The sequence below is a fragment of the Haliotis asinina genome, chromosome 9 (genome assembly GCF_037392515.1).
Source record: "Haliotis asinina isolate JCU_RB_2024 chromosome 9, JCU_Hal_asi_v2, whole genome shotgun sequence".
In the NCBI taxonomy this organism is placed as follows: domain Eukaryota; kingdom Metazoa; phylum Mollusca; class Gastropoda; order Lepetellida; family Haliotidae; genus Haliotis; species Haliotis asinina.
In genome coordinates this window covers 20,995,448-21,139,626 of record NC_090288.1, presented here as the reverse complement: position 1 = coordinate 21,139,626, position 144,179 = coordinate 20,995,448, and positions in this window count along the sequence as shown.

Sequence of the window (144,179 nt, the reverse complement as noted above, 5' to 3'; positions counted from 1 at the left end):
CGCCGACTTTTGTCGACCTAGCCAATACCTCCTTATAATTTCTCTTTCCTTTCGAAGACCCTTAACATCTATAGTGCATATGAAAGCCCGTGGAAATGGGGTTCAAGACGATGTATAACATGCCCATGTGCACTGGCATGCCAAGCTGCATACGTCTGCGTGTCATGCAGCATCTCCTGTGCGTCGCCAACACCATCAGCGCATGATCCTTTCGTTAATAATGTCTACATGCCTGATGCGACTTTTAATATATTATATTCATTAGAAAGAGCATTTCAATTCGCTTAGAACAGTGTATGGCATGTGCATGTGCGACGTTGAGCAAAGATGCTAGGCATGTCCGTATGTAATGCCGCATGGTAGTTCCGTCGCGACGGCGCCGGTAGCGGAAGTAGGCTTTCGTTCTAATTTCGTTATCACTCTTTGGATTTCTAATATCTATGATTCAATTGAAAGGTCTTTCCGTGGGGTTTCTGGCGATGCATAACATGCACATCTGCAATGCTGTGCATAGCTGCAAACGTCTGCATATAGTGTCGCTTCTCTACCCCGCTTGACTTCCGTCGCCGACTTATGTCGACCTAGCCAATACCTCCTTATAATTTCTCTTTCCTTTCGAAGACCCTTAACATCTATAGTGCATATGAAAGCCCGTGGAAATGGGGTTCAAGACGATGTATAACATGCCCATGTGCACTGGCATGCCAAGCTGCATACGTCTGCGTGTCATGCAGCATCTCCTGTGCGTCGCCAACACCATCAGCGCATGATCCTTTCGTTAATAATGTCTACATGCCTGATGCGACTTTTAATATCTTATATTCATTAGAAAGAGCATTTCAATTCGCTTAGAACGGTGTATGGCATGTGCATGTGCGACGTTGAGCAAAGATGCTAGGCATGTCCGTATGTAATGCCGCATGGTAGTTCCGTCGCGACGGCGCCGGTAGCGGAAGTAGGCTTTCGTTCTAATTTCGTTATCACTCTTTGGATTTCTAATATCTATGATTCATTTGAAAGGTCTTTCCGTGGGGTTTCTGGCGATGCATAACATGCACATCTGCAATGCTGTGCATAGCTGCAAACGTCTGCATATAGTGTCGCTTCTCTACCCCGCTTGACTTCCGTCGCCGACTTATGTCGACCTAGCCAATACCTCCTTATAATTTCTCTTTCCTTTCGAAGACCCTTAACATCTATAGTGCATATGAAAGCCCGTGGAAATGGGGTTCAAGACGATGTATAACATGCCCATGTGCACTGGCATGCCAAGCTGCATACGTCTGCGTGTCATGCAGCATCTCCTGTGCGTCGCCAACACCATCAGCGCATGATCCTTTCGTTAATAATGTCTACATGCCTGATGCGACTTTTAATATCTTATATTCATTAGAAAGAGCATTTCAATTCGCTTCGAACGGTGTATGGCATGTGCATGTGCGACGTTGAGCAAAGATGCTAGGCATGTCCGTATGTAATGCCGCATGGTAGTTCCGTCGCGACGGCGCCGGTAGCGGAAGTAGGCTTTCGTTCTAATTTCGTTATGAGGCTTTGGATTTCTAATATCTATGATTCATTTGAAAGGTCTTTCCGTGGGGTTTCTGGCGATGCATAACATGCACATCTGCAATGCTGTGCATAGCTGCAAACGTCTGCATATAGTGTCGCTTCTCTACCCCGCTTGACTTCCGTCGCCGACTTATGTCGACCTAGCCAATACCTCCTTATAATTTCTCTTTCCTTTCGAAGACCCTTAACATCTATAGTGCATATGAAAGCCCGTGGAAATGGGGTTCAAGACGATGTATAACATGCCCATGTGCACTGGCATGCCAAACTGCAAACGTCTGCATATAGTGTCGCTTCTCTACCCCGCTTGACTTCCATCGCCGACTTATGTCGACCTAGCCAATACCTCCTTATAATTTCTCTTTCCTTTCGAAGACCCTTAACATCTATAGTGCATATGAGAGCCCGTGGAAATGGGGTTCAAGACGATGTATAACATGCCCATGTGCACTGGCATGCCAAGCTGCATACGTCTGCGTGTCATGCAGCATCTCCTGTGCGTCGCCAACACCATCAGCGCATGATCCTTTCGTTAATAATGTCTACATGCCTGATGCGACTTTTAATATCTTATATTCATTAGAAAGAGCATTTCAATTCGCTTAGAACGGTGTATGGCATGTGCATGTGCGACGTTGAGCAAAGATGCTAGGCATGTCCGTATGTAATGCCGCATGGTAGTTCCGTCGCGACGGCGCCGGTAGCGGAAGTAGGCTTTCGTTCTAATTTCGTTATGACGCTTTGGATTTCTAATATCTATGATTCAATTGAAAGGTCTTTCCGTGGGGTTTCTGGCGATGCATAACATGCACATCTGCAATGCTGTGCATAGCTGCAAACGTCTGCATATAGTGTCGCTTCTCTACCCCGCTTGACTTCCGTCGCCGACTTATGTCGACCTAGCCAATACCTCCTTATAATTTCTCTTTCCTTTCGAAGACCCTTAACATCTATAGTGCATATGAAAGCCCGTGGAAATGGGGTTCAAGACGATGTATAACATGCCCATGTGCACTGGCATGCCAAACTGCAAACGTCTGCATATAGTGTCGCTTCTCTACCCCGCTTGACTTCCATCGCCGACTTATGTCGACCTAGCCAATACCTCCTTATAATTTCTCTTTCCTTTCGAAGACCCTTAACATCTATAGTGCATATGAAAGCCCGTGGAAATGGGGTTCAAGACGATGTATAACATGCCCATGTGCACTGGCATGCCAAGCTGCATACGTCTGCGTGTCATGCAGCATCTCCTGTGCGTCGCCAACACCATCAGCGCATGATCCTTTCGTTAATAATGTCTACATGCCTGATGCGACTTTTAATATCTTATATTCATTAGAAAGAGCATTTCAATTCGCTTCGAACGGTGTATGGCATGTGCATGTGCGACGTTGAGCAAAGATGCTAGGCATGTCCGTATGTAATGCCGCATGGTAGTTCCGTCGCGACGGCGCCGGTAGCGGAAGTAGGCTTTCGTTCTAATTTCGTTATGACGCTTTGGATTTCTAATATCTATGATTCAATTGAAAGGTCTTTCCGTGGGGTTTCTGGCGATGCATAACATGCACATCTGCAATGCTGTGCATAGCTGCAAACGTCTGCATATAGTGTCGCTTCTCTACCCCGCTTGACTTCCGTCGCCGACTTATGTCGACCTAGCCAATACCTCCTTATAATTTCTCTTTCCTTTCGAAGACCCTTAACATCTATAGTGCATATGAAAGCCCGTGGAAATGGGGTTCAAGACGATGTATAACATGCCCATGTGCACTGGCATGCCAAACTGCAAACGTCTGCATATAGTGTCGCTTCTCTACCCCGCTTGACTTCCATCGCCGACTTATGTCGACCTAGCCAATACCTCCTTATAATTTCTCTTTCCTTTCGAAGACCCTCAACATCTATAGTGCATATGAAAGCCCGTGGAAATGGGGTTCAAGACGATGTATAACATGCCCATGTGCACTGGCATGCCAAGCTGCATACGTCTGCGTGTCATGCAGCATCTCCTGTGCGTCGCCAACACCATCAGCGCATGATCCTTTCGTTAATAATGTCTACATGCCTGATGCGACTTTTAATATCTTATATTCATTAGAAAGAGCATTTCAATTCGCTTCGAACGGTGTATGGCATGTGCATGTGCGACGTTGAGCAAAGATGCTAGGCATGTCCGTATGTAATGCCGCATGGTAGTTCCGTCGCGACGGCGCCGGTAGCGGAAGTAGGCTTTCGTTCTAATTTCGTTATCACTCTTTGGATTTCTAATATCTATGATTCATTTGAAAGGTCTTTCCGTGGGGTTTCTGGCGATGCATAACATGCACATCTGCAATGCTGTGCATAGCTGCAAACGTCTGCATATAGTGTCGCTTCTATACCCCGCTCGACTTCCGTCGCCGACTTATGTCGACCTAGCCAATACCTCCTTATAATTTCTCTTTCCTTTCGAAGACCCTTAACATCTATAGTGCATATGAAAGCCCGTGGAAATGGGGTTCAAGACGATGTATAACATGCCCATGTGCACTGGCATGCCAAGCTGCATACGTCTGCGTGTCATGCAGCATCTCCTGTGCGTCGCCAACACCATCAGCGCATGATCCTTTCGTTAATAATGTCTACATGCCTGATGCGACTTTTAATATCTTATATTCATTAGAAAGAGCATTTCAATTCGCTTCGAACGGTGTATGGCATGTGCATGTGCGACGTTGAGCAAAGATGCTAGGCATGTCCGTATGTAATGCCGCATGGTAGTTCCGTCGCGACGGCGCCGGTAGCGGAAGTAGGCTTTCGTTCTAATTTCGTTATCACTCTTTGGATTTCTAATATCTATGATTCAATTGAAAGGTCTTTCCGTGGGGTTTCTGGCGATGCATAACATGCACATCTGCAATGCTGTGCATAGCTGCAAACGTCTGCATATAGTGTCGCTTCTCTACCCCGCTTGACTTCCGTCGCCGACTTATGTCGACCTAGCCAATACCTCCTTATAATTTCTCTTTCCTTTCGAAGACCCTTAACATCTATAGTGCATATGAAAGCCCGTGGAAATGGGGTTCAAGACGATGTATAACATGCCCATGTGCACTGGCATGCCAAACTGCAAACGTCTGCATATAGTGTCGCTTCTCTACCCCGCTTGACTTCCATCGCCGACTTATGTCGACCTAGCCAATACCTCCTTATAATTTCTCTTTCCTTTCGAAGACCCTTAACATCTATAGTGCATATGAGAGCCCGTGGAAATGGGGTTCAAGACGATGTATAACATGCCCATGTGCACTGGCATGCCAAGCTGCATACGTCTGCGTGTCATGCAGCATCTCCTGTGCGTCGCCAACACCATCAGCGCATGATCCTTTTGTTAATAATGTCTACATGCCTGATGCGACTTTTAATATCTTATATTCATTAGAAAGAGCATTTCAATTCGCTTCGAACGGTGTATGGCATGTGCATGTGCGACGTTGAGCAAAGATGCTAGGCATGTCCGTATGTAATGCCGCATGGTAGTTCCGTCGCGACGGCGCCGGTAGCGGAAGTAGGCTTTCGTTCTAATTTCGTTATCACTCTTTGGATTTCTAATATCTATGATTCATTTGAAAGGTCTTTCCGTGGGGTTTCTGGCGATGCATAACATGCACATCTGCAATGCTGTGCATAGCTGCAAACGTCTGCATATAGTGTCGCTTCTATACCCCGCTCGACTTCCGTCGCCGACTTATGTCGACCTAGCCAATACCTCCTTATAATTTCTCTTTCCTTTCGAAGACCCTTAACATCTATAGTGCATATGAAAGCCCGTGGAAATGGGGTTCAAGGCGATGTATAACATGCCCATGTGCACTGGCATGCCAAGCTGCATACGTCTGCGTGTCATGCAGCATCTCCTGTGCGTCGCCAACACCATCAGCGCATGATCCTTTCGTTAATAATGTCTACATGCCTGATGCGACTTTTAATATCTTATATTCATTAGAAAGAGCATTTCAATTCGCTTAGAACGGTGTATGGCATGTGCATGTGCGACGTTGAGCAAAGATGCTAGGCATGTCCGTATGTAATGCCGCATGGTAGTTCCGTCGCGACGGCGCCGGTAGCGGAAGTAGGCTTTCGTTCTAATTTCGTTTTGAGGCTTTGGATTTCTAATATCTATGATTCATTTGAAAGGTCTTTCCGTGGGGTTTCTGGCGATGCATAACATGCACATCTGCAATGCTGTGCATAGCTGCAAACGTCTGCATATAGTGTCGCTTCTCTACCCCGCTTGACTTCCGTCGCCGACTTATGTCGACCTAGCCAATACCTCCTTATAATTTCTCTTTCCTTTCGAAGACCCTTAACATCTATAGTGCATATGAATGCCCGTGGAAATGGGGTTCAAGACGATGTATAACATGCCCATGTGCACTGGCATGCCAAGCTGCATACGTCTGCGTGTCATGCAGCATCTCCTGTGCGTCGCCAACACCATCAGCGCATGATCCTTTCGTTAATAATGTCTACATGCCTGATGCGACTTTTAATATCTTATATTCATTAGAAAGAGCATTTCAATTCGCTTCGAACGGTGTATGGCATGTGCATGTGCGACGTTGAGCAAAGATGCTAGGCATGTCCGTATGTAATGCCGCATGGTAGTTCCGTCGCGACGGCGCCGGTAGCGGAAGTAGGCTTTCGTTCTAATTTCGTTATCACTCTTTGGATTTCTAATATCTATGATTCATTTGAAAGGTCTTTCCGTGGGGTTTCTGGCGATGCATAACATGCACATCTGCAATGCTGTGCATAGCTGCAAACGTCTGCATATAGTGTCGCTTCTATACCCCGCTCGACTTCCGTCGCCGACTTATGTCGACCTAGCCAATACCTCCTTATAATTTCTCTTTCCTTTCGAAGACCCTTAACATCTATAGTGCATATGAAAGCCCGTGGAAATGGGGTTCAAGGCGATGTATAACATGCCCATGTGCACTGGCATGCCAAGCTGCATACGTCTGCGTGTCATGCAGCATCTCCTGTGCGTCGCCAACACCATCAGCGCATGATCCTTTCGTTAATAATGTCTACATGCCTGATGCGACTTTTAATATCTTATATTCATTAGAAAGAGCATTTCAATTCGCTTAGAACGGTGTATGGCATGTGCATGTGCGACGTTGAGCAAAGATGCTAGGCATGTCCGTATGTAATGCCGCATGGTAGTTCCGTCGCGACGGCGCCGGTAGCGGAAGTAGGCTTTCGTTCTAATTTCGTTTTGAGGCTTTGGATTTCTAATATCTATGATTCAATTGAAAGGTCTTTCCGTGGGGTTTCTGGCGATGCATAACATGCACATCTGCAATGCTGTGCATAGCTGCAAACGTCTGCATATAGTGTCGCTTCTCTACCCCGCTTGACTTCCGTCGCCGACTTATGTCGACCTAGCCAATACCTCCTTATAATTTCTCTTTCCTTTCGAAGACCCTTAACATCTATAGTGCATATGAAAGCCCGTGGAAATGGGGTTCAAGACGATGTATAACATGCCCATGTGCACTGGCATGCCAAACTGCAAACGTCTGCATATAGTGTCGCTTCTCTACCCCGCTTGACTTCCATCGCCGACTTATGTCGACCTAGCCAATACCTCCTTATAATTTCTCTTTCCTTTCGAAGACCCTTAACATCTATAGTGCATATGAGAGCCCGTGGAAATGGGGTTCAAGACGATGTATAACATGCCCATGTGCACTGGCATGCCAAGCTGCATACGTCTGCGTGTCATGCAGCATCTCCTGTGCGTCGCCAACACCATCAGCGCATGATCCTTTTGTTAATAATGTCTACATGCCTGATGCGACTTTTAATATCTTATATTCATTAGAAAGAGCATTTCAATTCGCTTCGAACGGTGTATGGCATGTGCATGTGCGACGTTGAGCAAAGATGCTAGGCATGTCCGTATGTAATGCCGCATGGTAGTTCCGTCGCGACGGCGCCGGTAGCGGAAGTAGGCTTTCGTTCTAATTTCGTTATCACTCTTTGGATTTCTAATATCTATGATTCATTTGAAAGGTCTTTCCGTGGGGTTTCTGGCGATGCATAACATGCACATCTGCAATGCTGTGCATAGCTGCAAACGTCTGCATATAGTGTCGCTTCTATACCCCGCTCGACTTCCGTCGCCGACTTATGTCGACCTAGCCAATACCTCCTTATAATTTCTCTTTCCTTTCGAAGACCCTTAACATCTATAGTGCATATGAAAGCCCGTGGAAATGGGGTTCAAGGCGATGTATAACATGCCCATGTGCACTGGCATGCCAAGCTGCATACGTCTGCGTGTCATGCAGCATCTCCTGTGCGTCGCCAACACCATCAGCGCATGATCCTTTCGTTAATAATGTCTACATGCCTGATGCGACTTTTAATATCTTATATTCATTAGAAAGAGCATTTCAATTCGCTTCGAACGGTGTATGGCATGTGCATGTGCGACGTTGAGCAAAGATGCTAGGCATGTCCGTATGTAATGCCGCATGGTAGTTCCGTCGCGACGGCGCCGGTAGCGGAAGTAGGCTTTCGTTCTAATTTCGTTATCACTCTTTGGATTTCTAATATCTATGATTCAATTGAAAGGTCTTTCCGTGGGGTTTCTGGCGATGCATAACATGCACATCTGCAATGCTGTGCATAGCTGCAAACGTCTGCATATAGTGTCGCTTCTCTACCCCGCTTGACTTCCGTCGCCGACTTATGTCGACCTAGCCAATACCTCCTTATAATTTCTCTTTCCTTTCGAAGACCCTTAACATCTATAGTGCATATGAAAGCCCGTGGAAATGGGGTTCAAGACGATGTATAACATGCCCATGTGCACTGGCATGCCAAACTGCAAACGTCTGCATATAGTGTCGCTTCTCTACCCCGCTTGACTTCCATCGCCGACTTATGTCGACCTAGCCAATACCTCCTTATAATTTCTCTTTCCTTTCGAAGACCCTTAACATCTATAGTGCATATGAGAGCCCGTGGAAATGGGGTTCAAGACGATGTATAACATGCCCATGTGCACTGGCATGCCAAACTGCATACGTCTGCGTGTCATGCAGCATCTCCTGTGCGTCGCCAACACCATCAGCGCATGATCCTTTTGTTAATAATGTCTACATGCCTGATGCGACTTTTAATATCTTATATTCATTAGAAAGAGCATTTCAATTCGCTTCGAACGGTGTATGGCATGTGCATGTGCGACGTTGAGCAAAGATGCTAGGCATGTCCGTATGTAATGCCGCATGGTAGTTCCGTCGCGACGGCGCCGGTAGCGGAAGTAGGCTTTCGTTCTAATTTCGTTATCACTCTTTGGATTTCTAATATCTATGATTCATTTGAAAGGTCTTTCCGTGGGGTTTCTGGCGATGCATAACATGCACATCTGCAATGCTGTGCATAGCTGCAAACGTCTGCATATAGTGTCGCTTCTATACCCCGCTCGACTTCCGTCGCCGACTTATGTCGACCTAGCCAATACCTCCTTATAATTTCTCTTTCCTTTCGAAGACCCTTAACATCTATAGTGCATATGAAAGCCCGTGGAAATGGGGTTCAAGGCGATGTATAACATGCCCATGTGCACTGGCATGCCAAACTGCAAACGTCTGCATATAGTGTCGCTTCTCTACCCCGCTTGACTTCCATCGCCGACTTATGTCGACCTAGCCAATACCTCCTTATAATTTCTCTTTCCTTTCGAAGACCCTTAACATCTATAGTGCATATGAAAGCCCGTGGAAATGGGGTTCAAGACGATGTATAACATGCCCATGTGCACTGGCATGCCAAACTGCATACGTCTGCGTGTCATGCAGCATCTCCTGTGCGTCGCCAACACCATCAGCGCATGATCCTTTTGTTAATAATGTCTACATGCCTGATGCGACTTTTAATATCTTATATTCATTAGAAAGAGCATTTCAATTCGCTTCGAACGGTGTATGGCATGTGCATGTGCGACGTTGAGCAAAGATGCTAGGCATGTCCGTATGTAATGCCGCATGGTAGTTCCGTCGCGACGGCGCCGGTAGCGGAAGTAGGCTTTCGTTCTAATTTCGTTATGACGCTTTGGATTTCTAATATCTATGATTCAATTGAAAGGTCTTTCCGTGGGGTTTCTGGCGATGCATAACATGCACATCTGCAATGCTGTGCATAGCTGCAAACGTCTGCATATAGTGTCGCTTCTCTACCCCGCTTGACTTCCGTCGCCGACTTATGTCGACCTAGCCAATACCTCCTTATAATTTCTCTTTCCTTTCGAAGACCCTTAACATCTATAGTGCATATGAAAGCCCGTGGAAATGGGGTTCAAGACGATGTATAACATGCCCATGTGCACTGGCATGCCAAGCTGCATACGTCTGCGTGTCATGCAGCATCTCCTGTGCGTCGCCAACACCATCAGCGCATGATCCTTTCGTTAATAATGTCTACATGCCTGATGCGACTTTTAATATCTTATATTCATTAGAAAGAGCATTTCAATTCGCTTCGAACGGTGTATGGCATGTGCATGTGCGACGTTGAGCAAAGATGCTAGGCATGTCCGTATGTAATGCCGCATGGTAGTTCCGTCGCGCCGGCGCCGGTAGCGGAAGTAGGCTTTCGTTCTAATTTCGTTATCACTCTTTGGATTTCTAATATCTATGATTCATTTGAAAGGTCTTTCCGTGGGGTTTCTGGCGATGCATAACATGCACATCTGCAATGCTGTGCATAGCTGCAAACGTCTGCATATAGTGTCGCTTCTCTACCCCGCTTGACTTCCGTCGCCGACTTATGTCGACCTAGCCAATACCTCCTTATAATTTCTCTTTCCTTTCGAAGACCCTTAACATCTATAGTGCATATGAAAGCCCGTGGAAATGGGGTTCAAGACGATGTATAACATGCCCATGTGCACTGGCATGCCAAACTGCAAACGTCTGCATATAGTGTCGCTTCTCTACCCCGCTTGACTTCCATCGCCGACTTATGTCGACCTAGCCAATACCTCCTTATAATTTCTCTTTCCTTTCGAAGACCCTTAACATCTATAGTGCATATGAGAGCCCGTGGAAATGGGGTTCAAGACGATGTATAACATGCCCATGTGCACTGGCATGCCAAACTGCATACGTCTGCGTGTCATGCAGCATCTCCTGTGCGTCGCCAACACCATCAGCGCATGATCCTTTTGTTAATAATGTCTACATGCCTGATGCGACTTTTAATATCTTATATTCATTAGAAAGAGCATTTCAATTCGCTTCGAACGGTGTATGGCATGTGCATGTGCGACGTTGAGCAAAGATGCTAGGCATGTCCGTATGTAATGCCGCATGGTAGTTCCGTCGCGACGGCGCCGGTAGCGGAAGTAGGCTTTCGTTCTAATTTCGTTATCACTCTTTGGATTTCTAATATCTATGATTCATTTGAAATGTCTTTCCGTGGGGTTTCTGGCGATGCATAACATGCACATCTGCAATGCTGTGCATAGCTGCAAACGTCTGCATATAGTGTCGCTTCTATACCCCGCTCGACTTCCGTCGCCGACTTATGTCGACCTAGCCAATACCTCCTTATAATTTCTCTTTCCTTTCGAAGACCCTTAACATCTATAGTGCATATGAAAGCCCGTGGAAATGGGGTTCAAGACGATGTATAACATGCCCATGTGCACTGGCATGCCAAGCTGCATACGTCTGCGTGTCATGCAGCATCTCCTGTGCGTCGCCAACACCATCAGCGCATGATCCTTTCGTTAATAATGTCTACATGCCTGATGCGACTTTTAATATCTTATATTCATTAGAAAGAGCATTTCAATTCGCTTCGAACGGTGTATGGCATGTGCATGTGCGACGTTGAGCAAAGATGCTAGGCATGTCCGTATGTAATGCCGCATGGTAGTTCCGTCGCGACGGCGCCGGTAGCGGAAGTAGGCTTTCGTTCTAATTTCGTTTTGAGGCTTTGGATTTCTAATATCTATGATTCATTTGAAAGGTCTTTCCGTGGGGTTTCTGGCGATGCATAACATGCACATCTGCAATGCTGTGCATAGCTGCAAACGTCTGCATATAGTGTCGCTTCTCTACCCCGCTTGACTTCCGTCGCCGACTTATGTCGACCTAGCCAATACCTCCTTATAATTTCTCTTTCCTTTCGAAGACCCTTAACATCTATAGTGCATATGAATGCCCGTGGAAATGGGGTTCAAGACGATGTATAACATGCCCATGTGCACTGGCATGCCAAGCTGCATACGTCTGCGTGTCATGCAGCATCTCCTGTGCGTCGCCAACACCATCAGCGCATGATCCTTTCGTTAATAATGTCTACATGCCTGATGCGACTTTTAATATCTTATATTCATTAGAAAGAGCATTTCAATTCGCTTCGAACGGTGTATGGCATGTGCATGTGCGACGTTGAGCAAAGATGCTAGGCATGTCCGTATGTAATGCCGCATGGTAGTTCCGTCGCGACGGCGTCGGTAGCGGAAGTAGGCTTTCGTTCTAATTTCGTTATCACTCTTTGGATTTCTAATATCTATGATTCAATTGAAAGGTCTTTCCGTGGGGTTTCTGGCGATGCATAACATGCACATCTGCAATGCTGTGCATAGCTGCAAACGTCTGCATATAGTGTCGCTTCTCTACCCCGCTTGACTTCCGTCGCCGACTTATGTCGACCTAGCCAATACCTCCTTATAATTTCTCTTTCCTTTCGAAGACCCTTAACATCTATAGTGCATATGAAAGCCCGTGGAAATGGGGTTCAAGACGATGTATAACATGCCCATGTGCACTGGCATGCCAAACTGCAAACGTCTGCATATAGTGTCGCTTCTCTACCCCGCTTGACTTCCATCGCCGACTTATGTCGACCTAGCCAATACCTCCTTATAATTTCTCTTTCCTTTCGAAGACCCTTAACATCTATAGTGCATATGAGAGCCCGTGGAAATGGGGTTCAAGACGATGTATAACATGCCCATGTGCACTGGCATGCCAAGCTGCATACGTCTGCGTGTCATGCAGCATCTCCTGTGCGTCGCCAACACCATCAGCGCATGATCCTTTTGTTAATAATGTCTACATGCCTGATGCGACTTTTAATATCTTATATTCATTAGAAAGAGCATTTCAATTCGCTTCGAACGGTGTATGGCATGTGCATGTGCGACGTTGAGCAAAGATGCTAGGCATGTCCGTATGTAATGCCGCATGGTAGTTCCGTCGCGACGGCGCCGGTAGCGGAAGTAGGCTTTCGTTCTAATTTCGTTATCACTCTTTGGATTTCTAATATCTATGATTCATTTGAAAGGTCTTTCCGTGGGGTTTCTGGCGATGCATAACATGCACATCTGCAATGCTGTGCATAGCTGCAAACGTCTGCATATAGTGTCGCTTCTATACCCCGCTCGACTTCCGTCGCCGACTTATGTCGACCTAGCCAATACCTCCTTATAATTTCTCTTTCCTTTCGAAGACCCTTAACATCTATAGTGCATATGAAAGCCCGTGGAAATGGGGTTCAAGACGATGTATAACATGCCCATGTGCACTGGCATGCCAAACTGCATACGTCTGCGTGTCATGCAGCATCTCCTGTGCGTCGCCAACACCATCAGCGCATGATCCTTTCGTTAATAATGTCTACATGCCTGATGCGACTTTTAATATCTTATATTCATTAGAAAGAGCATTTCAATTCGCTTAGAACGGTGTATGGCATGTGCATGTGCGACGTTGAGCAAAGATGCTAGGCATGTCCGTATGTAATGCCGGATGGTAGTTCCGTCGCGACGGCGCCGGTAGCGGAAGTAGGCTTTCGTTCTAATTTCGTTATGACGCTTTGGATTTCTAATATCTATGATTCAATTGAAAGGTCTTTCCGTGGGGTTTCTGGCGATGCATAACATGCACATCTGCAATGCTGTGCATAGCTGCAAACGTCTGCATATAGTGTCGCTTCTCTACCCCGCTTGACTTCCGTCGCCGACTTATGTCGACCTAGCCAATACCTCCTTATAATTTCTCTTTCCTTTCGAAGACCCTTAACATCTATAGTGCATATGAAAGCCCGTGGAAATGGGGTTCAAGACGATGTATAACATGCCCATGTGCACTGGCATGCCAAGCTGCATACGTCTGCGTGTCATGCAGCATCTCCTGTGCGTCGCCAACACCATCAGCGCATGATCCTTTCGTTAATAATGTCTACATGCCTGATGCGACTTTTAATATCTTATATTCATTAGAAAGAGCATTTCAATTCGCTTCGAACGGTGTATGGCATGTGCATGTGCGACGTTGAGCAAAGATGCTAGGCATGTCCGTATGTAATGCCGCATGGTAGTTCCGTCGCGACGGCGCCGGTAGCGGAAGTAGGCTTTCGTTCTAATTTCGTTTTGAGGCTTTGGATTTCTAATATCTATGATTCATTTGAAAGGTCTTTCCGTGGGGTTTCTGGCGATGCATAACATGCACATCTGCAATGCTGTGCATAGCTGCAAACGTCTGCATATAGTGTCGCTTCTCAACCCCGCTTGACTTCCGTCGCCGACTTATGTCGACCTAGCCAATACCTCCTTATAATTTCTCTTTCCTTTCGAAGACCCTTAACATCTATAGTGCATATGAATGCCCGTGGAAATGGGGTTCAAGACGATGTATAACATGCCCATGTGCACTGGCATGCCAAGCTGCATACGTCTGCGTGTCATGCAGCATCTCCTGTGCGTCGCCAACACCATCAGCGCATGATCCTTTCGTTAATAATGTCTACATGCCTGATGCGACTTTTAATATCTTATATTCATTAGAAAGAGCATTTCAATTCGCTTCGAACGGTGTATGGCATGTGCATGTGCGACGTTGAGCAAAGATGCTAGGCATGTCCGTATGTAATGCCGCATGGTAGTTCCGTCGCGACGGCGTCGGTAGCGGAAGTAGGCTTTCGTTCTAATTTCGTTATCACTCTTTGGATTTCTAATATCTATGATTCAATTGAAAGGTCTTTCCGTGGGGTTTCTGGCGATGCATAACATGCACATCTGCAATGCTGTGCATAGCTGCAAACGTCTGCATATAGTGTCGCTTCTCTACCCCGCTTGACTTCCGTCGCCGACTTATGTCGACCTAGCCAATACCTCCTTATAATTTCTCTTTCCTTTCGAAGACCCTTAACATCTATAGTGCATATGAAAGCCCGTGGAAATGGGGTTCAAGACGATGTATAACATGCCCATGTGCACTGGCATGCCAAACTGCAAACGTCTGCATATAGTGTCGCTTCTCTACCCCGCTTGACTTCCATCGCCGACTTATGTCGACCTAGCCAATACCTCCTTATAATTTCTCTTTCCTTTCGAAGACCCTTAACATCTATAGTGCATATGAGAGCCCGTGGAAATGGGGTTCAAGACGATGTATAACATGCCCATGTGCACTGGCATGCCAAGCTGCATACGTCTGCGTGTCATGCAGCATCTCCTGTGCGTCGCCAACACCATCAGCGCATGATCCTTTTGTTAATAATGTCTACATGCCTGATGCGACTTTTAATATCTTATATTCATTAGAAAGAGCATTTCAATTCGCTTCGAACGGTGTATGGCATGTGCATGTGCGACGTTGAGCAAAGATGCTAGGCATGTCCGTATGTAATGCCGCATGGTAGTTCCGTCGCGACGGCGCCGGTAGCGGAAGTAGGCTTTCGTTCTAATTTCGTTATCACTCTTTGGATTTCTAATATCTATGATTCATTTGAAAGGTCTTTCCGTGGGGTTTCTGGCGATGCATAACATGCACATCTGCAATGCTGTGCATAGCTGCAAACGTCTGCATATAGTGTCGCTTCTATACCCCGCTCGACTTCCGTCGCCGACTTATGTCGACCTAGCCAATACCTCCTTATAATTTCTCTTTCCTTTCGAAGACCCTTAACATCTATAGTGCATATGAAAGCCCGTGGAAATGGGGTTCAAGACGATGTATAACATGCCCATGTGCACTGGCATGCCAAACTGCATACGTCTGCGTGTCATGCAGCATCTCCTGTGCGTCGCCAACACCATCAGCGCATGATCCTTTCGTTAATAATGTCTACATGCCTGATGCGACTTTTAATATCTTATATTCATTAGAAAGAGCATTTCAATTCGCTTAGAACGGTGTATGGCATGTGCATGTGCGACGTTGAGCAAAGATGCTAGGCATGTCCGTATGTAATGCCGCATGGTAGTTCCGTCGCGACGGCGCCGGTAGCGGAAGTAGGCTTTCGTTCTAGTTTCGTTATGACGCTTTGGATTTCTAATATCTATGATTCAATTGAAAGGTCTTTCCGTGGGGTTTCTGGCGATGCATAACATGCACATCTGCAATGCTGTGCATAGCTGCAAACGTCTGCATATAGTGTCGCTTCTCTACCCCGCTTGACTTCCGTCGCCGACTTATGTCGACCTAGCCAATACCTCCTTATAATTTCTCTTTCCTTTCGAAGACCCTTAACATCTATAGTGCATATGAAAGCCCGTGGAAATGGGGTTCAAGACGATGTATAACATGCCCATGTGCACTGGCATGCCAAGCTGCATACGTCTGCGTGTCATGCAGCATCTCCTGTGCGTCGCCAACACCATCAGCGCATGATCCTTTCGTTAATAATGTCTACATGCCTGATGCGACTTTTAATATATTATATTCATTAGAAAGAGCATTTCAATTCGCTTAGAACGGTGTATGGCATGTGCATGTGCGACGTTGAGCAAAGATGCTAGGCATGTCCGTATGTAATGCCGCATGGTAGTTCCGTCGCGCCGGCGCCGGTAGCGGAAGTAGGCTTTCGTTCTAATTTCGTTATCACTCTTTGGATTTCTAATATCTATGATTCAATTGAAAGGTCTTTCCGTGGGGTTTCTGGCGATGCATAACATGCACATCTGCAATGCTGTGCATAGCTGCAAACGTCTGCATATAGTGTCGCTTCTCTACCCCGCTTGACTTCCGTCGCCGACTTATGTCGACCTAGCCAATACCTCCTTATAATTTCTCTTTCCTTTCGAAGACCCTTAACATCTATAGTGCATATGAAAGCCCGTGGAAATGGGGTTCAAGACGATGTATAACATGCCCATGTGCACTGGCATGCCAAGCTGCATACGTCTGCGTGTCATGCAGCATCTCCTGTGCGTCGCCAACACCATCAGCGCATGATCCTTTCGTTAATAATGTCTACATGCCTGATGCGACTTTTAATATCTTATATTCATTAGAAAGAGCATTTCAATTCGCTTCGAACGGTGTATGGCATGTGCATGTGCGACGTTGAGCAAAGATGCTAGGCATGTCCGTATGTAATGCCGCATGGTAGTTCCGTCGCGCCGGCGCCGGTAGCGGAAGTAGGCTTTCGTTCTAATTTCGTTATCACTCTTTGGATTTCTAATATCTATAATTCATTTGAAAGGCCTTTCCGTGGGGTTTCTGGCGATGCATAACATGCACATCTGCAATGCTGTGCATAGCTGCAAACGTCTGCATATAGTGTCGCTTCTCTACCCCGCTCGACTTCCGTCGCCGACTTATGTCGACCTAGCCAATACCTCCTTATAATTTCTCTTTCCTTTCGAAGACCCTTAACATCTATAGTGCATATGAAAGCCCGTGGAAATGGGGTTCAAGACGATGTATAACATGCCCATGTGCACTGGCATGCCAAGCTGCATACGTCTGCGTGTCATGCAGCATCTCCTGTGCGTCGCCAACACCATCAGCGCATGATCCTTTCGTTAATAATGTCTACATGCCTGATGCGACTTTTAATATATTATATTCATTAGAAAGAGCATTTCAATTCGCTTAGAACGGTGTATGGCATGTGCATGTGCGACGTTGAGCAAAGATGCTAGGCATGTCCGTATGTAATGCCGCATGGTAGTTCCGTCGCGACGGCGCCGGTAGCGGAAGTAGGCTTTCGTTCTAATTTCGTTATCACTCTTTGGATTTCTAATATCTATGATTCAATTGAAAGGTCTTTCCGTGGGGTTTCTGGCGATGCATAACATGCACATCTGCAATGCTGTGCATAGCTGCAAACGTCTGCATATAGTGTCGCTTCTCTACCCCGCTTGACTTCCGTCGCCGACTTATGTCGACCTAGCCAATACCTCCTTATAATTTCTCTTTCCTTTCGAAGACCCTCAACATCTATAGTGCATATGAAAGCCCGTGGAAATGGGGTTCAAGACGATGTATAACATGCCCATGTGCACTGGCATGCCAAGCTGCATACGTCTGCGTGTCATGCAGCATCTCCTGTGCGTCGCCAACACCATCAGCGCATGATCCTTTCGTTAATAATGTCTACATGCCTGATGCGACTTTTAATATCTTATATTCATTAGAAAGAGCATTTCAATTCGCTTAGAACGGTGTATGGCATGTGCATGTGCGACGTTGAGCAAAGATGCTAGGCATGTCCGTATGTAATGCCGCATGGTAGTTCCGTCGCGACGGCGCCGGTAGCGGAAGTAGGCTTTCGTTCTAATTTCGTTATGAGGCTTTGGATTTCTAATATCTATGATTCATTTGAAAGGTCTTTCCGTGGGGTTTCTGGCGATGCATAACATGCACATCTGCAATGCTGTGCATAGCTGCAAACGTCTGCATATAGTGTCGCTTCTCTACCCCGCTTGACTTCCGTCGCCGACTTATGTCGACCTAGCCAATACCTCCTTATAATTTCTCTTTCCTTTCGAAGACCCTTAACATCTATAGTGCATATGAAAGCCCGTGGAAATGGGGTTCAAGACGATGTATAACATGCCCATGTGCACTGGCATGCCAAACTGCAAACGTCTGCATATAGTGTCGCTTCTCTACCCCGCTTGACTTCCATCGCCGACTTATGTCGACCTAGCCAATACCTCCTTATAATTTCTCTTTCCTTTCGAAGACCCTTAACATCTATAGTGCATATGAAAGCCCGTGGAAATGGGGTTCAAGACGATGTATAACATGCCCATGTGCACTGGCATGCCAAGCTGCATACGTCTGCGTGTCATGCAGCATCTCCTGTGCGTCGCCAACACCATCAGCGCATGATCCTTTCGTTAATAATGTCTACATGCCTGATGCGACTTTTAATATCTTATATTCATTAGAAAGAGCATTTCAATTCGCTTCGAACGGTGTATGGCATGTGCATGTGCGACGTTGAGCAAAGATGCTAGGCATGTCCGTATGTAATGCCGCATGGTAGTTCCGTCGCGACGGCGCCGGTAGCGGAAGTAGGCTTTCGTTCTAATTTCGTTATGACGCTTTGGATTTCTAATATCTATGATTCAATTGAAAGGTCTTTCCGTGGGGTTTCTGGCGATGCATAACATGCACATCTGCAATGCTGTGCATAGCTGCAAACGTCTGCATATAGTGTCGCTTCTCTACCCCGCTTGACTTCCGTCGCCGACTTATGTCGACCTAGCCAATACCTCCTTATAATTTCTCTTTCCTTTCGAAGACCCTTAACATCTATAGTGCATATGAAAGCCCGTGGAAATGGGGTTCAAGACGATGTATAACATGCCCATGTGCACTGGCATGCCAAACTGCAAACGTCTGCATATAGTGTCGCTTCTCTACCCCGCTTGACTTCCATCGCCGACTTATGTCGACCTAGCCAATACCTCCTTATAATTTCTCTTTCCTTTCGAAGACCCTTAACATCTATAGTGCATATGAAAGCCCGTGGAAATGGGGTTCAAGACGATGTATAACATGCCCATGTGCACTGGCATGCCAAGCTGCATACGTCTGCGTGTCATGCAGCATCTCCTGTGCGTCGCCAACACCATCAGCGCATGATCCTTTCGTTAATAATGTCTACATGCCTGATGCGACTTTTAATATCTTATATTCATTAGAAAGAGCATTTCAATTCGCTTCGAACGGTGTATGGCATGTGCATGTGCGACGTTGAGCAAAGATGCTAGGCATGTCCGTATGTAATGCCGCATGGTAGTTCCGTCGCGACGGCGCCGGTAGCGGAAGTAGGCTTTCGTTCTAATTTCGTTATGACGCTTTGGATTTCTAATATCTATGATTCAATTGAAAGGTCTTTCCGTGGGGTTTCTGGCGATGCATAACATGCACATCTGCAATGCTGTGCATAGCTGCAAACGTCTGCATATAGTGTCGCTTCTCTACCCCGCTTGACTTCCGTCGCCGACTTATGTCGACCTAGCCAATACCTCCTTATAATTTCTCTTTCCTTTCGAAGACCCTTAACATCTATAGTGCATATGAAAGCCCGTGGAAATGGGGTTCAAGACGATGTATAACATGCCCATGTGCACTGGCATGCCAAACTGCAAACGTCTGCATATAGTGTCGCTTCTCTACCCCGCTTGACTTCCATCGCCGACTTATGTCGACCTAGCCAATACCTCCTTATAATTTCTCTTTCCTTTCGAAGACCCTTAACATCTATAGTGCATATGAAAGCCCGTGGAAATGGGGTTCAAGACGATGTATAACATGCCCATGTGCACTGGCATGCCAAGCTGCATACGTCTGCGTGTCATGCAGCATCTCCTGTGCGTCGCCAACACCATCAGCGCATGATCCTTTCGTTAATAATGTCTACATGCCTGATGCGACTTTTAATATCTTATATTCATTAGAAAGAGCATTTCAATTCGCTTCGAACGGTGTATGGCATGTGCATGTGCGACGTTGAGCAAAGATGCTAGGCATGTCCGTATGTAATGCCGCATGGTAGTTCCGTCGCGACGGCGCCGGTAGCGGAAGTAGGCTTTCGTTCTAATTTCGTTATGACGCTTTGGATTTCTAATATCTATGATTCAATTGAAAGGTCTTTCCGTGGGGTTTCTGGCGATGCATAACATGCACATCTGCAATGCTGTGCATAGCTGCAAACGTCTGCATATAGTGTCGCTTCTCTACCCCGCTTGACTTCCGTCGCCGACTTATGTCGACCTAGCCAATACCTCCTTATAATTTCTCTTTCCTTTCGAAGACCTTTAACATCTATAGTGCATATGAAAGCCCGTCGAAATGGGGTTCAAGACGATGTATAACATGCCCATGTGCACTGGCATGCCAAACTGCAAACGTCTGCATATAGTGTCGCTTCTCTACCCCGCTTGACTTCCATCGCCGACTTATGTCGACCTAGCCAATACCTCCTTATAATTTCTCTTTCCTTTCGAAGACCCTTAACATCTATAGTGCATATGAGAGCCCGTGGAAATGGGGTTCAAGACGATGTATAACATGCCCATGTGCACTGGCATGCCAAACTGCATACGTCTGCGTGTCATGCAGCATCTCCTGTGCGTCGCCAACACCATCAGCGCATGATCCTTTTGTTAATAATGTCTACATGCCTGATGCGACTTTTAATATCTTATATTCATTAGAAAGAGCATTTCAATTCGCTTCGAGCGGTGTATGGCATGTGCATGTGCGACGTTGAGCAAAGATGCTAGGCATGTCCGTATGTAATGCCGCATGGTAGTTCCGTCGCGACGGCGCCGGTAGCGGAAGTAGGCTTTCGTTCTAATTTCGTTATCACTCTTTGGATTTCTAATATCTATGATTCATTTGAAAGGTCTTTCCGTGGGGTTTCTGGCGATGCATAACATGCACATCTGCAATGCTGTGCATAGCTGCAAACGTCTGCATATAGTGTCGCTTCTATACCCCGCTCGACTTCCGTCGCCGACTTATGTCGACCTAGCCAATACCTCCTTATAATTTCTCTTTCCTTTCGAAGACCCTTAACATCTATAGTGCATATGAAAGCCCGTGGAAATGGGGTTCAAGACGATGTATAACATGCCCATGTGCACTGGCATGCCAAGCTGCATACGTCTGCGTGTCATGCAGCATCTCCTGTGCGTCGCCAACACCATCAGCGCATGATCCTTTCGTTAATAATGTCTACATGCCTGATGCGACTTTTAATATCTTATATTCATTAGAAAGAGCATTTCAATTCGCTTAGAACGGTGTATGGCATGTGCATGTGCGACGTTGAGCAAAGATGCTAGGCATGTCCGTATGTAATGCCGCATGGTAGTTCCGTCGCGACGGCGCCGGTAGCGGAAGTAGGCTTTCGTTCTAATTTCGTTATGACGCTTTGGATTTCTAATATCTATGATTCAATTGAAAGGTCTTTCCGTGGGGTTTCTGGCGATGCATAACATGCACATCTGCAATGCTGTGCATAGCTGCAAACGTCTGCATATAGTGTCGCTTCTCTACCCCGCTTGACTTCCGTCGCCGACTTATGTCGACCTAGCCAATACCTCCTTATAATTTCTCTTTCCTTTCGAAGACCCTTAACATCTATAGTGCATATGAAAGCCCGTGGAAATGGGGTTCAAGACGATGTATAACATGCCCATGTGCACTGGCATGCCAAGCTGCATACGTCTGCGTGTCATGCAGCATCTCCTGTGCGTCGCCAACACCATCAGCGCATGATCCTTTCGTTAATAATGTCTACATGCCTGATGCGACTTTTAATATATTATATTCATTAGAAAGAGCATTTCAATTCGCTTCGAACGGTGTATGGCATGTGCATGTGCGACGTTGAGCAAAGATGCTAGGCATGTCCGTATGTAATGCCGCATGGTAGTTCCGTCGCGCCGGCGCCGGTAGCGGAAGTAGGCTTTCGTTCTAATTTCGTTATCACTCTTTGGATTTCTAATATCTATGATTCATTTGAAAGGTCTTTCCGTGGGGTTTCTGGCGATGCATAACATGCACATCTGCAATGCTGTGCATAGCTGCAAACGTCTGCATATAGTGTCGCTTCTCTACCCCGCTCGACTTCCGTCGCCGACTTATGTCGACCTAGCCAATACCTCCTTATAATTTCTCTTTCCTTTCGAAGACCCTTAACATCTATAGTGCATATGAAAGCCCGTGGAAATGGGGTTCAAGACGATGTATAACATGCCCATGTGCACTGGCATGCCAAGCTTAATACGTCTGCGTGTCATGCAGCATCTCCTGTGCGTCGCCAACACCATCAGCGCATGATCCTTTCGTTAATAATGTCTACATGCCTGATGCGACTTTTAATATCTTATATTCATTAGAAAGAGCATTTCAATTCGCTTCGAACGGTGTATGGCATGTGCATGTGCGACGTTGAGCAAAGATGCTAGGCATGTCCGTATGTAATGCCGCATGGTAGTTCCGTCGCGACGGCGCCGGTAGCGGAAGTAGGCTTTCGTTCTAATTTCGTTATCACTCTTTGGATTTCTAATATCTATGATTCAATTGAAAGGTCTTTCCGTGGGGTTTCTGGCGATGCATAACATGCACATCTGCAATGCTGTGCATAGCTGCAAACGTCTGCATATAGTGTCGCTTCTCTACCCCGCTTGACTTCCGTCGCCGACTTATGTCGACCTAGCCAATACCTCCTTATAATTTCTCTTTCCTTTCGAAGACCCTTAACATCTATAGTGCATATGAAAGCCCGTGGAAATGGGGTTCAAGACGATGTATAACATGCCCATGTGCACTGGCATGCCAAGCTGCATACGTCTGCGTGTCATGCAGCATCTCCTGTGCGTCGCCAACACCATCAGCGCATGATCCTTTCGTTAATAATGTCTACATGCCTGATGCGACTTTTAATATCTTATATTCATTAGAAAGAGCATTTCAATTCGCTTCGAACGGTGTATGGCATGTGCATGTGCGACGTTGAGCAAAGATGCTAGGCATGTCCGTATGTAATGCCGCATGGTAGTTCCGTCGCGACGGCGCCGGTAGCGGAAGTAGGCTTTCGTTCTAATTTCGTTATGACGCTTTGGATTTCTAATATCTATGATTCAATTGAAAGGTCTTTCCGTGGGGTTTCTGGCGATGCATAACATGCACATCTGCAATGCTGTGCATAGCTGCAAACGTCTGCATATAGTGTCGCTTCTCTACCCCGCTTGACTTCCGTCGCCGACTTATGTCGACCTAGCCAATACCTCCTTATAATTTCTCTTTCCTTTCGAAGACCTTTAACATCTATAGTGCATATGAAAGCCCGTGGAAATGGGGTTCAAGACGATGTATAACATGCCCATGTGCACTGGCATGCCAAACTGCAAACGTCTGCATATAGTGTCGCTTCTCTACCCCGCTTGACTTCCATCGCCGACTTATGTCGACCTAGCCAATACCTCCTTATAATTTCTCTTTCCTTTCGAAGACCCTTAACATCTATAGTGCATATGAGAGCCCGTGGAAATGGGGTTCAAGACGATGTATAACATGCCCATGTGCACTGGCATGCCAAACTGCATACGTCTGCGTGTCATGCAGCATCTCCTGTGCGTCGCCAACACCATCAGCGCATGATCCTTTTGTTAATAATGTCTACATGCCTGATGCGACTTTTAATATCTTATATTCATTAGAAAGAGCATTTCAATTCGCTTCGAGCGGTGTATGGCATGTGCATGTGCGACGTTGAGCAAAGATGCTAGGCATGTCCGTATGTAATGCCGCATGGTAGTTCCGTCGCGACGGCGCCGGTAGCGGAAGTAGGCTTTCGTTCTAATTTCGTTATCACTCTTTGGATTTCTAATATCTATGATTCATTTGAAAGGTCTTTCCGTGGGGTTTCTGGCGATGCATAACATGCACATCTGCAATGCTGTGCATAGCTGCAAACGTCTGCATATAGTGTCGCTTCTATACCCCGCTCGACTTCCGTCGCCGACTTATGTCGACCTAGCCAATACCTCCTTATAATTTCTCTTTCCTTTCGAAGACCCTTAACATCTATAGTGCATATGAAAGCCCGTGGAAATGGGGTTCAAGACGATGTATAACATGCCCATGTGCACTGGCATGCCAAGCTGCATACGTCTGCGTGTCATGCAGCATCTCCTGTGCGTCGCCAACACCATCAGCGCATGATCCTTTCGTTAATAATGTCTACATGCCTGATGCGACTTTTAATATCTTATATTCATTAGAAAGAGCATTTCAATTCGCTTAGAACGGTGTATGGCATGTGCATGTGCGACGTTGAGCAAAGATGCTAGGCATGTCCGTATGTAATGCCGCATGGTAGTTCCGTCGCGACGGCGCCGGTAGCGGAAGTAGGCTTTCGTTCTAATTTCGTTATGACGCTTTGGATTTCTAATATCTATGATTCAATTGAAAGGTCTTTCCGTGGGGTTTCTGGCGATGCATAACATGCACATCTGCAATGCTGTGCATAGCTGCAAACGTCTGCATATAGTGTCGCTTCTCTACCCCGCTTGACTTCCGTCGCCGACTTATGTCGACCTAGCCAATACCTCCTTATAATTTCTCTTTCCTTTCGAAGACCCTTAACATCTATAGTGCATATGAAAGCCCGTGGAAATGGGGTTCAAGACGATGTATAACATGCCCATGTGCACTGGCATGCCAAGCTGCATACGTCTGCGTGTCATGCAGCATCTCCTGTGCGTCGCCAACACCATCAGCGCATGATCCTTTCGTTAATAATGTCTACATGCCTGATGCGACTTTTAATATATTATATTCATTAGAAGGAGCATTTCAATTCGCTTCGAACGGTGTATGGCATGTGCATGTGCGACGTTGAGCAAAGATGCTAGGCATGTCCGTATGTAATGCCGCATGGTAGTTCCGTCGCGCCGGCGCCGGTAGCGGAAGTAGGCTTTCGTTCTAATTTCGTTATCACTCTTTGGATTTCTAATATCTATGATTCATTTGAAAGGTCTTTCCGTGGGGTTTCTGGCGATGCATAACATGCACATCTGCAATGCTGTGCATAGCTGCAAACGTCTGCATATAGTGTCGCTTCTCTACCCCGCTCGACTTCCGTCGCCGACTTATGTCGACCTAGCCAATACCTCCTTATAATTTCTCTTTCCTTTCGAAGACCCTTAACATCTATAGTGCATATGAAAGCCCGTGGAAATGGGGTTCAAGACGATGTATAACATGCCCATGTGCACTGGCATGCCAAGCTTAATACGTCTGCGTGTCATGCAGCATCTCCTGTGCGTCGCCAACACCATCAGCGCATGATCCTTTCGTTAATAATGTCTACATGCCTGATGCGACTTTTAATATCTTATATTCATTAGAAAGAGCATTTCAATTCGCTTCGAACGGTGTATGGCATGTGCATGTGCGACGTTGAGCAAAGATGCTAGGCATGTCCGTATGTAATGCCGCATGGTAGTTCCGTCGCGACGGCGCCGGTAGCGGAAGTAGGCTTTCGTTCTAATTTCGTTATCACTCTTTGGATTTCTAATATCTATGATTCAATTGAAAGGTCTTTCCGTGGGGTTTCTGGCGATGCATAACATGCACATCTGCAATGCTGTGCATAGCTGCAAACGTCTGCATATAGTGTCGCTTCTCTACCCCGCTTGACTTCCGTCGCCGACTTATGTCGACCTAGCCAATACCTCCTTATAATTTCTCTTTCCTTTCGAAGACCCTTAACATCTATAGTGCATATGAAAGCCCGTGGAAATGGGGTTCAAGACGATGTATAACATGCCCATGTGCACTGGCATGCCAAGCTGCATACGTCTGCGTGTCATGCAGCATCTCCTGTGCGTCGCCAACACCATCAGCGCATGATCCTTTCGTTAATAATGTCTACATGCCTGATGCGACTTTTAATATCTTATATTCATTAGAAAGAGCATTTCAATTCGCTTCGAACGGTGTATGGCATGTGCATGTGCGACGTTGAGCAAAGATGCTAGGCATGTCCGTATGTAATGCCGCATGGTAGTTCCGTCGCGACGGCGCCGGTAGCGGAAGTAGGCTTTCGTTCTAATTTCGTTATCACTCTTTGGATTTCTAGTATCTATGATTCAATTGAAAGGTCTTTCCGTGGGGTTTCTGGCGATGCATAACATGCACATCTGCAATGCTGTGCATAGCTGCAAACGTCTGCATATAGTGTCGCTTCTCTACCCCGCTTGACTTCCGTCGCCGACTTATGTCGACCTAGCCAATACCTCCTTATAATTTCTCTTTCCTTTCGAAGACCCTTAACATCTATAGTGCATATGATAGCCCGTGGAAATGGGGTTCAAGACGATGTATAACATGCCCATGTGCACTGGCATGCCAAACTGCAAACGTCTGCATATAGTGTCGCTTCTCTACCCCGCTTGACTTCCATCGCCGACTTATGTCGACCTAGCCAATACCTCCTTATAATTTCTCTTTCCTTTCGAAGACCCTTAACATCTATAGTGCATATGAAAGCCCGTGGAAATGGGGTTCAAGACGATGTATAACATGCCCATGTGCACTGGCATGCCAAGCTTAATACGTCTGCGTGTCATGCAGCATCTCCTGTGCGTCGCCAACACCATCAGCGCATGATCCTTTCGTTAATAATGTCTACATGCCTGATGCGACTTTTAATATCTTATATTCATTAGAAAGAGCATTTCAATTCGCTTCGAACGGTGTATGGCATGTGCATGTGCGACGTTGAGCAAAGATGCTAGGCATGTCCGTATGTAATGCCGCATGGTAGTTCCGTCGCGACGGCGCCGGTAGCGGAAGTAGGCTTTCGTTCTAATTTCGTTATCACTCTTTGGATTTCTAATATCTATGATTCAATTGAAAGGTCTTTCCGTGGGGTTTCTGGCGATGCATAACATGCACATCTGCAATGCTGTGCATAGCTGCAAACGTCTGCATATAGTGTCGCTTCTCTACCCCGCTTGACTTCCGTCGCCGACTTATGTCGACCTAGCCAATACCTCCTTATAATTTCTCTTTCCTTTCGAAGACCCTTAACATCTATAGTGCATATGAAAGCCCGTGGAAATGGGGTTCAAGACGATGTATAACATGCCCATGTGCACTGGCATGCCAAGCTGCATACGTCTGCGTGTCATGCAGCATCTCCTGTGCGTCGCCAACACCATCAGCGCATGATCCTTTCGTTAATAATGTCTACATGCCTGATGCGACTTTTAATATCTTATATTCATTAGAAAGAGCATTTCAATTCGCTTCGAACGGTGTATGGCATGTGCATGTGCGACGTTGAGCAAAGATGCTAGGCATGTCCGTATGTAATGCCGCATGGTAGTTCCGTCGCGACGGCGCCGGTAGCGGAAGTAGGCTTTCGTTCTAATTTCGTTATGACGCTTTGGATTTCTAATATCTATGATTCAATTGAAAGGTCTTTCCGTGGGGTTTCTGGCGATGCATAACATGCACATCTGCAATGCTGTGCATAGCTGCAAACGTCTGCATATAGTGTCGCTTCTCTACCCCGCTTGACTTCCGTCGCCGACTTATGTCGACCTAGCCAATACCTCCTTATAATTTCTCTTTCCTTTCGAAGACCTTTAACATCTATAGTGCATATGAAAGCCCGTGGAAATGGGGTTCAAGACGATGTATAACATGCCCATGTGCACTGGCATGCCAAACTGCAAACGTCTGCATATAGTGTCGCTTCTCTACCCCGCTTGACTTCCATCGCCGACTTATGTCGACCTAGCCAATACCTCCTTATAATTTCTCTTTCCTTTCGAAGACCCTTAACATCTATAGTGCATATGAGAGCCCGTGGAAATGGGGTTCAAGACGATGTATAACATGCCCATGTGCACTGGCATGCCAAACTGCATACGTCTGCGTGTCATGCAGCATCTCCTGTGCGTCGCCAACACCATCAGCGCATGATCCTTTTGTTAATAATGTCTACATGCCTGATGCGACTTTTAATATCTTATATTCATTAGAAAGAGCATTTCAATTCGCTTCGAGCGGTGTATGGCATGTGCATGTGCGACGTTGAGCAAAGATGCTAGGCATGTCCGTATGTAATGCCGCATGGTAGTTCCGTCGCGACGGCGCCGGTAGCGGAAGTAGGCTTTCGTTCTAATTTCGTTATCACTCTTTGGATTTCTAATATCTATGATTCATTTGAAAGGTCTTTCCGTGGGGTTTCTGGCGATGCATAACATGCACATCTGCAATGCTGTGCATAGCTGCAAACGTCTGCATATAGTGTCGCTTCTATACCCCGCTCGACTTCCGTCGCCGACTTATGTCGACCTAGCCAATACCTCCTTATAATTTCTCTTTCCTTTCGAAGACCCTTAACATCTATAGTGCATATGAAAGCCCGTGGAAATGGGGTTCAAGACGATGTATAACATGCCCATGTGCACTGGCATGCCAAGCTGCATACGTCTGCGTGTCATGCAGCATCTCCTGTGCGTCGCCAACACCATCAGCGCATGATCCTTTCGTTAATAATGTCTACATGCCTGATGCGACTTTTAATATCTTATATTCATTAGAAAGAGCATTTCAATTCGCTTAGAACGGTGTATGGCATGTGCATGTGCGACGTTGAGCAAAGATGCTAGGCATGTCCGTATGTAATGCCGCATGGTAGTTCCGTCGCGACGGCGCCGGTAGCGGAAGTAGGCTTTCGTTCTAATTTCGTTATGACGCTTTGGATTTCTAATATCTATGATTCAATTGAAAGGTCTTTCCGTGGGGTTTCTGGCGATGCATAACATGCACATCTGCAATGCTGTGCATAGCTGCAAACGTCTGCATATAGTGTCGCTTCTCTACCCCGCTTGACTTCCGTCGCCGACTTATGTCGACCTAGCCAATACCTCCTTATAATTTCTCTTTCCTTTCGAAGACCCTTAACATCTATAGTGCATATGAAAGCCCGTGGAAATGGGGTTCAAGACGATGTATAACATGCCCATGTGCACTGGCATGCCAAGCTGCATACGTCTGCGTGTCATGCAGCATCTCCTGTGCGTCGCCAACACCATCAGCGCATGATCCTTTCGTTAATAATGTCTACATGCCTGATGCGACTTTTAATATATTATATTCATTAGAAGGAGCATTTCAATTCGCTTCGAACGGTGTATGGCATGTGCATGTGCGACGTTGAGCAAAGATGCTAGGCATGTCCGTATGTAATGCCGCATGGTAGTTCCGTCGCGCCGGCGCCGGTAGCGGAAGTAGGCTTTCGTTCTAATTTCGTTATCACTCTTTGGATTTCTAATATCTATGATTCATTTGAAAGGTCTTTCCGTGGGGTTTCTGGCGATGCATAACATGCACATCTGCAATGCTGTGCATAGCTGCAAACGTCTGCATATAGTGTCGCTTCTCTACCCCGCTCGACTTCCGTCGCCGACTTATGTCGACCTAGCCAATACCTCCTTATAATTTCTCTTTCCTTTCGAAGACCCTTAACATCTATAGTGCATATGAAAGCCCGTGGAAATGGGGTTCAAGACGATGTATAACATGCCCATGTGCACTGGCATGCCAAGCTTAATACGTCTGCGTGTCATGCAGCATCTCCTGTGCGTCGCCAACACCATCAGCGCATGATCCTTTCGTTAATAATGTCTACATGCCTGATGCGACTTTTAATATCTTATATTCATTAGAAAGAGCATTTCAATTCGCTTCGAACGGTGTATGGCATGTGCATGTGCGACGTTGAGCAAAGATGCTAGGCATGTCCGTATGTAATGCCGCATGGTAGTTCCGTCGCGACGGCGCCGGTAGCGGAAGTAGGCTTTCGTTCTAATTTCGTTATCACTCTTTGGATTTCTAATATCTATGATTCAATTGAAAGGTCTTTCCGTGGGGTTTCTGGCGATGCATAACATGCACATCTGCAATGCTGTGCATAGCTGCAAACGTCTGCATATAGTGTCGCTTCTCTACCCCGCTTGACTTCCGTCGCCGACTTATGTCGACCTAGCCAATACCTCCTTATAATTTCTCTTTCCTTTCGAAGACCCTTAACATCTATAGTGCATATGAAAGCCCGTGGAAATGGGGTTCAAGACGATGTATAACATGCCCATGTGCACTGGCATGCCAAGCTGCATACGTCTGCGTGTCATGCAGCATCTCCTGTGCGTCGCCAACACCATCAGCGCATGATCCTTTCGTTAATAATGTCTACATGCCTGATGCGACTTTTAATATCTTATATTCATTAGAAAGAGCATTTCAATTCGCTTCGAACGGTGTATGGCATGTGCATGTGCGACGTTGAGCAAAGATGCTAGGCATGTCCGTATGTAATGCCGCATGGTAGTTCCGTCGCGACGGCGCCGGTAGCGGAAGTAGGCTTTCGTTCTAATTTCGTTATCACTCTTTGGATTTCTAGTATCTATGATTCAATTGAAAGGTCTTTCCGTGGGGTTTCTGGCGATGCATAACATGCACATCTGCAATGCTGTGCATAGCTGCAAACGTCTGCATATAGTGTCGCTTCTCTACCCCGCTTGACTTCCGTCGCCGACTTATGTCGACCTAGCCAATACCTCCTTATAATTTCTCTTTCCTTTCGAAGACCCTTAACATCTATAGTGCATATGATAGCCCGTGGAAATGGGGTTCAAGACGATGTATAACATGCCCATGTGCACTGGCATGCCAAACTGCAAACGTCTGCATATAGTGTCGCTTCTCTACCCCGCTTGACTTCCATCGCCGACTTATGTCGACCTAGCCAATACCTCCTTATAATTTCTCTTTCCTTTCGAAGACCCTTAACATCTATAGTGCATATGAAAGCCCGTGGAAATGGGGTTCAAGACGATGTATAACATGCCCATGTGCACTGGCATGCCAAGCTTAATACGTCTGCGTGTCATGCAGCATCTCCTGTGCGTCGCCAACACCATCAGCGCATGATCCTTTCGTTAATAATGTCTACATGCCTGATGCGACTTTTAATATCTTATATTCATTAGAAAGAGCATTTCAATTCGCTTAGAACGGTGTATGGCATGTGCATGTGCGACGTTGAGCAAAGATGCTAGGCATGTCCGTATGTAATGCCGCATGGTAGTTCCGTCGCGACGGCGCCGGTAGCGGAAGTAGGCTTTCGTTCTAATTTCGTTATGACGCTTCGGATTTCTAATATCTATGATTCAATTGAAAGGTCTTTCCGTGGGGTTTCTGGCGATGCATAACATGCACATCTGCAATGCTGTGCATAGCTGCAAACGTCTGCATATAGTGTCGCTTCTCTACCCCGCTTGACTTCCGTCGCCGACTTATGTCGACCTAGCCAATACCTCCTTATAATTTCTCTTTCCTTTCGAAGACCCTTAACATCTATAGTGCATATGAAAGCCCGTGGAAATGGAGTTCAAGACGATGTATAACATGCCCATGTGCACTGGCATGCCAAGCTGCATACGTCTGCGTGTCATGCAGCATCTCCTGTGCGTCGCCAACACCATCAGCGCATGATCCTTTCGTTAATAATGTCTACATGCCTGATGCGACTTTTAATATCTTATATTCATTAGAAAGAGCATTTCAATTCGCTTCGAACGGTGTATGGCATGTGCATGTGCGACGTTGAGCAAAGATGCTAGGCATGTCCGTATGTAATGCCGCATGGTAGTTCCGTCGCGCCGGCGCCGGTAGCGGAAGTAGGCTTTCGTTCTAATTTCGTTATCACTCTTTGGATTTCTAATATCTATGATTCATTTGAAAGGTCTTTCCGTGGGGTTTCTGGCGATGCATAACATGCACATCTGCAATGCTGTGCATAGCTGCAAACGTCTGCATATAGTGTCGCTTCTCTACCCCGCTCGACTTCCGTCGCCGACTTATATCGACCTAGCCAATACCTCCTTATAATTTCTCTTTCCTTTCGAAGACCCTTAACATCTATAGTGCATATGAAAGCCCGTGGAAATGGGGTTCAAGACGATGTATAACATGCCCATGTGCACTGGCATGCCAAGCTGCATACGTCTGCGTGTCATGCAGCATCTCCTGTGCGTCGCCAACACCATCAGCGCATGATCCTTTCGTTAATAATGTCTACATGCCTGATGCGACTTTTAATATCTTATATTCATTAGAAAGAGCATTTCAATTCGCTTCGAACGGTGTATGGCATGTGCATGTGCGACGTTGAGCAAAGATGCTAGGCATGTCCGTATGTAATGCCGCATGGTAGTTCCGTCGCGCCGGCGCCGGTAGCGGAAGTAGGCTTTCGTTCTAATTTCGTTATGAGGCTTTGGATTTCTAATATCTATGATTCATTTGAAAGGTCTTTCCGTGGGGTTTCTGGCGATGCATAACATGCACATCTGCAATGCTGTGCATAGCTGCAAACGTCTGCATATAGTGTCGCTTCTCTACCCCGCTCGACTTCCGTCGCCGACTTATGTCGACCTAGCCAATACCTCCTTATAATTTCTCTTTCCTTTCGAAGACCCTTAACATCTATAGTGCATATGAAAGCCCGTGGAAATGGGGTTCAAGACGATGTATAACATGCCCATGTGCACTGGCATGCCAAGCTGCATACGTCTGCGTGTCATGCAGCATCTCCTGTGCGTCGCCAACACCATCAGCGCATGATCCTTTCGTTAATAATGTCTACATGCCTGATGCGACTTTTAATATATTATATTCATTAGAAAGAGCATTTCAATTCGCTTCGAACGGTGTATGGCATGTGCATGTGCGACGTTGAGCAAAGATGCTAGGCATGTCCGTATGTAATGCCGCATGGTAGTTCCGTCGCGCCGGCGCCGGTAGCGGAAGTAGGCTTTCGTTCTAATTTCGTTATCACTCTTTGGATTTCTAATATCTATGATTCATTTGAAAGGTCTTTCCGTGGGGTTTCTGGCGATGCATAACATGCACATCTGCAATGCTGTGCATAGCTGCAAACGTCTGCATATAGTGTCGCTTCTCTACCCCGCTCGACTTCCGTCGCCGACTTATGTCGACCTAGCCAATACCTCCTTATAATTTCTCTTTCCTTTCGAAGACCCTTAACATCTATAGTGCATATGAAAGCCCGTGGAAATGGGGTTCAAGACGATGTATAACATGCCCATGTGCACTGGCATGCCAAGCTTAATACGTCTGCGTGTCATGCAGCATCTCCTGTGCGTCGCCAACACCATCAGCGCATGATCCTTTCGTTAATAATGTCTACATGCCTGATGCGACTTTTAATATCTTATATTCATTAGAAAGAGCATTTCAATTCGCTTCGAACGGTGTATGGCATGTGCATGTGCGACGTTGAGCAAAGATGCTAGGCATGTCCGTATGTAATGCCGCATGGTAGTTCCGTCGCGACGGCGCCGGTAGCGGAAGTAGGCTTTCGTTCTAATTTCGTTATCACTCTTTGGATTTCTAATATCTATGATTCAATTGAAAGGTCTTTCCGTGGGGTTTCTGGCGATGCATAACATGCACATCTGCAATGCTGTGCATAGCTGCAAACGTCTGCATATAGTGTCGCTTCTCTACCCCGCTTGACTTCCGTCGCCGACTTATGTCGACCTAGCCAATACCTCCTTATAATTTCTCTTTCCTTTCGAAGACCCTTAACATCTATAGTGCATATGAATGTGCGTGGAAATGGGGTTCAAGACGATGTATAACATGCCCATGTGCACTGGCATGCCAAGCTGCATACGTCTGCGTGTCATGCAGCATCTCCTGTGCGTCGCCAACACCATCAGCGCATGATCCTTTCGTTAATAATGTCTACATGCCTGATGCGACTTTTAATATCTTATATTCATTAGAAAGAGCATTTCAATTCGCTTCGAACGGTGTATGGCATGTGCATGTGCGACGTTGAGCAAAGATGCTAGGCATGTCCGTATGTAATGCCGCATGGTAGTTCCGTCGCGACGGCGCCGGTAGCGGAAGTAGGCTTTCGTTCTAATTTCGTTATCACTCTTTGGATTTCTAATATCTATGATTCAATTGAAAGGTCTTTCCGTGGGGTTTCTGGCGATGCATAACATGCACATCTGCAATGCTGTGCATAGCTGCAAACGTCTGCATATAGTGTCGCTTCTCTACCCCGCTTGACTTCCGTCGCCGACTTATGTCGACCTAGCCAATACCTCCTTATAATTTCTCTTTCCTTTCGAAGACCCTTAACATCTATAGTGCATATGAAAGCCCGTGGAAATGGGGTTCAAGACGATGTATAACATGCCCATGTGCACTGGCATGCCAAACTGCAAACGTCTGCATATAGTGTCGCTTCTCTACCCCGCTTGACTTCCATCGCCGACTTATGTCGACCTAGCCAATACCTCCTTATAATTTCTCTTTCCTTTCGAAGACCCTTAACATCTATAGTGCATATGAAAGCCCGTGGAAATGGGGTTCAAGACGATGTATAACATGCCCATGTGCACTGGCATGCCAAGCTTAATACGTCTGCGTGTCATGCAGCATCTCCTGTGCGTCGCCAACACCATCAGCGCATGATCCTTTCGTTAATAATGTCTACATGCCTGATGCGACTTTTAATATCTTATATTCATTAGAAAGAGCATTTCAATTCGCTTAGAACGGTGTATGGCATGTGCATGTGCGACGTTGAGCAAAGATGCTAGGCATGTCCGTATGTAATGCCGCATGGTAGTTCCGTCGCGACGGCGCCGGTAGCGGAAGTAGGCTTTCGTTCTAATTTCGTTATGACGCTTCGGATTTCTAATATCTATGATTCAATTGAAAGGTCTTTCCGTGGGGTTTCTGGCGATGCATAACATGCACATCTGCAATGCTGTGCATAGCTGCAAACGTCTGCATATAGTGTCGCTTCTCTACCCCGCTTGACTTCCGTCGCCGACTTATGTCGACCTAGCCAATACCTCCTTATAATTTCTCTTTCCTTTCGAAGACCCTTAACATCTATAGTGCATATGAAAGCCCGTGGAAATGGAGTTCAAGACGATGTATAACATGCCCATGTGCACTGGCATGCCAAGCTGCATACGTCTGCGTGTCATGCAGCATCTCCTGTGCGTCGCCAACACCATCAGCGCATGATCCTTTCGTTAATAATGTCTACATGCCTGATGCGACTTTTAATATCTTATATTCATTAGAAAGAGCATTTCAATTCGCTTCGAACGGTGTATGGCATGTGCATGTGCGACGTTGAGCAAAGATGCTAGGCATGTCCGTATGTAATGCCGCATGGTAGTTCCGTCGCGCCGGCGCCGGTAGCGGAAGTAGGCTTTCGTTCTAATTTCGTTATCACTCTTTGGATTTCTAATATCTATGATTCATTTGAAAGGTCTTTCCGTGGGGTTTCTGGCGATGCATAACATGCACATCTGCAATGCTGTGCATAGCTGCAAACGTCTGCATATAGTGTCGCTTCTCTACCCCGCTCGACTTCCGTCGCCGACTTATGTCGACCTAGCCAATACCTCCTTATAATTTCTCTTTCCTTTCGAAGACCCTTAACATCTATAGTGCATATGAAAGCCCGTGGAAATGGGGTTCAAGACGATGTATAACATGCCCATGTGCACTGGCATGCCAAGCTGCATACGTCTGCGTGTCATGCAGCATCTCCTGTGCGTCGCCAACACCATCAGCGCATGATCCTTTCGTTAATAATGTCTACATGCCTGATGCGACTTTTAATATCTTATATTCATTAGAAAGAGCATTTCAATTCGCTTCGAACGGTGTATGGCATGTGCATGTGCGACGTTGAGCAAAGATGCTAGGCATGTCCGTATGTAATGCCGCATGGTAGTTCCGTCGCGCCGGCGCCGGTAGCGGAAGTAGGCTTTCGTTCTAATTTCGTTATGAGGCTTTGGATTTCTAATATCTATGATTCATTTGAAAGGTCTTTCCGTGGGGTTTCTGGCGATGCATAACATGCACATCTGCAATGCTGTGCATAGCTGCAAACGTCTGCATATAGTGTCGCTTCTCTACCCCGCTCGACTTCCGTCGCCGACTTATGTCGACCTAGCCAATACCTCCTTATAATTTCTCTTTCCTTTCGAAGACCCTTAACATCTATAGTGCATATGAAAGCCCGTGGAAATGGGGTTCAAGACGATGTATAACATGCCCATGTGCACTGGCATGCCAAGCTGCATACGTCTGCGTGTCATGCAGCATCTCCTGTGCGTCGCCAACACCATCAGCGCATGATCCTTTCGTTAATAATGTCTACATGCCTGATGCGACTTTTAATATCTTATATTCATTAGAAAGAGCATTTCAATTCGCTTCGAACGGTGTATGGCATGTGCATGTGCGACGTTGAGCAAAGATGCTAGGCATGTCCGTATGTAATGCCGCATGGTAGTTCCGTCGCGACGGCGCCGGTAGCGGAAGTAGGCTTTCGTTCTAATTTCGTTATCACTCTTTGGATTTCTAATATCTATGATTCATTTGAAAGGTCTTTCCGTGGGGTTTCTGGCGATGCATAACATGCACATCTGCAATGCTGTGCATAGCTGCAAACGTCTGCATATAGTGTCGCTTCTCTACCCCGCTTGACTTCCGTCGCCGACTTATGTCGACCTAGCCAATACCTCCTTATAATTTCTCTTTCCTTTCGAAGACCCTTAACATCTATAGTGCATATGAAAGCCCGTGGAAATGGGGTTCAAGACGATGTATAACATGCCCATGTGCACTGGCATGCCAAGCTGCATACGTCTGCGTGTCATGCAGCATCTCCTGTGCGTCGCCAACACCATCAGCGCATGATCCTTTCGTTAATAATGTCTACATGCCTGATGCGACTTTTAATATCTTATATTCATTAGAAAGAGCATTTCAATTCGCTTCGAACGGTGTATGGCATGTGCATGTGCGACGTTGAGCAAAGATGCTAGGCATGTCCGTATGTAATGCCGCATGGTAGTTCCGTCGCGACGGCGCCGGTAGCGGAAGTAGGCTTTCGTTCTAATTTCGTTATGAGGCTTTGGATTTCTAATATCTATGATTCATTTGAAAGGTCTTTCCGTGGGGTTTCTGGCGATGCATAACATGCACATCTGCAATGCTGTGCATAGCTGCAAACGTCTGCATATAGTGTCGCTTCTCTACCCCGCTTGACTTCCGTCGCCGACTTATGTCGACCTAGCCAATACCTCCTTATAATTTCTCTTTCCTTTCGAAGACCCTTAACATCTATAGTGCATATGAAAGCCCGTGGAAATGGGGTTCAAGACGATGCATAACATGCCCATGTGCACTGGCATGCCAAACTGCAAACGTCTGCATATAGTGTCGCTTCTCTACCCCGCTTGACTTCCATCGCCGACTTATGTCGACCTAGCCAATACCTCCTTATAATTTCTCTTTCCTTTCGAAGACCCTTAACATCTATAGTGCATATGAGAGCCCGTGGAAATGGGGTTCAAGACGATGTATAACATGCCCATGTGCACTGGCATGCCACGCTGCATACGTCTGCGTGTCATGCAGCATCTCCTGTGCGTCGCCAACACCATCAGCGCATGATCCTTTCGTTAATAATGTCTACATGCCTGATGCGACTTTTAATATCTTATATTCATTAGAAAGAGCATTTCAATTCGCTTAGAACGGTGTATGGCATGTGCATGTGCGACGTTGAGCAAAGATGCTAGGCATGTCCGTATGTAATGCCGCATGGTAGTTCCGTCGCGACGGCGCCGGTAGCGGAAGTAGGCTTTCGTTCTAATTTCGTTTTGACGCTTTGGATTTCTAATATCTATGATTCATTTGAAAGGTCTTTCCGTGGGGTTTCTGGCGATGCATAACATGCACATCTGCAATGCTGTGCATAGCTGCAAACGTCTGCATATAGTGTCGCTTCTCTACCCCGCTTGACTTCCGTCGCCGACTTATGTCGACCTAGCCAATACCTCCTTATAATTTCTCTTTCCTTTCGAAGACCCTTAACATCTATAGTGCATATGAAAGCCCGTGGAAATGGGGTTCAAGACGATGTATAACATGCCCATGTGCACTGGCATGCCAAACTGCAAACGTCTGCATATAGTGTCGCTTCTCTACCCCGCTTGACTTCCATCGCCGACTTATGTCGACCTAGCCAATACCTCCTTATAATTTCTCTTTCCTTTCGAAGACCCTTAACATCTATAGTGCATATGAAAGCCCGTGGAAATGGGGTTCAAGACGATGTATAACATGCCCATGTGCACTGGCATGCCAAGCTGCATACGTCTGCGTGTCATGCAGCATCTCCTGTGCGTCGCCAACACCATCAGCGCATGATCCTTTCGTTAATAATGTCTACATGCCTGATGCGACTTTTAATATCTTATATTCATTAGAAAGAGCATTTCAATTCGCTTCGAACGGTGTATGGCATGTGCATGTGCGACGTTGAGCAAAGATGCTAGGCATGTCCGTATGTAATGCCGCATGGTAGTTCCGTCGCGACGGCGCCGGTAGCGGAAGTAGGCTTTCGTTCTAATTTCGTTTTGAGGCTTTGGATTTCTAATATCTATGATTCATTTGAAAGGTCTTTCCGTGGGGTTTCTGGCGATGCATAACATGCACATCTGCAATGCTGTGCATAGCTGCAAACGTCTGCATATAGTGTCGCTTCTCTACCCCGCTTGACTTCCGTCGCCGACTTATGTCGACCTAGCCAATACCTCCTTATAATTTCTCTTTCCTTTCGAAGACCCTTAACATCTATAGTGCATATGAATGCCCGTGGAAATGGGGTTCAAGACGATGTATAACATGCCCATGTGCACTGGCATGCCAAGCTGCATACGTCTGCGTGTCATGCAGCATCTCCTGTGCGTCGCCAACACCATCAGCGCATGATCCTTTCGTTAATAATGTCTACATGCCTGATGCGACTTTTAATATCTTATATTCATTAGAAAGAGCATTTCAATTCGCTTCGAACGGTGTATGGCATGTGCATGTGCGACGTTGAGCAAAGATGCTAGGCATGTCCGTATGTAATGCCGCATGGTAGTTCCGTCGCGACGGCGCCGGTAGCGGAAGTAGGCTTTCGTTCTAATTTCGTTATCACTCTTTGGATTTCTAATATCTATGATTCATTTGAAAGGTCTTTCCGTGGGGTTTCTGGCGATGCATAACATGCACATCTGCAATGCTGTGCATAGCTGCAAACGTCTGCATATAGTGTCGCTTCTATACCCCGCTCGACTTCCGTCGCCGACTTATGTCGACCTAGCCAATACCTCCTTATAATTTCTCTTTCCTTTCGAAGACCCTTAACATCTATAGTGCATATGAAAGCCCGTGGAAATGGGGTTCAAGACGATGTATAACATGCCCATGTGCACTGGCATGCCAAGCTGCATACGTCTGCGTGTCATGCAGCATCTCCTGTGCGTCGCCAACACCATCAGCGCATGATCCTTTCGTTAATAATGTCTACATGCCTGATGCGACTTTTAATATCTTATATTCATTAGAAAGAGCATTTCAATTCGCTTAGAACGGTGTATGGCATGTGCATGTGCGACGTTGAGCAAAGATGCTAGGCATGTCCGTATGTAATGCCGCATGGTAGTTCCGTCGCGACGGCGCCGGTAGCGGAAGTAGGCTTTCGTTCTAATTTCGTTATGAGGCTTTGGATTTCTAATATCTATGATTCATTTGAAAGGTCTTTCCGTGGGGTTTCTGGCGATGCATAACATGCACATCTGCAATGCTGTGCATAGCTGCAAACGTCTGCATATAGTGTCGCTTCTCTACCCCGCTTGACTTCCGTCGCCGACTTATGTCGACCTAGCCAATACCTCCTTATAATTTCTCTTTCCTTTCGAAGACCCTTAACATCTATAGTGCATATGAAAGCCCGTGGAAATGGGGTTCAAGACGATGTATAACATGCCCATGTGCACTGGCATGCCAAACTGCAAACGTCTGCATATAGTGTCGCTTCTCTACCCCGCTTGACTTCCATCGCCGACTTATGTCGACCTAGCCAATACCTCCTTATAATTTCTCTTTCCTTTCGAAGACCCTTAACATCTATAGTGCATATGAGAGCCCGTGGAAATGGGGTTCAAGACGATGTATAACATGCCCATGTGCACTGGCATGCCAAGCTGCATACGTCTGCGTGTCATGCAGCATCTCCTGTGCGTCGCCAACACCATCAGCGCATGATCCTTTCGTTAATAATGTCTACATGCCTGATGCGACTTTTAATATCTTATATTCATTAGAAAGAGCATTTCAATTCGCTTAGAACGGTGTATGGCATGTGCATGTGCGACGTTGAGCAAAGATGCTAGGCATGTCCGTATGTAATGCCGCATGGTAGTTCCGTCGCGACGGCGCCGGTAGCGGAAGTAGGCTTTCGTTCTAATTTCGTTATGACGCTTTGGATTTCTAATATCTATGATTCAATTGAAAGGTCTTTCCGTGGGGTTTCTGGCGATGCATAACATGCACATCTGCAATGCTGTGCATAGCTGCAAACGTCTGCATATAGTGTCGCTTCTCTACCCCGCTTGACTTCCGTCGCCGACTTATGTCGACCTAGCCAATACCTCCTTATAATTTCTCTTTCCTTTCGAAGACCCTTAACATCTATAGTGCATATGAGAGCCCGTGGAAATGGGGTTCAAGACGATGTATAACATGCCCATGTGCACTGGCATGCCAAGCTGCATACGTCTGCGTGTCATGCAGCATCTCCTGTGCGTCGCCAACACCATCAGCGCATGATCCTTTTGTTAATAATGTCTACATGCCTGATGCGACTTTTAATATCTTATATTCATTAGAAAGAGCATTTCAATTCGCTTAGAACGGTGTATGGCATGTGCATGTGCGACGTTGAGCAAAGATGCTAGGCATGTCCGTATGTAATGCCGCATGGTAGTTCCGTCGCGACGGCGCCGGTAGCGGAAGTAGGCTTTCGTTCTAATTTCGTTATGACGCTTTGGATTTCTAATATCTATGATTCAATTGAAAGGTCTTTCCGTGGGGTTTCTGGCGATGCATAACATGCACATCTGCAATGCTGTGCATAGCTGCAAACGTCTGCATATAGTGTCGCTTCTCTACCCCGCTTGACTTCCGTCGCCGACTTATGTCGACCTAGCCAATACCTCCTTATAATTTCTCTTTCCTTTCGAAGACCCTTAACATCTATAGTGCATATGAAAGCCCGTGGAAATGGGGTTCAAGACGATGTATAACATGCCCATGTGCACTGGCATGCCAAACTGCAAACGTCTGCATATAGTGTCGCTTCTCTACCCCGCTTGACTTCCATCGCCGACTTATGTCGACCTAGCCAATACCTCCTTATAATTTCTCTTTCCTTTCGAAGACCCTTAACATCTATAGTGCATATGAAAGCCCGTGGAAATGGGGTTCAAGACGATGTATAACATGCCCATGTGCACTGGCATGCCAAGCTGCATACGTCTGCGTGTCATGCAGCATCTCCTGTGCGTCGCCAACACCATCAGCGCATGATCCTTTCGTTAATAATGTCTACATGCCTGATGCGACTTTTAATATCTTATATTCATTAGAAAGAGCATTTCAATTCGCTTCGAACGGTGTATGGCATGTGCATGTGCGACGTTGAGCAAAGATGCTAGGCATGTCCGTATGTAATGCCGCATGGTAGTTCCGTCGCGACGGCGCCGGTAGCGGAAGTAGGCTTTCGTTCTAATTTCGTTTTGAGGCTTTGGATTTCTAATATCTATGATTCATTTGAAAGGTCTTTCCGTGGGGTTTCTGGCGATGCATAACATGCACATCTGCAATGCTGTGCATAGCTGCAAACGTCTGCATATAGTGTCGCTTCTCTACCCCGCTTGACTTCCGTCGCCGACTTATGTCGACCTAGCCAATACCTCCTTATAATTTCTCTTTCCTTTCGAAGACCCTTAACATCTATAGTGCATATGAATGTGCGTGGAAATGGGGTTCAAGACGATGTATAACATGCCCATGTGCACTGGCATGCCAAGCTGCATACGTCTGCGTGTCATGCAGCATCTCCTGTGCGTCGCCAACACCATCAGCGCATGATCCTTTCGTTAATAATGTCTACATGCCTGATGCGACTTTTAATATCTTATATTCATTAGAAAGAGCATTTCAATTCGCTTCGAACGGTGTATGGCATGTGCATGTGCGACGTTGAGCAAAGATGCTAGGCATGTCCGTATGTAATGCCGCATGGTAGTTCCGTCGCGACGGCGCCGGTAGCGGAAGTAGGCTTTCGTTCTAATTTCGTTATCACTCTTTGGATTTCTAATATCTATGATTCAATTGAAAGGTCTTTCCGTGGGGTTTCTGGCGATGCATAACATGCACATCTGCAATGCTGTGCATAGCTGCAAACGTCTGCATATAGTGTCGCTTCTCTACCCCGCTTGACTTCCGTCGCCGACTTATGTCGACCTAGCCAATACCTCCTTATAATTTCTCTTTCCTTTCGAAGACCCTTAACATCTATAGTGCATATGAAAGCCCGTGGAAATGGGGTTCAAGACGATGTATAACATGCCCATGTGCACTGGCATGCCAAGCTGCATACGTCTGCGTGTCATGCAGCATCTCCTGTGCGTCGCCAACACCATCAGCGCATGATCCTTTTGTTAATAATGTCTACATGCCTGATGCGACTTTTAATATCTTATATTCATTAGAAAGAGCATTTCAATTCGCTTCGAACGGTGTATGGCATGTGCATGTGCGACGTTGAGCAAAGATGCTAGGCATGTCCGTATGTAATGCCGCATGGTAGTTCCGTCGCGACGGCGCCGGTAGCGGAAGTAGGCTTTCGTTCTAATTTCGTTATCACTCTTTGGATTTCTAATATCTATGATTCATTTGAAAGGTCTTTCCGTGGGGTTTCTGGCGATGCATAACATGCACATCTGCAATGCTGTGCATAGCTGCAAACGTCTGCATATAGTGTCGCTTCTATACCCCGCTCGACTTCCGTCGCCGACTTATGTCGACCTAGCCAATACCTCCTTATAATTTCTCTTTCCTTTCGAAGACCCTTAACATCTATAGTGCGTATGAAAGCCCGTGGAAATGGGGTTCAAGACGATGTATAACATGCCCATGTGCACTGGCATGCCAAGCTGCATACGTCTGCGTGTCATGCAGCATCTCCTGTGCGTCGCCAACACCATCAGCGCATGATCCTTTCGTTAATAATGTCTACATGCCTGATGCGACTTTTAATATCTTATATTCATTAGAAAGAGCATTTCAATTCGCTTAGAACGGTGTATGGCATGTGCATGTGCGACGTTGAGCAAAGATGCTAGGCATGTCCGTATGTAATGCCGCATGGTAGTTCCGTCGCGACGGCGCCGGTAGCGGAAGTAGGCTTTCGTTCTAATTTCGTTATGACGCTTTGGATTTCTAATATCTATGATTCAATTGAAAGGTCTTTCCGTGGGGTTTCTGGCGATGCATAACATGCACATCTGCAATGCTGTGCATAGCTGCAAACGTCTGCATATAGTGTCGCTTCTCTACCCCGCTCGACTTCCGTCGCCGACTTATGTCGACCTAGCCAATACCTCCTTATAATTTCTCTTTCCTTTCGAAGACCCTTAACATCTATAGTGCATATGAAAGCCCGTGGAAATGGGGTTCAAGACGATGTATAACATGCCCATGTGCACTGGCATGCCAAGCTGCATACGTCTGCGTGTCATGCAGCATCTCCTGTGCGTCGCCAACACCATCAGCGCATGATCCTTTCGTTAATAATGTCTACATGCCTGATGCGACTTTTAATATATTATATTCATTAGAAAGAGCATTTCAATTCGCTTAGAACAGTGTATGGCATGTGCATGTGCGACGTTGAGCAAAGATGCTAGGCATGTCCGTATGTAATGCCGCATGGTAGTTCCGTCGCGACGGCGCCGGTAGCGGAAGTAGGCTTTCGTTCTAATTTCGTTATCACTCTTTGGATTTCTAATATCTATGATTCAATTGAAAGGTCTTTCCGTGGGGTTTCTGGCGATGCATAACATGCACATCTGCAATGCTGTGCATAGCTGCAAACGTCTGCATATAGTGTCGCTTCTCTACCCCGCTTGACTTCCGTCGCCGACTTATGTCGACCTAGCCAATACCTCCTTATAATTTCTCTTTCCTTTCGAAGACCCTTAACATCTATAGTGCATATGAAAGCCCGTGGAAATGGGGTTCAAGACGATGTATAACATGCCCATGTGCACTGGCATGCCAAGCTGCATACATCTGCGTGTCATGCAGCATCTCCTGTGCGTCGCCAACACCATCAGCGCATGATCCTTTCGTTAATAATGTCTACATGCCTGATGCGACTTTTAATATCTTATATTCATTAGAAAGAGCATTTCAATTCGCTTCGAACGGTGTATGGCATGTGCATGTGCGACGTTGAGCAAAGATGCTAGGCATGTCCGTATGTAATGCCGCATGGTAGTTCCGTCGCGACGGCGCCGGTAGCGGAAGTAGGCTTTCGTTCTAATTTCGTTATCACTCTTTGGATTTCTAATATCTATGATTCATTTGAAAGGTCTTTCCGTGGGGTTTCTGGCGATGCATAACATGCACATCTGCAATGCTGTGCATAGCTGCAAACGTCTGCATATAGTGTCGCTTCTCTACCCCGCTTGACTTCCGTCGCCGACTTATGTCGACCTAGCCAATACCTCCTTATAATTTCTCTTTCCTTTCGAAGACCCTTAACATCTATAGTGCATATGAAAGCCCGTGGAAATGGGGTTCAAGACGATGTATAACATGCCCATGTGCACTGGCATGCCAAGCTGCATACGTCTGCGTGTCATGCAGCATCTCCTGTGCGTCGCCAACACCATCAGCGCATGATCCTTTCGTTAATAATGTCTACATGCCTGATGCGACTTTTAATATCTTATATTCATTAGAAAGAGCATTTCAATTCGCTTCGAACGGTGTATGGCATGTGCATGTGCGACGTTGAGCAAAGATGCTAGGCATGTCCGTATGTAATGCCGCATGGTAGTTCCGTCGCGACGGCGCCGGTAGCGGAAGTAGGCTTTCGTTCTAATTTCGTTATGAGGCTTTGGATTTCTAATATCTATGATTCATTTGAAAGGTCTTTCCGTGGGGTTTCTGGCGATGCATAACATGCACATCTGCAATGCTGTGCATAGCTGCAAACGTCTGCATATAGTGTCGCTTCTCTACCCCGCTTGACTTCCGTCGCCGACTTATGTCGACCTAGCCAATACCTCCTTATAATTTCTCTTTCCTTTCGAAGACCCTTAACATCTATAGTGCATATGAAAGCCCGTGGAAATGGGGTTCAAGACGATGTATAACATGCCCATGTGCACTGGCATGCCAAACTGAAAACGTCTGCATATAGTGTCGCTTCTCTACCCCGCTTGACTTCCATCGCCGACTTATGTCGACCTAGCCAATACCTCCTTATAATTTCTCTTTCCTTTCGAAGACCCTTAACATCTATAGTGCATATGAGAGCCCGTGGAAATGGGGTTCAAGACGATGTATAACATGCCCATGTGCACTGGCATGCCAAGCTGCATACGTCTGCGTGTCATGCAGCATCTCCTGTGCGTCGCCAACACCATCAGCGCATGATCCTTTCGTTAATAATGTCTACATGCCTGATGCGACTTTTAATATCTTATATTCATTAGAAAGAGCATTTCAATTCGCTTAGAACGGTGTATGGCATGTGCATGTGCGACGTTGAGCAAAGATGCTAGGCATGTCCGTATGTAATGCCGCATGGTAGTTCCGTCGCGACGGCGCCGGTAGCGGAAGTAGGCTTTCGTTCTAATTTCGTTATGACGCTTTGGATTTCTAATATCTATGATTCAATTGAAAGGTCTTTCCGTGGGGTTTCTGGCGATGCATAACATGCACATCTGCAATGCTGTGCATAGCTGCAAACGTCTGCATATAGTGTCGCTTCTCTACCCCGCTTGACTTCCGTCGCCGACTTATGTCGACCTAGCCAATACCTCCTTATAATTTCTCTTTCCTTTCGAAGACCCTTAACATCTATAGTGCATATGAAAGCCCGTGGAAATGGGGTTCAAGACGATGTATAACATGCCCATGTGCACTGGCATGCCAAACTGCAAACGTCTGCATATAGTGTCGCTTCTCTACCCCGCTTGACTTCCATCGCCGACTTATGTCGACCTAGCCAATACCTCCTTATAATTTCTCTTTCCTTTCGAAGACCCTTAACATCTATAGTGCATATGAAAGCCCGTGGAAATGGGGTTCAAGACGATGTATAACATGCCCATGTGCACTGGCATGCCAAGCTGCATACGTCTGCGTGTCATGCAGCATCTCCTGTGCGTCGCCAACACCATCAGCGCATGATCCTTTCGTTAATAATGTCTACATGCCTGATGCGACTTTTAATATCTTATATTCATTAGAAAGAGCATTTCAATTCGCTTCGAACGGTGTATGGCATGTGCATGTGCGACGTTGAGCAAAGATGCTAGGCATGTCCGTATGTAATGCTGCATGGTAGTTCCGTCGCGACGGCGCCGGTAGCGGAAGTAGGCTTTCGTTCTAATTTCGTTATCACTCTTTGGATTTCTAATATCTATGATTCATTTGAAAGGTCTTTCCGTGGGGTTTCTGGCGATGCATAACATGCACATCTGCAATGCTGTGCATAGCTGCAAACGTCTGCATATAGTGTCGCTTCTATACCCCGCTCGACTTCCGTCGCCGACTTATGTCGACCTAGCCAATACCTCCTTATAATTTCTCTTTCCTTTCGAAGACCCTTAACATCTATAGTGCATATGAAAGCCCGTGGAAATGGGGTTCAAGACGATGTATAACATGCCCATGTGCACTGGCATGCCAAGCTGCATACGTCTGCGTGTCATGCAGCATCTCCTGTGCGTCGCCAACACCATCAGCGCATGATCCTTTCGTTAATAATGTCTACATGCCTGATGCGACTTTTAATATCTTATATTCATTAGAAAGAGCATTTCAATTCGCTTCGAACGGTGTATGGCATGTGCATGTGCGACGTTGAGCAAAGATGCTAGGCATGTCCGTATGTAATGCCGCATGGTAGTTCCGTCGCGACGGCGCCGGTAGCGGAAGTAGGCTTTCGTTCTAATTTCGTTATGAGGCTTTGGATTTCTAATATCTATGATTCATTTGAAAGGTCTTTCCGTGGGGTTTCTGGCGATGCATAACATGCACATCTGCAATGCTGTGCATAGCTGCAAACGTCTGCATATAGTGTCGCTTCTCTACCCCGCTTGACTTCCGTCGCCGACTTATGTCGACCTAGCCAATACCTCCTTATAATTTCTCTTTCCTTTCGAAGACCCTTAACATCTATAGTGCATATGAAAGCCCGTGGAAATGGGGTTCAAGACGATGTATAACATGCCCATGTGCACTGGCATGCCAAACTGCAAACGTCTGCATATAGTGTCGCTTCTCTACCCCGCTTGACTTCCATCGCCGACTTATGTCGACCTAGCCAATACCTCCTTATAATTTCTCTTTCCTTTCGAAGACCCTTAACATCTATAGTGCATATGAGAGCCCGTGGAAATGGGGTTCAAGACGATGTATAACATGCCCATGTGCACTGGCATGCCAAGCTGCATACGTCTGTGTGTCATGCAGCATCTCCTGTGCGTCGCCAACACCATCAGCGCATGATCCTTTCGTTAATAATGTCTACATGCCTGATGCGACTTTTAATATCTTATATTCATTAGAAAGAGCATTTCAATTCGCTTAGAACGGTGTATGGCATGTGCATGTGCGACGTTGAGCAAAGATGCTAGGCATGTCCGTATGTAATGCCGCATGGTAGTTCCGTCGCGACGGCGCCGGTAGCGGAAGTAGGCTTTCGTTCTAATTTCGTTATGACGCTTTGGATTTCTAATATCTATGATTCAATTGAAAGGTCTTTCCGTGGGGTTTCTGGCGATGCATAACATGCACATCTGCAATGCTGTGCATAGCTGCAAACGTCTGCATATAGTGTCGCTTCTCTACCCCGCTTGACTTCCGTCGCCGACTTATGTCGACCTAGCCAATACCTCCTTATAATTTCTCTTTCCTTTCGAAGACCCTTAACATCTATAGTGCATATGAGAGCCCGTGGAAATGGGGTTCAAGACGATGTATAACATGCCCATGTGCACTGGCATGCCAAGCTGCATACGTCTGCGTGTCATGCAGCATCTCCTGTGCGTCGCCAACACCATCAGCGCATGATCCTTTTGTTAATAATGTCTACATGCCTGATGCGACTTTTAATATCTTATATTCATTAGAAAGAGCATTTCAATTCGCTTAGAACGGTGTATGGCATGTGCATGTGCGACGTTGAGCAAAGATGCTAGGCATGTCCGTATGTAATGCCGCATGGTAGTTCCGTCGCGACGGCGCCGGTAGCGGAAGTAGGCTTTCGTTCTAATTTCGTTATGACGCTTTGGATTTCTAATATCTATGATTCAATTGAAAGGTCTTTCCGTGGGGTTTCTGGCGATGCATAACATGCACATCTGCAATGCTGTGCATAGCTGCAAACGTCTGCATATAGTGTCGCTTCTCTACCCCGCTTGACTTCCGTCGCCGACTTATGTCGACCTAGCCAATACCTCCTTATAATTTCTCTTTCCTTTCGAAGACCCTTAACATCTATAGTGCATATGAAAGCCCGTGGAAATGGGGTTCAAGACGATGTATAACATGCCCATGTGCACTGGCATGCCAAACTGCAAACGTCTGCATATAGTGTCGCTTCTCTACCCCGCTTGACTTCCATCGCCGACTTATGTCGACCTAGCCAATACCTCCTTATAATTTCTCTTTCCTTTCGAAGACCCTTAACATCTATAGTGCATATGAATGTGCGTGGAAATGGGGTTCAAGACGATGTATAACATGCCCATGTGCACTGGCATGCCAAGCTGCATACGTCTGCGTGTCATGCAGCATCTCCTGTGCGTCGCCAACACCATCAGCGCATGATCCTTTCGTTAATAATGTCTACATGCCTGATGCGACTTTTAATATCTTATATTCATTAGAAAGAGCATTTCAATTCGCTTCGAACGGTGTATGGCATGTGCATGTGCGACGTTGAGCAAAGATGCTAGGCATGTCCGTATGTAATGCCGCATGGTAGTTCCGTCGCGACGGCGCCGGTAGCGGAAGTAGGCTTTCGTTCTAATTTCGTTATCACTCTTTGGATTTCTAATATCTATGATTCAATTGAAAGGTCTTTCCGTGGGGTTTCTGGCGATGCATAACATGCACATCTGCAATGCTGTGCATAGCTGCAAACGTCTGCATATAGTGTCGCTTCTCTACCCCGCTTGACTTCCGTCGCCGACTTATGTCGACCTAGCCAATACCTCCTTATAATTTCTCTTTCCTTTCGAAGACCCTTAACATCTATAGTGCATATGAAAGCCCGTGGAAATGGGGTTCAAGACGATGTATAACATGCCCATGTGCACTGGCATGCCAAGCTGCATACGTCTGCGTGTCATGCAGCATCTCCTGTGCGTCGCCAACACCATCAGCGCATGATCCTTTTGTTAATAATGTCTACATGCCTGATGCGACTTTTAATATCTTATATTCATTAGAAAGAGCATTTCAATTCGCTTCGAACGGTGTATGGCATGTGCATGTGCGACGTTGAGCAAAGATGCTAGGCATGTCCGTATGTAATGCCGCATGGTAGTTCCGTCGCGACGGCGCCGGTAGCGGAAGTAGGCTTTCGTTCTAATTTCGTTATCACTCTTTGGATTTCTAATATCTATGATTCATTTGAAAGGTCTTTCCGTGGGGTTTCTGGCGATGCATAACATGCACATCTGCAATGCTGTGCATAGCTGCAAACGTCTGCATATAGTGTCGCTTCTATACCCCGCTCGACTTCCGTCGCCGACTTATGTCGACCTAGCCAATACCTCCTTATAATTTCTCTTTCCTTTCGAAGACCCTTAACATCTATAGTGCATATGAAAGCCCGTGGAAATGGGGTTCAAGACGATGTATAACATGCCCATGTGCACTGGCATGCCAAGCTGCATACGTCTGCGTGTCATGCAGCATCTCCTGTGCGTCGCCAACACCATCAGCGCATGATCCTTTCGTTAATAATGTCTACATGCCTGATGCGACTTTTAATATCTTATATTCATTAGAAAGAGCATTTCAATTCGCTTAGAACGGTGTATGGCATGTGCATGTGCGACGTTGAGCAAAGATGCTAGGCATGTCCGTATGTAATGCCGCATGGTAGTTCCGTCGCGACGGCGCCGGTAGCGGAAGTAGGCTTTCGTTCTAATTTCGTTATGACGCTTTGGATTTCTAATATCTATGATTCAATTGAAAGGTCTTTCCGTGGGGTTTCTGGCGATGCATAACATGCACATCTGCAATGCTGTGCATAGCTGCAAACGTCTGCATATAGTGTCGCTTCTCTACCCCGCTCGACTTCCGTCGCCGACTTATGTCGACCTAGCCAATACCTCCTTATAATTTCTCTTTCCTTTCGAAGACCCTTAACATCTATAGTGCATATGAAAGCCCGTGGAAATGGGGTTCAAGACGATGTATAACATGCCCATGTGCACTGGCATGCCAAGCTGCATACGTCTGCGTGTCATGCAGCATCTCCTGTGCGTCGCCAACACCATCAGCGCATGATCCTTTCGTTAATAATGTCTACATGCCTGATGCGACTTTTAATATATTATATTCATTAGAAAGAGCATTTCAATTCGCTTAGAACAGTGTATGGCATGTGCATGTGCGACGTTGAGCAAAGATGCTAGGCATGTCCGTATGTAATGCCGCATGGTAGTTCCGTCGCGACGGCGCCGGTAGCGGAAGTAGGCTTTCGTTCTAATTTCGTTATCACTCTTTGGATTTCTAATATCTATGATTCAATTGAAAGGTCTTTCCGTGGGGTTTCTGGCGATGCATAACATGCACATCTGCAATGCTGTGCATAGCTGCAAACGTCTGCATATAGTGTCGCTTCTCTACCCCGCTTGACTTCCGTCGCCGACTTATGTCGACCTAGCCAATACCTCCTTATAATTTCTCTTTCCTTTCGAAGACCCTTAACATCTATAGTGCATATGAAAGCCCGTGGAAATGGGGTTCAAGACGATGTATAACATGCCCATGTGCACTGGCATGCCAAGCTGCATACATCTGTGTGTCATGCAGCATCTCCTGTGCGTCGCCAACACCATCAGCGCATGATCCTTTCGTTAATAATGTCTACATGCCTGATGCGACTTTTAATATCTTATATTCATTAGAAAGAGCATTTCAATTCGCTTCGAACGGTGTATGGCATGTGCATGTGCGACGTTGAGCAAAGATGCTAGGCATGTCCGTATGTAATGCCGCATGGTAGTTCCGTCGCGACGGCGCCGGTAGCGGAAGTAGGCTTTCGTTCTAATTTCGTTATCACTCTTTGGATTTCTAATATCTATGATTCATTTGAAAGGTCTTTCCGTGGGGTTTCTGGCGATGCATAACATGCACATCTGCAATGCTGTGCATAGCTGCAAACGTCTGCATATAGTGTCGCTTCTCTACCCCGCTTGACTTCCGTCGCCGACTTATGTCGACCTAGCCAATACCTCCTTATAATTTCTCTTTCCTTTCGAAGACCCTTAACATCTATAGTGCATATGAAAACCCGTGGAAATGGGGTTCAAGACGATGTATAACATGCCCATGTGCACTGGCATGCCAAGCTGCATACGTCTGCGTGTCATGCAGCATCTCCTGTGCGTCGCCAACACCATCAGCGCATGATCCTTTCGTTAATAATGTCTACATGCCTGATGCGACTTTTAATATCTTATATTCATTAGAAAGAGCATTTCAATTCGCTTCGAACGGTGTATGGCATGTGCATGTGCGACGTTGAGCAAAGATGCTAGGCATGTCCGTATGTAATGCCGCATGGTAGTTCCGTCGCGACGGCGCCGGTAGCGGAAGTAGGCTTTCGTTCTAATTTCGTTATCACTCTTTGGATTTCTAATATCTATGATTCATTTGAAAGGTCTTTCCGTGGGGTTTCTGGCGATGCATAACATGCACATCTGCAATGCTGTGCATAGCTGCAAACGTCTGCATATAGTGTCGCTTCTCTACCCCGCTTGACTTCCGTCGCCGACTTATGTCGACCTAGCCAATACCTCCTTATAATTTCTCTTTCCTTTCGAAGACCCTTAACATCTATAGTGCATATGAAAGCCCGTGGAAATGGGGTTCAAGACGATGTATAACATGCCCATGTGCACTGGCATGCCAAACTGCAAACGTCTGCATATAGTGTCGCTTCTCTACCCCGCTTGACTTCCATCGCCGACTTATGTCGACCTAGCCAATACCTCCTTATAATTTCTCTTTCCTTTCGAAGACCCTTAACATCTATAGTGCATATGAGAGCCCGTGGAAATGGGGTTCAAGACGATGTATAACATGCCCATGTGCACTGGCATGCCAAGCTGCATACGTCTGCGTGTCATGCAGCATCTCCTGTGCGTCGCCAACACCATCAGCGCATGATCCTTTCGTTAATAATGTCTACATGCCTGATGCGACTTTTAATATCTTATATTCATTAGAAAGAGCATTTCAATTCGCTTAGAACGGTGTATGGCATGTGCATGTGCGACGTTGAGCAAAGATGCTAGGCATGTCCGTATGTAATGCCGCATGGTAGTTCCGTCGCGACGGCGCCGGTAGCGGAAGTAGGCTTTCGTTCTAATTTCGTTATGACGCTTTGGATTTCTAATATCTATGATTCAATTGAAAGGTCTTTCCGTGGGGTTTCTGGCGATGCATAACATGCACATCTGCAATGCTGTGCATAGCTGCAAACGTCTGCATATAGTGTCGCTTCTCTACCCCGCTTGACTTCCGTCGCCGACTTATGTCGACCTAGCCAATACCTCCTTATAATTTCTCTTTCCTTTCGAAGACCCTTAACATCTATAGTGCATATGAAAGCCCGTGGAAATGGGGTTCAAGACGATGTATAACATGCCCATGTGCACTGGCATGCCAAACTGCAAACGTCTGCATATAGTGTCGCTTCTCTACCCCGCTTGACTTCCATCGCCGACTTATGTCGACCTAGCCAATACCTCCTTATAATTTCTCTTTCCTTTCGAAGACCCTTAACATCTATAGTGCATATGAGAGCCCGTGGAAATGGGGTTCAAGACGATGTATAACATGCCCATGTGCACTGGCATGCCAAGCTGCATACGTCTGCGTGTCATGCAGCATCTCCTGTGCGTCGCCAACACCATCAGCGCATGATCCTTTCGTTAATAATGTCTACATGCCTGATGCGACTTTTAATATCTTATATTCATTAGAAAGAGCATTTCAATTCGCTTAGAACGGTGTATGGCATGTGCATGTGCGACGTTGAGCAAAGATGCTAGGCATGTCCGTATGTAATGCCGCATGGTAGTTCCGTCGCGACGGCGCCGGTAGCGGAAGTAGGCTTTCGTTCTAATTTCGTTATGACGCTTTGGATTTCTAATATCTATGATTCAATTGAAAGGTCTTTCCGTGGGGTTTCTGGCGATGCATAACATGCACATCTGCAATGCTGTGCATAGCTGCAAACGTCTGCATATAGTGTCGCTTCTCTACCCCGCTTGACTTCCGTCGCCGACTTATGTCGACCTAGCCAATACCTCCTTATAATTTCTCTTTCCTTTCGAAGACCCTTAACATCTATAGTGCATATGAGAGCCCGTGGAAATGGGGTTCAAGACGATGTATAACATGCCCATGTGCACTGGCATGCCAAGCTGCATACGTCTGCGTGTCATGCAGCATCTCCTGTGCGTCGCCAACACCATCAGCGCATGATCCTTTTGTTAATAATGTCTACATGCCTGATGCGACTTTTAATATCTTATATTCATTAGAAAGAGCATTTCAATTCGCTTAGAACGGTGTATGGCATGTGCATGTGCGACGTTGAGCAAAGATGCTAGGCATGTCCGTATGTAATGCCGCATGGTAGTTCCGTCGCGACGGCGCCGGTAGCGGAAGTAGGCTTTCGTTCTAATTTCGTTATGACGCTTTGGATTTCTAATATCTATGATTCAATTGAAAGGTCTTTCCGTGGGGTTTCTGGCGATGCATAACATGCACATCTGCAATGCTGTGCATAGCTGCAAACGTCTGCATATAGTGTCGCTTCTCTACCCCGCTTGACTTCCGTCGCCGACTTATGTCGACCTAGCCAATACCTCCTTATAATTTCTCTTTCCTTTCGAAGACCCTTAACATCTATAGTGCATATGAAAGCCCGTGGAAATGGGGTTCAAGACGATGTATAACATGCCCATGTGCACTGGCATGCCAAACTGCAAACGTCTGCATATAGTGTCGCTTCTCTACCCCGCTTGACTTCCATCGCCGACTTATGTCGACCTAGCCAATACCTCCTTATAATTTCTCTTTCCTTTCGAAGACCCTTAACATCTATAGTGCATATGAAAGCCCGTGGAAATGGGGTTCAAGACGATGTATAACATGCCCATGTGCACTGGCATGCCAAGCTGCATACGTCTGCGTGTCATGCAGCATCTCCTGTGCGTCGCCAACACCATCAGCGCATGATCCTTTCGTTAATAATGTCTACATGCCTGATGCGACTTTTAATATCTTATATTCATTAGAAAGAGCATTTCAATTCGCTTCGAACGGTGTATGGCATGTGCATGTGCGACGTTGAGCAAAGATGCTAGGCATGTCCGTATGTAATGCCGCATGGTAGTTCCGTCGCGACGGCGCCGGTAGCGGAAGTAGGCTTTCGTTCTAATTTCGTTTTGAGGCTTTGGATTTCTAATATCTATGATTCATTTGAAAGGTCTTTCCGTGGGGTTTCTGGCGATGCATAACATGCACATCTGCAATGCTGTGCATAGCTGCAAACGTCTGCATATAGTGTCGCTTCTCTACCCCGCTTGACTTCCGTCGCCGACTTATGTCGACCTAGCCAATACCTCCTTATAATTTCTCTTTCCTTTCGAAGACCCTTAACATCTATAGTGCATATGAATGTGCGTGGAAATGGGGTTCAAGACGATGTATAACATGCCCATGTGCACTGGCATGCCAAGCTGCATACGTCTGCGTGTCATGCAGCATCTCCTGTGCGTCGCCAACACCATCAGCGCATGATCCTTTCGTTAATAATGTCTACATGCCTGATGCGACTTTTAATATCTTATATTCATTAGAAAGAGCATTTCAATTCGCTTCGAACGGTGTATGGCATGTGCATGTGCGACGTTGAGCAAAGATGCTAGGCATGTCCGTATGTAATGCCGCATGGTAGTTCCGTCGCGACGGCGCCGGTAGCGGAAGTAGGCTTTCGTTCTAATTTCGTTATCACTCTTTGGATTTCTAATATCTATGATTCAATTGAAAGGTCTTTCCGTGGGGTTTCTGGCGATGCATAACATGCACATCTGCAATGCTGTGCATAGCTGCAAACGTCTGCATATAGTGTCGCTTCTCTACCCCGCTTGACTTCCGTCGCCGACTTATGTCGACCTAGCCAATACCTCCTTATAATTTCTCTTTCCTTTCGAAGACCCTTAACATCTATAGTGCATATGAAAGCCCGTGGAAATGGGGTTCAAGACGATGTATAACATGCCCATGTGCACTGGCATGCCAAGCTGCATACGTCTGCGTGTCATGCAGCATCTCCTGTGCGTCGCCAACACCATCAGCGCATGATCCTTTTGTTAATAATGTCTACATGCCTGATGCGACTTTTAATATCTTATATTCATTAGAAAGAGCATTTCAATTCGCTTCGAACGGTGTATGGCATGTGCATGTGCGACGTTGAGCAAAGATGCTAGGCATGTCCGTATGTAATGCCGCATGGTAGTTCCGTCGCGACGGCGCCGGTAGCGGAAGTAGGCTTTCGTTCTAATTTCGTTATCACTCTTTGGATTTCTAATATCTATGATTCATTTGAAAGGTCTTTCCGTGGGGTTTCTGGCGATGCATAACATGCACATCTGCAATGCTGTGCATAGCTGCAAACGTCTGCATATAGTGTCGCTTCTATACCCCGCTCGACTTCCGTCGCCGACTTATGTCGACCTAGCCAATACCTCCTTATAATTTCTCTTTCCTTTCGAAGACCCTTAACATCTATAGTGCATATGAAAGCCCGTGGAAATGGGGTTCAAGACGATGTATAACATGCCCATGTGCACTGGCATGCCAAGCTGCATACGTCTGCGTGTCATGCAGCATCTCCTGTGCGTCGCCAACACCATCAGCGCATGATCCTTTCGTTAATAATGTCTACATGCCTGATGCGACTTTTAATATCTTATATTCATTAGAAAGAGCATTTCAATTCGCTTAGAACGGTGTATGGCATGTGCATGTGCGACGTTGAGCAAAGATGCTAGGCATGTCCGTATGTAATGCCGCATGGTAGTTCCGTCGCGACGGCGCCGGTAGCGGAAGTAGTCTTTCGTTCTAATTTCGTTATGACGCTTTGGATTTCTAATATCTATGATTCAATTGAAAGGTCTTTCCGTGGGGTTTCTGGCGATGCATAACATGCACATCTGCAATGCTGTGCATAGCTGCAAACGTCTGCATATAGTGTCGCTTCTCTACCCCGCTCGACTTCCGTCGCCGACTTATGTCGACCTAGCCAATACCTCCTTATAATTTCTCTTTCCTTTCGAAGACCCTTAACATCTATAGTGCATATGAAAGCCCGTGGAAATGGGGTTCAAGACGATGTATAACATGCCCATGTGCACTGGCATGCCAAGCTGCATACGTCTGCGTGTCATGCAGCATCTCCTGTGCGTCGCCAACACCATCAGCGCATGATCCTTTCGTTAATAATGTCTACATGCCTGATGCGACTTTTAATATATTATATTCATTAGAAAGAGCATTTCAATTCGCTTAGAACAGTGTATGGCATGTGCATGTGCGACGTTGAGCAAAGATGCTAGGCATGTCCGTATGTAATGCCGCATGGTAGTTCCGTCGCGACGGCGCCGGTAGCGGAAGTAGGCTTTCGTTCTAATTTCGTTATCACTCTTTGGATTTCTAATATCTATGATTCAATTGAAAGGTCTTTCCGTGGGGTTTCTGGCGATGCATAACATGCACATCTGCAATGCTGTGCATAGCTGCAAACGTCTGCATATAGTGTCGCTTCTCTACCCCGCTTGACTTCCGTCGCCGACTTATGTCGACCTAGCCAATACCTCCTTATAATTTCTCTTTCCTTTCGAAGACCCTTAACATCTATAGTGCATATGAAAGCCCGTGGAAATGGGGTTCAAGACGATGTATAACATGCCCATGTGCACTGGCATGCCAAGCTGCATACATCTGCGTGTCATGCAGCATCTCCTGTGCGTCGCCAACACCATCAGCGCATGATCCTTTCGTTAATAATGTCTACATGCCTGATGCGACTTTTAATATCTTATATTCATTAGAAAGAGCATTTCAATTCGCTTCGAACGGTGTATGGCATGTGCATGTGCGACGTTGAGCAAAGATGCTAGGCATGTCCGTATGTAATGCCGCATGGTAGTTCCGTCGCGACGGCGCCGGTAGCGGAAGTAGGCTTTCGTTCTAATTTCGTTATCACTCTTTGGATTTCTAATATCTATGATTCATTTGAAAGGTCTTTCCGTGGGGTTTCTGGCGATGCATAACATGCACATCTGCAATGCTGTGCATAGCTGCAAACGTCTGCATATAGTGTCGCTTCTATACCCCGCTCGACTTCCGTCGCCGACTTATGTCGACCTAGCCAATACCTCCTTATAATTTCTCTTTCCTTTCGAAGACCCTTAACATCTATAGTGCATATGAAAGCCCGTGGAAATGGGGTTCAAGACGATGTATAACATGCCCATGTGCACTGGCATGCCAAGCTGCATACGTCTGCGTGTCATGCAGCATCTCCTGTGCGTCGCCAACACCATCAGCGCATGATCCTTTCGTTAATAATGTCTACATGCCTGATGCGACTTTTAATATCTTATATTCATTAGAAAGAGCATTTCAATTCGCTTAGAACGGTGTATGGCATGTGCATGTGCGACGTTGAGCAAAGATGCTAGGCATGTCCGTATGTAATGCCGCATGGTAGTTCCGTCGCGACGGCGCCGGTAGCGGAAGTAGGCTTTCGTTCTAATTTCGTTATCACTCTTTGGATTTCTAATATCTATGATTCATTTGAAAGGTCTTTCCGTGGGGTTTCTGGCGATGCATAACATGCACATCTGCAATGCTGTGCATAGCTGCAAACGTCTGCATATAGTGTCGCTTCTATACCCCGCTCGACTTCCGTCGCCGACTTATGTCGACCTAGCCAATACCTCCTTATAATTTCTCTTTCCTTTCGAAGACCCTTAACATCTATAGTGCATATGAAAGCCCGTGGAAATGGGGTTCAAGACGATGTATAACATGCCCATGTGCACTGGCATGCCAAGCTGCATACGTCTGCGTGTCATGCAGCATCTCCTGTGCGTCGCCAACACCATCAGCGCATGATCCTTTCGTTAATAATGTCTACATGCCTGATGCGACTTTTAATATCTTATATTCATTAGAAAGAGCATTTCAATTCGCTTAGAACGGTGTATGGCATGTGCATGTGCGACGTTGAGCAAAGATGCTAGGCATGTCCGTATGTAATGCCGCATGGTAGTTCCGTCGCGACGGCGCCGGTAGCGGAAGTAGTCTTTCGTTCTAATTTCGTTATGACGCTTTGGATTTCTAATATCTATGATTCAATTGAAAGGTCTTTCCGTGGGGTTTCTGGCGATGCATAACATGCACATCTGCAATGCTGTGCATAGCTGCAAACGTCTGCATATAGTGTCGCTTCTCTACCCCGCTCGACTTCCGTCGCCGACTTATGTCGACCTAGCCAATACCTCCTTATAATTTCTCTTTCCTTTCGAAGACCCTTAACATCTATAGTGCATATGAAAGCCCGTGGAAATGGGGTTCAAGACGATGTATAACATGCCCATGTGCACTGGCATGCCAAGCTGCATACGTCTGCGTGTCATGCAGCATCTCCTGTGCGTCGCCAACACCATCAGCGCATGATCCTTTCGTTAATAATGTCTACATGCCTGATGCGACTTTTAATATATTATATTCATTAGAAAGAGCATTTCAATTCGCTTAGAACAGTGTATGGCATGTGCATGTGCGACGTTGAGCAAAGATGCTAGGCATGTCCGTATGTAATGCCGCATGGTAGTTCCGTCGCGACGGCGCCGGTAGCGGAAGTAGGCTTTCGTTCTAATTTCGTTATCACTCTTTGGATTTCTAATATCTATGATTCAATTGAAAGGTCTTTCCGTGGGGTTTCTGGCGATGCATAACATGCACATCTGCAATGCTGTGCATAGCTGCAAACGTCTGCATATAGTGTCGCTTCTCTACCCCGCTTGACTTCCGTCGCCGACTTATGTCGACCTAGCCAATACCTCCTTATAATTTCTCTTTCCTTTCGAAGACCCTTAACATCTATAGTGCATATGAAAGCCCGTGGAAATGGGGTTCAAGACGATGTATAACATGCCCATGTGCACTGGCATGCCAAGCTGCATACATCTGCGTGTCATGCAGCATCTCCTGTGCGTCGCCAACACCATCAGCGCATGATCCTTTCGTTAATAATGTCTACATGCCTGATGCGACTTTTAATATCTTATATTCATTAGAAAGAGCATTTCAATTCGCTTCGAACGGTGTATGGCATGTGCATGTGCGACGTTGAGCAAAGATGCTAGGCATGTCCGTATGTAATGCCGCATGGTAGTTCCGTCGCGACGGCGCCGGTAGCGGAAGTAGGCTTTCGTTCTAATTTCGTTATCACTCTTTGGATTTCTAATATCTATGATTCATTTGAAAGGTCTTTCCGTGGGGTTTCTGGCGATGCATAACATGCACATCTGCAATGCTGTGCATAGCTGCAAACGTCTGCATATAGTGTCGCTTCTCTACCCCGCTTGACTTCCGTCGCCGACTTATGTCGACCTAGCCAATACCTCCTTATAATTTCTCTTTCCTTTCGAAGACCCTTAACATCTATAGTGCATATGAAAGCCCGTGGAAATGGGGTTCAAGACGATGTATAACATGCCCATGTGCACTGGCATGCCAAGCTGCATACGTCTGCGTGTCATGCAGCATCTCCTGTGCGTCGCCAACACCATCAGCGCATGATCCTTTCGTTAATAATGTCTACATGCCTGATGCGACTTTTAATATCTTATATTCATTAGAAAGAGCATTTCAATTCGCTTCGAACGGTGTATGGCATGTGCATGTGCGACGTTGAGCAAAGATGCTAGGCATGTCCGTATGTAATGCCGCATGGTAGTTCCGTCGCGACGGCGCCGGTAGCGGAAGTAGGCTTTCGTTCTAATTTCGTTATCACTCTTTGGATTTCTAATATCTATGATTCATTTGAAAGGTCTTTCCGTGGGGTTTCTGGCGATGCATAACATGCACATCTGCAATGCTGTGCATAGCTGCAAACGTCTGCATATAGTGTCGCTTCTCTACCCCGCTTGACTTCCGTCGCCGACTTATGTCGACCTAGCCAATACCTCCTTATAATTTCTCTTTCCTTTCGAAGACCCTTAACATCTATAGTGCATATGAAAGCCCGTGGAAATGGGGTTCAAGACGATGTATAACATGCCCATGTGCACTGGCATGCCAAGCTGCATACGTCTGCGTGTCATGCAGCATCTCCTGTGCGTCGCCAACACCATCAGCGCATGATCCTTTCGTTAATAATGTCTACATGCCTGATGCGACTTTTAATATCTTATATTCATTAGAAAGAGCATTTCAATTCGCTTCGAACGGTGTATGGCATGTGCATGTGCGACGTTGAGCAAAGATGCTAGGCATGTCCGTATGTAATGCCGCATGGTAGTTCCGTCGCGACGGCGCCGGTAGCGGAAGTAGGCTTTCGTTCTAATTTCGTTATCACTCTTTGGATTTCTAATATCTATGATTCATTTGAAAGGTCTTTCCGTGGGGTTTCTGGCGATGCATAACATGCACATCTGCAATGCTGTGCATAGCTGCAAACGTCTGCATATAGTGTCGCTTCTCTACCCCGCTTGACTTCCGTCGCCGACTTATGTCGACCTAGCCAATACCTCCTTATAATTTCTCTTTCCTTTCGAAGACCCTTAACATCTATAGTGCATATGAAAGCCCGTGGAAATGGGGTTCAAGACGATGTATAACATGCCCATGTGCACTGGCATGCCAAGCTGCATACGTCTGCGTGTCATGCAGCATCTCCTGTGCGTCGCCAACACCATCAGCGCATGATCCTTTCGTTAATAATGTCTACATGCCTGATGCGACTTTTAATATCTTATATTCATTAGAAAGAGCATTTCAATTCGCTTCGAACGGTGTATGGCATGTGCATGTGCGACGTTGAGCAAAGATGCTAGGCATGTCCGTATGTAATGCCGCATGGTAGTTCCGTCGCGACGGCGCCGGTAGCGGAAGTAGGCTTTCGTTCTAATTTCGTTATCACTCTTTGGATTTCTAATATCTATGATTCATTTGAAAGGTCTTTCCGTGGGGTTTCTGGCGATGCATAACATGCACATCTGCAATGCTGTGCATAGCTGCAAACGTCTGCATATAGTGTCGCTTCTCTACCCCGCTTGACTTCCGTCGCCGACTTATGTCGACCTAGCCAATACCTCCTTATAATTTCTCTTTCCTTTCGAAGACCCTTAACATCTATAGTGCATATGAAAGCCCGTGGAAATGGGGTTCAAGACGATGTATAACATGCCCATGTGCACTGGCATGCCAAACTGCAAACGTCTGCATATAGTGTCGCTTCTCTACCCCGCTTGACTTCCATCGCCGACTTATGTCGACCTAGCCAATACCTCCTTATAATTTCTCTTTCCTTTCGAAGACCCTTAACATCTATAGTGCATATGAGAGCCCGTGGAAATGGGGTTCAAGACGATGTATAACATGCCCATGTGCACTGGCATGCCAAGCTGCATACGTCTGCGTGTCATGCAGCATCTCCTGTGCGTCGCCAACACCATCAGCGCATGATCCTTTCGTTAATAATGTCTACATGCCTGATGCGACTTTTAATATCTTATATTCATTAGAAAGAGCATTTCAATTCGCTTAGAACGGTGTATGGCATGTGCATGTGCGACGTTGAGCAAAGATGCTAGGCATGTCCGTATGTAATGCCGCATGGTAGTTCCGTCGCGACGGCGCCGGTAGCGGAAGTAGGCTTTCGTTCTAATTTCGTTATGACGCTTTGGATTTCTAATATCTATGATTCAATTGAAAGGTCTTTCCGTGGGGTTTCTGGCGATGCATAACATGCACATCTGCAATGCTGTGCATAGCTGCAAACGTCTGCATATAGTGTCGCTTCTCTACCCCGCTTGACTTCCGTCGCCGACTTATGTCGACCTAGCCAATACCTCCTTATAATTTCTCTTTCCTTTCGAAGACCCTTAACATCTATAGTGCATATGAAAGCCCGTGGAAATGGGGTTCAAGACGATGTATAACATGCCCATGTGCACTGGCATGCCAAACTGCAAACGTCTGCATATAGTGTCGCTTCTCTACCCCGCTTGACTTCCATCGCCGACTTATGTCGACCTAGCCAATACCTCCTTATAATTTCTCTTTCCTTTCGAAGACCCTTAACATCTATAGTGCATATGAAAGCCCGTGGAAATGGGGTTCAAGACGATGTATAACATGCCCATGTGCACTGGCATGCCAAGCTGCATACGTCTGCGTGTCATGCAGCATCTCCTGTGCGTCGCCAACACCATCAGCGCATGATCCTTTCGTTAATAATGTCTACATGCCTGATGCGACTTTTAATATCTTATATTCATTAGAAAGAGCATTTCAATTCGCTTAGAACGGTGTATGGCATGTGCATGTGCGACGTTGAGCAAAGATGCTAGGCATGTCCGTATGTAATGCCGCATGGTAGTTCCGTCGCGACGGCGCCGGTAGCGGAAGTAGGCTTTCGTTCTAATTTCGTTATGACGCTTTGGATTTCTAATATCTATGATTCAATTGAAAGGTCCTTCCGTGGGGTTTCTGGCGATGCATAACATGCACATCTGCAATGCTGTGCATAGCTGCAAACGTCTGCATATAGTGTCGCTTCTCTACCCCGCTTGACTTCCGTCGCCGACTTATGTCGACCTAGCCAATACCTCCTTATAATTTCTCTTTCCTTTCGAAGACCCTTAACATCTATAGTGCATATGAAAGCCCGTGGAAATGGGGTTCAAGACGATGTATAACATGCCCATGTGCACTGGCATGCCAAACTGCAAACGTCTGCATATAGTGTCGCTTCTCTACCCCGCTTGACTTCCATCGCCGACTTATGTCGACCTAGCCAATACCTCCTTATAATTTCTCTTTCCTTTCGAAGACCCTCAATATCTATAGTGCATATGAAAGCCCGTGGAAATGGGGTTCAAGACGATGTATAACATGCCCATGTGCACTGGCATGCCAAGCTGCATACGTCTGCGTGTCATGCAGCATCTCCTGTGTGTCGCCAACACCATCAGCGCATGATCCTTTCGTTAATAATGTCTACATGCCTGATGCGACTTTTAATATCTTATATTCATTAGAAAGAGCATTTCAATTCGCTTAGAACGGTGTATGGCATGTGCATGTGCGACGTTGAGCAAAGATGCTAGGCATGTCCGTATGTAATGCCGCATGGTAGTTCCGTCGCGCCGGCGCCGGTAGCGGAAGTAGGCTTTCGTTCTAATTTCGTTATCACTCTTTGGATTTCTAATATCTATGATTCATTTGAAAGGTCTTTCCGTGGGGTTTCTGGCGATGCATAACATGCACATCTGCAATGCTGTGCATAGCTGCAAACGTCTGCATATAGTGTCGCTTCTCTACCCCGCTTGACTTCCGTCGCCGACTTATGTCGACCTAGCCAATACCTCCTTATAATTTCTCTTTCCTTTCGAAGACCCTTAACATCTATAGTGCATATGAAAGCCCGTGGAAATGGGGTTCAAGACGATGTATAACATGCCCATGTGCACTGGCATGCCAAACTGCAAACGTCTGCATATAGTGTCGCTTCTCTACCCCGCTTGACTTCCGTCGCCGACTTATGTCGACCTAGCCAATACCTCCTTATAATTTCTCTTTCCTTTCGAAGACCCTTAACATCTATAGTGCATATGAAAGCCCGTGGAAATGGGGTTCAAGACGATGTATAACATGCCCATGTGCACTGGCATGCCAAGCTGCATACGTCTGCGTGTCATGCAGCATCTCCTGTGCGTCGCCAACACCATCAGCGCATGATCCTTTCGTTAATAATGTCTACATGCCTGATGCGACTTTTAATATCTTATATTCATTAGAAAGAGCATTTCAATTCGCTTCGAACGGTGTATGGCATGTGCATGTGCGACGTTGAGCAAAGATGCTAGGCATGTCCGTATGTAATGCCGCATGGTAGTTCCGTCGCGACGGCGCCGGTAGCGGAAGTAGGCTTTCGTTCTAATTTCGTTATGACGCTTTGGATTTCTAATATCTATGATTCAATTGAAAGGTCTTTCCGTGGGGTTTCTGGCGATGCATAACATGCACATCTGCAATGCTGTGCATAGCTGCAAACGTCTGCATATAGTGTCGCTTCTCTACCCCGCTCGACTTCCGTCGCCGACTTTTGTCGACCTAGCCAATACCTCCTTATAATTTCTCTTTCCTTTCGAAGACCCTTAACATCTATAGTGCATATGAAAGCCCGTGGAAATGGGGTTCAAGACGATGTATAACATGCCCATGTGCACTGGCATGCCAAGCTGCATACGTCTGCGTGTCATGCAGCATCTCCTGTGCGTCGCCAACACCATCAGCGCATGATCCTTTCGTTAATAATGTCTACATGCCTGATGCGACTTTTAATATATTATATTCATTAGAAAGAGCATTTCAATTCGCTTAGAACAGTGTATGGCATGTGCATGTGCGACGTTGAGCAAAGATGCTAGGCATGTCCGTATGTAATGCCGCATGGTAGTTCCGTCGCGACGGCGCCGGTAGCGGAAGTAGGCTTTCGTTCTAATTTCGTTATCACTCTTTGGATTTCTAATATCTATGATTCAATTGAAAGGTCTTTCCGTGGGGTTTCTGGCGATGCATAACATGCACATCTGCAATGCTGTGCATAGCTGCAAACGTCTGCATATAGTGTCGCTTCTCTACCCCGCTTGACTTCCGTCGCCGACTTATGTCGACCTAGCCAATACCTCCTTATAATTTCTCTTTCCTTTCGAAGACCCTTAACATCTATAGTGCATATGAAAGCCCGTGGAAATGGGGTTCAAGACGATGTATAACATGCCCATGTGCACTGGCATGCCAAGCTGCATACGTCTGCGTGTCATGCAGCATCTCCTGTGCGTCGCCAACACCATCAGCGCATGATCCTTTCGTTAATAATGTCTACATGCCTGATGCGACTTTTAATATCTTATATTCATTAGAAAGAGCATTTCAATTCGCTTCGAACGGTGTATGGCATGTGCATGTGCGACGTTGAGCAAAGATGCTAGGCATGTCCGTATGTAATGCCGCATGGTAGTTCCGTCGCGACGGCGCCGGTAGCGGAAGTAGGCTTTCGTTCTAATTTCGTTATCACTCTTTGGATTTCTAATATCTATGATTCATTTGAAAGGTCTTTCCGTGGGGTTTCTGGCGATGCATAACATGCACATCTGCAATGCTGTGCATAGCTGCAAACGTCTGCATATAGTGTCGCTTCTCTACCCCGCTTGACTTCCGTCGCCGACTTATGTCGACCTAGCCAATACCTCCTTATAATTTCTCTTTCCTTTCGAAGACCCTTAACATCTATAGTGCATATGAAAGCCCGTGGAAATGGGGTTCAAGACGATGTATAACATGCCCATGTGCACTGGCATGCCAAGCTGCATACGTCTGCGTGTCATGCAGCATCTCCTGTGCGTCGCCAACACCATCAGCGCATGATCCTTTCGTTAATAATGTCTACATGCCTGATGCGACTTTTAATATCTTATATTCATTAGAAAGAGCATTTCAATTCGCTTCGAACGGTGTATGGCATGTGCATGTGCGACGTTGAGCAAAGATGCTAGGCATGTCCGTATGTAATGCCGCATGGTAGTTCCGTCGCGACGGCGCCGGTAGCGGAAGTAGGCTTTCGTTCTAATTTCGTTATGAGGCTTTGGATTTCTAATATCTATGATTCATTTGAAAGGTCTTTCCGTGGGGTTTCTGGCGATGCATAACATGCACATCTGCAATGCTGTGCATAGCTGCAAACGTCTGCATATAGTGTCGCTTCTCTACCCCGCTTGACTTCCGTCGCCGACTTATGTCGACCTAGCCAATACCTCCTTATAATTTCTCTTTCCTTTCGAAGACCCTTAACATCTATAGTGCATATGAAAGCCCGTGGAAATGGGGTTCAAGACGATGTATAACATGCCCATGTGCACTGGCATGCCAAACTGCAAACGTCTGCATATAGTGTCGCTTCTCTACCCCGCTTGACTTCCATCGCCGACTTATGTCGACCTAGCCAATACCTCCTTATAATTTCTCTTTCCTTTCGAAGACCCTTAACATCTATAGTGCATATGAGAGCCCGTGGAAATGGGGTTCAAGACGATGTATAACATGCCCATGTGCACTGGCATGCCAAGCTGCATACGTCTGCGTGTCATGCAGCATCTCCTGTGCGTCGCCAACACCATCAGCGCATGATCCTTTCGTTAATAATGTCTACATGCCTGATGCGACTTTTAATATCTTATATTCATTAGAAAGAGCATTTCAATTCGCTTAGAACGGTGTATGGCATGTGCATGTGCGACGTTGAGCAAAGATGCTAGGCATGTCCGTATGTAATGCCGCATGGTAGTTCCGTCGCGACGGCGCCGGTAGCGGAAGTAGGCTTTCGTTCTAATTTCGTTATGACGCTTTGGATTTCTAATATCTATGATTCAATTGAAAGGTCTTTCCGTGGGGTTTCTGGCGATGCATAACATGCACATCTGCAATGCTGTGCATAGCTGCAAACGTCTGCATATAGTGTCGCTTCTCTACCCCGCTTGACTTCCGTCGCCGACTTATGTCGACCTAGCCAATACCTCCTTATAATTTCTCTTTCCTTTCGAAGACCCTTAACATCTATAGTGCATATGAAAGCCCGTGGAAATGGGGTTCAAGACGATGTATAACATGCCCATGTGCACTGGCATGCCAAACTGCAAACGTCTGCATATAGTGTCGCTTCTCTACCCCGCTTGACTTCCATCGCCGACTTATGTCGACCTAGCCAATACCTCCTTATAATTTCTCTTTCCTTTCGAAGACCCTTAACATCTATAGTGCATATGAAAGCCCGTGGAAATGGGGTTCAAGACGATGTATAACATGCCCATGTGCACTGGCATGCCAAGCTGCATACGTCTGCGTGTCATGCAGCATCTCCTGTGCGTCGCCAACACCATCAGCGCATGATCCTTTCGTTAATAATGTCTACATGCCTGATGCGACTTTTAATATCTTATATTCATTAGAAAGAGCATTTCAATTCGCTTCGAACGGTGTATGGCATGTGCATGTGCGACGTTGAGCAAAGATGCTAGGCATGTCCGTATGTAATGCCGCATGGTAGTTCCGTCGCGACGGCGCCGGTAGCGGAAGTAGGCTTTCGTTCTAATTTCGTTATGACGCTTTGGATTTCTAATATCTATGATTCAATTGAAAGGTCTTTCCGTGGGGTTTCTGGCGATGCATAACATGCACATCTGCAATGCTGTGCATAGCTGCAAACGTCTGCATATAGTGTCGCTTCTCTACCCCGCTTGACTTCCGTCGCCGACTTATGTCGACCTAGCCAATACCTCCTTATAATTTCTCTTTCCTTTCGAAGACCCTTAACATCTATAGTGCATATGAAAGCCCGTGGAAATGGGGTTCAAGACGATGTATAACATGCCCATGTGCACTGGCATGCCAAACTGCAAACGTCTGCATATAGTGTCGCTTCTCTACCCCGCTTGACTTCCATCGCCGACTTATGTCGACCTAGCCAATACCTCCTTATAATTTCTCTTTCCTTTCGAAGACCCTCAACATCTATAGTGCATATGAAAGCCCGTGGAAATGGGGTTCAAGACGATGTATAACATGCCCATGTGCACTGGCATGCCAAGCTGCATACGTCTGCGTGTCATGCAGCATCTCCTGTGCGTCGCCAACACCATCAGCGCATGATCCTTTCGTTAATAATGTCTACATGCCTGATGCGACTTTTAATATCTTATATTCATTAGAAAGAGCATTTCAATTCGCTTCGAACGGTGTATGGCATGTGCATGTGCGACGTTGAGCAAAGATGCTAGGCATGTCCGTATGTAATGCCGCATGGTAGTTCCGTCGCGACGGCGCCGGTAGCGGAAGTAGGCTTTCGTTCTAATTTCGTTATCACTCTTTGGATTTCTAATATCTATGATTCATTTGAAAGGTCTTTCCGTGGGGTTTCTGGCGATGCATAACATGCACATCTGCAATGCTGTGCATAGCTGCAAACGTCTGCATATAGTGTCGCTTCTATACCCCGCTCGACTTCCGTCGCCGACTTATGTCGACCTAGCCAATACCTCCTTATAATTTCTCTTTCCTTTCGAAGACCCTTAACATCTATAGTGCATATGAAAGCCCGTGGAAATGGGGTTCAAGACGATGTATAACATGCCCATGTGCACTGGCATGCCAAGCTGCATACGTCTGCGTGTCATGCAGCATCTCCTGTGCGTCGCCAACACCATCAGCGCATGATCCTTTCGTTAATAATGTCTACATGCCTGATGCGACTTTTAATATCTTATATTCATTAGAAAGAGCATTTCAATTCGCTTCGAACGGTGTATGGCATGTGCATGTGCGACGTTGAGCAAAGATGCTAGGCATGTCCGTATGTAATGCCGCATGGTAGTTCCGTCGCGACGGCGCCGGTAGCGGAAGTAGGCTTTCGTTCTAATTTCGTTATCACTCTTTGGATTTCTAATATCTATGATTCAATTGAAAGGTCTTTCCGTGGGGTTTCTGGCGATGCATAACATGCACATCTGCAATGCTGTGCATAGCTGCAAACGTCTGCATATAGTGTCGCTTCTCTACCCCGCTTGACTTCCGTCGCCGACTTATGTCGACCTAGCCAATACCTCCTTATAATTTCTCTTTCCTTTCGAAGACCCTTAACATCTATAGTGCATATGAAAGCCCGTGGAAATGGGGTTCAAGACGATGTATAACATGCCCATGTGCACTGGCATGCCAAACTGCAAACGTCTGCATATAGTGTCGCTTCTCTACCCCGCTTGACTTCCATCGCCGACTTATGTCGACCTAGCCAATACCTCCTTATAATTTCTCTTTCCTTTCGAAGACCCTTAACATCTATAGTGCATATGAGAGCCCGTGGAAATGGGGTTCAAGACGATGTATAACATGCCCATGTGCACTGGCATGCCAAGCTGCATACGTCTGCGTGTCATGCAGCATCTCCTGTGCGTCGCCAACACCATCAGCGCATGATCCTTTTGTTAATAATGTCTACATGCCTGATGCGACTTTTAATATCTTATATTCATTAGAAAGAGCATTTCAATTCGCTTCGAACGGTGTATGGCATGTGCATGTGCGACGTTGAGCAAAGATGCTAGGCATGTCCGTATGTAATGCCGCATGGTAGTTCCGTCGCGACGGCGCCGGTAGCGGAAGTAGGCTTTCGTTCTAATTTCGTTATCACTCTTTGGATTTCTAATATCTATGATTCATTTGAAAGGTCTTTCCGTGGGGTTTCTGGCGATGCATAACATGCACATCTGCAATGCTGTGCATAGCTGCAAACGTCTGCATATAGTGTCGCTTCTATACCCCGCTCGACTTCCGTCGCCGACTTATGTCGACCTAGCCAATACCTCCTTATAATTTCTCTTTCCTTTCGAAGACCCTTAACATCTATAGTGCATATGAAAGCCCGTGGAAATGGGGTTCAAGGCGATGTATAACATGCCCATGTGCACTGGCATGCCAAGCTGCATACGTCTGCGTGTCATGCAGCATCTCCTGTGCGTCGCCAACACCATCAGCGCATGATCCTTTCGTTAATAATGTCTACATGCCTGATGCGACTTTTAATATCTTATATTCATTAGAAAGAGCATTTCAATTCGCTTAGAACGGTGTATGGCATGTGCATGTGCGACGTTGAGCAAAGATGCTAGGCATGTCCGTATGTAATGCCGCATGGTAGTTCCGTCGCGACGGCGCCGGTAGCGGAAGTAGGCTTTCGTTCTAATTTCGTTTTGAGGCTTTGGATTTCTAATATCTATGATTCATTTGAAAGGTCTTTCCGTGGGGTTTCTGGCGATGCATAACATGCACATCTGCAATGCTGTGCATAGCTGCAAACGTCTGCATATAGTGTCGCTTCTCTACCCCGCTTGACTTCCGTCGCCGACTTATGTCGACCTAGCCAATACCTCCTTATAATTTCTCTTTCCTTTCGAAGACCCTTAACATCTATAGTGCATATGAAAGCCCGTGGAAATGGGGTTCAAGACGATGTATAACATGCCCATGTGCACTGGCATGCCAAACTGCAAACGTCTGCATATAGTGTCGCTTCTCTACCCCGCTTGACTTCCATCGCCGACTTATGTCGACCTAGCCAATACCTCCTTATAATTTCTCTTTCCTTTCGAAGACCCTTAACATCTATAGTGCATATGAAAGCCCGTGGAAATGGGGTTCAAGACGATGTATAACATGCCCATGTGCACTGGCATGCCAAGCTGCATACGTCTGCGTGTCATGCAGCATCTCCTGTGCGTCGCCAACACCATCAGCGCATGATCCTTTCGTTAATAATGTCTACATGCCTGATGCGACTTTTAATATCTTATATTCATTAGAAAGAGCATTTCAATTCGCTTCGAACGGTGTATGGCATGTGCATGTGCGACGTTGAGCAAAGATGCTAGGCATGTCCGTATGTAATGCTGCATGGTAGTTCCGTCGCGACGGCGCCGGTAGCGGAAGTAGGCTTTCGTTCTAATTTCGTTATCACTCTTTGGATTTCTAATATCTATGATTCATTTGAAAGGTCTTTCCGTGGGGTTTCTGGCGATGCATAACATGCACATCTGCAATGCTGTGCATAGCTGCAAACGTCTGCATATAGTGTCGCTTCTATACCCCGCTCGACTTCCGTCGCCGACTTATGTCGACCTAGCCAATACCTCCTTATAATTTCTCTTTCCTTTCGAAGACCCTTAACATCTATAGTGCATATGAAAGCCCGTGGAAATGGGGTTCAAGACGATGTATAACATGCCCATGTGCACTGGCATGCCAAGCTGCATACGTCTGCGTGTCATGCAGCATCTCCTGTGCGTCGCCAACACCATCAGCGCATGATCCTTTCGTTAATAATGTCTACATGCCTGATGCGACTTTTAATATCTTATATTCATTAGAAAGAGCATTTCAATTCGCTTCGAACGGTGTATGGCATGTGCATGTGCGACGTTGAGCAAAGATGCTAGGCATGTCCGTATGTAATGCCGCATGGTAGTTCCGTCGCGACGGCGCCGGTAGCGGAAGTAGGCTTTCGTTCTAATTTCGTTATCACTCTTTGGATTTCTAATATCTATGATTCAATTGAAAGGTCTTTCCGTGGGGTTTCTGGCGATGCATAACATGCACATCTGCAATGCTGTGCATAGCTGCAAACGTCTGCATATAGTGTCGCTTCTCTACCCCGCTTGACTTCCGTCGCCGACTTATGTCGACCTAGCCAATACCTCCTTATAATTTCTCTTTCCTTTCGAAGACCCTTAACATCTATAGTGCATATGAAAGCCCGTGGAAATGGGGTTCAAGACGATGTATAACATGCCCATGTGCACTGGCATGCCAAACTGCAAACGTCTGCATATAGTGTCGCTTCTCTACCCCGCTTGACTTCCATCGCCGACTTATGTCGACCTAGCCAATACCTCCTTATAATTTCTCTTTCCTTTCGAAGACCCTTAACATCTATAGTGCATATGAGAGCCCGTGGAAATGGGGTTCAAGACGATGTATAACATGCCCATGTGCACTGGCATGCCAAGCTGCATACGTCTGCGTGTCATGCAGCATCTCCTGTGCGTCGCCAACACCATCAGCGCATGATCCTTTTGTTAATAATGTCTACATGCCTGATGCGACTTTTAATATCTTATATTCATTAGAAAGAGCATTTCAATTCGCTTCGAACGGTGTATGGCATGTGCATGTGCGACGTTGAGCAAAGATGCTAGGCATGTCCGTATGTAATGCCGCATGGTAGTTCCGTCGCGACGGCGCCGGTAGCGGAAGTAGGCTTTCGTTCTAATTTCGTTATCACTCTTTGGATTTCTAATATCTATGATTCATTTGAAAGGTCTTTCCGTGGGGTTTCTGGCGATGCATAACATGCACATCTGCAATGCTGTGCATAGCTGCAAACGTCTGCATATAGTGTCGCTTCTATACCCCGCTCGACTTCCGTCGCCGACTTATGTCGACCTAGCCAATACCTCCTTATAATTTCTCTTTCCTTTCGAAGACCCTTAACATCTATAGTGCATATGAAAGCCCGTGGAAATGGGGTTCAAGGCGATGTATAACATGCCCATGTGCACTGGCATGCCAAGCTGCATACGTCTGCGTGTCATGCAGCATCTCCTGTGCGTCGCCAACACCATCAGCGCATGATCCTTTCGTTAATAATGTCTACATGCCTGATGCGACTTTTAATATCTTATATTCATTAGAAAGAGCATTTCAATTCGCTTAGAACGGTGTATGGCATGTGCATGTGCGACGTTGAGCAAAGATGCTAGGCATGTCCGTATGTAATGCCGCATGGTAGTTCCGTCGCGACGGCGCCGGTAGCGGAAGTAGGCTTTCGTTCTAATTTCGTTTTGAGGCTTTGGATTTCTAATATCTATGATTCATTTGAAAGGTCTTTCCGTGGGGTTTCTGGCGATGCATAACATGCACATCTGCAATGCTGTGCATAGCTGCAAACGTCTGCATATAGTGTCGCTTCTCTACCCCGCTTGACTTCCGTCGCCGACTTATGTCGACCTAGCCAATACCTCCTTATAATTTCTCTTTCCTTTCGAAGACCCTTAACATCTATAGTGCATATGAAAGCCCGTGGAAATGGGGTTCAAGACGATGTATAACATGCCCATGTGCACTGGCATGCCAAACTGCAAACGTCTGCATATAGTGTCGCTTCTCTACCCCGCTTGACTTCCATCGCCGACTTATGTCGACCTAGCCAATACCTCCTTATAATTTCTCTTTCCTTTCGAAGACCCTTAACATCTATAGTGCATATGAAAGCCCGTGGAAATGGGGTTCAAGACGATGTATAACATGCCCATGTGCACTGGCATGCCAAGCTGCATACGTCTGCGTGTCATGCAGCATCTCCTGTGCGTCGCCAACACCATCAGCGCATGATCCTTTCGTTAATAATGTCTACATGCCTGATGCGACTTTTAATATCTTATATTCATTAGAAAGAGCATTTCAATTCGCTTCGAACGGTGTATGGCATGTGCATGTGCGACGTTGAGCAAAGATGCTAGGCATGTCCGTATGTAATGCTGCATGGTAGTTCCGTCGCGACGGCGCCGGTAGCGGAAGTAGGCTTTCGTTCTAATTTCGTTATCACTCTTTGGATTTCTAATATCTATGATTCATTTGAAAGGTCTTTCCGTGGGGTTTCTGGCGATGCATAACATGCACATCTGCAATGCTGTGCATAGCTGCAAACGTCTGCATATAGTGTCGCTTCTCTACCCCGCTTGACTTCCGTCGCCGACTTATGTCGACCTAGCCAATACCTCCTTATAATTTCTCTTTCCTTTCGAAGACCCTTAACATCTATAGTGCATATGAAAGCCCGTGGAAATGGGGTTCAAGACGATGTATAACATGCCCATGTGCACTGGCATGCCAAACTGCAAACGTCTGCATATAGTGTCGCTTCTCTACCCCGCTTGACTTCCATCGCCGACTTATGTCGACCTAGCCAATACCTCCTTATAATTTCTCTTTCCTTTCGAAGACCCTTAACATCTATAGTGCATATGAGAGCCCGTGGAAATGGGGTTCAAGACGATGTATAACATGCCCATGTGCACTGGCATGCCAAGCTGCATACGTCTGCGTGTCATGCAGCATCTCCTGTGCGTCGCCAACACCATCAGCGCATGATCCTTTCGTTAATAATGTCTACATGCCTGATGCGACTTTTAATATCTTATATTCATTAGAAAGAGCATTTCAATTCGCTTAGAACGGTGTATGGCATGTGCATGTGCGACGTTGAGCAAAGATGCTAGGCATGTCCGTATGTAATGCCGCATGGTAGTTCCGTCGCGACGGCGCCGGTAGCGGAAGTAGGCTTTCGTTCTAATTTCGTTATGACGCTTTGGATTTCTAATATCTATGATTCAATTGAAAGGTCTTTCCGTGGGGTTTCTGGCGATGCATAACATGCACATCTGCAATGCTGTGCATAGCTGCAAACGTCTGCATATAGTGTCGCTTCTCTACCCCGCTTGACTTCCGTCGCCGACTTATGTCGACCTAGCCAATACCTCCTTATAATTTCTCTTTCCTTTCGAAGACCCTTAACATCTATAGTGCATATGAGAGCCCGTGGAAATGGGGTTCAAGACGATGTATAACATGCCCATGTGCACTGGCATGCCAAGCTGCATACGTCTGCGTGTCATGCAGCATCTCCTGTGCGTCGCCAACACCATCAGCGCATGATCCTTTTGTTAATAATGTCTACATGCCTGATGCGACTTTTAATATCTTATATTCATTAGAAAGAGCATTTCAATTCGCTTAGAACGGTGTATGGCATGTGCATGTGCGACGTTGAGCAAAGATGCTAGGCATGTCCGTATGTAATGCCGCATGGTAGTTCCGTCGCGACGGCGCCGGTAGCGGAAGTAGGCTTTCGTTCTAATTTCGTTATGACGCTTTGGATTTCTAATATCTATGATTCAATTGAAAGGTCTTTCCGTGGGGTTTCTGGCGATGCATAACATGCACATCTGCAATGCTGTGCATAGCTGCAAACGTCTGCATATAGTGTCGCTTCTCTACCCCGCTTGACTTCCGTCGCCGACTTATGTCGACCTAGCCAATACCTCCTTATAATTTCTCTTTCCTTTCGAAGACCCTTAACATCTATAGTGCATATGAAAGCCCGTGGAAATGGGGTTCAAGACGATGTATAACATGCCCATGTGCACTGGCATGCCAAACTGCAAACGTCTGCATATAGTGTCGCTTCTCTACCCCGCTTGACTTCCATCGCCGACTTATGTCGACCTAGCCAATACCTCCTTATAATTTCTCTTTCCTTTCGAAGACCCTTAACATCTATAGTGCATATGAATGTGCGTGGAAATGGGGTTCAAGACGATGTATAACATGCCCATGTGCACTGGCATGCCAAGCTGCATACGTCTGCGTGTCATGCAGCATCTCCTGTGCGTCGCCAACACCATCAGCGCATGATCCTTTCGTTAATAATGTCTACATGCCTGATGCGACTTTTAATATCTTATATTCATTAGAAAGAGCATTTCAATTCGCTTCGAACGGTGTATGGCATGTGCATGTGCGACGTTGAGCAAAGATGCTAGGCATGTCCGTATGTAATGCCGCATGGTAGTTCCGTCGCGACGGCGCCGGTAGCGGAAGTAGGCTTTCGTTCTAATTTCGTTATCACTCTTTGGATTTCTAATATCTATGATTCAATTGAAAGGTCTTTCCGTGGGGTTTCTGGCGATGCATAACATGCACATCTGCAATGCTGTGCATAGCTGCAAACGTCTGCATATAGTGTCGCTTCTCTACCCCGCTTGACTTCCGTCGCCGACTTATGTCGACCTAGCCAATACCTCCTTATAATTTCTCTTTCCTTTCGAAGACCCTTAACATCTATAGTGCATATGAAAGCCCGTGGAAATGGGGTTCAAGACGATGTATAACATGCCCATGTGCACTGGCATGCCAAGCTGCATACGTCTGCGTGTCATGCAGCATCTCCTGTGCGTCGCCAACACCATCAGCGCATGATCCTTTTGTTAATAATGTCTACATGCCTGATGCGACTTTTAATATCTTATATTCATTAGAAAGAGCATTTCAATTCGCTTCGAACGGTGTATGGCATGTGCATGTGCGACGTTGAGCAAAGATGCTAGGCATGTCCGTATGTAATGCCGCATGGTAGTTCCGTCGCGACGGCGCCGGTAGCGGAAGTAGGCTTTCGTTCTAATTTCGTTATCACTCTTTGGATTTCTAATATCTATGATTCATTTGAAAGGTCTTTCCGTGGGGTTTCTGGCGATGCATAACATGCACATCTGCAATGCTGTGCATAGCTGCAAACGTCTGCATATAGTGTCGCTTCTATACCCCGCTCGACTTCCGTCGCCGACTTATGTCGACCTAGCCAATACCTCCTTATAATTTCTCTTTCCTTTCGAAGACCCTTAACATCTATAGTGCATATGAAAGCCCGTGGAAATGGGGTTCAAGACGATGTATAACATGCCCATGTGCACTGGCATGCCAAGCTGCATACGTCTGCGTGTCATGCAGCATCTCCTGTGCGTCGCCAACACCATCAGCGCATGATCCTTTCGTTAATAATGTCTACATGCCTGATGCGACTTTTAATATCTTATATTCATTAGAAAGAGCATTTCAATTCGCTTAGAACGGTGTATGGCATGTGCATGTGCGACGTTGAGCAAAGATGCTAGGCATGTCCGTATGTAATGCCGCATGGTAGTTCCGTCGCGACGGCGCCGGTAGCGGAAGTAGGCTTTCGTTCTAATTTCGTTATGACGCTTTGGATTTCTAATATCTATGATTCAATTGAAAGGTCTTTCCGTGGGGTTTCTGGCGATGCATAACATGCACATCTGCAATGCTGTGCATAGCTGCAAACGTCTGCATATAGTGTCGCTTCTCTACCCCGCTCGACTTCCGTCGCCGACTTATGTCGACCTAGCCAATACCTCCTTATAATTTCTCTTTCCTTTCGAAGACCCTTAACATCTATAGTGCATATGAAAGCCCGTGGAAATGGGGTTCAAGACGATGTATAACATGCCCATGTGCACTGGCATGCCAAGCTGCATACGTCTGCGTGTCATGCAGCATCTCCTGTGCGTCGCCAACACCATCAGCGCATGATCCTTTCGTTAATAATGTCTACATGCCTGATGCGACTTTTAATATCTTATATTCATTAGAAAGAGCATTTCAATTCGCTTAGAACAGTGTATGGCATGTGCATGTGCGACGTTGAGCAAAGATGCTAGGCATGTCCGTATGTAATGCCGCATGGTAGTTCCGTCGCGACGGCGCCGGTAGCGGAAGTAGGCTTTCGTTCTAATTTCGTTATCACTCTTTGGATTTCTAATATCTATGATTCAATTGAAAGGTCTTTCCGTGGGGTTTCTGGCGATGCATAACATGCACATCTGCAATGCTGTGCATAGCTGCAAACGTCTGCATATAGTGTCGCTTCTCTACCCCGCTTGACTTCCGTCGCCGACTTATGTCGACCTAGCCAATACCTCCTTATAATTTCTCTTTCCTTTCGAAGACCCTTAACATCTATAGTGCATATGAAAGCCCGTGGAAATGGGGTTCAAGACGATGTATAACATGCCCATGTGCACTGGCATGCCAAGCTGCATACATCTGTGTGTCATGCAGCATCTCCTGTGCGTCGCCAACACCATCAGCGCATGATCCTTTCGTTAATAATGTCTACATGCCTGATGCGACTTTTAATATCTTATATTCATTAGAAAGAGCATTTCAATTCGCTTCGAACGGTGTATGGCATGTGCATGTGCGACGTTGAGCAAAGATGCTAGGCATGTCCGTATGTAATGCCGCATGGTAGTTCCGTCGCGACGGCGCCGGTAGCGGAAGTAGGCTTTCGTTCTAATTTCGTTATCACTCTTTGGATTTCTAATATCTATGATTCATTTGAAAGGTCTTTCCGTGGGGTTTCTGGCGATGCATAACATGCACATCTGCAATGCTGTGCATAGCTGCAAACGTCTGCATATAGTGTCGCTTCTCTACCCCGCTTGACTTCCGTCGCCGACTTATGTCGACCTAGCCAATACCTCCTTATAATTTCTCTTTCCTTTCGAAGACCCTTAACATCTATAGTGCATATGAAAGCCCGTGGAAATGGGGTTCAAGACGATGTATAACATGCCCATGTGCACTGGCATGCCAAGCTGCATACGTCTGCGTGTCATGCAGCATCTCCTGTGCGTCGCCAACACCATCAGCGCATGATCCTTTCGTTAATAATGTCTACATGCCTGATGCGACTTTTAATATCTTATATTCATTAGAAAGAGCATTTCAATTCGCTTCGAACGGTGTATGGCATGTGCATGTGCGACGTTGAGCAAAGATGCTAGGCATGTCCGTATGTAATGCCGCATGGTAGTTCCGTCGCGACGGCGCCGGTAGCGGAAGTAGGCTTTCGTTCTAATTTCGTTATCACTCTTTGGATTTCTAATATCTATGATTCATTTGAAAGGTCTTTCCGTGGGGTTTCTGGCGATGCATAACATGCACATCTGCAATGCTGTGCATAGCTGCAAACGTCTGCATATAGTGTCGCTTCTCTACCCCGCTTGACTTCCGTCGCCGACTTATGTCGACCTAGCCAATACCTCCTTATAATTTCTCTTTCCTTTCGAAGACCCTTAACATCTATAGTGCATATGAAAGCCCGTGGAAATGGGGTTCAAGACGATGTATAACATGCCCATGTGCACTGGCATGCCAAACTGCAAACGTCTGCATATAGTGTCGCTTCTCTACCCCGCTTGACTTCCATCGCCGACTTATGTCGACCTAGCCAATACCTCCTTATAATTTCTCTTTCCTTTCGAAGACCCTTAACATCTATAGTGCATATGAGAGCCCGTGGAAATGGGGTTCAAGACGATGTATAACATGCCCATGTGCACTGGCATGCCAAGCTGCATACGTCTGCGTGTCATGCAGCATCTCCTGTGCGTCGCCAACACCATCAGCGCATGATCCTTTCGTTAATAATGTCTACATGCCTGATGCGACTTTTAATATCTTATATTCATTAGAAAGAGCATTTCAATTCGCTTAGAACGGTGTATGGCATGTGCATGTGCGACGTTGAGCAAAGATGCTAGGCATGTCCGTATGTAATGCCGCATGGTAGTTCCGTCGCGACGGCGCCGGTAGCGGAAGTAGGCTTTCGTTCTAATTTCGTTATGACGCTTTGGATTTCTAATATCTATGATTCAATTGAAAGGTCTTTCCGTGGGGTTTCTGGCGATGCATAACATGCACATCTGCAATGCTGTGCATAGCTGCAAACGTCTGCATATAGTGTCGCTTCTCTACCCCGCTTGACTTCCGTCGCCGACTTATGTCGACCTAGCCAATACCTCCTTATAATTTCTCTTTCCTTTCGAAGACCCTTAACATCTATAGTGCATATGAAAGCCCGTGGAAATGGGGTTCAAGACGATGTATAACATGCCCATGTGCACTGGCATGCCAAACTGCAAACGTCTGCATATAGTGTCGCTTCTCTACCCCGCTTGACTTCCATCGCCGACTTATGTCGACCTAGCCAATACCTCCTTATAATTTCTCTTTCCTTTCGAAGACCCTTAACATCTATAGTGCATATGAAAGCCCGTGGAAATGGGGTTCAAGACGATGTATAACATGCCCATGTGCACTGGCATGCCAAGCTGCATACGTCTGCGTGTCATGCAGCATCTCCTGTGCGTCGGCAACACCATCAGCGCATGATCCTTTCGTTAATAATGTCTACATGCCTGATGCGACTTTTAATATCTTATATTCATTAGAAAGAGCATTTCAATTCGCTTCGAACGGTGTATGGCATGTGCATGTGCGACGTTGAGCAAAGATGCTAGGCATGTCCGTATGTAATGCTGCATGGTAGTTCCGTCGCGACGGCGCCGGTAGCGGAAGTAGGCTTTCGTTCTAATTTCGTTATCACTCTTTGGATTTCTAATATCTATGATTCATTTGAAAGGTCTTTCCGTGGGGTTTCTGGCGATGCATAACATGCACATCTGCAATGCTGTGCATAGCTGCAAACGTCTGCATATAGTGTCGCTTCTATACCCCGCTTGACTTCCGTCGCCGACTTATGTCGACCTAGCCAATACCTCCTTATAATTTCTCTTTCCTTTCGAAGACCCTTAACATCTATAGTGCATATGAAAGCCCGTGGAAATGGGGTTCAAGACGATGTATAACATGCCCATGTGCACTGGCATGCCAAGCTGCATACGTCTGCGTGTCATGCAGCATCTCCTGTGCGTCGCCAACACCATCAGCGCATGATCCTTTCGTTAATAATGTCTACATGCCTGATGCGACTTTTAATATCTTATATTCATTAGAAAGAGCATTTCAATTCGCTTAGAACGGTGTATGGCATGTGCATGTGCGACGTTGAGCAAAGATGCTAGGCATGTCCGTATGTAATGCCGCATGGTAGTTCCGTCGCGACGGCGCCGGTAGCGGAAGTAGGCTTTCGTTCTAATTTCGTTATGAGGCTTTGGATTTCTAATATCTATGATTCATTTGAAAGGTCTTTCCGTGGGGTTTCTGGCGATGCATAACATGCACATCTGCAATGCTGTGCATAGCTGCAAACGTCTGCATATAGTGTCGCTTCTCTACCCCGCTTGACTTCCGTCGCCGACTTATGTCGACCTAGCCAATACCTCCTTATAATTTCTCTTTCCTTTCGAAGACCCTTAACATCTATAGTGCATATGAAAGCCCGTGGAAATGGGGTTCAAGACGATGTATAACATGCCCATGTGCACTGGCATGCCAAACTGCAAACGTCTGCATATAGTGTCGCTTCTCTACCCCGCTTGACTTCCATCGCCGACTTATGTCGACCTAGCCAATACCTCCTTATAATTTCTCTTTCCTTTCGAAGACCCTTAACATCTATAGTGCATATGAGAGCCCGTGGAAATGGGGTTCAAGACGATGTATAACATGCCCATGTGCACTGGCATGCCAAGCTGCATACGTCTGCGTGTCATGCAGCATCTCCTGTGCGTCGCCAACACCATCAGCGCATGATCCTTTCGTTAATAATGTCTACATGCCTGATGCGACTTTTAATATCTTATATTCATTAGAAAGAGCATTTCAATTCGCTTAGAACGGTGTATGGCATGTGCATGTGCGACGTTGAGCAAAGATGCTAGGCATGTCCGTATGTAATGCCGCATGGTAGTTCCGTCGCGACGGCGCCGGTAGCGGAAGTAGGCTTTCGTTCTAATTTCGTTATGACGCTTTGGATTTCTAATATCTATGATTCAATTGAAAGGTCTTTCCGTGGGGTTTCTGGCGATGCATAACATGCACATCTGCAATGCTGTGCATAGCTGCAAACGTCTGCATATAGTGTCGCTTCTCTACCCCGCTTGACTTCCGTCGCCGACTTATGTCGACCTAGCCAATACCTCCTTATAATTTCTCTTTCCTTTCGAAGACCCTTAACATCTATAGTGCATATGAGAGCCCGTGGAAATGGGGTTCAAGACGATGTATAACATGCCCATGTGCACTGGCATGCCAAGCTGCATACGTCTGCGTGTCATGCAGCATCTCCTGTGCGTCGCCAACACCATCAGCGCATGATCCTTTTGTTAATAATGTCTACATGCCTGATGCGACTTTTAATATCTTATATTCATTAGAAAGAGCATTTCAATTCGCTTAGAACGGTGTATGGCATGTGCATGTGCGACGTTGAGCAAAGATGCTAGGCATGTCCGTATGTAATGCCGCATGGTAGTTCCGTCGCGACGGCGCCGGTAGCGGAAGTAGGCTTTCGTTCTAATTTCGTTATGACGCTTTGGATTTCTAATATCTATGATTCAATTGATAGGTCTTTCCGTGGGGTTTCTGGCGATGCATAACATGCACATCTGCAATGCTGTGCATAGCTGCAAACGTCTGCATATAGTGTCGCTTCTCTACCCCGCTTGACTTCCGTCGCCGACTTATGTCGACCTAGCCAATACCTCCTTATAATTTCTCTTTCCTTTCGAAGACCCTTAACATCTATAGTGCATATGAAAGCCCGTGGAAATGGGGTTCAAGACGATGTATAACATGCCCATGTGCACTGGCATGCCAAACTGCAAACGTCTGCATATAGTGTCGCTTCTCTACCCCGCTTGACTTCCATCGCCGACTTATGTCGACCTAGCCAATACCTCCTTATAATTTCTCTTTCCTTTCGAAGACCCTTAACATCTATAGTGCATATGAAAGCCCGTGGAAATGGGGTTCAAGACGATGTATAACATGCCCATGTGCACTGGCATGCCAAGCTGCATACGTCTGCGTGTCATGCAGCATCTCCTGTGCGTCGCCAACACCATCAGCGCATGATCCTTTCGTTAATAATGTCTACATGCCTGATGCGACTTTTAATATCTTATATTCATTAGAAAGAGCATTTCAATTCGCTTCGAACGGTGTATGGCATGTGCATGTGCGACGTTGAGCAAAGATGCTAGGCATGTCCGTATGTAATGCCGCATGGTAGTTCCGTCGCGACGGCGCCGGTAGCGGAAGTAGGCTTTCGTTCTAATTTCGTTTTGAGGCTTTGGATTTCTAATATCTATGATTCATTTGAAAGGTCTTTCCGTGGGGTTTCTGGCGATGCATAACATGCACATCTGCAATGCTGTGCATAGCTGCAAACGTCTGCATATAGTGTCGCTTCTCTACCCCGCTTGACTTCCGTCGCCGACTTATGTCGACCTAGCCAATACCTCCTTATAATTTCTCTTTCCTTTCGAAGACCCTTAACATCTATAGTGCATATGAATGTGCGTGGAAATGGGGTTCAAGACGATGTATAACATGCCCATGTGCACTGGCATGCCAAGCTGCATACGTCTGCGTGTCATGCAGCATCTCCTGTGCGTCGCCAACACCATCAGCGCATGATCCTTTCGTTAATAATGTCTACATGCCTGATGCGACTTTTAATATCTTATATTCATTAGAAAGAGCATTTCAATTCGCTTCGAACGGTGTATGGCATGTGCATGTGCGACGTTGAGCAAAGATGCTAGGCATGTCCGTATGTAATGCCGCATGGTAGTTCCGTCGCGACGGCGCCGGTAGCGGAAGTAGGCTTTCGTTCTAATTTCGTTATCACTCTTTGGATTTCTAATATCTATGATTCAATTGAAAGGTCTTTCCGTGGGGTTTCTGGCGATGCATAACATGCACATCTGCAATGCTGTGCATAGCTGCAAACGTCTGCATATAGTGTCGCTTCTCTACCCCGCTTGACTTCCGTCGCCGACTTATGTCGACCTAGCCAATACCTCCTTATAATTTCTCTTTCCTTTCGAAGACCCTTAACATCTATAGTGCATATGAAAGCCCGTGGAAATGGGGTTCAAGACGATGTATAACATGCCCATGTGCACTGGCATGCCAAACTGCAAACGTCTGCATATAGTGTCGCTTCTCTACCCCGCTTGACTTCCATCGCCGACTTATGTCGACCTAGCCAATACCTCCTTATAATTTCTCTTTCCTTTCGAAGACCCTTAACATCTATAGTGCATATGAGAGCCCGTGGAAATGGGGTTCAAGACGATGTATAACATGCCCATGTGCACTGGCATGCCAAGCTGCATACGTCTGCGTGTCATGCAGCATCTCCTGTGCGTCGCCAACACCATCAGCGCATGATCCTTTCGTTAATAATGTCTACATGCCTGATGCGACTTTTAATATCTTATATTCATTAGAAAGAGCATTTCAATTCGCTTAGAACGGTGTATGGCATGTGCATGTGCGACGTTGAGCAAAGATGCTAGGCATGTCCGTATGTAATGCCGCATGGTAGTTCCGTCGCGACGGCGCCGGTAGCGGAAGTAGGCTTTCGTTCTAATTTCGTTATGACGCTTTGGATTTCTAATATCTATGATTCAATTGAAAGGTCTTTCCGTGGGGTTTCTGGCGATGCATAACATGCACATCTGCAATGCTGTGCATAGCTGCAAACGTCTGCATATAGTGTCGCTTCTCTACCCCGCTTGACTTCCGTCGCCGACTTATGTCGACCTAGCCAATACCTCCTTATAATTTCTCTTTCCTTTCGAAGACCCTTAACATCTATAGTGCATATGAGAGCCCGTGGAAATGGGGTTCAAGACGATGTATAACATGCCCATGTGCACTGGCATGCCAAGCTGCATACGTCTGCGTGTCATGCAGCATCTCCTGTGCGTCGCCAACACCATCAGCGCATGATCCTTTTGTTAATAATGTCTACATGCCTGATGCGACTTTTAATATCTTATATTCATTAGAAAGAGCATTTCAATTCGCTTAGAACGGTGTATGGCATGTGCATGTGCGACGTTGAGCAAAGATGCTAGGCATGTCCGTATGTAATGCCGCATGGTAGTTCCGTCGCGACGGCGCCGGTAGCGGAAGTAGGCTTTCGTTCTAATTTCGTTATGACGCTTTGGATTTCTAATATCTATGATTCAATTGAAAGGTCTTTCCGTGGGGTTTCTGGCGATGCATAACATGCACATCTGCAATGCTGTGCATAGCTGCAAACGTCTGCATATAGTGTCGCTTCTCTACCCCGCTTGACTTCCGTCGCCGACTTATGTCGACCTAGCCAATACCTCCTTATAATTTCTCTTTCCTTTCGAAGACCCTTAACATCTATAGTGCATATGAAAGCCCGTGGAAATGGGGTTCAAGACGATGTATAACATGCCCATGTGCACTGGCATGCCAAACTGCAAACGTCTGCATATAGTGTCGCTTCTCTACCCCGCTTGACTTCCATCGCCGACTTATGTCGACCTAGCCAATACCTCCTTATAATTTCTCTTTCCTTTCGAAGACCCTTAACATCTATAGTGCATATGAATGTGCGTGGAAATGGGGTTCAAGACGATGTATAACATGCCCATGTGCACTGGCATGCCAAGCTGCATACGTCTGCGTGTCATGCAGCATCTCCTGTGCGTCGCCAACACCATCAGCGCATGATCCTTTCGTTAATAATGTCTACATGCCTGATGCGACTTTTAATATCTTATATTCATTAGAAAGAGCATTTCAATTCGCTTCGAACGGTGTATGGCATGTGCATGTGCGACGTTGAGCAAAGATGCTAGGCATGTCCGTATGTAATGCCGCATGGTAGTTCCGTCGCGACGGCGCCGGTAGCGGAAGTAGGCTTTCGTTCTAATTTCGTTATCACTCTTTGGATTTCTAATATCTATGATTCAATTGAAAGGTCTTTCCGTGGGGTTTCTGGCGATGCATAACATGCACATCTGCAATGCTGTGCATAGCTGCAAACGTCTGCATATAGTGTCGCTTCTCTACCCCGCTTGACTTCCGTCGCCGACTTATGTCGACCTAGCCAATACCTCCTTATAATTTCTCTTTCCTTTCGAAGACCCTTAACATCTATAGTGCATATGAAAGCCCGTGGAAATGGGGTTCAAGACGATGTATAACATGCCCATGTGCACTGGCATGCCAAGCTGCATACGTCTGCGTGTCATGCAGCATCTCCTGTGCGTCGCCAACACCATCAGCGCATGATCCTTTTGTTAATAATGTCTACATGCCTGATGCGACTTTTAATATCTTATATTCATTAGAAAGAGCATTTCAATTCGCTTCGAACGGTGTATGGCATGTGCATGTGCGACGTTGAGCAAAGATGCTAGGCATGTCCGTATGTAATGCCGCATGGTAGTTCCGTCGCGACGGCGCCGGTAGCGGAAGTAGGCTTTCGTTCTAATTTCGTTATCACTCTTTGGATTTCTAATATCTATGATTCATTTGAAAGGTCTTTCCGTGGGGTTTCTGGCGATGCATAACATGCACATCTGCAATGCTGTGCATAGCTGCAAACGTCTGCATATAGTGTCGCTTCTATACCCCGCTCGACTTCCGTCGCCGACTTATGTCGACCTAGCCAATACCTCCTTATAATTTCTCTTTCCTTTCGAAGACCCTTAACATCTATAGTGCATATGAAAGCCCGTGGAAATGGGGTTCAAGACGATGTATAACATGCCCATGTGCACTGGCATGCCAAGCTGCATACGTCTGCGTGTCATGCAGCATCTCCTGTGCGTCGCCAACACCATCAGCGCATGATCCTTTCGTTAATAATGTCTACATGCCTGATGCGACTTTTAATATCTTATATTCATTAGAAAGAGCATTTCAATTCGCTTAGAACGGTGTATGGCATGTGCATGTGCGACGTTGAGCAAAGATGCTAGGCATGTCCGTATGTAATGCCGCATGGTAGTTCCGTCGCGACGGCGCCGGTAGCGGAAGTAGGCTTTCGTTCTAATTTCGTTATGACGCTTTGGATTTCTAATATCTATGATTCAATTGAAAGGTCTTTCCGTGGGGTTTCTGGCGATGCATAACATGCACATCTGCAATGCTGTGCATAGCTGCAAACGTCTGCATATAGTGTCGCTTCTCTACCCCGCTCGACTTCCGTCGCCGACTTATGTCGACCTAGCCAATACCTCCTTATAATTTCTCTTTCCTTTCGAAGACCCTTAACATCTATAGTGCATATGAAAGCCCGTGGAAATGGGGTTCAAGACGATGTATAACATGCCCATGTGCACTGGCATGCCAAGCTGCATACGTCTGCGTGTCATGCAGCATCTCCTGTGCGTCGCCAACACCATCAGCGCATGATCCTTTCGTTAATAATGTCTACATGCCTGATGCGACTTTTAATATCTTATATTCATTAGAAAGAGCATTTCAATTCGCTTAGAACAGTGTATGGCATGTGCATGTGCGACGTTGAGCAAAGATGCTAGGCATGTCCGTATGTAATGCCGCATGGTAGTTCCGTCGCGACGGCGCCGGTAGCGGAAGTAGGCTTTCGTTCTAATTTCGTTATCACTCTTTGGATTTCTAATATCTATGATTCAATTGAAAGGTCTTTCCGTGGGGTTTCTGGCGATGCATAACATGCACATCTGCAATGCTGTGCATAGCTGCAAACGTCTGCATATAGTGTCGCTTCTCTACCCCGCTTGACTTCCGTCGCCGACTTATGTCGACCTAGCCAATACCTCCTTATAATTTCTCTTTCCTTTCGAAGACCCTTAACATCTATAGTGCATATGAAAGCCCGTGGAAATGGGGTTCAAGACGATGTATAACATGCCCATGTGCACTGGCATGCCAAGCTGCATACATCTGTGTGTCATGCAGCATCTCCTGTGCGTCGCCAACACCATCAGCGCATGATCCTTTCGTTAATAATGTCTACATGCCTGATGCGACTTTTAATATCTTATATTCATTAGAAAGAGCATTTCAATTCGCTTCGAACGGTGTATGGCATGTGCATGTGCGACGTTGAGCAAAGATGCTAGGCATGTCCGTATGTAATGCCGCATGGTAGTTCCGTCGCGACGGCGCCGGTAGCGGAAGTAGGCTTTCGTTCTAATTTCGTTATCACTCTTTGGATTTCTAATATCTATGATTCATTTGAAAGGTCTTTCCGTGGGGTTTCTGGCGATGCATAACATGCACATCTGCAATGCTGTGCATAGCTGCAAACGTCTGCATATAGTGTCGCTTCTCTACCCCGCTTGACTTCCGTCGCCGACTTATGTCGACCTAGCCAATACCTCCTTATAATTTCTCTTTCCTTTCGAAGACCCTTAACATCTATAGTGCATATGAAAGCCCGTGGAAATGGGGTTCAAGACGATGTATAACATGCCCATGTGCACTGGCATGCCAAGCTGCATACGTCTGCGTGTCATGCAGCATCTCCTGTGCGTCGCCAACACCATCAGCGCATGATCCTTTCGTTAATAATGTCTACATGCCTGATGCGACTTTTAATATCTTATATTCATTAGAAAGAGCATTTCAATTCGCTTCGAACGGTGTATGGCATGTGCATGTGCGACGTTGAGCAAAGATGCTAGGCATGTCCGTATGTAATGCCGCATGGTAGTTCCGTCGCGACGGCGCCGGTAGCGGAAGTAGGCTTTCGTTCTAATTTCGTTATCACTCTTTGGATTTCTAATATCTATGATTCATTTGAAAGGTCTTTCCGTGGGGTTTCTGGCGATGCATAACATGCACATCTGCAATGCTGTGCATAGCTGCAAACGTCTGCATATAGTGTCGCTTCTCTACCCCGCTTGACTTCCGTCGCCGACTTATGTCGACCTAGCCAATACCTCCTTATAATTTCTCTTTCCTTTCGAAGACCCTTAACATCTATAGTGCATATGAAAGCCCGTGGAAATGGGGTTCAAGACGATGTATAACATGCCCATGTGCACTGGCATGCCAAACTGCAAACGTCTGCATATAGTGTCGCTTCTCTACCCCGCTTGACTTCCATCGCCGACTTATGTCGACCTAGCCAATACCTCCTTATAATTTCTCTTTCCTTTCGAAGACCCTTAACATCTATAGTGCATATGAGAGCCCGTGGAAATGGGGTTCAAGACGATGTATAACATGCCCATGTGCACTGGCATGCCAAGCTGCATACGTCTGCGTGTCATGCAGCATCTCCTGTGCGTCGCCAACACCATCAGCGCATGATCCTTTCGTTAATAATGTCTACATGCCTGATGCGACTTTTAATATCTTATATTCATTAGAAAGAGCATTTCAATTCGCTTAGAACGGTGTATGGCATGTGCATGTGCGACGTTGAGCAAAGATGCTAGGCATGTCCGTATGTAATGCCGCATGGTAGTTCCGTCGCGACGGCGCCGGTAGCGGAAGTAGGCTTTCGTTCTAATTTCGTTATGACGCTTTGGATTTCTAATATCTATGATTCAATTGAAAGGTCTTTCCGTGGGGTTTCTGGCGATGCATAACATGCACATCTGCAATGCTGTGCATAGCTGCAAACGTCTGCATATAGTGTCGCTTCTCTACCCCGCTTGACTTCCGTCGCCGACTTATGTCGACCTAGCCAATACCTCCTTATAATTTCTCTTTCCTTTCGAAGACCCTTAACATCTATAGTGCATATGAAAGCCCGTGGAAATGGGGTTCAAGACGATGTATAACATGCCCATGTGCACTGGCATGCCAAACTGCAAACGTCTGCATATAGTGTCGCTTCTCTACCCCGCTTGACTTCCATCGCCGACTTATGTCGACCTAGCCAATACCTCCTTATAATTTCTCTTTCCTTTCGAAGACCCTTAACATCTATAGTGCATATGAAAGCCCGTGGAAATGGGGTTCAAGACGATGTATAACATGCCCATGTGCACTGGCATGCCAAGCTGCATACGTCTGCGTGTCATGCAGCATCTCCTGTGCGTCGCCAACACCATCAGCGCATGATCCTTTCGTTAATAATGTCTACATGCCTGATGCGACTTTTAATATCTTATATTCATTAGAAAGAGCATTTCAATTCGCTTCGAACGGTGTATGGCATGTGCATGTGCGACGTTGAGCAAAGATGCTAGGCATGTCCGTATGTAATGCTGCATGGTAGTTCCGTCGCGACGGCGCCGGTAGCGGAAGTAGGCTTTCGTTCTAATTTCGTTATCACTCTTTGGATTTCTAATATCTATGATTCATTTGAAAGGTCTTTCCGTGGGGTTTCTGGCGATGCATAACATGCACATCTGCAATGCTGTGCATTGCTGCAAACGTCTGCATATAGTGTCGCTTCTATACCCCGCTTGACTTCCGTCGCCGACTTATGTCGACCTAGCCAATACCTCCTTATAATTTCTCTTTCCTTTCGAAGACCCTTAACATCTATAGTGCATATGAAAGCCCGTGGAAATGGGGTTCAAGACGATGTATAACATGCCCATGTGCACTGGCATGCCAAGCTGCATACGTCTGCGTGTCATGCAGCATCTCCTGTGCGTCGCCAACACCATCAGCGCATGATCCTTTCGTTAATAATGTCTACATGCCTGATGCGACTTTTAATATCTTATATTCATTAGAAAGAGCATTTCAATTCGCTTAGAACGGTGTATGGCATGTGCATGTGCGACGTTGAGCAAAGATGCTAGGCATGTCCGTATGTAATGCCGCATGGTAGTTCCGTCGCGACGGCGCCGGTAGCGGAAGTAGGCTTTCGTTCTAATTTCGTTATGAGGCTTTGGATTTCTAATATCTATGATTCATTTGAAAGGTCTTTCCGTGGGGTTTCTGGCGATGCATAACATGCACATCTGCAATGCTGTGCATAGCTGCAAACGTCTGCATATAGTGTCGCTTCTCTACCCCGCTTGACTTCCGTCGCCGACTTATGTCGACCTAGCCAATACCTCCTTATAATTTCTCTTTCCTTTCGAAGACCCTTAACATCTATAGTGCATATGAAAGCCCGTGGAAATGGGGTTCAAGACGATGTATAACATGCCCATGTGCACTGGCATGCCAAACTGCAAACGTCTGCATATAGTGTCGCTTCTCTACCCCGCTTGACTTCCATCGCCGACTTATGTCGACCTAGCCAATACCTCCTTATAATTTCTCTTTCCTTTCGAAGACCCTTAACATCTATAGTGCATATGAGAGCCCGTGGAAATGGGGTTCAAGACGATGTATAACATGCCCATGTGCACTGGCATGCCAAGCTGCATACGTCTGCGTGTCATGCAGCATCTCCTGTGCGTCGCCAACACCATCAGCGCATGATCCTTTCGTTAATAATGTCTACATGCCTGATGCGACTTTTAATATCTTATATTCATTAGAAAGAGCATTTCAATTCGCTTAGAACGGTGTATGGCATGTGCATGTGCGACGTTGAGCAAAGATGCTAGGCATGTCCGTATGTAATGCCGCATGGTAGTTCCGTCGCGACGGCGCCGGTAGCGGAAGTAGGCTTTCGTTCTAATTTCGTTATGACGCTTTGGATTTCTAATATCTATGATTCAATTGAAAGGTCTTTCCGTGGGGTTTCTGGCGATGCATAACATGCACATCTGCAATGCTGTGCATAGCTGCAAACGTCTGCATATAGTGTCGCTTCTCTACCCCGCTTGACTTCCGTCGCCGACTTATGTCGACCTAGCCAATACCTCCTTATAATTTCTCTTTCCTTTCGAAGACCCTTAACATCTATAGTGCATATGAGAGCCCGTGGAAATGGGGTTCAAGACGATGTATAACATGCCCATGTGCACTGGCATGCCAAGCTGCATACGTCTGCGTGTCATGCAGCATCTCCTGTGCGTCGCCAACACCATCAGCGCATGATCCTTTTGTTAATAATGTCTACATGCCTGATGCGACTTTTAATATCTTATATTCATTAGAAAGAGCATTTCAATTCGCTTAGAACGGTGTATGGCATGTGCATGTGCGACGTTGAGCAAAGATGCTAGGCATGTCCGTATGTAATGCCGCATGGTAGTTCCGTCGCGACGGCGCCGGTAGCGGAAGTAGGCTTTCGTTCTAATTTCGTTATGACGCTTTGGATTTCTAATATCTATGATTCAATTGAAAGGTCTTTCCGTGGGGTTTCTGGCGATGCATAACATGCACATCTGCAATGCTGTGCATAGCTGCAAACGTCTGCATATAGTGTCGCTTCTCTACCCCGCTTGACTTCCGTCGCCGACTTATGTCGACCTAGCCAATACCTCCTTATAATTTCTCTTTCCTTTCGAAGACCCTTAACATCTATAGTGCATATGAAAGCCCGTGGAAATGGGGTTCAAGACGATGTATAACATGCCCATGTGCACTGGCATGCCAAACTGCAAACGTCTGCATATAGTGTCGCTTCTCTACCCCGCTTGACTTCCATCGCCGACTTATGTCGACCTAGCCAATACCTCCTTATAATTTCTCTTTCCTTTCGAAGACCCTTAACATCTATAGTGCATATGAAAGCCCGTGGAAATGGGGTTCAAGACGATGTATAACATGCCCATGTGCACTGGCATGCCAAGCTGCATACGTCTGCGTGTCATGCAGCATCTCCTGTGCGTCGCCAACACCATCAGCGCATGATCCTTTCGTTAATAATGTCTACATGCCTGATGCGACTTTTAATATCTTATATTCATTAGAAAGAGCATTTCAATTCGCTTCGAACGGTGTATGGCATGTGCATGTGCGACGTTGAGCAAAGATGCTAGGCATGTCCGTATGTAATGCCGCATGGTAGTTCCGTCGCGACGGCGCCGGTAGCGGAAGTAGGCTTTCGTTCTAATTTCGTTTTGAGGCTTTGGATTTCTAATATCTATGATTCATTTGAAAGGTCTTTCCGTGGGGTTTCTGGCGATGCATAACATGCACATCTGCAATGCTGTGCATAGCTGCAAACGTCTGCATATAGTGTCGCTTCTCTACCCCGCTTGACTTCCGTCGCCGACTTATGTCGACCTAGCCAATACCTCCTTATAATTTCTCTTTCCTTTCGAAGACCCTTAACATCTATAGTGCATATGAATGTGCGTGGAAATGGGGTTCAAGACGATGTATAACATGCCCATGTGCACTGGCATGCCAAGCTGCATACGTCTGCGTGTCATGCAGCATCTCCTGTGCGTCGCCAACACCATCAGCGCATGATCCTTTCGTTAATAATGTCTACATGCCTGATGCGACTTTTAATATCTTATATTCATTAGAAAGAGCATTTCAATTCGCTTCGAACGGTGTATGGCATGTGCATGTGCGACGTTGAGCAAAGATGCTAGGCATGTCCGTATGTAATGCCGCATGGTAGTTCCGTCGCGACGGCGCCGGTAGCGGAAGTAGGCTTTCGTTCTAATTTCGTTATCACTCTTTGGATTTCTAATATCTATGATTCAATTGAAAGGTCTTTCCGTGGGGTTTCTGGCGATGCATAACATGCACATCTGCAATGCTGTGCATAGCTGCAAACGTCTGCATATAGTGTCGCTTCTCTACCCCGCTTGACTTCCGTCGCCGACTTATGTCGACCTAGCCAATACCTCCTTATAATTTCTCTTTCCTTTCGAAGACCCTTAACATCTATAGTGCATATGAAAGCCCGTGGAAATGGGGTTCAAGACGATGTATAACATGCCCATGTGCACTGGCATGCCAAGCTGCATACGTCTGCGTGTCATGCAGCATCTCCTGTGCGTCGCCAACACCATCAGCGCATGATCCTTTTGTTAATAATGTCTACATGCCTGATGCGACTTTTAATATCTTATATTCATTAGAAAGAGCATTTCAATTCGCTTCGAACGGTGTATGGCATGTGCATGTGCGACGTTGAGCAAAGATGCTAGGCATGTCCGTATGTAATGCCGCATGGTAGTTCCGTCGCGACGGCGCCGGTAGCGGAAGTAGGCTTTCGTTCTAATTTCGTTATGACGCTTTGGATTTCTAATATCTATGATTCAATTGAAAGGTCTTTCCGTGGGGTTTCTGGCGATGCATAACATGCACATCTGCAATGCTGTGCATAGCTGCAAACGTCTGCATATAGTGTCGCTTCTCTACCCCGCTTGACTTCCGTCGCCGACTTATGTCGACCTAGCCAATACCTCCTTATAATTTCTCTTTCCTTTCGAAGACCCTTAACATCTATAGTGCATATGAGAGCCCGTGGAAATGGGGTTCAAGACGATGTATAACATGCCCATGTGCACTGGCATGCCAAGCTGCATACGTCTGCGTGTCATGCAGCATCTCCTGTGCGTCGCCAACACCATCAGCGCATGATCCTTTTGTTAATAATGTCTACATGCCTGATGCGACTTTTAATATCTTATATTCATTAGAAAGAGCATTTCAATTCGCTTAGAACGGTGTATGGCATGTGCATGTGCGACGTTGAGCAAAGATGCTAGGCATGTCCGTATGTAATGCCGCATGGTAGTTCCGTCGCGACGGCGCCGGTAGCGGAAGTAGGCTTTCGTTCTAATTTCGTTATGACGCTTTGGATTTCTAATATCTATGATTCAATTGAAAGGTCTTTCCGTGGGGTTTCTGGCGATGCATAACATGCACATCTGCAATGCTGTGCATAGCTGCAAACGTCTGCATATAGTGTCGCTTCTCTACCCCGCTTGACTTCCGTCGCCGACTTATGTCGACCTAGCCAATACCTCCTTATAATTTCTCTTTCCTTTCGAAGACCCTTAACATCTATAGTGCATATGAAAGCCCGTGGAAATGGGGTTCAAGACGATGTATAACATGCCCATGTGCACTGGCATGCCAAACTGCAAACGTCTGCATATAGTGTCGCTTCTCTACCCCGCTTGACTTCCATCGCCGACTTATGTCGACCTAGCCAATACCTCCTTATAATTTCTCTTTCCTTTCGAAGACCCTTAACATCTATAGTGCATATGAAAGCCCGTGGAAATGGGGTTCAAGACGATGTATAACATGCCCATGTGCACTGGCATGCCAAGCTGCATACGTCTGCGTGTCATGCAGCATCTCCTGTGCGTCGCCAACACCATCAGCGCATGATCCTTTCGTTAATAATGTCTACATGCCTGATGCGACTTTTAATATCTTATATTCATTAGAAAGAGCATTTCAATTCGCTTCGAACGGTGTATGGCATGTGCATGTGCGACGTTGAGCAAAGATGCTAGGCATGTCCGTATGTAATGCCGCATGGTAGTTCCGTCGCGACGGCGCCGGTAGCGGAAGTAGGCTTTCGTTCTAATTTCGTTTTGAGGCTTTGGATTTCTAATATCTATGATTCATTTGAAAGGTCTTTCCGTGGGGTTTCTGGCGATGCATAACATGCACATCTGCAATGCTGTGCATAGCTGCAAACGTCTGCATATAGTGTCGCTTCTCTACCCCGCTTGACTTCCGTCGCCGACTTATGTCGACCTAGCCAATACCTCCTTATAATTTCTCTTTCCTTTCGAAGACCCTTAACATCTATAGTGCATATGAATGTGCGTGGAAATGGGGTTCAAGACGATGTATAACATGCCCATGTGCACTGGCATGCCAAGCTGCATACGTCTGCGTGTCATGCAGCATCTCCTGTGCGTCGCCAACACCATCAGCGCATGATCCTTTCGTTAATAATGTCTACATGCCTGATGCGACTTTTAATATCTTATATTCATTAGAAAGAGCATTTCAATTCGCTTCGAACGGTGTATGGCATGTGCATGTGCGACGTTGAGCAAAGATGCTAGGCATGTCCGTATGTAATGCCGCATGGTAGTTCCGTCGCGACGGCGCCGGTAGCGGAAGTAGGCTTTCGTTCTAATTTCGTTATCACTCTTTGGATTTCTAATATCTATGATTCAATTGAAAGGTCTTTCCGTGGGGTTTCTGGCGATGCATAACATGCACATCTGCAATGCTGTGCATAGCTGCAAACGTCTGCATATAGTGTCGCTTCTCTACCCCGCTTGACTTCCGTCGCCGACTTATGTCGACCTAGCCAATACCTCCTTATAATTTCTCTTTCCTTTCGAAGACCCTTAACATCTATAGTGCATATGAAAGCCCGTGGAAATGGGGTTCAAGACGATGTATAACATGCCCATGTGCACTGGCATGCCAAGCTGCATACGTCTGCGTGTCATGCAGCATCTCCTGTGCGTCGCCAACACCATCAGCGCATGATCCTTTTGTTAATAATGTCTACATGCCTGATGCGACTTTTAATATCTTATATTCATTAGAAAGAGCATTTCAATTCGCTTCGAACGGTGTATGGCATGTGCATGTGCGACGTTGAGCAAAGATGCTAGGCATGTCCGTATGTAATGCCGCATGGTAGTTCCGTCGCGACGGCGCCGGTAGCGGAAGTAGGCTTTCGTTCTAATTTCGTTATCACTCTTTGGATTTCTAATATCTATGATTCATTTGAAAGGTCTTTCCGTGGGGTTTCTGGCGATGCATAACATGCACATCTGCAATGCTGTGCATAGCTGCAAACGTCTGCATATAGTGTCGCTTCTATACCCCGCTCGACTTCCGGCGCCGACTTATGTCGACCTAGCCAATACCTCCTTATAATTTCTCTTTCCTTTCGAAGACCCTTAACATCTATAGTGCATATGAAAGCCCGTGGAAATGGGGTTCAAGACGATGTATAACATGCCCATGTGCACTGGCATGCCAAGCTGCATACGTCTGCGTGTCATGCAGCATCTCCTGTGCGTCGCCAACACCATCAGCGCATGATCCTTTCGTTAATAATGTCTACATGCCTGATGCGACTTTTAATATCTTATATTCATTAGAAAGAGCATTTCAATTCGCTTAGAACGGTGTATGGCATGTGCATGTGCGACGTTGAGCAAAGATGCTAGGCATGTCCGTATGTAATGCCGCATGGTAGTTCCGTCGCGACGGCGCCGGTAGCGGAAGTAGTCTTTCGTTCTAATTTCGTTATGACGCTTTGGATTTCTAATATCTATGATTCAATTGAAAGGTCTTTCCGTGGGGTTTCTGGCGATGCATAACATGCACATCTGCAATGCTGTGCATAGCTGCAAACGTCTGCATATAGTGTCGCTTCTCTACCCCGCTCGACTTCCGTCGCCGACTTATGTCGACCTAGCCAATACCTCCTTATAATTTCTCTTTCCTTTCGAAGACCCTTAACATCTATAGTGCATATGAAAGCCCGTGGAAATGGGGTTCAAGACGATGTATAACATGCCCATGTGCACTGGCATGCCAAGCTGCATACGTCTGCGTGTCATGCAGCATCTCCTGTGCGTCGCCAACACCATCAGCGCATGATCCTTTCGTTAATAATGTCTACATGCCTGATGCGACTTTTAATATATTATATTCATTAGAAAGAGCATTTCAATTCGCTTAGAACAGTGTATGGCATGTGCATGTGCGACGTTGAGCAAAGATGCTAGGCATGTCCGTATGTAATGCCGCATGGTAGTTCCGTCGCGACGGCGCCGGTAGCGGAAGTAGGCTTTCGTTCTAATTTCGTTATCACTCTTTGGATTTCTAATATCTATGATTCAATTGAAAGGTCTTTCCGTGGGGTTTCTGGCGATGCATAACATGCACATCTGCAATGCTGTGCATAGCTGCAAACGTCTGCATATAGTGTCGCTTCTCTACCCCGCTTGACTTCCGTCGCCGACTTATGTCGACCTAGCCAATACCTCCTTATAATTTCTCTTTCCTTTCGAAGACCCTTAACATCTATAGTGCATATGAAAGCCCGTGGAAATGGGGTTCAAGACGATGTATAACATGCCCATGTGCACTGGCATGCCAAGCTGCATACATCTGCGTGTCATGCAGCATCTCCTGTGCGTCGCCAACACCATCAGCGCATGATCCTTTCGTTAATAATGTCTACATGCCTGATGCGACTTTTAATATCTTATATTCATTAGAAAGAGCATTTCAATTCGCTTCGAACGGTGTATGGCATGTGCATGTGCGACGTTGAGCAAAGATGCTAGGCATGTCCGTATGTAATGCCGCATGGTAGTTCCGTCGCGACGGCGCCGGTAGCGGAAGTAGGCTTTCGTTCTAATTTCGTTATCACTCTTTGGATTTCTAATATCTATGATTCATTTGAAAGGTCTTTCCGTGGGGTTTCTGGCGATGCATAACATGCACATCTGCAATGCTGTGCATAGCTGCAAACGTCTGCATATAGTGTCGCTTCTCTACCCCGCTTGACTTCCGTCGCCGACTTATGTCGACCTAGCCAATACCTCCTTATAATTTCTCTTTCCTTTCGAAGACCCTTAACATCTATAGTGCATATGAAAGCCCGTGGAAATGGGGTTCAAGACGATGTATAACATGCCCATGTGCACTGGCATGCCAAGCTGCATACGTCTGCGTGTCATGCAGCATCTCCTGTGCGTCGCCAACACCATCAGCGCATGATCCTTTCGTTAATAATGTCTACATGCCTGATGCGACTTTTAATATCTTATATTCATTAGAAAGAGCATTTCAATTCGCTTCGAACGGTGTATGGCATGTGCATGTGCGACGTTGAGCAAAGATGCTAGGCATGTCCGTATGTAATGCCGCATGGTAGTTCCGTCGCGACGGCGCCGGTAGCGGAAGTAGGCTTTCGTTCTAATTTCGTTATCACTCTTTGGATTTCTAATATCTATGATTCATTTGAAAGGTCTTTCCGTGGGGTTTCTGGCGATGCATAACATGCACATCTGCAATGCTGTGCATAGCTGCAAACGTCTGCATATAGTGTCGCTTCTCTACCCCGCTTGACTTCCGTCGCCGACTTATGTCGACCTAGCCAATACCTCCTTATAATTTCTCTTTCCTTTCGAAGACCCTTAACATCTATAGTGCATATGAAAGCCCGTGGAAATGGGGTTCAAGACGATGTATAACATGCCCATGTGCACTGGCATGCCAAACTGCAAACGTCTGCATATAGTGTCGCTTCTCTACCCCGCTTGACTTCCATCGCCGACTTATGTCGACCTAGCCAATACCTCCTTATAATTTCTCTTTCCTTTCGAAGACCCTTAACATCTATAGTGCATATGAGAGCCCGTGGAAATGGGGTTCAAGACGATGTATAACATGCCCATGTGCACTGGCATGCCAAGCTGCATACGTCTGCGTGTCATGCAGCATCTCCTGTGCGTCGCCAACACCATCAGCGCATGATCCTTTCGTTAATAATGTCTACATGCCTGATGCGACTTTTAATATCTTATATTCATTAGAAAGAGCATTTCAATTCGCTTAGAACGGTGTATGGCATGTGCATGTGCGACGTTGAGCAAAGATGCTAGGCATGTCCGTATGTAATGCCGCATGGTAGTTCCGTCGCGACGGCGCCGGTAGCGGAAGTAGGCTTTCGTTCTAATTTCGTTATGACGCTTTGGATTTCTAATATCTATGATTCAATTGAAAGGTCTTTCCGTGGGGTTTCTGGCGATGCATAACATGCACATCTGCAATGCTGTGCATAGCTGCAAACGTCTGCATATAGTGTCGCTTCTCTACCCCGCTTGACTTCCGTCGCCGACTTATGTCGACCTAGCCAATACCTCCTTATAATTTCTCTTTCCTTTCGAAGACCCTTAACATCTATAGTGCATATGAAAGCCCGTGGAAATGGGGTTCAAGACGATGTATAACATGCCCATGTGCACTGGCATGCCAAACTGCAAACGTCTGCATATAGTGTCGCTTCTCTACCCCGCTTGACTTCCATCGCCGACTTATGTCGACCTAGCCAATACCTCCTTATAATTTCTCTTTCCTTTCGAAGACCCTCAATATCTATAGTGCATATGAAAGCCCGTGGAAATGGGGTTCAAGACGATGTATAACATGCCCATGTGCACTGGCATGCCAAGCTGCATACGTCTGCGTGTCATGCAGCATCTCCTGTGTGTCGCCAACACCATCAGCGCATGATCCTTTCGTTAATAATGTCTACATGCCTGATGCGACTTTTAATATCTTATATTCATTAGAAAGAGCATTTCAATTCGCTTAGAACGGTGTATGGCATGTGCATGTGCGACGTTGAGCAAAGATGCTAGGCATGTCCGTATGTAATGCCGCATGGTAGTTCCGTCGCGCCGGCGCCGGTAGCGGAAGTAGGCTTTCGTTCTAATTTCGTTATCACTCTTTGGATTTCTAATATCTATGATTCATTTGAAAGGTCTTTCCGTGGGGTTTCTGGCGATGCATAACATGCACATCTGCAATGCTGTGCATAGCTGCAAACGTCTGCATATAGTGTCGCTTCTCTACCCCGCTTGACTTCCGTCGCCGACTTATGTCGACCTAGCCAATACCTCCTTATAATTTCTCTTTCCTTTCGAAGACCCTTAACATCTATAGTGCATATGAAAGCCCGTGGAAATGGGGTTCAAGACGATGTATAACATGCCCATGTGCACTGGCATGCCAAACTGCAAACGTCTGCATATAGTGTCGCTTCTCTACCCCGCTTGACTTCCGTCGCCGACTTATGTCGACCTAGCCAATACCTCCTTATAATTTCTCTTTCCTTTCGAAGACCCTTAACATCTATAGTGCATATGAAAGCCCGTGGAAATGGGGTTCAAGACGATGTATAACATGCCCATGTGCACTGGCATGCCAAGCTGCATACGTCTGCGTGTCATGCAGCATCTCCTGTGCGTCGCCAACACCATCAGCGCATGATCCTTTCGTTAATAATGTCTACATGCCTGATGCGACTTTTAATATCTTATATTCATTAGAAAGAGCATTTCAATTCGCTTCGAACGGTGTATGGCATGTGCATGTGCGACGTTGAGCAAAGATGCTAGGCATGTCCGTATGTAATGCCGCATGGTAGTTCCGTCGCGACGGCGCCGGTAGCGGAAGTAGGCTTTCGTTCTAATTTCGTTATCACTCTTTGGATTTCTAATATCTATGATTCATTTGAAAGGTCTTTCCGTGGGGTTTCTGGCGATGCATAACATGCACATCTGCAATGCTGTGCATAGCTGCAAACGTCTGCATATAGTGTCGCTTCTCTACCCCGCTTGACTTCCGTCGCCGACTTATGTCGACCTAGCCAATACCTCCTTATAATTTCTCTTTCCTTTCGAAGACCCTTAACATCTATAGTGCATATGAAAGCCCGTGGAAATGGGGTTCAAGACGATGTATAACATGCCCATGTGCACTGGCATGCCAAGCTGCATACGTCTGCGTGTCATGCAGCATCTCCTGTGCGTCGCCAACACCATCAGCGCATGATCCTTTCGTTAATAATGTCTACATGCCTGATGCGACTTTTAATATCTTATATTCATTAGAAAGAGCATTTCAATTCGCTTCGAACGGTGTATGGCATGTGCATGTGCGACGTTGAGCAAAGATGCTAGGCATGTCCGTATGTAATGCCGCATGGTAGTTCCGTCGCGACGGCGCCGGTAGCGGAAGTAGGCTTTCGTTCTAATTTCGTTATCACTCTTTGGATTTCTAATATCTATGATTCATTTGAAAGGTCTTTCCGTGGGGTTTCTGGCGATGCATAACATGCACATCTGCAATGCTGTGCATAGCTGCAAACGTCTGCATATAGTGTCGCTTCTCTACCCCGCTTGACTTCCGTCGCCGACTTATGTCGACCTAGCCAATACCTCCTTATAATTTCTCTTTCCTTTCGAAGACCCTTAACATCTATAGTGCATATGAAAGCCCGTGGAAATGGGGTTCAAGACGATGTATAACATGCCCATGTGCACTGGCATGCCAAACTGCAAACGTCTGCATATAGTGTCGCTTCTCTACCCCGCTTGACTTCCATCGCCGACTTATGTCGACCTAGCCAATACCTCCTTATAATTTCTCTTTCCTTTCGAAGACCCTTAACATCTATAGTGCATATGAGAGCCCGTGGAAATGGGGTTCAAGACGATGTATAACATGCCCATGTGCACTGGCATGCCAAGCTGCATACGTCTGCGTGTCATGCAGCATCTCCTGTGCGTCGCCAACACCATCAGCGCATGATCCTTTCGTTAATAATGTCTACATGCCTGATGCGACTTTTAATATCTTATATTCATTAGAAAGAGCATTTCAATTCGCTTAGAACGGTGTATGGCATGTGCATGTGCGACGTTGAGCAAAGATGCTAGGCATGTCCGTATGTAATGCCGCATGGTAGTTCCGTCGCGACGGCGCCGGTAGCGGAAGTAGGCTTTCGTTCTAATTTCGTTATGACGCTTTGGATTTCTAATATCTATGATTCAATTGAAAGGTCTTTCCGTGGGGTTTCTGGCGATGCATAACATGCACATCTGCAATGCTGTGCATAGCTGCAAACGTCTGCATATAGTGTCGCTTCTCTACCCCGCTTGACTTCCGTCGCCGACTTATGTCGACCTAGCCAATACCTCCTTATAATTTCTCTTTCCTTTCGAAGACCCTTAACATCTATAGTGCATATGAAAGCCCGTGGAAATGGGGTTCAAGACGATGTATAACATGCCCATGTGCACTGGCATGCCAAACTGCAAACGTCTGCATATAGTGTCGCTTCTCTACCCCGCTTGACTTCCATCGCCGACTTATGTCGACCTAGCCAATACCTCCTTATAATTTCTCTTTCCTTTCGAAGACCCTCAATATCTATAGTGCATATGAAAGCCCGTGGAAATGGGGTTCAAGACGATGTATAACATGCCCATGTGCACTGGCATGCCAAGCTGCATACGTCTGCGTGTCATGCAGCATCTCCTGTGTGTCGCCAACACCATCAGCGCATGATCCTTTCGTTAATAATGTCTACATGCCTGATGCGACTTTTAATATCTTATATTCATTAGAAAGAGCATTTCAATTCGCTTAGAACGGTGTATGGCATGTGCATGTGCGACGTTGAGCAAAGATGCTAGGCATGTCCGTATGTAATGCCGCATGGTAGTTCCGTCGCGCCGGCGCCGGTAGCGGAAGTAGGCTTTCGTTCTAATTTCGTTATCACTCTTTGGATTTCTAATATCTATGATTCATTTGAAAGGTCTTTCCGTGGGGTTTCTGGCGATGCATAACATGCACATCTGCAATGCTGTGCATAGCTGCAAACGTCTGCATATAGTGTCGCTTCTCTACCCCGCTTGACTTCCGTCGCCGACTTATGTCGACCTAGCCAATACCTCCTTATAATTTCTCTTTCCTTTCGAAGACCCTTAACATCTATAGTGCATATGAAAGCCCGTGGAAATGGGGTTCAAGACGATGTATAACATGCCCATGTGCACTGGCATGCCAAACTGCAAACGTCTGCATATAGTGTCGCTTCTCTACCCCGCTTGACTTCCGTCGCCGACTTATGTCGACCTAGCCAATACCTCCTTATAATTTCTCTTTCCTTTCGAAGACCCTTAACATCTATAGTGCATATGAAAGCCCGTGGAAATGGGGTTCAAGACGATGTATAACATGCCCATGTGCACTGGCATGCCAAGCTGCATACGTCTGCGTGTCATGCAGCATCTCCTGTGCGTCGCCAACACCATCAGCGCATGATCCTTTCGTTAATAATGTCTACATGCCTGATGCGACTTTTAATATCTTATATTCATTAGAAAGAGCATTTCAATTCGCTTCGAACGGTGTATGGCATGTGCATGTGCGACGTTGAGCAAAGATGCTAGGCATGTCCGTATGTAATGCCGCATGGTAGTTCCGTCGCGACGGCGCCGGTAGCGGAAGTAGGCTTTCGTTCTAATTTCGTTATGACGCTTTGGATTTCTAATATCTATGATTCAATTGAAAGGTCTTTCCGTGGGGTTTCTGGCGATGCATAACATGCACATCTGCAATGCTGTGCATAGCTGCAAACGTCTGCATATAGTGTCGCTTCTCTACCCCGCTCGACTTCCGTCGCCGACTTTTGTCGACCTAGCCAATACCTCCTTATAATTTCTCTTTCCTTTCGAAGACCCTTAACATCTATAGTGCATATGAAAGCCCGTGGAAATGGGGTTCAAGACGATGTATAACATGCCCATGTGCACTGGCATGCCAAGCTGCATACGTCTGCGTGTCATGCAGCATCTCCTGTGCGTCGCCAACACCATCAGCGCATGATCCTTTCGTTAATAATGTCTACATGCCTGATGCGACTTTTAATATATTATATTCATTAGAAAGAGCATTTCAATTCGCTTAGAACAGTGTATGGCATGTGCATGTGCGACGTTGAGCAAAGATGCTAGGCATGTCCGTATGTAATGCCGCATGGTAGTTCCGTCGCGACGGCGCCGGTAGCGGAAGTAGGCTTTCGTTCTAATTTCGTTATCACTCTTTGGATTTCTAATATCTATGATTCAATTGAAAGGTCTTTCCGTGGGGTTTCTGGCGATGCATAACATGCACATCTGCAATGCTGTGCATAGCTGCAAACGTCTGCATATAGTGTCGCTTCTCTACCCCGCTTGACTTCCGTCGCCGACTTATGTCGACCTAGCCAATACCTCCTTATAATTTCTCTTTCCTTTCGAAGACCCTTAACATCTATAGTGCATATGAAAGCCCGTGGAAATGGGGTTCAAGACGATGTATAACATGCCCATGTGCACTGGCATGCCAAGCTGCATACGTCTGCGTGTCATGCAGCATCTCCTGTGCGTCGCCAACACCATCAGCGCATGATCCTTTCGTTAATAATGTCTACATGCCTGATGCGACTTTTAATATCTTATATTCATTAGAAAGAGCATTTCAATTCGCTTCGAACGGTGTATGGCATGTGCATGTGCGACGTTGAGCAAAGATGCTAGGCATGTCCGTATGTAATGCCGCATGGTAGTTCCGTCGCGACGGCGCCGGTAGCGGAAGTAGGCTTTCGTTCTAATTTCGTTATCACTCTTTGGATTTCTAATATCTATGATTCATTTGAAAGGTCTTTCCGTGGGGTTTCTGGCGATGCATAACATGCACATCTGCAATGCTGTGCATAGCTGCAAACGTCTGCATATAGTGTCGCTTCTCTACCCCGCTTGACTTCCGTCGCCGACTTATGTCGACCTAGCCAATACCTCCTTATAATTTCTCTTTCCTTTCGAAGACCCTTAACATCTATAGTGCATATGAAAGCCCGTGGAAATGGGGTTCAAGACGATGTATAACATGCCCATGTGCACTGGCATGCCAAGCTGCATACGTCTGCGTGTCATGCAGCATCTCCTGTGCGTCGCCAACACCATCAGCGCATGATCCTTTCGTTAATAATGTCTACATGCCTGATGCGACTTTTAATATCTTATATTCATTAGAAAGAGCATTTCAATTCGCTTCGAACGGTGTATGGCATGTGCATGTGCGACGTTGAGCAAAGATGCTAGGCATGTCCGTATGTAATGCCGCATGGTAGTTCCGTCGCGACGGCGCCGGTAGCGGAAGTAGGCTTTCGTTCTAATTTCGTTATGAGGCTTTGGATTTCTAATATCTATGATTCATTTGAAAGGTCTTTCCGTGGGGTTTCTGGCGATGCATAACATGCACATCTGCAATGCTGTGCATAGCTGCAAACGTCTGCATATAGTGTCGCTTCTCTACCCCGCTTGACTTCCGTCGCCGACTTATGTCGACCTAGCCAATACCTCCTTATAATTTCTCTTTCCTTTCGAAGACCCTTAACATCTATAGTGCATATGAAAGCCCGTGGAAATGGGGTTCAAGACGATGTATAACATGCCCATGTGCACTGGCATGCCAAACTGCAAACGTCTGCATATAGTGTCGCTTCTCTACCCCGCTTGACTTCCATCGCCGACTTATGTCGACCTAGCCAATACCTCCTTATAATTTCTCTTTCCTTTCGAAGACCCTTAACATCTATAGTGCATATGAGAGCCCGTGGAAATGGGGTTCAAGACGATGTATAACATGCCCATGTGCACTGGCATGCCAAGCTGCATACGTCTGCGTGTCATGCAGCATCTCCTGTGCGTCGCCAACACCATCAGCGCATGATCCTTTCGTTAATAATGTCTACATGCCTGATGCGACTTTTAATATCTTATATTCATTAGAAAGAGCATTTCAATTCGCTTAGAACGGTGTATGGCATGTGCATGTGCGACGTTGAGCAAAGATGCTAGGCATGTCCGTATGTAATGCCGCATGGTAGTTCCGTCGCGACGGCGCCGGTAGCGGAAGTAGGCTTTCGTTCTAATTTCGTTATGACGCTTTGGATTTCTAATATCTATGATTCAATTGAAAGGTCTTTCCGTGGGGTTTCTGGCGATGCATAACATGCACATCTGCAATGCTGTGCATAGCTGCAAACGTCTGCATATAGTGTCGCTTCTCTACCCCGCTTGACTTCCGTCGCCGACTTATGTCGACCTAGCCAATACCTCCTTATAATTTCTCTTTCCTTTCGAAGACCCTTAACATCTATAGTGCATATGAAAGCCCGTGGAAATGGGGTTCAAGACGATGTATAACATGCCCATGTGCACTGGCATGCCAAACTGCAAACGTCTGCATATAGTGTCGCTTCTCTACCCCGCTTGACTTCCATCGCCGACTTATGTCGACCTAGCCAATACCTCCTTATAATTTCTCTTTCCTTTCGAAGACCCTTAACATCTATAGTGCATATGAAAGCCCGTGGAAATGGGGTTCAAGACGATGTATAACATGCCCATGTGCACTGGCATGCCAAGCTGCATACGTCTGCGTGTCATGCAGCATCTCCTGTGCGTCGCCAACACCATCAGCGCATGATCCTTTCGTTAATAATGTCTACATGCCTGATGCGACTTTTAATATCTTATATTCATTAGAAAGAGCATTTCAATTCGCTTCGAACGGTGTATGGCATGTGCATGTGCGACGTTGAGCAAAGATGCTAGGCATGTCCGTATGTAATGCCGCATGGTAGTTCCGTCGCGACGGCGCCGGTAGCGGAAGTAGGCTTTCGTTCTAATTTCGTTATGACGCTTTGGATTTCTAATATCTATGATTCAATTGAAAGGTCTTTCCGTGGGGTTTCTGGCGATGCATAACATGCACATCTGCAATGCTGTGCATAGCTGCAAACGTCTGCATATAGTGTCGCTTCTCTACCCCGCTTGACTTCCATCGCCGACTTATGTCGACCTAGCCAATACCTCCTTATAATTTCTCTTTCCTTTCGAAGACCCTTAACATCTATAGTGCATATGAAAGCCCGTGGAAATGGGGTTCAAGACGATGTATAACATGCCCATGTGCACTGGCATGCCAAACTGCAAACGTCTGCATATAGTGTCGCTTCTCTACCCCGCTTGACTTCCATCGCCGACTTATGTCGACCTAGCCAATACCTCCTTATAATTTCTCTTTCCTTTCGAAGACCCTCAACATCTATAGTGCATATGAAAGCCCGTGGAAATGGGGTTCAAGACGATGTATAACATGCCCATGTGCACTGGCATGCCAAGCTGCATACGTCTGCGTGTCATGCAGCATCTCCTGTGCGTCGCCAACACCATCAGCGCATGATCCTTTCGTTAATAATGTCTACATGCCTGATGCGACTTTTAATATCTTATATTCATTAGAAAGAGCATTTCAATTCGCTTCGAACGGTGTATGGCATGTGCATGTGCGACGTTGAGCAAAGATGCTAGGCATGTCCGTATGTAATGCTGCATGGTAGTTCCGTCGCGACGGCGCCGGTAGCGGAAGTAGGCTTTCGTTCTAATTTCGTTATCACTCTTTGGATTTCTAATATCTATGATTCATTTGAAAGGTCTTTCCGTGGGGTTTCTGGCGATGCATAACATGCACATCTGCAATGCTGTGCATAGCTGCAAACGTCTGCATATAGTGTCGCTTCTATACCCCGCTCGACTTCCGTCGCCGACTTATGTCGACCTAGCCAATACCTCCTTATAATTTCTCTTTCCTTTCGAAGACCCTTAACATCTATAGTGCATATGAAAGCCCGTGGAAATGGGGTTCAAGACGATGTATAACATGCCCATGTGCACTGGCATGCCAAACTGCAAACGTCTGCATATAGTGTCGCTTCTCTACCCCGCTTGACTTCCATCGCCGACTTATGTCGACCTAGCCAATACCTCCTTATAATTTCTCTTTCCTTTCGAAGACCCTTAACATCTATAGTGCATATGAAAGCCCGTGGAAATGGGGTTCAAGACGATGTATAACATGCCCATGTGCACTGGCATGCCAAGCTGCATACGTCTGCGTGTCATGCAGCATCTCCTGTGCGTCGCCAACACCATCAGCGCATGATCCTTTCGTTAATAATGTCTACATGCCTGATGCGACTTTTAATATCTTATATTCATTAGAAAGAGCATTTCAATTCGCTTCGAACGGTGTATGGCATGTGCATGTGCGACGTTGAGCAAAGATGCTAGGCATGTCCGTATGTAATGCTGCATGGTAGTTCCGTCGCGACGGCGCCGGTAGCGGAAGTAGGCTTTCGTTCTAATTTCGTTATCACTCTTTGGATTTCTAATATCTATGATTCATTTGAAAGGTCTTTCCGTGGGGTTTCTGGCGATGCATAACATGCACATCTGCAATGCTGTGCATAGCTGCAAACGTCTGCATATAGTGTCGCTTCTATACCCCGCTCGACTTCCGTCGCCGACTTATGTCGACCTAGCCAATACCTCCTTATAATTTCTCTTTCCTTTCGAAGACCCTTAACATCTATAGTGCATATGAAAGCCCGTGGAAATGGGGTTCAAGACGATGTATAACATGCCCATGTGCACTGGCATGCCAAGCTGCATACGTCTGCGTGTCATGCAGCATCTCCTGTGCGTCGCCAACACCATCAGCGCATGATCCTTTCGTTAATAATGTCTACATGCCTGATGCGACTTTTAATATCTTATATTCATTAGAAAGAGCATTTCAATTCGCTTAGAACGGTGTATGGCATGTGCATGTGCGACGTTGAGCAAAGATGCTAGGCATGTCCGTATGTAATGCCGCATGGTAGTTCCGTCGCGACGGCGCCGGTAGCGGAAGTAGGCTTTCGTTCTAATTTCGTTATGAGGCTTTGGATTTCTAATATCTATGATTCATTTGAAAGGTCTTTCCGTGGGGTTTCTGGCGATGCATAACATGCACATCTGCAATGCTGTGCATAGCTGCAAACGTCTGCATATAGTGTCGCTTCTCTACCCCGCTTGACTTCCGTCGCCGACTTATGTCGACCTAGCCAATACCTCCTTATAATTTCTCTTTCCTTTCGAAGACCCTTAACATCTATAGTGCATATGAAAGCCCGTGGAAATGGGGTTCAAGACGATGTATAACATGCCCATGTGCACTGGCATGCCAAACTGCAAACGTCTGCATATAGTGTCGCTTCTCTACCCCGCTTGACTTCCATCGCCGACTTATGTCGACCTAGCCAATACCTCCTTATAATTTCTCTTTCCTTTCGAAGACCCTTAACATCTATAGTGCATATGAGAGCCCGTGGAAATGGGGTTCAAGACGATGTATAACATGCCCATGTGCACTGGCATGCCAAGCTGCATACGTCTGCGTGTCATGCAGCATCTCCTGTGCGTCGCCAACACCATCAGCGCATGATCCTTTCGTTAATAATGTCTACATGCCTGATGCGACTTTTAATATCTTATATTCATTAGAAAGAGCATTTCAATTCGCTTAGAACGGTGTATGGCATGTGCATGTGCGACGTTGAGCAAAGATGCTAGGCATGTCCGTATGTAATGCCGCATGGTAGTTCCGTCGCGACGGCGCCGGTAGCGGAAGTAGGCTTTCGTTCTAATTTCGTTATGACGCTTTGGATTTCTAATATCTATGATTCAATTGAAAGGTCTTTCCGTGGGGTTTCTGGCGATGCATAACATGCACATCTGCAATGCTGTGCATAGCTGCAAACGTCTGCATATAGTGTCGCTTCTCTACCCCGCTTGACTTCCGTCGCCGACTTATGTCGACCTAGCCAATACCTCCTTATAATTTCTCTTTCCTTTCGAAGACCCTTAACATCTATAGTGCATATGAGAGCCCGTGGAAATGGGGTTCAAGACGATGTATAACATGCCCATGTGCACTGGCATGCCAAGCTGCATACGTCTGCGTGTCATGCAGCATCTCCTGTGCGTCGCCAACACCATCAGCGCATGATCCTTTTGTTAATAATGTCTACATGCCTGATGCGACTTTTAATATCTTATATTCATTAGAAAGAGCATTTCAATTCGCTTAGAACGGTGTATGGCATGTGCATGTGCGACGTTGAGCAAAGATGCTAGGCATGTCCGTATGTAATGCCGCATGGTAGTTCCGTCGCGACGGCGCCGGTAGCGGAAGTAGGCTTTCGTTCTAATTTCGTTATGAGGCTTTGGATTTCTAATATCTATGATTCATTTGAAAGGTCTTTCCGTGGGGTTTCTGGCGATGCATAACATGCACATCTGCAATGCTGTGCATAGCTGCAAACGTCTGCATATAGTGTCGCTTCTCTACCCCGCTTGACTTCCGTCGCCGACTTATGTCGACCTAGCCAATACCTCCTTATAATTTCTCTTTCCTTTCGAAGACCCTTAACATCTATAGTGCATATGAAAGCCCGTGGAAATGGGGTTCAAGACGATGTATAACATGCCCATGTGCACTGGCATGCCAAACTGCAAACGTCTGCATATAGTGTCGCTTCTCTACCCCGCTTGACTTCCATCGCCGACTTATGTCGACCTAGCCAATACCTCCTTATAATTTCTCTTTCCTTTCGAAGACCCTTAACATCTATAGTGCATATGAGAGCCCGTGGAAATGGGGTTCAAGACGATGTATAACATGCCCATGTGCACTGGCATGCCAAGCTGCATACGTCTGCGTGTCATGCAGCATCTCCTGTGCGTCGCCAACACCATCAGCGCATGATCCTTTCGTTAATAATGTCTACATGCCTGATGCGACTTTTAATATCTTATATTCATTAGAAAGAGCATTTCAATTCGCTTAGAACGGTGTATGGCATGTGCATGTGCGACGTTGAGCAAAGATGCTAGGCATGTCCGTATGTAATGCCGCATGGTAGTTCCGTCGCGACGGCGCCGGTAGCGGAAGTAGGCTTTCGTTCTAATTTCGTTATGACGCTTTGGATTTCTAATATCTATGATTCAATTGAAAGGTCTTTCCGTGGGGTTTCTGGCGATGCATAACATGCACATCTGCAATGCTGTGCATAGCTGCAAACGTCTGCATATAGTGTCGCTTCTCTACCCCGCTTGACTTCCGTCGCCGACTTATGTCGACCTAGCCAATACCTCCTTATAATTTCTCTTTCCTTTCGAAGACCCTTAACATCTATAGTGCATATGAGAGCCCGTGGAAATGGGGTTCAAGACGATGTATAACATGCCCATGTGCACTGGCATGCCAAGCTGCATACGTCTGCGTGTCATGCAGCATCTCCTGTGCGTCGCCAACACCATCAGCGCATGATCCTTTTGTTAATAATGTCTACATGCCTGATGCGACTTTTAATATCTTATATTCATTAGAAAGAGCATTTCAATTCGCTTAGAACGGTGTATGGCATGTGCATGTGCGACGTTGAGCAAAGATGCTAGGCATGTCCGTATGTAATGCCGCATGGTAGTTCCGTCGCGACGGCGCCGGTAGCGGAAGTAGGCTTTCGTTCTAATTTCGTTATGACGCTTTGGATTTCTAATATCTATGATTCAATTGAAAGGTCTTTCCGTGGGGTTTCTGGCGATGCATAACATGCACATCTGCAATGCTGTGCATAGCTGCAAACGTCTGCATATAGTGTCGCTTCTCTACCCCGCTTGACTTCCGTCGCCGACTTATGTCGACCTAGCCAATACCTCCTTATAATTTCTCTTTCCTTTCGAAGACCCTTAACATCTATAGTGCATATGAAAGCCCGTGGAAATGGGGTTCAAGACGATGTATAACATGCCCATGTGCACTGGCATGCCAAACTGCAAACGTCTGCATATAGTGTCGCTTCTCTACCCCGCTTGACTTCCATCGCCGACTTATGTCGACCTAGCCAATACCTCCTTATAATTTCTCTTTCCTTTCGAAGACCCTTAACATCTATAGTGCATATGAATGTGCGTGGAAATGGGGTTCAAGACGATGTATAACATGCCCATGTGCACTGGCATGCCAAGCTGCATACGTCTGCGTGTCATGCAGCATCTCCTGTGCGTCGCCAACACCATCAGCGCATGATCCTTTCGTTAATAATGTCTACATGCCTGATGCGACTTTTAATATCTTATATTCATTAGAAAGAGCATTTCAATTCGCTTCGAACGGTGTATGGCATGTGCATGTGCGACGTTGAGCAAAGATGCTAGGCATGTCCGTATGTAATGCCGCATGGTAGTTCCGTCGCGACGGCGCCGGTAGCGGAAGTAGGCTTTCGTTCTAATTTCGTTATCACTCTTTGGATTTCTAATATCTATGATTCAATTGAAAGGTCTTTCCGTGGGGTTTCTGGCGATGCATAACATGCACATCTGCAATGCTGTGCATAGCTGCAAACGTCTGCATATAGTGTCGCTTCTCTACCCCGCTTGACTTCCGTCGCCGACTTATGTCGACCTAGCCAATACCTCCTTATAATTTCTCTTTCCTTTCGAAGACCCTTAACATCTATAGTGCATATGAAAGCCCGTGGAAATGGGGTTCAAGACGATGTATAACATGCCCATGTGCACTGGCATGCCAAGCTGCATACGTCTGCGTGTCATGCAGCATCTCCTGTGCGTCGCCAACACCATCAGCGCATGATCCTTTTGTTAATAATGTCTACATGCCTGATGCGACTTTTAATATCTTATATTCATTAGAAAGAGCATTTCAATTCGCTTCGAACGGTGTATGGCATGTGCATGTGCGACGTTGAGCAAAGATGCTAGGCATGTCCGTATGTAATGCCGCATGGTAGTTCCGTCGCGACGGCGCCGGTAGCGGAAGTAGGCTTTCGTTCTAATTTCGTTATCACTCTTTGGATTTCTAATATCTATGATTCATTTGAAAGGTCTTTCCGTGGGGTTTCTGGCGATGCATAACATGCACATCTGCAATGCTGTGCATAGCTGCAAACGTCTGCATATAGTGTCGCTTCTATACCCCGCTCGACTTCCGTCGCCGACTTATGTCGACCTAGCCAATACCTCCTTATAATTTCTCTTTCCTTTCGAAGACCCTTAACATCTATAGTGCATATGAAAGCCCGTGGAAATGGGGTTCAAGACGATGTATAACATGCCCATGTGCACTGGCATGCCAAGCTGCATACGTCTGCGTGTCATGCAGCATCTCCTGTGCGTCGCCAACACCATCAGCGCATGATCCTTTCGTTAATAATGTCTACATGCCTGATGCGACTTTTAATATCTTATATTCATTAGAAAGAGCATTTCAATTCGCTTAGAACGGTGTATGGCATGTGCATGTGCGACGTTGAGCAAAGATGCTAGGCATGTCCGTATGTAATGCCGCATGGTAGTTCCGTCGCGACGGCGCCGGTAGCGGAAGTAGGCTTTCGTTCTAATTTCGTTATGACGCTTTGGATTTCTAATATCTATGATTCAATTGAAAGGTCTTTCCGTGGGGTTTCTGGCGATGCATAACATGCACATCTGCAATGCTGTGCATAGCTGCAAACGTCTGCATATAGTGTCGCTTCTCTACCCCGCTCGACTTCCGTCGCCGACTTATGTCGACCTAGCCAATACCTCCTTATAATTTCTCTTTCCTTTCGAAGACCCTTAACATCTATAGTGCATATGAAAGCCCGTGGAAATGGGGTTCAAGACGATGTATAACATGCCCATGTGCACTGGCATGCCAAGCTGCATACGTCTGCGTGTCATGCAGCATCTCCTGTGCGTCGCCAACACCATCAGCGCATGATCCTTTCGTTAATAATGTCTACATGCCTGATGCGACTTTTAATATCTTATATTCATTAGAAAGAGCATTTCAATTCGCTTAGAACAGTGTATGGCATGTGCATGTGCGACGTTGAGCAAAGATGCTAGGCATGTCCGTATGTAATGCCGCATGGTAGTTCCGTCGCGACGGCGCCGGTAGCGGAAGTAGGCTTTCGTTCTAATTTCGTTATCACTCTTTGGATTTCTAATATCTATGATTCAATTGAAAGGTCTTTCCGTGGGGTTTCTGGCGATGCATAACATGCACATCTGCAATGCTGTGCATAGCTGCAAACGTCTGCATATAGTGTCGCTTCTCTACCCCGCTTGACTTCCGTCGCCGACTTATGTCGACCTAGCCAATACCTCCTTATAATTTCTCTTTCCTTTCGAAGACCCTTAACATCTATAGTGCATATGAAAGCCCGTGGAAATGGGGTTCAAGACGATGTATAACATGCCCATGTGCACTGGCATGCCAAGCTGCATACATCTGTGTGTCATGCAGCATCTCCTGTGCGTCGCCAACACCATCAGCGCATGATCCTTTCGTTAATAATGTCTACATGCCTGATGCGACTTTTAATATCTTATATTCATTAGAAAGAGCATTTCAATTCGCTTCGAACGGTGTATGGCATGTGCATGTGCGACGTTGAGCAAAGATGCTAGGCATGTCCGTATGTAATGCCGCATGGTAGTTCCGTCGCGACGGCGCCGGTAGCGGAAGTAGGCTTTCGTTCTAATTTCGTTATCACTCTTTGGATTTCTAATATCTATGATTCATTTGAAAGGTCTTTCCGTGGGGTTTCTGGCGATGCATAACATGCACATCTGCAATGCTGTGCATAGCTGCAAACGTCTGCATATAGTGTCGCTTCTCTACCCCGCTTGACTTCCGTCGCCGACTTATGTCGACCTAGCCAATACCTCCTTATAATTTCTCTTTCCTTTCGAAGACCCTTAACATCTATAGTGCATATGAAAGCCCGTGGAAATGGGGTTCAAGACGATGTATAACATGCCCATGTGCACTGGCATGCCAAGCTGCATACGTCTGCGTGTCATGCAGCATCTCCTGTGCGTCGCCAACACCATCAGCGCATGATCCTTTCGTTAATAATGTCTACATGCCTGATGCGACTTTTAATATCTTATATTCATTAGAAAGAGCATTTCAATTCGCTTCGAACGGTGTATGGCATGTGCATGTGCGACGTTGAGCAAAGATGCTAGGCATGTCCGTATGTAATGCCGCATGGTAGTTCCGTCGCGACGGCGCCGGTAGCGGAAGTAGGCTTTCGTTCTAATTTCGTTATCACTCTTTGGATTTCTAATATCTATGATTCATTTGAAAGGTCTTTCCGTGGGGTTTCTGGCGATGCATAACATGCACATCTGCAATGCTGTGCATAGCTGCAAACGTCTGCATATAGTGTCGCTTCTCTACCCCGCTTGACTTCCGTCGCCGACTTATGTCGACCTAGCCAATACCTCCTTATAATTTCTCTTTCCTTTCGAAGACCCTTAACATCTATAGTGCATATGAAAGCCCGTGGAAATGGGGTTCAAGACGATGTATAACATGCCCATGTGCACTGGCATGCCAAACTGCAAACGTCTGCATATAGTGTCGCTTCTCTACCCCGCTTGACTTCCATCGCCGACTTATGTCGACCTAGCCAATACCTCCTTATAATTTCTCTTTCCTTTCGAAGACCCTTAACATCTATAGTGCATATGAGAGCCCGTGGAAATGGGGTTCAAGACGATGTATAACATGCCCATGTGCACTGGCATGCCAAGCTGCATACGTCTGCGTGTCATGCAGCATCTCCTGTGCGTCGCCAACACCATCAGCGCATGATCCTTTCGTTAATAATGTCTACATGCCTGATGCGACTTTTAATATCTTATATTCATTAGAAAGAGCATTTCAATTCGCTTAGAACGGTGTATGGCATGTGCATGTGCGACGTTGAGCAAAGATGCTAGGCATGTCCGTATGTAATGCCGCATGGTAGTTCCGTCGCGACGGCGCCGGTAGCGGAAGTAGGCTTTCGTTCTAATTTCGTTATGACGCTTTGGATTTCTAATATCTATGATTCAATTGAAAGGTCTTTCCGTGGGGTTTCTGGCGATGCATAACATGCACATCTGCAATGCTGTGCATAGCTGCAAACGTCTGCATATAGTGTCGCTTCTCTACCCCGCTTGACTTCCGTCGCCGACTTATGTCGACCTAGCCAATACCTCCTTATAATTTCTCTTTCCTTTCGAAGACCCTTAACATCTATAGTGCATATGAAAGCCCGTGGAAATGGGGTTCAAGACGATGTATAACATGCCCATGTGCACTGGCATGCCAAACTGCAAACGTCTGCATATAGTGTCGCTTCTCTACCCCGCTTGACTTCCATCGCCGACTTATGTCGACCTAGCCAATACCTCCTTATAATTTCTCTTTCCTTTCGAAGACCCTTAACATCTATAGTGCATATGAAAGCCCGTGGAAATGGGGTTCAAGACGATGTATAACATGCCCATGTGCACTGGCATGCCAAGCTGCATACGTCTGCGTGTCATGCAGCATCTCCTGTGCGTCGGCAACACCATCAGCGCATGATTCTTTCGTTAATAATGTCTACATGCCTGATGCGACTTTTAATATCTTATATTCATTAGAAAGAGCATTTCAATTCGCTTCGAACGGTGTATGGCATGTGCATGTGCGACGTTGAGCAAAGATGCTAGGCATGTCCGTATGTAATGCTGCATGGTAGTTCCGTCGCGACGGCGCCGGTAGCGGAAGTAGGCTTTCGTTCTAATTTCGTTATCACTCTTTGGATTTCTAATATCTATGATTCATTTGAAAGGTCTTTCCGTGGGGTTTCTGGCGATGCATAACATGCACATCTGCAATGCTGTGCATAGCTGCAAACGTCTGCATATAGTGTCGCTTCTATACCCCGCTTGACTTCCGTCGCCGACTTATGTCGACCTAGCCAATACCTCCTTATAATTTCTCTTTCCTTTCGAAGACCCTTAACATCTATAGTGCATATGAAAGCCCGTGGAAATGGGGTTCAAGACGATGTATAACATGCCCATGTGCACTGGCATGCCAAGCTGCATACGTCTGCGTGTCATGCAGCATCTCCTGTGCGTCGCCAACACCATCAGCGCATGATCCTTTCGTTAATAATGTCTACATGCCTGATGCGACTTTTAATATCTTATATTCATTAGAAAGAGCATTTCAATTCGCTTAGAACGGTGTATGGCATGTGCATGTGCGACGTTGAGCAAAGATGCTAGGCATGTCCGTATGTAATGCCGCATGGTAGTTCCGTCGCGACGGCGCCGGTAGCGGAAGTAGGCTTTCGTTCTAATTTCGTTATGAGGCTTTGGATTTCTAATATCTATGATTCATTTGAAAGGTCTTTCCGTGGGGTTTCTGGCGATGCATAACATGCACATCTGCAATGCTGTGCATAGCTGCAAACGTCTGCATATAGTGTCGCTTCTCTACCCCGCTTGACTTCCGTCGCCGACTTATGTCGACCTAGCCAATACCTCCTTATAATTTCTCTTTCCTTTCGAAGACCCTTAACATCTATAGTGCATATGAAAGCCCGTGGAAATGGGGTTCAAGACGATGTATAACATGCCCATGTGCACTGGCATGCCAAACTGCAAACGTCTGCATATAGTGTCGCTTCTCTACCCCGCTTGACTTCCATCGCCGACTTATGTCGACCTAGCCAATACCTCCTTATAATTTCTCTTTCCTTTCGAAGACCCTTAACATCTATAGTGCATATGAGAGCCCGTGGAAATGGGGTTCAAGACGATGTATAACATGCCCATGTGCACTGGCATGCCAAGCTGCATACGTCTGCGTGTCATGCAGCATCTCCTGTGCGTCGCCAACACCATCAGCGCATGATTCTTTCGTTAATAATGTCTACATGCCTGATGCGACTTTTAATATCTTATATTCATTAGAAAGAGCATTTCAATTCGCTTAGAACGGTGTATGGCATGTGCATGTGCGACGTTGAGCAAAGATGCTAGGCATGTCCGTATGTAATGCTGCATGGTAGTTCCGTCGCGACGGCGCCGGTAGCGGAAGTAGGCTTTCGTTCTAATTTCGTTATCACTCTTTGGATTTCTAATATCTATGATTCATTTGAAAGGTCTTTCCGTGGGGTTTCTGGCGATGCATAACATGCACATCTGCAATGCTGTGCATAGCTGCAAACGTCTGCATATAGTGTCGCTTCTATACCCCGCTTGACTTCCGTCGCCGACTTATGTCGACCTAGCCAATACCTCCTTATAATTTCTCTTTCCTTTCGAAGACCCTTAACATCTATAGTGCATATGAAAGCCCGTGGAAATGGGGTTCAAGACGATGTATAACATGCCCATGTGCACTGGCATGCCAAGCTGCATACGTCTGCGTGTCATGCAGCATCTCCTGTGCGTCGCCAACACCATCAGCGCATGATCCTTTCGTTAATAATGTCTACATGCCTGATGCGACTTTTAATATCTTATATTCATTAGAAAGAGCATTTCAATTCGCTTAGAACGGTGTATGGCATGTGCATGTGCGACGTTGAGCAAAGATGCTAGGCATGTCCGTATGTAATGCCGCATGGTAGTTCCGTCGCGACGGCGCCGGTAGCGGAAGTAGGCTTTCGTTCTAATTTCGTTATGAGGCTTTGGATTTCTAATATCTATGATTCATTTGAAAGGTCTTTCCGTGGGGTTTCTGGCGATGCATAACATGCACATCTGCAATGCTGTGCATAGCTGCAAACGTCTGCATATAGTGTCGCTTCTCTACCCCGCTTGACTTCCGTCGCCGACTTATGTCGACCTAGCCAATACCTCCTTATAATTTCTCTTTCCTTTCGAAGACCCTTAACATCTATAGTGCATATGAAAGCCCGTGGAAATGGGGTTCAAGACGATGTATAACATGCCCATGTGCACTGGCATGCCAAACTGCAAACGTCTGCATATAGTGTCGCTTCTCTACCCCGCTTGACTTCCATCGCCGACTTATGTCGACCTAGCCAATACCTCCTTATAATTTCTCTTTCCTTTCGAAGACCCTTAACATCTATAGTGCATATGAGAGCCCGTGGAAATGGGGTTCAAGACGATGTATAACATGCCCATGTGCACTGGCATGCCAAGCTGCATACGTCTGCGTGTCATGCAGCATCTCCTGTGCGTCGCCAACACCATCAGCGCATGATCCTTTCGTTAATAATGTCTACATGCCTGATGCGACTTTTAATATCTTATATTCATTAGAAAGAGCATTTCAATTCGCTTAGAACGGTGTATGGCATGTGCATGTGCGACGTTGAGCAAAGATGCTAGGCATGTCCGTATGTAATGCCGCATGGTAGTTCCGTCGCGACGGCGCCGGTAGCGGAAGTAGGCTTTCGTTCTAATTTCGTTATGACGCTTTGGATTTCTAATATCTATGATTCAATTGAAAGGTCTTTCCGTGGGGTTTCTGGCGATGCATAACATGCACATCTGCAATGCTGTGCATAGCTGCAAACGTCTGCATATAGTGTCGCTTCTCTACCCCGCTTGACTTCCGTCGCCGACTTATGTCGACCTAGCCAATACCTCCTTATAATTTCTCTTTCCTTTCGAAGACCCTTAACATCTATAGTGCATATGAGAGCCCGTGGAAATGGGGTTCAAGACGATGTATAACATGCCCATGTGCACTGGCATGCCAAGCTGCATACGTCTGCGTGTCATGCAGCATCTCCTGTGCGTCGCCAACACCATCAGCGCATGATCCTTTTGTTAATAATGTCTACATGCCTGATGCGACTTTTAATATCTTATATTCATTAGAAAGAGCATTTCAATTCGCTTAGAACGGTGTATGGCATGTGCATGTGCGACGTTGAGCAAAGATGCTAGGCATGTCCGTATGTAATGCCGCATGGTAGTTCCGTCGCGACGGCGCCGGTAGCGGAAGTAGGCTTTCGTTCTAATTTCGTTATGACGCTTTGGATTTCTAATATCTATGATTCAATTGATAGGTCTTTCCGTGGGGTTTCTGGCGATGCATAACATGCACATCTGCAATGCTGTGCATAGCTGCAAACGTCTGCATATAGTGTCGCTTCTCTACCCCGCTTGACTTCCGTCGCCGACTTATGTCGACCTAGCCAATACCTCCTTATAATTTCTCTTTCCTTTCGAAGACCCTTAACATCTATAGTGCATATGAAAGCCCGTGGAAATGGGGTTCAAGACGATGTATAACATGCCCATGTGCACTGGCATGCCAAACTGCAAACGTCTGCATATAGTGTCGCTTCTCTACCCCGCTTGACTTCCATCGCCGACTTATGTCGACCTAGCCAATACCTCCTTATAATTTCTCTTTCCTTTCGAAGACCCTTAACATCTATAGTGCATATGAAAGCCCGTGGAAATGGGGTTCAAGACGATGTATAACATGCCCATGTGCACTGGCATGCCAAGCTGCATACGTCTGCGTGTCATGCAGCATCTCCTGTGCGTCGCCAACACCATCAGCGCATGATCCTTTCGTTAATAATGTCTACATGCCTGATGCGACTTTTAATATCTTATATTCATTAGAAAGAGCATTTCAATTCGCTTCGAACGGTGTATGGCATGTGCATGTGCGACGTTGAGCAAAGATGCTAGGCATGTCCGTATGTAATGCCGCATGGTAGTTCCGTCGCGACGGCGCCGGTAGCGGAAGTAGGCTTTCGTTCTAATTTCGTTTTGAGGCTTTGGATTTCTAATATCTATGATTCATTTGAAAGGTCTTTCCGTGGGGTTTCTGGCGATGCATAACATGCACATCTGCAATGCTGTGCATAGCTGCAAACGTCTGCATATAGTGTCGCTTCTCTACCCCGCTTGACTTCCGTCGCCGACTTATGTCGACCTAGCCAATACCTCCTTATAATTTCTCTTTCCTTTCGAAGACCCTTAACATCTATAGTGCATATGAATGTGCGTGGAAATGGGGTTCAAGACGATGTATAACATGCCCATGTGCACTGGCATGCCAAGCTGCATACGTCTGCGTGTCATGCAGCATCTCCTGTGCGTCGCCAACACCATCAGCGCATGATCCTTTCGTTAATAATGTCTACATGCCTGATGCGACTTTTAATATCTTATATTCATTAGAAAGAGCATTTCAATTCGCTTCGAACGGTGTATGGCATGTGCATGTGCGACGTTGAGCAAAGATGCTAGGCATGTCCGTATGTAATGCCGCATGGTAGTTCCGTCGCGACGGCGCCGGTAGCGGAAGTAGGCTTTCGTTCTAATTTCGTTATCACTCTTTGGATTTCTAATATCTATGATTCAATTGAAAGGTCTTTCCGTGGGGTTTCTGGCGATGCATAACATGCACATCTGCAATGCTGTGCATAGCTGCAAACGTCTGCATATAGTGTCGCTTCTCTACCCCGCTTGACTTCCGTCGCCGACTTATGTCGACCTAGCCAATACCTCCTTATAATTTCTCTTTCCTTTCGAAGACCCTTAACATCTATAGTGCATATGAAAGCCCGTGGAAATGGGGTTCAAGACGATGTATAACATGCCCATGTGCACTGGCATGCCAAGCTGCATACGTCTGCGTGTCATGCAGCATCTCCTGTGCGTCGCCAACACCATCAGCGCATGATCCTTTTGTTAATAATGTCTACATGCCTGATGCGACTTTTAATATCTTATATTCATTAGAAAGAGCATTTCAATTCGCTTCGAACGGTGTATGGCATGTGCATGTGCGACGTTGAGCAAAGATGCTAGGCATGTCCGTATGTAATGCCGCATGGTAGTTCCGTCGCGACGGCGCCGGTAGCGGAAGTAGGCTTTCGTTCTAATTTCGTTATGACGCTTTGGATTTCTAATATCTATGATTCATTTGAAAGGTCTTTCCGTGGGGTTTCTGGCGATGCATAACATGCACATCTGCAATGCTGTGCATAGCTGCAAACGTCTGCATATAGTGTCGCTTCTATACCCCGCTCGACTTCCGTCGCCGACTTATGTCGACCTAGCCAATACCTCCTTATAATTTCTCTTTCCTTTCGAAGACCCTTAACATCTATAGTGCATATGAAAGCCCGTGGAAATGGGGTTCAAGACGATGTATAACATGCCCATGTGCACTGGCATGCCAAGCTGCATACGTCTGCGTGTCATGCAGCATCTCCTGTGCGTCGCCAACACCATCAGCGCATGATCCTTTCGTTAATAATGTCTACATGCCTGATGCGACTTTTAATATCTTATATTCATTAGAAAGAGCATTTCAATTCGCTTAGAACGGTGTATGGCATGTGCATGTGCGACGTTGAGCAAAGATGCTAGGCATGTCCGTATGTAATGCCGCATGGTAGTTCCGTCGCGACGGCGCCGGTAGCGGAAGTAGTCTTTCGTTCTAATTTCGTTATGACGCTTTGGATTTCTAATATCTATGATTCAATTGAAAGGTCTTTCCGTGGGGTTTCTGGCGATGCATAACATGCACATCTGCAATGCTGTGCATAGCTGCAAACGTCTGCATATAGTGTCGCTTCTCTACCCCGCTCGACTTCCGTCGCCGACTTATGTCGACCTAGCCAATACCTCCTTATAATTTCTCTTTCCTTTCGAAGACCCTTAACATCTATAGTGCATATGAAAGCCCGTGGAAATGGGGTTCAAGACGATGTATAACATGCCCATGTGCACTGGCATGCCAAGCTGCATACGTCTGCGTGTCATGCAGCATCTCCTGTGCGTCGCCAACACCATCAGCGCATGATCCTTTCGTTAATAATGTCTACATGCCTGATGCGACTTTTAATATATTATATTCATTAGAAAGAGCATTTCAATTCGCTTAGAACAGTGTATGGCATGTGCATGTGCGACGTTGAGCAAAGATGCTAGGCATGTCCGTATGTAATGCCGCATGGTAGTTCCGTCGCGACGGCGCCGGTAGCGGAAGTAGGCTTTCGTTCTAATTTCGTTATCACTCTTTGGATTTCTAATATCTATGATTCAATTGAAAGGTCTTTCCGTGGGGTTTCTGGCGATGCATAACATGCACATCTGCAATGCTGTGCATAGCTGCAAACGTCTGCATATAGTGTCGCTTCTCTACCCCGCTTGACTTCCGTCGCCGACTTATGTCGACCTAGCCAATACCTCCTTATAATTTCTCTTTCCTTTCGAAGACCCTTAACATCTATAGTGCATATGAAAGCCCGTGGAAATGGGGTTCAAGACGATGTATAACATGCCCATGTGCACTGGCATGCCAAGCTGCATACATCTGCGTGTCATGCAGCATCTCCTGTGCGTCGCCAACACCATCAGCGCATGATCCTTTCGTTAATAATGTCTACATGCCTGATGCGACTTTTAATATCTTATATTCATTAGAAAGAGCATTTCAATTCGCTTCGAACGGTGTATGGCATGTGCATGTGCGACGTTGAGCAAAGATGCTAGGCATGTCCGTATGTAATGCCGCATGGTAGTTCCGTCGCGACGGCGCCGGTAGCGGAAGTAGGCTTTCGTTCTAATTTCGTTATCACTCTTTGGATTTCTAATATCTATGATTCATTTGAAAGGTCTTTCCGTGGGGTTTCTGGCGATGCATAACATGCACATCTGCAATGCTGTGCATAGCTGCAAACGTCTGCATATAGTGTCGCTTCTCTACCCCGCTTGACTTCCGTCGCCGACTTATGTCGACCTAGCCAATACCTCCTTATAATTTCTCTTTCCTTTCGAAGACCCTTAACATCTATAGTGCATATGAAAGCCCGTGGAAATGGGGTTCAAGACGATGTATAACATGCCCATGTGCACTGGCATGCCAAGCTGCATACGTCTGCGTGTCATGCAGCATCTCCTGTGCGTCGCCAACACCATCAGCGCATGATCCTTTCGTTAATAATGTCTACATGCCTGATGCGACTTTTAATATCTTATATTCATTAGAAAGAGCATTTCAATTCGCTTCGAACGGTGTATGGCATGTGCATGTGCGACGTTGAGCAAAGATGCTAGGCATGTCCGTATGTAATGCCGCATGGTAGTTCCGTCGCGACGGCGCCGGTAGCGGAAGTAGGCTTTCGTTCTAATTTCGTTATCACTCTTTGGATTTCTAATATCTATGATTCATTTGAAAGGTCTTTCCGTGGGGTTTCTGGCGATGCATAACATGCACATCTGCAATGCTGTGCATAGCTGCAAACGTCTGCATATAGTGTCGCTTCTCTACCCCGCTTGACTTCCGTCGCCGACTTATGTCGACCTAGCCAATACCTCCTTATAATTTCTCTTTCCTTTCGAAGACCCTTAACATCTATAGTGCATATGAAAGCCCGTGGAAATGGGGTTCAAGACGATGTATAACATGCCCATGTGCACTGGCATGCCAAACTGCAAACGTCTGCATATAGTGTCGCTTCTCTACCCCGCTTGACTTCCATCGCCGACTTATGTCGACCTAGCCAATACCTCCTTATAATTTCTCTTTCCTTTCGAAGACCCTTAACATCTATAGTGCATATGAGAGCCCGTGGAAATGGGGTTCAAGACGATGTATAACATGCCCATGTGCACTGGCATGCCAAGCTGCATACGTCTGCGTGTCATGCAGCATCTCCTGTGCGTCGCCAACACCATCAGCGCATGATCCTTTCGTTAATAATGTCTACATGCCTGATGCGACTTTTAATATCTTATATTCATTAGAAAGAGCATTTCAATTCGCTTAGAACGGTGTATGGCATGTGCATGTGCGACGTTGAGCAAAGATGCTAGGCATGTCCGTATGTAATGCCGCATGGTAGTTCCGTCGCGACGGCGCCGGTAGCGGAAGTAGGCTTTCGTTCTAATTTCGTTATGACGCTTTGGATTTCTAATATCTATGATTCAATTGAAAGGTCTTTCCGTGGGGTTTCTGGCGATGCATAACATGCACATCTGCAATGCTGTGCATAGCTGCAAACGTCTGCATATAGTGTCGCTTCTCTACCCCGCTTGACTTCCGTCGCCGACTTATGTCGACCTAGCCAATACCTCCTTATAATTTCTCTTTCCTTTCGAAGACCCTTAACATCTATAGTGCATATGAAAGCCCGTGGAAATGGGGTTCAAGACGATGTATAACATGCCCATGTGCACTGGCATGCCAAGCTGCATACGTCTGCGTGTCATGCAGCATCTCCTGTGCGTCGCCAACACCATCAGCGCATGATCCTTTCGTTAATAATGTCTACATGCCTGATGCGACTTTTAATATCTTATATTCATTAGAAAGAGCATTTCAATTCGCTTCGAACGGTGTATGGCATGTGCATGTGCGACGTTGAGCAAAGATGCTAGGCATGTCCGTATGTAATGCCGCATGGTAGTTCCGTCGCGCCGGCGCCGGTAGCGGAAGTAGGCTTTCGTTCTAATTTCGTTATCACTCTTTGGATTTCTAATAATTATGATTCATTTGAAAGGTCTTTCCGTGGGGTTTCTGGCGATGCATAACATGCACATCTGCAATGCTGTGCATAGCTGCAAACGTCTGCATATAGTGTCGCTTCTCTACCCCGCTTGACTTCCGTCGCCGACTTATGTCGACCTAGCCAATACCTCCTTATAATTTCTCTTTCCTTTCGAAGACCCTTAACATCTATAGTGCATATGAGAGCCCGTGGAAATGGGGTTCAAGACGATGTATAACATGCCCATGTGCACTGGCATGCCAAGCTGCATACGTCTGCGTGTCATGCAGCATCTCCTGTGCGTCGCCAACACCATCAGCGCATGATCCTTTTGTTAATAATGTCTACATGCCTGATGCGACTTTTAATATCTTATATTCATTAGAAAGAGCATTTCAATTCGCTTCGAACGGTGTATGGCATGTGCATGTGCGACGTTGAGCAAAGATGCTAGGCATGTCCGTATGTAATGCCGCATGGTAGTTCCGTCGCGACGGCGCCGGTAGCGGAAGTAGGCTTTCGTTCTAATTTCGTTATGACGCTTTGGATTTCTAATATCTATGATTCAATTGAAAGGTCTTTCCGTGGGGTTTCTGGCGATGCATAACATGCACATCTGCAATGCTGTGCATAGCTGCAAACGTCTGCATATAGTGTCGCTTCTCTACCCCGCTTGACTTCCGTCGCCGACTTATGTCGACCTAGCCAATACCTCCTTATAATTTCTCTTTCCTTTCGAAGACCCTTAACATCTATAGTGCATATGAAAGCCCGTGGAAATGGGGTTCAAGACGATGTATAACATGCCCATGTGCACTGGCATGCCAAACTGCAAACGTCTGCATATAGTGTCGCTTCTCTACCCCGCTTGACTTCCATCGCCGACTTATGTCGACCTAGCCAATACCTCCTTATAATTTCTCTTTCCTTTCGAAGACCCTTAACATCTATAGTGCATATGAAAGCCCGTGGAAATGGGGTTCAAGACGATGTATAACATGCCCATGTGCACTGGCATGCCAAGCTGCATACGTCTGCGTGTCATGCAGCATCTCCTGTGCGTCGCCAACACCATCAGCGCATGATCCTTTCGTTAATAATGTCTACATGCCTGATGCGACTTTTAATATCTTATATTCATTAGAAAGAGCATTTCAATTCGCTTCGAACGGTGTATGGCATGTGCATGTGCGACGTTGAGCAAAGATGCTAGGCATGTCCGTATGTAATGCCGCATGGTAGTTCCGTCGCGACGGCGCCGGTAGCGGAAGTAGGCTTTCGTTCTAATTTCGTTTTGAGGCTTTGGATTTCTAATATCTATGATTCATTTGAAAGGTCTTTCCGTGGGGTTTCTGGCGATGCATAACATGCACATCTGCAATGCTGTGCATAGCTGCAAACGTCTGCATATAGTGTCGCTTCTCTACCCCGCTTGACTTCCGTCGCCGACTTATGTCGACCTAGCCAATACCTCCTTATAATTTCTCTTTCCTTTCGAAGACCCTTAACATCTATAGTGCATATGAATGCCCGTGGAAATGGGGTTCAAGACGATGTATAACATGCCCATGTGCACTGGCATGCCAAGCTGCATACGTCTGCGTGTCATGCAGCATCTCCTGTGCGTCGCCAACACCATCAGCGCATGATCCTTTCGTTAATAATGTCTACATGCCTGATGCGACTTTTAATATCTTATATTCATTAGAAAGAGCATTTCAATTCGCTTCGAACGGTGTATGGCATGTGCATGTGCGACGTTGAGCAAAGATGCTAGGCATGTCCGTATGTAATGCCGCATGGTAGTTCCGTCGCGACGGCGCCGGTAGCGGAAGTAGGCTTTCGTTCTAATTTCGTTATCACTCTTTGGATTTCTAATATCTATGATTCAATTGAAAGGTCTTTCCGTGGGGTTTCTGGCGATGCATAACATGCACATCTGCAATGCTGTGCATAGCTGCAAACGTCTGCATATAGTGTCGCTTCTCTACCCCGCTTGACTTCCGTCGCCGACTTATGTCGACCTAGCCAATACCTCCTTATAATTTCTCTTTCCTTTCGAAGACCCTTAACATCTATAGTGCATATGAAAGCCCGTGGAAATGGGGTTCAAGACGATGTATAACATGCCCATGTGCACTGGCATGCCAAACTGCAAACGTCTGCATATAGTGTCGCTTCTCTACCCCGCTTGACTTCCATCGCCGACTTATGTCGACCTAGCCAATACCTCCTTATAATTTCTCTTTCCTTTCGAAGACCCTTAACATCTATAGTGCATATGAGAGCCCGTGGAAATGGGGTTCAAGACGATGTATAACATGCCCATGTGCACTGGCATGCCAAGCTGCATACGTCTGCGTGTCATGCAGCATCTCCTGTGCGTCGCCAACACCATCAGCGCATGATCCTTTTGTTAATAATGTCTACATGCCTGATGCGACTTTTAATATCTTATATTCATTAGAAAGAGCATTTCAATTCGCTTCGAACGGTGTATGGCATGTGCATGTGCGACGTTGAGCAAAGATGCTAGGCATGTCCGTATGTAATGCTGCATGGTAGTTCCGTCGCGACGGCGCCGGTAGCGGAAGTAGGCTTTCGTTCTAATTTCGTTATCACTCTTTGGATTTCTAATATCTATGATTCATTTGAAAGGTCTTTCCGTGGGGTTTCTGGCGATGCATAACATGCACATCTGCAATGCTGTGCATAGCTGCAAACGTCTGCATATAGTGTCGCTTCTATACCCCGCTCGACTTCCGTCGCCGACTTATGTCGACCTAGCCAATACCTCCTTATAATTTCTCTTTCCTTTCGAAGACCCTTAACATCTATAGTGCATATGAAAGCCCGTGGAAATGGGGTTCAAGACGATGTATAACATGCCCATGTGCACTGGCATGCCAAGCTGCATACGTCTGCGTGTCATGCAGCATCTCCTGTGCGTCGCCAACACCATCAGCGCATGATCCTTTCGTTAATAATGTCTACATGCCTGATGCGACTTTTAATATCTTATATTCATTAGAAAGAGCATTTCAATTCGCTTAGAACGGTGTATGGCATGTGCATGTGCGACGTTGAGCAAAGATGCTAGGCATGTCCGTATGTAATGCCGCATGGTAGTTCCGTCGCGACGGCGCCGGTAGCGGAAGTAGGCTTTCGTTCTAATTTCGTTATGAGGCTTTGGATTTCTAATATCTATGATTCATTTGAAAGGTCTTTCCGTGGGGTTTCTGGCGATGCATAACATGCACATCTGCAATGCTGTGCATAGCTGCAAACGTCTGCATATAGTGTCGCTTCTCTACCCCGCTTGACTTCCGTCGCCGACTTATGTCGACCTAGCCAATACCTCCTTATAATTTCTCTTTCCTTTCGAAGACCCTTAACATCTATAGTGCATATGAAAGCCCGTGGAAATGGGGTTCAAGACGATGTATAACATGCCCATGTGCACTGGCATGCCAAACTGCAAACGTCTGCATATAGTGTCGCTTCTCTACCCCGCTTGACTTCCATCGCCGACTTATGTCGACCTAGCCAATACCTCCTTATAATTTCTCTTTCCTTTCGAAGACCCTTAACATCTATAGTGCATATGAGAGCCCGTGGAAATGGGGTTCAAGACGATGTATAACATGCCCATGTGCACTGGCATGCCAAGCTGCATACGTCTGCGTGTCATGCAGCATCTCCTGTGCGTCGCCAACACCATCAGCGCATGATCCTTTCGTTAATAATGTCTACATGCCTGATGCGACTTTTAATATCTTATATTCATTAGAAAGAGCATTTCAATTCGCTTAGAACGGTGTATGGCATGTGCATGTGCGACGTTGAGCAAAGATGCTAGGCATGTCCGTATGTAATGCCGCATGGTAGTTCCGTCGCGACGGCGCCGGTAGCGGAAGTAGGCTTTCGTTCTAATTTCGTTATGACGCTTTGGATTTCTAATATCTATGATTCAATTGAAAGGTCTTTCCGTGGGGTTTCTGGCGATGCATAACATGCACATCTGCAATGCTGTGCATAGCTGCAAACGTCTGCATATAGTGTCGCTTCTCTACCCCGCTTGACTTCCGTCGCCGACTTATGTCGACCTAGCCAATACCTCCTTATAATTTCTCTTTCCTTTCGAAGACCCTTAACATCTATAGTGCATATGAGAGCCCGTGGAAATGGGGTTCAAGACGATGTATAACATGCCCATGTGCACTGGCATGCCAAGCTGCATACGTCTGCGTGTCATGCAGCATCTCCTGTGCGTCGCCAACACCATCAGCGCATGATCCTTTTGTTAATAATGTCTACATGCCTGATGCGACTTTTAATATCTTATATTCATTAGAAAGAGCATTTCAATTCGCTTAGAACGGTGTATGGCATGTGCATGTGCGACGTTGAGCAAAGATGCTAGGCATGTCCGTATGTAATGCCGCATGGTAGTTCCGTCGCGACGGCGCCGGTAGCGGAAGTAGGCTTTCGTTCTAATTTCGTTATGACGCTTTGGATTTCTAATATCTATGATTCAATTGAAAGGTCTTTCCGTGGGGTTTCTGGCGATGCATAACATGCACATCTGCAATGCTGTGCATAGCTGCAAACGTCTGCATATAGTGTCGCTTCTCTACCCCGCTTGACTTCCGTCGCCGACTTATGTCGACCTAGCCAATACCTCCTTATAATTTCTCTTTCCTTTCGAAGACCCTTAACATCTATAGTGCATATGAAAGCCCGTGGAAATGGGGTTCAAGACGATGTATAACATGCCCATGTGCACTGGCATGCCAAACTGCAAACGTCTGCATATAGTGTCGCTTCTCTACCCCGCTTGACTTCCATCGCCGACTTATGTCGACCTAGCCAATACCTCCTTATAATTTCTCTTTCCTTTCGAAGACCCTTAACATCTATAGTGCATATGAAAGCCCGTGGAAATGGGGTTCAAGACGATGTATAACATGCCCATGTGCACTGGCATGCCAAGCTGCATACGTCTGCGTGTCATGCAGCATCTCCTGTGCGTCGCCAACACCATCAGCGCATGATCCTTTCGTTAATAATGTCTACATGCCTGATGCGACTTTTAATATCTTATATTCATTAGAAAGAGCATTTCAATTCGCTTCGAACGGTGTATGGCATGTGCATGTGCGACGTTGAGCAAAGATGCTAGGCATGTCCGTATGTAATGCCGCATGGTAGTTCCGTCGCGACGGCGCCGGTAGCGGAAGTAGGCTTTCGTTCTAATTTCGTTTTGAGGCTTTGGATTTCTAATATCTATGATTCATTTGAAAGGTCTTTCCGTGGGGTTTCTGGCGATGCATAACATGCACATCTGCAATGCTGTGCATAGCTGCAAACGTCTGCATATAGTGTCGCTTCTCTACCCCGCTTGACTTCCGTCGCCGACTTATGTCGACCTAGCCAATACCTCCTTATAATTTCTCTTTCCTTTCGAAGACCCTTAACATCTATAGTGCATATGAATGTGCGTGGAAATGGGGTTCAAGACGATGTATAACATGCCCATGTGCACTGGCATGCCAAGCTGCATACGTCTGCGTGTCATGCAGCATCTCCTGTGCGTCGCCAACACCATCAGCGCATGATCCTTTCGTTAATAATGTCTACATGCCTGATGCGACTTTTAATATCTTATATTCATTAGAAAGAGCATTTCAATTCGCTTAGAACGGTGTATGGCATGTGCATGTGCGACGTTGAGCAAAGATGCTAGGCATGTCCGTATGTAATGCCGCATGGTAGTTCCGTCGCGACGGCGCCGGTAGCGGAAGTAGGCTTTCGTTCTAATTTCGTTATCACTCTTTGGATTTCTAATATCTATGATTCAATTGAAAGGTCTTTCCGTGGGGTTTCTGGCGATGCATAACATGCACATCTGCAATGCTGTGCATAGCTGCAAACGTCTGCATATAGTGTCGCTTCTCTACCCCGCTTGACTTCCGTCGCCGACTTATGTCGACCTAGCCAATACCTCCTTATAATTTCTCTTTCCTTTCGAAGACCCTTAACATCTATAGTGCATATGAAAGCCCGTGGAAATGGGGTTCAAGACGATGTATAACATGCCCATGTGCACTGGCATGCCAAGCTGCATACGTCTGCGTGTCATGCAGCATCTCCTGTGCGTCGCCAACACCATCAGCGCATGATCCTTTTGTTAATAATGTCTACATGCCTGATGCGACTTTTAATATCTTATATTCATTAGAAAGAGCATTTCAATTCGCTTCGAACGGTGTATGGCATGTGCATGTGCGACGTTGAGCAAAGATGCTAGGCATGTCCGTATGTAATGCCGCATGGTAGTTCCGTCGCGACGGCGCCGGTAGCGGAAGTAGGCTTTCGTTCTAATTTCGTTATCACTCTTTGGATTTCTAATATCTATGATTCATTTGAAAGGTCTTTCCGTGGGGTTTCTGGCGATGCATAACATGCACATCTGCAATGCTGTGCATAGCTGCAAACGTCTGCATATAGTGTCGCTTCTATACCCCGCTCGACTTCCGTCGCCGACTTATGTCGACCTAGCCAATACCTCCTTATAATTTCTCTTTCCTTTCGAAGACCCTTAACATCTATAGTGCATATGAAAGCCCGTGGAAATGGGGTTCAAGACGATGTATAACATGCCCATGTGCACTGGCATGCCAAGCTGCATACGTCTGCGTGTCATGCAGCATCTCCTGTGCGTCGCCAACACCATCAGCGCATGATCCTTTCGTTAATAATGTCTACATGCCTGATGCGACTTTTAATATCTTATATTCATTAGAAAGAGCATTTCAATTCGCTTAGAACGGTGTATGGCATGTGCATGTGCGACGTTGAGCAAAGATGCTAGGCATGTCCGTATGTAATGCCGCATGGTAGTTCCGTCGCGACGGCGCCGGTAGCGGAAGTAGGCTTTCGTTCTAATTTCGTTATGACGCTTTGGATTTCTAATATCTATGATTCAATTGAAAGGTCTTTCCGTGGGGTTTCTGGCGATGCATAACATGCACATCTGCAATGCTGTGCATAGCTGCAAACGTCTGCATATAGTGTCGCTTCTCTACCCCGCTCGACTTCCGTCGCCGACTTATGTCGACCTAGCCAATACCTCCTTATAATTTCTCTTTCCTTTCGAAGACCCTTAACATCTATAGTGCATATGAAAGCCCGTGGAAATGGGGTTCAAGACGATGTATAACATGCCCATGTGCACTGGCATGCCAAGCTGCATACGTCTGCGTGTCATGCAGCATCTCCTGTGCGTCGCCAACACCATCAGCGCATGATCCTTTCGTTAATAATGTCTACATGCCTGATGCGACTTTTAATATATTATATTCATTAGAAAGAGCATTTCAATTCGCTTAGAACAGTGTATGGCATGTGCATGTGCGACGTTGAGCAAAGATGCTAGGCATGTCCGTATGTAATGCCGCATGGTAGTTCCGTCGCGACGGCGCCGGTAGCGGAAGTAGGCTTTCGTTCTAATTTCGTTATCACTCTTTGGATTTCTAATATCTATGATTCAATTGAAAGGTCTTTCCGTGGGGTTTCTGGCGATGCATAACATGCACATCTGCAATGCTGTGCATAGCTGCAAACGTCTGCATATAGTGTCGCTTCTCTACCCCGCTTGACTTCCGTCGCCGACTTATGTCGACCTAGCCAATACCTCCTTATAATTTCTCTTTCCTTTCGAAGACCCTTAACATCTATAGTGCATATGAAAGCCCGTGGAAATGGGGTTCAAGACGATGTATAACATGCCCATGTGCACTGGCATGCCAAGCTGCATACATCTGCGTGTCATGCAGCATCTCCTGTGCGTCGCCAACACCATCAGCGCATGATCCTTTCGTTAATAATGTCTACATGCCTGATGCGACTTTTAATATCTTATATTCATTAGAAAGAGCATTTCAATTCGCTTCGAACGGTGTATGGCATGTGCATGTGCGACGTTGAGCAAAGATGCTAGGCATGTCCGTATGTAATGCCGCATGGTAGTTCCGTCGCGACGGCGCCGGTAGCGGAAGTAGGCTTTCGTTCTAATTTCGTTATCACTCTTTGGATTTCTAATATCTATGATTCATTTGAAAGGTCTTTCCGTGGGGTTTCTGGCGATGCATAACATGCACATCTGCAATGCTGTGCATAGCTGCAAACGTCTGCATATAGTGTCGCTTCTCTACCCCGCTTGACTTCCGTCGCCGACTTATGTCGACCTAGCCAATACCTCCTTATAATTTCTCTTTCCTTTCGAAGACCCTTAACATCTATAGTGCATATGAAAGCCCGTGGAAATGGGGTTCAAGACGATGTATAACATGCCCATGTGCACTGGCATGCCAAGCTGCATACGTCTGCGTGTCATGCAGCATCTCCTGTGCGTCGCCAACACCATCAGCGCATGATCCTTTCGTTAATAATGTCTACATGCCTGATGCGACTTTTAATATCTTATATTCATTAGAAAGAGCATTTCAATTCGCTTCGAACGGTGTATGGCATGTGCATGTGCGACGTTGAGCAAAGATGCTAGGCATGTCCGTATGTAATGCCGCATGGTAGTTCCGTCGCGACGGCGCCGGTAGCGGAAGTAGGCTTTCGTTCTAATTTCGTTATGAGGCTTTGGATTTCTAATATCTATGATTCATTTGAAAGGTCTTTCCGTGGGGTTTCTGGCGATGCATAACATGCACATCTGCAATGCTGTGCATAGCTGCAAACGTCTGCATATAGTGTCGCTTCTCTACCCCGCTTGACTTCCGTCGCCGACTTATGTCGACCTAGCCAATACCTCCTTATAATTTCTCTTTCCTTTCGAAGACCCTTAACATCTATAGTGCATATGAAAGCCCGTGGAAATGGGGTTCAAGACGATGTATAACATGCCCATGTGCACTGGCATGCCAAACTGCAAACGTCTGCATATAGTGTCGCTTCTCTACCCCGCTTGACTTCCATCGCCGACTTATGTCGACCTAGCCAATACCTCCTTATAATTTCTCTTTCCTTTCGAAGACCCTTAACATCTATAGTGCATATGAGAGCCCGTGGAAATGGGGTTCAAGACGATGTATAACATGCCCATGTGCACTGGCATGCCAAGCTGCATACGTCTGCGTGTCATGCAGCATCTCCTGTGCGTCGCCAACACCATCAGCGCATGATCCTTTCGTTAATAATGTCTACATGCCTGATGCGACTTTTAATATCTTATATTCATTAGAAAGAGCATTTCAATTCGCTTAGAACGGTGTATGGCATGTGCATGTGCGACGTTGAGCAAAGATGCTAGGCATGTCCGTATGTAATGCCGCATGGTAGTTCCGTCGCGACGGCGCCGGTAGCGGAAGTAGGCTTTCGTTCTAATTTCGTTATGACGCTTTGGATTTCTAATATCTATGATTCAATTGAAAGGTCTTTCCGTGGGGTTTCTGGCGATGCATAACATGCACATCTGCAATGCTGTGCATAGCTGCAAACGTCTGCATATAGTGTCGCTTCTCTACCCCGCTTGACTTCCGTCGCCGACTTATGTCGACCTAGCCAATACCTCCTTATAATTTCTCTTTCCTTTCGAAGACCCTTAACATCTATAGTGCATATGAAAGCCCGTGGAAATGGGGTTCAAGACGATGTATAACATGCCCATGTGCACTGGCATGCCAAACTGCAAACGTCTGCATATAGTGTCGCTTCTCTACCCCGCTTGACTTCCATCGCCGACTTATGTCGACCTAGCCAATACCTCCTTATAATTTCTCTTTCCTTTCGAAGACCCTTAACATCTATAGTGCATATGAAAGCCCGTGGAAATGGGGTTCAAGACGATGTATAACATGCCCATGTGCACTGGCATGCCAAGCTGCATACGTCTGCGTGTCATGCAGCATCTCCTGTGCGTCGCCAACACCATCAGCGCATGATCCTTTCGTTAATAATGTCTACATGCCTGATGCGACTTTTAATATCTTATATTCATTAGAAAGAGCATTTCAATTCGCTTCGAACGGTGTATGGCATGTGCATGTGCGACGTTGAGCAAAGATGCTAGGCATGTCCGTATGTAATGCTGCATGGTAGTTCCGTCGCGACGGCGCCGGTAGCGGAAGTAGGCTTTCGTTCTAATTTCGTTATCACTCTTTGGATTTCTAATATCTATGATTCATTTGAAAGGTCTTTCCGTGGGGTTTCTGGCGATGCATAACATGCACATCTGCAATGCTGTGCATAGCTGCAAACGTCTGCATATAGTGTCGCTTCTATACCCCGCTCGACTTCCGTCGCCGACTTATGTCGACCTAGCCAATACCTCCTTATAATTTCTCTTTCCTTTCGAAGACCCTTAACATCTATAGTGCATATGAAAGCCCGTGGAAATGGGGTTCAAGACGATGTATAACATGCCCATGTGCACTGGCATGCCAAGCTGCATACGTCTGCGTGTCATGCAGCATCTCCTGTGCGTCGCCAACACCATCAGCGCATGATCCTTTCGTTAATAATGTCTACATGCCTGATGCGACTTTTAATATCTTATATTCATTAGAAAGAGCATTTCAATTCGCTTAGAACGGTGTATGGCATGTGCATGTGCGACGTTGAGCAAAGATGCTAGGCATGTCCGTATGTAATGCCGCATGGTAGTTCCGTCGCGACGGCGCCGGTAGCGGAAGTAGGCTTTCGTTCTAATTTCGTTATGAGGCTTTGGATTTCTAATATCTATGATTCATTTGAAAGGTCTTTCCGTGGGGTTTCTGGCGATGCATAACATGCACATCTGCAATGCTGTGCATAGCTGCAAACGTCTGCATATAGTGTCGCTTCTCTACCCCGCTTGACTTCCGTCGCCGACTTATGTCGACCTAGCCAATACCTCCTTATAATTTCTCTTTCCTTTCGAAGACCCTTAACATCTATAGTGCATATGAAAGCCCGTGGAAATGGGGTTCAAGACGATGTATAACATGCCCATGTGCACTGGCATGCCAAACTGCAAACGTCTGCATATAGTGTCGCTTCTCTACCCCGCTTGACTTCCATCGCCGACTTATGTCGACCTAGCCAATACCTCCTTATAATTTCTCTTTCCTTTCGAAGACCCTTAACATCTATAGTGCATATGAGAGCCCGTGGAAATGGGGTTCAAGACGATGTATAACATGCCCATGTGCACTGGCATGCCAAGCTGCATACGTCTGCGTGTCATGCAGCATCTCCTGTGCGTCGCCAACACCATCAGCGCATGATCCTTTCGTTAATAATGTCTACATGCCTGATGCGACTTTTAATATCTTATATTCATTAGAAAGAGCATTTCAATTCGCTTAGAACGGTGTATGGCATGTGCATGTGCGACGTTGAGCAAAGATGCTAGGCATGTCCGTATGTAATGCCGCATGGTAGTTCCGTCGCGACGGCGCCGGTAGCGGAAGTAGGCTTTCGTTCTAATTTCGTTATGACGCTTTGGATTTCTAATATCTATGATTCAATTGAAAGGTCTTTCCGTGGGGTTTCTGGCGATGCATAACATGCACATCTGCAATGCTGTGCATAGCTGCAAACGTCTGCATATAGTGTCGCTTCTCTACCCCGCTTGACTTCCGTCGCCGACTTATGTCGACCTAGCCAATACCTCCTTATAATTTCTCTTTCCTTTCGAAGACCCTTAACATCTATAGTGCATATGAGAGCCCGTGGAAATGGGGTTCAAGACGATGTATAACATGCCCATGTGCACTGGCATGCCAAGCTGCATACGTCTGCGTGTCATGCAGCATCTCCTGTGCGTCGCCAACACCATCAGCGCATGATCCTTTTGTTAATAATGTCTACATGCCTGATGCGACTTTTAATATCTTATATTCATTAGAAAGAGCATTTCAATTCGCTTAGAACGGTGTATGGCATGTGCATGTGCGACGTTGAGCAAAGATGCTAGGCATGTCCGTATGTAATGCCGCATGGTAGTTCCGTCGCGACGGCGCCGGTAGCGGAAGTAGGCTTTCGTTCTAATTTCGTTATGACGCTTTGGATTTCTAATATCTATGATTCAATTGAAAGGTCTTTCCGTGGGGTTTCTGGCGATGCATAACATGCACATCTGCAATGCTGTGCATAGCTGCAAACGTCTGCATATAGTGTCGCTTCTCTACCCCGCTTGACTTCCGTCGCCGACTTATGTCGACCTAGCCAATACCTCCTTATAATTTCTCTTTCCTTTCGAAGACCCTTAACATCTATAGTGCATATGAAAGCCCGTGGAAATGGGGTTCAAGACGATGTATAACATGCCCATGTGCACTGGCATGCCAAACTGCAAACGTCTGCATATAGTGTCGCTTCTCTACCCCGCTTGACTTCCATCGCCGACTTATGTCGACCTAGCCAATACCTCCTTATAATTTCTCTTTCCTTTCGAAGACCCTTAACATCTATAGTGCATATGAATGTGCGTGGAAATGGGGTTCAAGACGATGTATAACATGCCCATGTGCACTGGCATGCCAAGCTGCATACGTCTGCGTGTCATGCAGCATCTCCTGTGCGTCGCCAACACCATCAGCGCATGATCCTTTCGTTAATAATGTCTACATGCCTGATGCGACTTTTAATATCTTATATTCATTAGAAAGAGCATTTCAATTCGCTTCGAACGGTGTATGGCATGTGCATGTGCGACGTTGAGCAAAGATGCTAGGCATGTCCGTATGTAATGCCGCATGGTAGTTCCGTCGCGACGGCGCCGGTAGCGGAAGTAGGCTTTCGTTCTAATTTCGTTATCACTCTTTGGATTTCTAATATCTATGATTCAATTGAAAGGTCTTTCCGTGGGGTTTCTGGCGATGCATAACATGCACATCTGCAATGCTGTGCATAGCTGCAAACGTCTGCATATAGTGTCGCTTCTCTACCCCGCTTGACTTCCGTCGCCGACTTATGTCGACCTAGCCAATACCTCCTTATAATTTCTCTTTCCTTTCGAAGACCCTTAACATCTATAGTGCATATGAAAGCCCGTGGAAATGGGGTTCAAGACGATGTATAACATGCCCATGTGCACTGGCATGCCAAGCTGCATACGTCTGCGTGTCATGCAGCATCTCCTGTGCGTCGCCAACACCATCAGCGCATGATCCTTTTGTTAATAATGTCTACATGCCTGATGCGACTTTTAATATCTTATATTCATTAGAAAGAGCATTTCAATTCGCTTCGAACGGTGTATGGCATGTGCATGTGCGACGTTGAGCAAAGATGCTAGGCATGTCCGTATGTAATGCCGCATGGTAGTTCCGTCGCGACGGCGCCGGTAGCGGAAGTAGGCTTTCGTTCTAATTTCGTTATCACTCTTTGGATTTCTAATATCTATGATTCATTTGAAAGGTCTTTCCGTGGGGTTTCTGGCGATGCATAACATGCACATCTGCAATGCTGTGCATAGCTGCAAACGTCTGCATATAGTGTCGCTTCTATACCCCGCTCGACTTCCGTCGCCGACTTATGTCGACCTAGCCAATACCTCCTTATAATTTCTCTTTCCTTTCGAAGACCCTTAACATCTATAGTGCATATGAAAGCCCGTGGAAATGGGGTTCAAGACGATGTATAACATGCCCATGTGCACTGGCATGCCAAGCTGCATACGTCTGCGTGTCATGCAGCATCTCCTGTGCGTCGCCAACACCATCAGCGCATGATCCTTTCGTTAATAATGTCTACATGCCTGATGCGACTTTTAATATCTTATATTCATTAGAAAGAGCATTTCAATTCGCTTAGAACGGTGTATGGCATGTGCATGTGCGACGTTGAGCAAAGATGCTAGGCATGTCCGTATGTAATGCCGCATGGTAGTTCCGTCGCGACGGCGCCGGTAGCGGAAGTAGGCTTTCGTTCTAATTTCGTTATGACGCTTTGGATTTCTAATATCTATGATTCAATTGAAAGGTCTTTCCGTGGGGTTTCTGGCGATGCATAACATGCACATCTGCAATGCTGTGCATAGCTGCAAACGTCTGCATATAGTGTCGCTTCTCTACCCCGCTCGACTTCCGTCGCCGACTTATGTCGACCTAGCCAATACCTCCTTATAATTTCTCTTTCCTTTCGAAGACCCTTAACATCTATAGTGCATATGAAAGCCCGTGGAAATGGGGTTCAAGACGATGTATAACATGCCCATGTGCACTGGCATGCCAAGCTGCATACGTCTGCGTGTCATGCAGCATCTCCTGTGCGTCGCCAACACCATCAGCGCATGATCCTTTCGTTAATAATGTCTACATGCCTGATGCGACTTTTAATATATTATATTCATTAGAAAGAGCATTTCAATTCGCTTAGAACAGTGTATGGCATGTGCATGTGCGACGTTGAGCAAAGATGCTAGGCATGTCCGTATGTAATGCCGCATGGTAGTTCCGTCGCGACGGCGCCGGTAGCGGAAGTAGGCTTTCGTTCTAATTTCGTTATCACTCTTTGGATTTCTAATATCTATGATTCAATTGAAAGGTCTTTCCGTGGGGTTTCTGGCGATGCATAACATGCACATCTGCAATGCTGTGCATAGCTGCAAACGTCTGCATATAGTGTCGCTTCTCTACCCCGCTTGACTTCCGTCGCCGACTTATGTCGACCTAGCCAATACCTCCTTATAATTTCTCTTTCCTTTCGAAGACCCTTAACATCTATAGTGCATATGAAAGCCCGTGGAAATGGGGTTCAAGACGATGTATAACATGCCCATGTGCACTGGCATGCCAAGCTGCATACATCTGTGTGTCATGCAGCATCTCCTGTGCGTCGCCAACACCATCAGCGCATGATCCTTTCGTTAATAATGTCTACATGCCTGATGCGACTTTTAATATCTTATATTCATTAGAAAGAGCATTTCAATTCGCTTAGAACGGTGTATGGCATGTGCATGTGCGACGTTGAGCAAAGATGCTAGGCATGTCCGTATGTAATGCCGCATGGTAGTTCCGTCGCGACGGCGCCGGTAGCGGAAGTAGGCTTTCGTTCTAATTTCGTTATCACTCTTTGGATTTCTAATATCTATGATTCATTTGAAAGGTCTTTCCGTGGGGTTTCTGGCGATGCATAACATGCACATCTGCAATGCTGTGCATAGCTGCAAACGTCTGCATATAGTGTCGCTTCTCTACCCCGCTTGACTTCCGTCGCCGACTTATGTCGACCTAGCCAATACCTCCTTATAATTTCTCTTTCCTTTCGAAGACCCTTAACATCTATAGTGCATATGAAAGCCCGTGGAAATGGGGTTCAAGACGATGTATAACATGCCCATGTGCACTGGCATGCCAAGCTGCATACGTCTGCGTGTCATGCAGCATCTCCTGTGCGTCGCCAACACCATCAGCGCATGATCCTTTCGTTAATAATGTCTACATGCCTGATGCGACTTTTAATATCTTATATTCATTAGAAAGAGCATTTCAATTCGCTTCGAACGGTGTATGGCATGTGCATGTGCGACGTTGAGCAAAGATGCTAGGCATGTCCGTATGTAATGCCGCATGGTAGTTCCGTCGCGACGGCGCCGGTAGCGGAAGTAGGCTTTCGTTCTAATTTCGTTATCACTCTTTGGATTTCTAATATCTATGATTCATTTGAAAGGTCTTTCCGTGGGGTTTCTGGCGATGCATAACATGCACATCTGCAATGCTGTGCATAGCTGCAAACGTCTGCATATAGTGTCGCTTCTCTACCCCGCTTGACTTCCGTCGCCGACTTATGTCGACCTAGCCAATACCTCCTTATAATTTCTCTTTCCTTTCGAAGACCCTTAACATCTATAGTGCATATGAAAGCCCGTGGAAATGGGGTTCAAGACGATGTATAACATGCCCATGTGCACTGGCATGCCAAACTGCAAACGTCTGCATATAGTGTCGCTTCTCTACCCCGCTTGACTTCCATCGCCGACTTATGTCGACCTAGCCAATACCTCCTTATAATTTCTCTTTCCTTTCGAAGACCCTTAACATCTATAGTGCATATGAGAGCCCGTGGAAATGGGGTTCAAGACGATGTATAACATGCCCATGTGCACTGGCATGCCAAGCTGCATACGTCTGCGTGTCATGCAGCATCTCCTGTGCGTCGCCAACACCATCAGCGCATGATCCTTTCGTTAATAATGTCTACATGCCTGATGCGACTTTTAATATCTTATATTCATTAGAAAGAGCATTTCAATTCGCTTAGAACGGTGTATGGCATGTGCATGTGCGACGTTGAGCAAAGATGCTAGGCATGTCCGTATGTAATGCCGCATGGTAGTTCCGTCGCGACGGCGCCGGTAGCGGAAGTAGGCTTTCGTTCTAATTTCGTTATGACGCTTTGGATTTCTAATATCTATGATTCAATTGAAAGGTCTTTCCGTGGGGTTTCTGGCGATGCATAACATGCACATCTGCAATGCTGTGCATAGCTGCAAACGTCTGCATATAGTGTCGCTTCTCTACCCCGCTTGACTTCCGTCGCCGACTTATGTCGACCTAGCCAATACCTCCTTATAATTTCTCTTTCCTTTCGAAGACCCTTAACATCTATAGTGCATATGAAAGCCCGTGGAAATGGGGTTCAAGACGATGTATAACATGCCCATGTGCACTGGCATGCCAAACTGCAAACGTCTGCATATAGTGTCGCTTCTCTACCCCGCTTGACTTCCATCGCCGACTTATGTCGACCTAGCCAATACCTCCTTATAATTTCTCTTTCCTTTCGAAGACCCTTAACATCTATAGTGCATATGAAAGCCCGTGGAAATGGGGTTCAAGACGATGTATAACATGCCCATGTGCACTGGCATGCCAAGCTGCATACGTCTGCGTGTCATGCAGCATCTCCTGTGCGTCGGCAACACCATCAGCGCATGATCCTTTCGTTAATAATGTCTACATGCCTGATGCGACTTTTAATATCTTATATTCATTAGAAAGAGCATTTCAATTCGCTTCGAACGGTGTATGGCATGTGCATGTGCGACGTTGAGCAAAGATGCTAGGCATGTCCGTATGTAATGCTGCATGGTAGTTCCGTCGCGACGGCGCCGGTAGCGGAAGTAGGCTTTCGTTCTAATTTCGTTATCACTCTTTGGATTTCTAATATCTATGATTCATTTGAAAGGTCTTTCCGTGGGGTTTCTGGCGATGCATAACATGCACATCTGCAATGCTGTGCATAGCTGCAAACGTCTGCATATAGTGTCGCTTCTATACCCCGCTTGACTTCCGTCGCCGACTTATGTCGACCTAGCCAATACCTCCTTATAATTTCTCTTTCCTTTCGAAGACCCTTAACATCTATAGTGCATATGAAAGCCCGTGGAAATGGGGTTCAAGACGATGTATAACATGCCCATGTGCACTGGCATGCCAAGCTGCATACGTCTGCGTGTCATGCAGCATCTCCTGTGCGTCGCCAACACCATCAGCGCATGATCCTTTCGTTAATAATGTCTACATGCCTGATGCGACTTTTAATATCTTATATTCATTAGAAAGAGCATTTCAATTCGCTTAGAACGGTGTATGGCATGTGCATGTGCGACGTTGAGCAAAGATGCTAGGCATGTCCGTATGTAATGCCGCATGGTAGTTCCGTCGCGACGGCGCCGGTAGCGGAAGTAGGCTTTCGTTCTAATTTCGTTATGAGGCTTTGGATTTCTAATATCTATGATTCATTTGAAAGGTCTTTCCGTGGGGTTTCTGGCGATGCATAACATGCACATCTGCAATGCTGTGCATAGCTGCAAACGTCTGCATATAGTGTCGCTTCTCTACCCCGCTTGACTTCCGTCGCCGACTTATGTCGACCTAGCCAATACCTCCTTATAATTTCTCTTTCCTTTCGAAGACCCTTAACATCTATAGTGCATATGAAAGCCCGTGGAAATGGGGTTCAAGACGATGTATAACATGCCCATGTGCACTGGCATGCCAAACTGCAAACGTCTGCATATAGTGTCGCTTCTCTACCCCGCTTGACTTCCATCGCCGACTTATGTCGACCTAGCCAATACCTCCTTATAATTTCTCTTTCCTTTCGAAGACCCTTAACATCTATAGTGCATATGAGAGCCCGTGGAAATGGGGTTCAAGACGATGTATAACATGCCCATGTGCACTGGCATGCCAAGCTGCATACGTCTGCGTGTCATGCAGCATCTCCTGTGCGTCGCCAACACCATCAGCGCATGATCCTTTCGTTAATAATGTCTACATGCCTGATGCGACTTTTAATATCTTATATTCATTAGAAAGAGCATTTCAATTCGCTTAGAACGGTGTATGGCATGTGCATGTGCGACGTTGAGCAAAGATGCTAGG